This window comes from Phaenicophaeus curvirostris, chromosome 6, assembly GCF_032191515.1.
Source record: "Phaenicophaeus curvirostris isolate KB17595 chromosome 6, BPBGC_Pcur_1.0, whole genome shotgun sequence".
NCBI classification, from domain to species: Eukaryota; Metazoa; Chordata; class Aves; order Cuculiformes; family Cuculidae; genus Phaenicophaeus; species Phaenicophaeus curvirostris.
This window is the reverse complement of record NC_091397.1, coordinates 3,426,934-3,571,112: the sequence shown is the minus strand read 5'-3', so window position 1 is coordinate 3,571,112 and position 144,179 is coordinate 3,426,934. Positions and strand designations below refer to the sequence as shown.

At 42.1% G+C, this 144,179-nt stretch overlaps 1 protein-coding gene and 1 long non-coding RNA gene across 2 annotated transcripts; one reads left to right on the top strand and one right to left on the bottom strand.

Moving 5' to 3' along the window:
• Positions 1-25,212: 25,212 nt before the first annotated feature.
• On the top strand, positions 25,213-134,377 carry VIPR1 (vasoactive intestinal peptide receptor 1). Its single transcript, XM_069859189.1, has 13 exons — positions 25,213-25,294; positions 57,979-58,075; positions 76,976-77,083; positions 93,642-93,745; positions 97,789-97,889; positions 99,628-99,760; positions 116,610-116,763; positions 120,191-120,251; positions 122,578-122,647; positions 125,618-125,709; positions 130,981-131,110; positions 131,587-131,628; positions 133,081-134,377. The coding sequence occupies exons 1-13, from the start codon at positions 25,238-25,240 to the stop codon at positions 133,270-133,272; spliced, it is 1,341 nt and encodes a 446-aa protein (XP_069715290.1). The 5' UTR covers positions 25,213-25,237; the 3' UTR covers positions 133,273-134,377.
• On the bottom strand, positions 67,424-71,312 carry LOC138721790 (uncharacterized). Its single transcript, XR_011337616.1, has 3 exons — positions 71,288-71,312; positions 67,647-67,749; positions 67,424-67,470 (listed from the first exon to the last, which is right to left on the bottom strand). It is a non-coding gene; the product is annotated as an uncharacterized lncRNA (long non-coding RNA).
• Positions 134,378-144,179: the final 9,802 nt, after the last annotated feature.

Sequence of the window (144,179 nt, the reverse complement as noted above, 5' to 3'; positions counted from 1 at the left end):
AACTCACACCAACTCATGCCAGGACATTCTCCAAGCCTGTACCTCACACCCAAGTCTCACACTGTGGGGGATTGAGAGAATATATGAAGGTAATTCATGATATTCCTACATCTGTCCCTGTGCACATGGAAGATGGGATACTGAGACAGATGGATTTGGGAACTGATCATAAAGGACATTTTTTACAGGTTTTACCTTCTCACTGCACCTATTTTGTTTGCTGCAGCACTAGAGTAGGAAGTGAGTACACAAATGTTTGGAAATTTATAAATATAAGATGGAAGTTTGGGAATTAATATTCCTTGAATGAAGGTGTGTTATCTGAAAGTATATTGTTTGTGAGAACACCACCCAAGAGCCATGTTACTCCAAAAAGATAATCAAAGGATCACAGGGTGGTTTGGGCTCAGAGATCATCCTATTCCAACCCTCTGCCATGGGTAGGGACACCTCCCACTGGATCAGGCTGCTCAAAGCCTCATACAACGTGGTCTTGGCCACCTCCAGGGATGCGGCATCCATGACTTCTCTGGGCAACCTGTGCCAGTGCCTCATGACCCTCACAGGGAAAAAAGTCCTCCTAATACCTAATCTAAATCTCCCCTCTTTCAGTTTAAAACTGTTCCCCTTCATCCTGTCCCTGCACTTCCTGATAAACAGCCCCTCCCCAGATTTCCTTTAAGTACTGGAAGGCTGCTAATACTTAAAGGGAGCCTATAAGAATGACAGGGGAAAAAAACTACCAGAAGTCTTAGCAATTATACTCTCCCTCAGACTGTAAACTGGAATGAAAAATATAAGAAGCTTCATATTTATAGAAAACACCATAACACACTGTGAGCTGCAGTTTTTCAAGGAATGGTTATATAACCTAAAGAAAAAATATATCCCATTAACTGAAAGATTTCTGTCTTTCCAGCTACAGACATATTTACTAGGGTGTGCAAGTCTCATGGAGGGAGGGCAGGCAGGTCGGTGGATCATAGGGCTGGAAGCTGATGGGGTCCTGTGATGGAGTTAAAGGGGAAGGTTTGGGCTGGAAGGGACCTCAAAGCCAGTTCCACCCGTCCCACTGGAGAAGGAATCTCTTGCCCTGCTGGTCCCAGCGCAGCCCGGGACGCGGTTGGCTTTCTGGGCTGCCGCAGTGAGCTCCTCATCCCCCAAACGGCGAACACGCAATTGGAAAAAGCATTTTATTGGGTACCCGCAGCACCGAGCAGCTGGGAAAGGGCAGTGACAAGAGCTGTTTCAAAGAGGAGGAACGCGTTTTCTCAGAGGCTGAGGTCTATCGGCTTCCTTCTCGTGTGTGTGCTGGGAGAGAAGCATTAGAAACAGGGGAAACCGCCTCAAAATCTACACAGAAAGGGTCATTGGGCAGTGGCAGAGGCTGCCCAGGGAGGTGGTTGAGTCACCTTCCCTGGAGGGGTTTAAGGGACGGGTGGACGAGGTGCTAAGGGGCATGGTTTAGTGTTTGATAGGAATGGTTGGACTCGATGATCCGGTGGGTCTCTTCCAACCTGGTGATTCTATGATTCTATGATTCTATGATTCCCTATAGCTTCTCAGATTTTCCCTGTCAGTTCCCTTGTTAATATAATCTCTGTTGTTCACAGTTGAGTAACTAAATCTTCAGTTTTTCTGCTGTGTAAGGAAAAAAAATCCCAAAAGATGGAGAAGAAAAATTTTGAATCGGCCTCAAAAACCTTAATTTCTTAATGAAATAGAAAGGAGAAGACAAATCTTGTAGCAACTAAACAATTAATTCCAAATAATCATTTTACTTGACTTTCATGGAGTTTTTGTCAATGACATCATGTTCAAAATTAAAAATGAAACTTTTTAAGAAAATATAGTTCAAAGATATCAACTATTTTTAAATTGTTAACTAGATATGAACACCCTCTTTGCTTTAATTTATAGATATTAAGATATCTTTCTTTATGAAACAGGATTTGGGCAAAAATGAATTTTTCAGCTCTATTGCAAACAATGTAAGCCAGGATTATCTAGCATAATGAATTTGTACAACACCAAGCATAATTGTACGCTTGTAACCAGTGCTAAATCTGGAAAAATAATAATCAAAATTTTAAGTATATCTAAATTTTACCTAAGCCTTCTAATTGCACAGAGATTATCCACAGAACTGAGATGCTAAATGATGTTCTGATTCAACAGCTGCGGAGATAAAAATAACTTAAACCTACCCATCCCTTCATATTTTTCTGCTTGTTCCAACAGCTGGTGCTACTCAGAAAGTACAGAAAATGCAAGAAAATGAATGTTGGTTGGACTAAATGCCAGCAGAGTATATTGACCTCCTCCATGGGCTGGATTCTAACATGGGGTAAGACTTTTGAAACAGTGTAGCTCAAAGAAGCTAGCTTGAATAGGCTGAGAATTCACAGCCCACTTTCCAAAACTGTTAATATACATCAGATTTGAGATCAGTTGAAAAATCTAGATCTCACACTCCAGATATTAAAAAGCAGGGAGAAACATTCAGCCTCTTAACCTCACCCTGCTGATCTTTGCACAGAGGATAACCATTAACCAAGTTTGTCTCTCATTTTCTAAGTCTTCTGTCCTCAGATCACTGAAATATTTTTTTTTTCCTGCTGTCCTGGATTTTTGTTTATATGTTTTCTCCAGTCCTTGTATGACTTGGGATTGCAAACTTCCTTAAACAAGTACAATTTGATGGGAAAAGCAGCTGTACAATAGTAAAGCTTTCATGCAGCTTATGTTTCATTTTTCCCTTTACCAGGGCTGCTGTCCTCCTCAGATTTCTCTGCAACCAATGTAGACTCTTCATAGCTGGGCACGACAATCCAAAAATATCACTCTCATCATTAAGAAGCGTATGTGTTTTGCATGCTAACAACCATTGCTGGACTAAGATACCACTTCAATGTAAGCTGGAGAAACTACATATCTTCTCCCACAGCATCTACATGCCCTTTTAGCATTTCCATAGCTGATTAGTAGACAATTTCCTTCACCCGGCTGGTTTCAGGAGGCAAATTAAAAAGTCCCTCTGCCTCTAAATTTGATGTCATCTTTCTGCTGAATGGCGTGAAGGTCTACTGTTGGTTATGCCCAGTGTTAGACAAAAACATAAGTAAACTGGCTGGTGTCCAAAGTCAGTACATTTCAACATGCACAATGTCTTTGGAATATTTATAGCCTGAAGTAGCATTCCAGCCAAGAAGCTACAGGTCTTAGAATAAGAGAGGACTAACAGTATAAAAAACAGACCCGTTTCATCTAGTCAGCATTCTGTAATGTTGCCAGTAGACTATAACTGGGACTTCTCTGATTTCCTAAAACCCAAGCATCTCATCCCAGAAGGCGAGTATGTTCAGGGTACTTAACTGACTAATTTCAATGGGAGTAATGTTTCTTACACCCCTTTAGAAACATTAGCTTTGATACGCATCTTTAGATTTGATGAGTCAACCTGGTTCACTTCTAAAAGAGCTCCATTATAATCCCAAGGTAGATCATCTCCCGCTAAAGACACAGGAGTCTTTTGTTTGGGATGCATCTCAACTAAGACTATACATCCCAATTAAGGGCACGTTCTGCAAGAGTTATCCCGCTTTCCTTTAATGTAATGGAGAGGAATAGGCATTTTGAGGTATTGTGCATTGGCCCAGATTTAGACAGCTACTTTAGAGAGCAAAATTCACTGCACTCCACAGAGTGTACTCACTAGATCTCTCTCATTCAGAAAGGGACCTGTGGTTTATCAGCTCAGTGACAGGCATCAGATGTTTTCCAGTTTCTGTGGCCTGAGTAGTTACTATTCCAAATGTATATATCAAAGACACTAATCCTTTCACTCATCGAACTCCTCCTGCTTCTGGTTTGCTTCTCTGGATGCTTGCTCTATCAGGGCTAGCCTAAAGGTTTTTAGCTTTTTCAGCAGCTAGAGCAATGATTCTCTCCTGTCATCCAACATCTCTTATCCAGTAGCTCCCAAGCTTTTCTCATCTCTTCCCTCTTCCATAAACATAATATTGCTTCCATTTACACTTTCAGTCTGGCCATTCACTTTGATCCCTGACTATAGCAAAATAAAATATATGCTATTTTGGATAAGAATTGCAGTAACCCTGCCCATCTAAGTATCTTCAGCTGAGCCCTGAGCTTCCTCCTCCAGCACAGTCTTTTTCATGACCAGCTCCCTTATTAAAGATCACCAATATTGTGTCCCTGCAATTACACTGCTTGCTTCTTTTGGAGGGGTTTATATTTCCATTCAAGATGAGAACACACAGGAGCTAATAAAAAGCAAGTGGCTCTGCCATAGCTTACTGATACGCTAGTTCTGTTTGTTGCTATATATGTTTCTCCTAACGGTTATTAAGCAGATCACTTCCCCAGTCCAATTAGCTGAGGCTGTGGATTTCTTTTGCTGGTAGTGCCTCCTTCCACCCTGTGGACTTCTCTTTTTGGAGTAATTTCTCTGTAAAGATAACACTCAGTGACGTGTATTGTCCTCCTTCTTCTTCCCAGAGGGAAGCTGGCACAAACTTCAAACAGCATTTCTAACTGCATTTTGCAACAAGCCAGCCCTCACCACTGATATTAATACGTGTCTGCAAAACATTTCACTAAGGTCATCATCACCATTAACTCCTACCTTGTGCTTTCCTCTGGAGTCCACAAAATGTTTAGCAAAAGAGAGAGGACTATCAGTACTGCTTTGCAGGTGGGAAAACTTGAGATGCCAGCTCACCCAAACTCTAACCTGATGTTTAAGCAGCTACCAGCCAGACTGCCTGCTCTGTCACTCTGCTGGGGATTATCTTCAGAGCAGACCTTGTGGAAATGAGTGTATGAGCTTTCACAAATCACTTCAGGGTGAAGTTCAGCAACTGAGCTCTCATAAATCAGCTCAGGCTGAAGTTCATGAGCTGAGTTTAAGCCCTTTCCAGTACCTGAGCACCTTGGCCATGTGCACACCGATCATTTTGCTGTGCAGTCTATAAGGGCTGCCAAGGCAGCAGGGATAGATCTGGCCCTGGATGTGGAGTAGTCAAGAGAGACTGAAGGGCTGCTTGGAAAGTCACATGGACCCACAAGGCCACATACTGCATCTGTTGCTTCTATCCAACAAGAATTGCATTTATCCTATCCTGCAACTATCCTTCAACAAGCTCTTCACGCTCTGCCTTTCAAAATACAGTGCAGTTGGCACTGCTGAGAACTTTGCAGGTTGCTCAAAGGGACATAACTCAGGTTTCTTACTTTGGCCCTATCTCATAGAATGTTTAGATTACATCTTTATTCACCTTTTATCCAAAACCACCATCAGGTGAAACCCTTCGTGCCAGATAAGGTATTATTCTACTAGAGTGTGACTCATCCTGCATATTTCAGGATTTATTAAACCACAGCCTAAGGGGTCCCTAGGGAAACCAAGTCAGACATTGGTGTCTAGACCTATGTGGAATGGATCTCATCTTCGTGCTAACTGTTTCCATATTTAATCTTCCCTGTGGCTCCAATGTTGTTTCACCAACCCTCCATTCTCACTCTGAGGAGCACAAAAATGCCTGTTTACATCTTGATAATGTGTGCATCTATGCACCCACTATGCAGAGGGGTCAATTCCCACATGCACCTGATGGTTTGGGAGCATAACTCGCTTAGGGCTTTGAGCTTATAACACCTTTAATTACATTTGAACGCTTTTCCCAAAACTATGAAAACCTCAGTCCTGGGGAAGAGCGTATTTAAAGCACATTCAAGAGAAATCACAGGCAGAGCACAAAACACGGGACAGGTTAGGGAGAGAGAGATTTATCATTGTGAGAGCAGCTGTAGACATTGAAATTGCTTACCAACTTCGTACAACCGTGGTCTAGGAAACAAGCAGAAAGAGGCATTTAAATAAAGATACCAATTATCTCCATAAACCTTTTAGCAATTCCCTTTAGTTAAATTTGGTCTGAAGTTTCTCATTGGAATCATTGATTCTGGCTGCCAATTAAAAGCGTCTAAATGAAAACATTTAATTTACCTTTTTGTCATGTTGCAGTGCTAAAAGAGATCTAAGGCAGACAACATCAGAGAAGATTACTCATGTATCCAGAAGCAAATACATTCCTTACAAAGGAATAAAAAAATCTCTTTGTGACTACCTTTTATAAAATTTCTGTGATGTTATTGAAGTGATCATAAGAGACCAGAAGACTATTACAAATAATCAGAATATGGGGTTTTTTTATCTGAGACAGAGCATATGAGGGATGACTCAAAGCCAGCAACTGTACTTTTAAGAAAGGGACTGAAGGAATCCTGTATCTTAACCTCCTTCCTCAGTGACTGACCCATCAATACTTCTGCTTTAAAGCTTCACTACAGTCATTGAATTCCCCAGTGTCAAATTGGCACCCCTGAAGGATGAAGCAAATGCTGAATTGGGCATCAGTGCTGGATCGATTTTGTGCACTCATCGTTTCTTCTCTTACTGCTCAACAGGTGAATCCATGAATGCAAACAAGACTCAAATGAGGTTGTAGAGCATCATTTTGAAAACACGTTGAGTCTACAGGCAGAAACGGTTGCTTTTAATTAATCTTTGTGTTTCAGTTGTATTTACTTTAGCTTAATAAATCAATAGTGCATGCTGTGACAGCCAGAGGATTATTGCCTACACATCCAAGCTAAATAAAAAATGCCAAGACAAGTGCTCAGGATGCAGAATCATACAAAAAAAGCCTAGAAGGGACCTCAAGAAGTGATTACATCTCTGTGCTAACTAGTCCTGGGCCTGAGAAATGCTCTTTAAGCTGCACAGAGATCATCATTACACACTCTGAATACCCTGAATATGACTTATATAACTCAGCATAACCAAACCACACAACCAATACAAACTGACCGGGGATATAACCATAGTCTCTTCCCATTTTTTTCCCCCATCTTCTATAGAAGGTGTGTCAACACGAGGAATTACAAAGCTCTGTATGTGGATGTGAGAAAATCACATGAATTTGTACAGTCTGGGAACAGTCTAGTAGCTGCCCTGCTGAATGAGACCTGAAAGTTATATTGTGTCTCTCAGCATGCTAGCATGACATGTATGCTCTGGGCCCCTGACAATTTTGGTAGCCCTTTTCTCGATCCTTTCCCATTTCTCCACATGCCTTTTGAGCTAGAAGGCATCAGGGAGTGTGGGACTGTCTACAAGGTTTCAGGAGTGACCTTATCAGTGTTGAACTGGGGAAGGACAACAGCTTGACTTGATCTGCAGGCCACGATGACCTTCAAGAACGATGATATGGGCTATGCCTTAATGGCAATTGGAGCACACCATTGGTTTTTATCGAGTCTGATGTCCACCATAACATCCAAACACTGTCAGAAGGGCAGCTGCTTAGATATAGACAGGAACATACCAACGTCAGAATTAATTGAAGCATACACATAGGAATTAACAGGCTGGACTGGCTATTATATCTCATTCCATATCCAAAAAGGCAGCTTGGACCAGTGATTAGGGCTAAGGACTAGGATTTAAATGCATCATCATTTACAAGCTATTTAGATTATTTCAGTCAAATCCTTAATGGTATTCAACTTCTGGATTACAAATGTTGTGGTCTTCTTGTTCAAGAGATCAAAACAAATGACTATTTCCATTTATCTGTATAGTCAATAGAAAGAGTTAGACATGGTATCTGAATGATCTCTATCAGGACGCATCTTTACCTTTTCCATGGCTTATCTCCACCCATGTAATTATTTCCTACACCAAAAAGGCATCACAGAAAACATTTATTCACACTGTAATATGCTCAGGTAATGTGGCAGAGACAAATCAGTTTGACAGGCAGGTCTGTCTCAAGCACTGACCAACACTATATATTTCAGAAGAAGCTGCCACTAAAAGTATAGTTCCTGCTGTCTTTTTGTTGATTTGTACCCTGCCTTTGCAATTATCTTGTACTCTGAAACATGAGTTATTTGTCCTAATTAACACTGCTGCAGATATATCCTATCATCCACTGATTTTCAGCGGAACACGGTCATCCGTAAGTGCCATCTACAGATATGCATTCCCCTTCTTCACCTTGCAGCTGTTTTAAAATTATCTGGTGGCAACTAATTTATCTGGTTATTTATTGCCTCTGGAATTAAAGAAGCTTCTTTTTACTAATATTAAATTAGTTGCCATTTATTTCTGTCAGTCATCTTATTTTAGTATCAGAGTGTGTCTGATCTTTCTCTACACATATTTTCTCAATACTCATTTTGTATCCTTCTATCACGCCCCTTCACATTCATCTCCTTGTTCCCTACCTTCCTTCTGCCTCTTGTGGAAATCTTTCCCTGTCAAGTCATTTCTACCACCTGCCTCTGAAGATCTCTCATTGTCTACTCAATCTTTTGGGAGATGCGTTGTCCATAAACAGGGAATGAGGATGGATTCATCATACTGGAAGGTGTATGTCTCCTCTTGAACTACTTACGTGAGGTTGCATTTACATCAAATGCCAATTCAGTCAATAATACCTTTGGAGTTTGGTTTCTAATAACAAGGGTGAGAAATCAGTAGCACAGAAAGGAAAGCAGTGGATTGTCCCTCTCTTGACAATTCCAGGCACAAACTACTCACCTTCCTTGGATCTATACCTGAGCCAAAGCTGAGTGAACTTATAGTGAGGGAACTCACTATACGAAGTCCACAGTCCCAGTAATTTATATATCCTTGACTAAAAAATCTATCATAGAGAAAAATGAATTGCCCCATGCAGGGCATATTTCTTTTCCACTGGCTGTAAAAGGAGCAAGAGGGAATCAGCCTATTTTAGAGCAGGGATTCTGTCTCTAATTTCACTGTTCAAACAATGGTAAGGTGAATCCCATCCCACATACTATGTAAAGGATCAGGTTGGATGAGCTAATTATCCCATCTGGCTTTTAAATCCGTGCAAATCACTGAAAGACAAGTTGATTCAAGGGAGTATTTTCCCATACAATCAGCAAACGTAACCAATTTCTGCAAGAAAATGAATTTTAAAAAGTTTATGATTTTAAAAAGCATATGCAGAGTTAAATACTATAATTTCAAAATATTGGAGAGTTTTGGGGAAGGATCTACATTCTCTACTTCAGAGATTAAAAATAGAAGAAATGGGGATTAGCAAGAAACTGCTTATGTGCCTAAATTATTCCAGAGCTAACTGCTTCATAAATCTTTCTGCCTGCTACAAAGCCAGACTTGTCCCTTTTTATGCTGTAATTGTAAGACATAGTTTATAAATGTCCTGTGTTTGACTCACATCTTGTCCCAGGATGTCATGGGTTTGCAGTGCAGTAAAGCTGCTCTGCTCCCACTGGAGGATCTCACGCATCAGGCACTGATATCAGCAGATCAGCCAGCTGTTCCTTGCATTTGAGGTCTCAGTGGAAGAAAGATACCACAGCAATTTGCTAGACTGCAAAGAACGTGACATGAAAAACCTAATTCCTCAATGTCAGCCTACTATTATAGCTTTTATCCTTACTGTGTGACCTGATACCTCATCCATCACATGGCCTGGTACAGAAAGTGTGCACTCATGATATGAACAGCTGATTGTCCCCATGAAGCAGCCCAGTGTACATCTTGCATCATGTTCCCAGTAAGGTTTGCCACAGGCTTGTCACTATCAAAGACAGCCTACGGGACCAGATAGACCGTGTTTTGATCCAGTATAGTAACATCTTATTTAAATTTTACTTAGACAGCTACAATTGAAATCAGCCTTTTTCACAAGGCAAATTTCCATGTTGAGTATTTTTTAAAGTCCAGCATCAAAAGAGAATGTTCAATATGAAGACTACTAAATTAGCCTGAAAAATGAATCTAGGGACACAGTCTTACATTTCTCCTCCCAAATGAGCATGTAATTAAACATTCTTTTTGCATTTGAGTAATTTCAGTGAGCTTCAAGCCTTTGGGCTATATTCTGAAGTGGAAGATTGATTTTCTAGAGGTTTTGATGAAAAAATGGCTATATTTTTGAAACTGATTCCATTTCTGTACCATGTCTGAATAAGATTCATCCTCCTTATGATTCCAATGACTTCGCTGGAGATTGATATGTATTAAATATGACTGGTGGTGCCTCATAAATTTCCAGATACCCATATGGTAAATGGTTTTGCGCAGTTACAGGGCCCACGGCTTTGGGTATATCTACAACTGAAGATATTGCAGCGTGCCAGATTGCTATTAGAGGGTATTGTCACTGACATACTATTAGAGTGCTGACTTTGCAGATGGCCTCCTCTGCTCACAGCTACGAGACAGCTGTCATAGCTGTTTTGAAATGGCATCTATACACACCTCAAACCTGAACAGAAACATTCAAAACATTGGCAGACTCAACAGATACAGCAGAAGTAAACTAATGATATTATTGTGGTGATGTGGCCCAGTTAATTAGACAACCAGTTTATTAATTAATTAGTAATCTGGAACATCATGATTTTCTCGTATTTTAATTTCACTGCAAAGACCTGACCTACTAATCAAATCCTAAAGTAGCTTTGGAGAGTGTGCATAATAGGTGGGAGATACCCACCTTGTAGGTGTTTGTCAGTCAAGGGACATCATGGTCAACCTTACTCAGGTCAAAACAGGGTCATTCTCCAGGAGCTGATTCAGCTCATTGTGGAAAAACACATCCACTTCTTCAGGACATAATCTGTGTTCCTTTAAGTCTGTCCTTAAGGTTGAGTTCTGCTTTGGATTCATTTCTCATCATGCTGGTGTGAGGTTTCCTTGGTGCCTCTACTGTAATCAATCTTTTTGTCTGTTAATCTACCTTATCAATGTGGCATACTCATGAATAATTGCCTGAGGATAAAAATAGTGCACTGATTAGACCTAGCATTTGAATGCTGGCTGTCAGCAGGACAGCTTAACCACCTCTTGAACTCCATATAGTGTTTTCCTTAAACCACCTTCTGCGCAAAGACAAAGGACTTGAAACTTTTCTGCAGTGCTGGAGCCCAGCCCAGTGGAATCACCTGGCCAGCGTGGGAGAGCAGAGTCCTGGCACTCCCTGCCTTGCCATGTGAATCAGCCCAGGAGACAGAAATCAATCAGACACACCTTGTGACAATGTTGATCAGCAGACCTGGAAATCACATGGGCACAGTCAAAGTATTTTGCCACACGTAACTCGTTGCAGTGCATACAAAGTTCATACGCCTGAAAATAAAAACTGTCTCAAGACAGCATATCTATGCAAATGTTACCACTGTTACAAGATACATGTGAAAGAGGATCATAAGTACATAGTATGTCAAAGTTTTATGGCTTGGTGTCTATAAATACTCTTCAAATTTCTTACACAGGGTGATAATTAATCCACCTTTAGCTAAGAAAGGGGATTTTTTTTTTAAATCCTTCTAATGATGATCGTGTCTTTTGTAGCTATCTCCCTCTATTTTTCCCTCTCTTTAAACAATAAAGAAATGGAGAAATCTTGATGGGCTTTGAAGATGAATGGAATATGAAGTGTTACACTAATGTATCTGAAGTTTTTAAGATAATTTCTTATGTTTAATTCTGTACCAAACCAAAGTTTCATGCTCATAGACGTGGCTTTCAAGCTAATGACCATCCTTTGAAGGAACCCTACAGGCAACAGCTTCTCTGTTTCCCAATTCAAAGCAGAAGCCAGTCCAAGTGACTGTTTTCAGTTCAGATTGTTATTATTTGTAGAATCACTGCACTCAACAGTTTTATGGATTGTACACATAAACCTAAAATCTAAACAAATTTAAGGGATAAGAAGTGTCAACATGCTGAAATAACTGGAGTGAAGAACTGTGACAGATTTGAATTGAGGGTCCTAGTTCACAGGCTGTTCTGTCTCTCTGAATTAAATACTCACCAGCACAGTGTCCAGGAGCATTTTGGCATCAAGACTTCCATTCAGACCACAACTATAATGCCTGAAGTGACCAACTACATGACCAAAACCCTTAGACAAGAAAATTGCCCAGGAGAAAGGTCTAGACTGTGGTCAAGATAAGTAGGTCCCACACATGCTTTATGTTAAGCTAGTCACAGCTGGAGACAACAAACCCCTGAATCTCAATGGACCCGATGTCACCCAGCTTTAGAGGTTGCTTCTACACCTGAACTAGTCAACCCCAAGCTGCATAAGCTTTTTCTGAGGGGATTAACCTGAGCTGTTTCAGATGTCTACATTGAGATGAACCACATCATCCCCTGGATTAAAGTGATTAAACTCCCAATGATTTTTAAAAGCCTAGGTAGACAGGAACACCTGCAACATGATGCCCCATAGCTCAAGAACTACAGCAGTTTGAAAGAACACTACTTCTTCCAACACAGTGCTTGTACCTTGCCAAGCCTTAGCTGCCTGTCTAGAAAAGCACAGATGTATTGCAAATGGTTTCTGTATTGTGTTTATCACACTCACATGGCTGTGAAGGAGCATCTCAAGTGACAATGTCAGCCTATGTTTAAGCAAACAAATTCCACCCAGAAAGCCCAATAAAGAAGTCGTATAAGAGAGCAATGCTCTTTTTTTTGTGTGTGTACAAAAGACACAGTGGCTCCAGTAAAGGTGCAGACTATGGTGCACTGTGATAACACTTCGTGATTTATAGGCTGGCTCTTGACAGGGGATGTGCTTCCTTTTGTGGCAACAATTAAAGAAACACTTGTAAAAACTGCCTTTTAATACACAGTCCTTTTGCTGTCCAGGAATAGACCAAGCCTTGCACAATATGAAAAGCACAGATATTTCCTTGCTACGAAACAACACCGTGCTGGGGCTTTCTTCAGTAAAGTCTCAAACCCTATAGTCTTGACAAGAAGAGTCCCTGCAGGGAGGAAAGGAGGTCATCAGAAGAGTTACAAATGGCATCACTGTTCTTTAGGGTGAAAAAGGTTTCACCTTCCTTGCACTAAAGAGTTAAAACCAGCCACCTCCCTTGCAGAGTGCATTTTGCAGCCTGTGGTTTGCAAGTATGGCATGCACTGGCAGGAGAGAGAAGATAGAAGACAGCCACTACTGATATCTAACTCTTTACACAATATTTGACACTTTTCTGGGCCTGACTGATTGCTCTGATATATAGTCCTATTTATCTGATCTGGGACACTTTTGACCCAGCTCAGGAAAGCCCCGAGTAAGGGATTTGAGTAACTGAAATTTGGAACACGTCTACTTTTTTTCCGTATCTACCTAATTTCTTTAAATGAAGACTTAGCTGATTATAACCCCCAATTAAGACATTACTTGTTAGCTTTATATTGTTTAAAATTATTATTTTCTCATTCATAAGTGAACAGGAGGACTGGATTTCACTTTGGAGTTGATTATGGTCTCACATTTTATAGTCATCCTTCGTAAACGGGGTAGCAGAGAGCCTTGGTTTCACTTGGGTATGGATAAGTGCTTAAATCAAAGCCTCTTTAGATCTGCAAATTGTATCTGATGCTGTGTCCTGTGGTCTTCACCCACAGTGCCAAAAAACTTTGATGGAAAGTATGGAGACTTGATGCAGTAAGTTTCCAGAGTCGCATGCATCATCGATCAGATATGCCTGGAACACACACATAAACAAACAAAAATTCGTAAGCTGCAGTTAAACAAGATGGGGATGACTCACTGCAGAGTGAGTACAACCCACTCACCTCCCCAAACAGCATGAGATATGGCACAGCTGCCTTTGAATTCACCCTCAGAGAACTAGTGGCATTAAGGAGAGAAAAGATATTGCAAGTTTTCCAGCCCAGCTGCTCTCGTCAATGGGTGGTTTTATGTGCAAAACACATCATCCATCAGCCCCAGTTTCTCCTGGGAATCTTGCCTGGTATGAATGCCTGAAGACAGCAGGATCTCAATAGAGGCAGAAGAAGTGACTGTTTAAAAAGGTCAGTCCCCTGACTTACCTGTGACAAAAACTTGGGCACCTGAGTACAAAATTTCCCATAAGCATATCCATGAATGCTTGATGCTTTCCTCAATGTTTGCATTAGATTATGTTTTTCCTTTGCCAACTGCATACAGCCCACTTTCCAGACCACCATGGACCAGTACGCAGAGGCCACTCCACCCTGCATGAAATTGTGGAGCATGAATGCTTGCTCTTTTCTAATTCTTGCCAAAGTACTTCTTGGCTGACCAAAATGTACATGATGCAGCATGTAAGACAAATACACAAAACTGCTCTGCTCTGAAGGGTTTACAGTCCAAGAGGCGGATACTGTGAAAACAGGGGACCGAATGGAACTAAAGAGATAAGGTAACATTTAGAGAGAAGGTCGACATTATAAATGCCAAGGGTCATATTTTTTGTTGAGGCAAATAAAATTTTGTTAAACCCTGGTGAACCTCATTGGGGCTTTGCCAAGCCTTTAATACATGAGGGGCCAGTCCAAGGAACGGCAATGTAGCACCCTGGGGACAAAATCCAGTACCAAACTCTTCTGCCCTTGAGAAAGGCCAGTCATCTCTCTGTGAAATCCCTTTCAGAGTCCCCAGGTAATACAGGAGACACCAGCACAGAGCCAACACTTCAGGAATGCTTAATAAATTCAGTGTCTTTATCTTAACCCAAACCCACTGGGGTCTGATATTTCACTTCCCTTGACACATGTTATGTCATCTTCTTGGGTAACATTTAGCTCTCCATGGGATGCATATCTTTATATGCCTGATATTTTTCAGATGGCTACAGCTGCATCCACAGTTTAAAAATCTTTTTTTCCCAAGAAAGCCAGTGCCAAATCTCCTCGAAGATGGTTGCAATACATGGGCATAAAAGCAATGCCATACACTAACTCCTTCACTGCCACTCATCTGTTGACATAGAAAATGAGAATGGGACCTCTCCGAGGAAATGGTTGCTTCTGGAATATCATTGTGTCATTGGCATTTACACTGTCAAAAAAAATGACAGGAACCATGCAAAATGTGTTGTCAATCCGGTTAAATCTAACACGATTTAGTCTGCAAAACCTCCTGAATTAGAAGAGGATTTCCCTGTTTTGTATAGTCAGTCTGTCAGGTTTGGGGCATGAAACTGCTTTCTGCTTACAAAGAAAGAAGAGTTGCCTGGAAATAAAAAACACAACAAAAATAATCTGGAAAATTACATTTATGTCAGACAAATTCTTCTCAGACAGCATTCATTCAAGAGAATGAACTGTCATTTCTTATTCCCTCCAGAAAATGATTTTCATATGCACTAAAAGGACTTAGAATACAACGCTTCTCTCCATTAGTAGATGAAATGTTTTCCTAACATACAGTAAGGATACTTAATTTGTTCACATAAATACATCCTGGAGGCAACAAATAGATAAGAAATGCATCAGAGAAGAGACTAGCAAGCAGTATAAACACTTAACTGTGATATTCAGCAGCTCAACCAGGAGACTTGAACTGCAGCAGACTAAGTCTTTAAGATCTTATTCATAGTGAGAAGGCATGGAGGAAGAGCTTCCAACCATAATGTGTGTTGGACTTTTCCTCTCCAAGAGTTTAGAACTCTGAGTAGAAAGGGACAAGCAGATCTGTTCTTATTTCTTTGCTAGCAGTTTTTAGTTGGAAACAAGGGATATCCCAGCAAAAAAAAAAAAAAAACAAAAAAAACAAAAAAAAGAAAAACAATGGTCTTAGAAAAGGTGTTCAAAGATTGCCAATAAAAAATCACCCAGGTGGCTACAGAGATTCATTCTTCACTGATATAATGATGGCATTGTTTTGTTTAGGGTGTGAGATAGTGAGCTGATGGAGAGTCCTCCAAGCAGACAAGAGACCTTTGCATTAACAGCTCAGAGAGTCGGCTTTTTTCCTTTTTAAAAATCAGATTTCTGAGATGTGTGACAGACAGTCAGTAAGTTTCAGACTCAGGAGGTTTCCTAGTAAGCTGATAAAAAAAACTTAGGTTAGGGGTAAGAGGGGGCTGTGTTCCCATCTCCCTGTTCTCCATTGCCATACCCAAGTCCCAGGGTCCAGCAAGACCCTGTGATCTCTGCACTGCTTGCCATACCGACGTCTGCAGACAGTCTAGAGCTGTCAGAAAAAGCCTGCATGGCCTGGGTGTCCTGGCCAGCCACCAACCAAGCGTCCCGCTCTTGAGCAAGCAATTGACTTGAAGACAGCTGAAAAGACCAAGGCCGTTGTCTGCTGAGATGAAAGAGCTCCCTCTTTGCATGCAAAAGAGGGGAGTGAAGGCAAGCTGAGTCTGCTGTACGTGTTGGAACAGGAGTGGAAGATCAAAACAAAACAAAGCAAAAAAAAATTGCAGGAGCTCTTGTGACAGATGAATCCCAATGAGCGTCCTGGTGTATGTTCAGTGCTTTGGATATCAGCTGTTCCTTATGCAGGAATTGGACTTAGAAAAGATAAAAAGGTAGCGCAGCACAGCAGGTGTAAAAAATGAGATTGTGCTCTGCAGAATGGTCAAAAAGGCTCTGCCGTGCACTGACTCCTGCACTCCACCTTCTTCCCCAGGTCTCACCAGCCACAGATCAGAGTCCACTGCATCCCAGGGCTCTGCCAGACCCCTCAGGGCTCTGACACTCACGAAGCACAAGCCAGTTGGATGGACCATGCAGATCTTCATTAACAGCATGAAGGCAGTGAACAATATCAACATTTGAAATGTTATCTTTTACCAATTGGGTTCTTACTGAGATGAGTGTGGCTGTTCAGACTTCCCAAAACTGATTTTCGGCTCCCAGTAAACTCAGGCACGTCCAGTCTCAGAGGTTTGGGAGATTTTGTCCACACCTAGTAAAGCCAGAGATGAGTGAAAGTTGTGTTCTTGGAGAACCAGTACCAGCAGACAGCCTGAAAAAGTCCTGAATCTATTATTCATTATGTCTTGCACTTGTCACATTGATTTACAACACAAAACAACAATTATCACAGATATTGGTTACATTGTAAAAAATCCTATTCTCAGCTGCTAAGGTGTTAAACACAGTTCTAGCCACAGAAGTTCTCACAACCCAGTCAGAAACTGTTTGGGGCTTGATCTATGCACAGCAGCAGCAAATATTCTCTGCACAGAGCAGCTCTGTGATGCATTTGACCAGGCTATGTAAAATGTTCCATTTCCTGCCTCCTCCACAAAAACATCAGCTGTGTCACATCCTCTAATGATAAGGTGGAGCCTTTATCTCAGTCTCTAGAGTGTTGTCTTTTAGCCCAAGCTTTTAGCTTGTATAATCTCTGGTGTGAATCAAGAAGTTATGTGCCCTGCTTCGTGTGGTTTCTGCCACCAGACTTTTCTTTGTGAGAACAAAATACTTCTTCATGGTGACCATGACCTGGGAGGAAACCTGCCTCCACTGGACACAGTTTAGCTTAAGAAATAGGGTTGTAGTGATACTAGGTATTCTGCTTATCAGCTTTTTGTACACATAACGCTGCCATTGCTGTTTCCTCTCTCTTCCATCACTTTGCAAAGCTCTGTGGAGAAAGCAGGGAGGGAGAGGCAGGCAAACTGTTTCCTTTGTGTCTTTAGCATGTCATGTATCCTGAAGCGGTTTTACCATGTTCCCAGTGTAAATAGGACTGGTTTAATAATGCATGGTTTTCCACTCATCTCAATTCATTCTTTTTTCCAGTAGACTGCCATCTTGAGTTCAGAGAAAGTTCTTGTTTGTTTGTTTGTTTGCGCAGGGTTCTTTTCAGTTTGTTCTTCCTGAGCCCTAAGAGTTTCTCTTCTTCTGTCCAAACATAAATAAGACTATTTTCTTAATTATTTTTAAGAAAACTGTTTTATCCAAGTACTTTATGAGCGAATGGTCCCCTGTGGATATGCAATCGTAATTGCAAAGCTTATTTTTCTGCTCCCAGTGGCACTGATTGTGTGAAAATAAATGTTGAGTACTATAAAGCAATTAATTCTTAACTCTCCTGGGAGTTTGGTAGGTAATTATTACTATCTTTAGCTAATAGAATGAGGTAAGCAACAGGAGCTGGATAATTTGCCCTTGCCCCAGAGACCAAGAACAAGACTGTAGTCTACTTGTAGCAAGTAAATGATTTTCATTGAAATCACAGAATCATAGAATCAGAATGGCTTGTGTTGAAACGAACCTTAAGCATTACCCGTTTCAACCCCTCGGCCATAGGCAGGAACACATTCCACTAGATGAGGTTGCTCAAAGCCTCATCCAGCCTGTCCTTGAACACCTCCAGGGATGGGGCATCCACAGCTTCTCTGGGGAACCTGTTCCAGTGTTAAATATTCCTCTCATGTTCTTCAGATGTTTCACACTCTGCTCTGACATATCCACCTCTGCTGCTTTCATAACTTTATGAGGTTATGTCATTGGACAGGTGGTGATTTCAACAAGAACTTCTCCACTGAGTAAGTGTTCAGTTCAGTCAGCGGGGCCTGAAGAGCAATTCAACTTATCCTGCAAAGATATTTGATTTTCTGGATATCTCTTGAGGCTCTAGTGGCTTGAGATTCCATTCACCTCCTGGATATAAAACCAAGCACTGCAAGAAGGAAAGAATCTTCCAGTGCTCCCTTGCTGTCACGGCTCTTATCTGAACAATTTACAAGCCACAGCAGTGCTCTGGATGGTTGGCCTCACAGCCAGGAATAATATTTCTTTTCCAACAGCAGTGGTCTTCATGGCTGAAAGTTCATCTTCAAGGAAAATTTGTGCATGATATCTACTTATGGGGTAAGGTTTTGATACTTGGAGAGAACTCAAAGCAGATGGTAAGCGGAGGAAAGATGTTTTACAGAGGAGGTGTTTAGAATTAGGCTCACAATTAAGGTCAGAGAATGGAGAGTGCACATACTCGAAAACTATAGCTTTTTCTGGTGTTGGGACTCAGGCATGTTAAATGATGTTTGCTGGATTTGTGCATAAACCAAACGTAGTGTGATTATTAGATTCTTCTATCTTAATCAGAGCTTGTAATTTTTCTCTTTGTCCCTTTCTACAATGGTCTCATTTACTGAGATCCTAATTGTTATCTCTTTGGCTCTACTGACCAAAAGAAAAAAACAAATAGGTGAAGATATCACAGTGACAACTTGAAAATGTCAATAAATATTTATACAACAGACTAGAGGACATAACCTCTGGTTATGCCCACAGTGCTTCTAGCCAAAGTACAGTTTGTACCACTCAACACTCACAACTTCTAAAAGGACTACACTCTGTTTGTATACTCTTCAGCCAGAAAAAACTGAGAACAGGCCAGGAAACAATGTTGTAACCTATAACCTATCATAATGACAATATTGCCTCATTGAGACAGAGTCCACCTTCTGTACTAAGAACACAAGCTTGTCAGAATAAACCTTGTTTCTTTCAGTGTCAGTACATCACAGTATGATTCTGATGCAGAGCTGGAGGCTGAAGGTGCTAAAAAAGTACAGATGTAAAAATTGATAATGCTTGTTAATAATCTCCTAGTGCAATACTGCTTGAGGAAAAGTACCATTTATATTCAGATGATTACGTGTCCAGATGTTAAATGTCCCAAGCAAATCCCATGGATATGATATATGATATGATATGATATGATATGATATGATATGATATGATATGATATGATATGATATGGCTGGTTTACACCAGCTGAAAATCTGTCCCTGCCCAATATTTTTGTCTTGTGGAACTGCTCTTGTGGAACCATCAAATCAAACACAGTTTCTCTGTGTTCAGCCTCATCATTCATTCACTGAAACAACCAGTTAGTGTTTCAGTTGTTTTAACTTCTCTGGTTTTGATAGCTATAAAAAGAGCCCACAATATATATCTTCTGCAGTGTTCATAAAGATGATAACTGCACAACCTGAACTGTGAATAGTGAGAATGGAAATAGTTCGGGTTTGGTTGGATGTTAGAAGCCCTGTGTCTACACTGAATGAAACCTCATCAGCTGTTTATATCCGGCAAGAAAGTCATTCAGCAAAGAAGTTTTAGGGATATAGGCTGACTCCAAGTGGTGACTGTAGATATCTACCTATGAACATCTACATTTCATGCTTGTCATAAGAAATCCCTTTATGGTCCCTAGAGATCTAGTCAATGAAGTCAATTGAGTCCAGGGGACAAATCATTCGTCCCAAAGGATGAAAAATAGATTAGATAAAATGTGCTCCGGTTGCAATATTTAATATTCAACAACTTCTCATGAGGCTGCTTAAATTTAAATAAGTCACCTGCCAAATTTCATTAAGAAATTGGAGAACAAAATATTTCACATTCTTCATTCCTGGTGTTCTTCTGTGGACTGGATTTTGCTTTGATGTAAGAGAGGTATTAATATCTCTCATGTTGCAATTAAAAACTTGGAAAGTAACTTTGGCTAAGTGTCCCAGGAGGTTTACAGACAAGATGTCCTACTGGATCTGATCAGTCACTCATATCTGTGGACACCTGTACTTCTTGGCAGAAATGGGCACATAGATCAACAGAAATTAATTTTGAAAATTGAAATTGCTAAATTCATATATTCATTATAACATTGAAGTAGGAGACTGCACTGGATAAACATCTGGAGTAAATTGAGAGACCTCTCTGTATAGCAGTGGAATGATGCTGGTTAAACTAGCTCAAGGCTTCTTGCAATGCATTCACAATAAATAAGGGGAGACCCACAAAAAGAAACCCACGGGAGACATGGAATAAAAAAAATTGGCTTAAATCCACCAAACCTGAGAGTTTTCCTCTATTGATTGATAAATAACAAAATTTAAAACACAAGAAACCACCAACTGTTTACGCTACATTTTGCAAATAATGATGTCCTGTAGGTGGATCTAGTTGTGCTTGCAAAACAACACAGTGGATGTTTTCTTGTCTCTAATCCCAATGCAAGTAACATGTAGAAATATACTTCACAGTTTGTTTATGGAATGTGATGCTATTAGTTTATTTACATAAAGTTACAAAGTGGAAAGCGGAACAGATGCACTGTATCGGGTTTGGAGAGAAAGCTAAATGGGGAACATAACCCCAAGGGCACAGAACAGCAAATCCAGCCTTTAGCAAACTGCCACATGAATCAGCTCTCAAATATTGTCCTTCCAGACACTACTGTTAATAGTCCTAATATTTCTGATTGCCAGGGAAAGGGAGGAATAAAACACAGACAGGAAACAGCCCAATTGCTTTTATTTACATCTACTATTACTCTCCATGAAAATCTCTTATGTTCATATACGTTTCCAGGCAATATCCAGAAAGCTAAGCCATTTTACGCAGGACGATTCAGCTCAGAGCTTAATTACCCTTTAAGAAGAGGGTTAACTAACAGAAATGAGGTAAGGCAGCCACAGAGAAGATGCACTAGCCCAAGACAGTGATGACTGAAATATCTGTTCTGTTACTGATGTGAAGAGGAATTAGATCTGGAGTTGCTTCTTGAACTGTTCATGACAGATGAGAAGAGAAAAAAAAAAGCCTTCTAGTCTGCTACATCAACATGTTAAACAACAAGCAGCTACTACCCTCCCAACCTCACATCACAGTTGTGAAGCCTAGTAAAACCTTCCACAGAGATGTCGGATGGAAACAGCGGGGTGAGTACCAACCTCCCAGCAACACAGTAAAATGGAAGCTGACCTTCAGCATAGTTTAATGGAAAGGGAAACAAATGAGCAAAATCTCATACAACATAGATCTACACATAGATAGGCTAAAAACAGAATTATCCTTTGGGGGAAATACGTCTTCGTATTATAATACGTCAGTAAGCCAGCTTAATACTTAGAAATGACCCTGTCCCCACCCACTCAAGGCAAAAAATAAAGGTTTAAACTATTTTAAACTATAATCATCACTATGCCACTCCATAAAAACCCAGCACACCAATGTTTCGAATCCTTCTGGCTCCCCTCCTTGTCCCAGAGAGGATAAACAGGGACAAGAACAGGTACAGAAGAGGACAGAAATGATGCCAAAGGTGTGGCACAGGTTCCAGGCCAGAGAGCGTGGGGCTTTTCAGCCTGCAAAGGATGCACTGATGCAAATCCTTAAGTCACATGGAAAAGGGTATGCCTGTTCCTTGGCAGTGAAAGATTTGGGGGCATGGGATGAAATGAGCAGAAGGTGGGTTCAAATCAAACACAAGGACTGCTTCTGGCTGTATGGAGTCCACTAGATGCCTACAGGACATCGGACAAGCTGGACCTCCATCCAGGACAGTCCACAGGGCAAAACATACCATTCAAAATTAGCTGAAACTTTTCTTGTAAAATTGCTGTCAAGAGACAGAAAACCTTTATATTCACTGTCTGCAAAGAAACTAAAGAGCAACATCTGCCAATACCTTTGCCTCTTCCCCCCCAGGGAATTCTGTCTTTAACAGGCTACTTGAAAGCGTTCAGGCAGCAGGAATAAATGAAATAAGCAAACATGAAGTGGCTATTATTAGCTTCCACCAGCTAAGTGGCCATTCCCCTGTCATTTTGCAATCTGAACTGAGCTTTATATAGCTCTGTTGCGTGTTCAAATTGTTGTACAAATAATTGATGTAATTAACATCTTGTCCCTCTTTTTCACACCAGCAATTATAAGCCACCATCAGGCCAATAATGAGAAACAAGAGACAGGACTGGGATTTTTCATATCAGATGCAAAAAAAAGGGGAAAAAAAGTTTTTCAGATACACACAAAAGCAAGGTCTCCCCATAATGAGTAAAAGGAGAAAAAGGATATTAAACTGTGTTGGTTTTTTTTTCTTACCCTTTGCATGTTATCTTTAAAAAGTGAACATTTCGGCAACTTGTTAAGGAGAGTGAGAGACTGGATATAACTTTGGGATTTTAACCCCTTAAGGTCTTTCCCTAAACAGCAGGTTTCCTGGTAGTGTCAGTGAGTTGGACAGCTTGGAATGAGGGAGCTGATTACAGGGGTACAGGGATTTTGTCTTCTCTCCTCAGCAGGTGGATTAAAAGACAATGAATCTGTCCATCTGTTTAAGCTTGAGAATCTACCAGGACTGCAGAGAAATGAACCGCAAGGAGGAATGTCTTATTGTTACTTTCATTAATGGGAGTTGTTTGAGGCTTTGTGCTAAAGCAAGTCTATGCCTGTGTTTCTCTTGAGTTGAAAAAAAGCATTGTCTTCAAGATTAAATTAAGTGCTTCACATCGTGCTGGAGAGGGGAGGGATTGCCACACTTGCATCAAAAATGCCAGAATGAGCTGTTCTTCCAAAATAAGAAGTCTGGAGATGTCACACCGCTGGCACACACCTTGGAACTGTTCTCTCTTTTTCTGGGAAGAAGGACAGAGAGAGGACATACAGATTCACTGAATCAGGCTGGGATTTGCAAACTTTGGTCCACCTAACCCCTTGTTACCAAGCAGCTATTTCTGAGGAAGCCAAATGCCCCAACCAACCACTCCTCTCCTTTCCCATTAGGGCTGGGTTGTTTTCCCAGCACAACCTGACCCTCCTGCAGAGCTTATGGGAATGTTGGGGCTGTCTCCTCTGCCTCTAACTACTGCCCTTACCAACAGGGACACTTCCTATCACCCTCCTCAGGCTCTCAAGGCTGAACACAGCAGATGATAGATAACAACAGGCTCTGCAAAGAGGAGAGATGCTTTTATACTCCAGGCTGTGCCTCTACAAGCTTCTTGCTCTAGAGCTGGAGGAATCCCACAGGGACTGAATCAGTTGGTGAGCGAAAATGGAAAATGATGCTCTGCCAATTTCCTTAGCTTTTGTTTCTCCCCAACACATTGCAATGCTCAAAAAAAAAGTGAAAAATAAAAGAAAAGTGAAAAGCTGGCAAATGGACTAAGAAAGTAAAAAGGAAAGGAAGAAAAAAGGAAAAAAAAGGAAAATAAAAAGGGGGAAGGAGAAGCAGAAAGGGAGGAAAAGGATGAAAACATAAAAAGTGGGCAAAGAGCTAAAAGAAGAAAATGGTGAAAATGGCAGAAAAAAGAAGGAAAAAAAGAAAAAAGGGAAAATGAGAAAAAGAGTGGAAAAGAAAGAAGGAAAAGGAGAGAAGGAGAGAATGGGGGAACAAAGGGGGAAAACAGGAGAAAGAGGAAAAGGGAAAGAAGGAAAGGAAAAAAGAAGAAAGGAAAGAGAGAAAGAGGAAGGAAAGTAGGAAGAAAGGGAGGAAGGGAGGGAGAAAGAGAGGGAGAAAGAGAGAAAGAGAGAGAAAGAGAGACAGAAGAAAGGAAGGGGAAAATGAACAGGGAGTGGGGGAGAAAGAAAAGAGGGGAAAATGGAGAAATGAAGGGGAAAAATGGAAAAAAAGGAAAAAGAAGAGAAAAAAGTGGAAGAGCCAAAAGATGGGAAATTAATAAAGGAGAAAAGAGGAAAAGGAGGAAAAGGTGAAAGAAGAAAAGGGGGAAAAGAAGGAAAAGGGGAGAAAGAAGGAAAAGAGGGAAAGAAGAAAAGCGGGAAAGAAGAAACGGGGAAAGAAGAAATGGGGGGAGAAGAAAAGGGGGGAAAGAAGAAAGGGGAAAAGAAGAAAAAGGGGGAAAGAAGAAAAGGAGGAAAAGAACAAAGGGGGGAAGAAGAAAAAGGAGAAAACAAGAAAATGGGGAAGAACAAAAGGGGGAAAGAAGAAAAGGAGGAAAGAAGAAAAGGGGAGAAAGAAGAAAAGGGGAGAAAGAAGAAACAGGAGAAAAGAAGAAATGGGGGGGGAAGAAGAAACGGGGGGGAGAAGAAATGGGGGGAAGTAGAAATGGGGGAAGAAAAAAGGGGGAAGAAAGAAAAGGGGAAAGAAAAAAGGGGGAAAGAAAAAAAGAAGAAAAGATGAAAAGGGGGGAAAGAAGAAAAGGGGGGAAAGAAGAAAAGGGGGGAAAGAAAAAAGGGGGGGAAGAAAAAAAGGGGGGAAGAAAAAAGGGGGGGAAGAAAAAAAAGGGGGGAAGAAAAAAAGGGGGGGAAAGAAAAAAAAAGGGGGGGAAAGAAAAAAAAAGGGGGGGAAAGAAAAAAAAAGGGGGGGAAAGAAGTGTGAGAGAGAAAACATGGAGAAAAAAAAAAAGAGAGCAGGAAGGGAAGAAGGAGCGGGACGGAGCGCATCAGCCGCGGGCTCCGAGGCACCTGGGGCGGGCGGGAGGCGGGGCTGCCCCGCCCCGCGCAGGGAGGCGGCCGGGGGTGGTGGCGGAGCGGAGCGGAGCGGTGGTTGGTGTCGGTGTGGGATCTCTCTCTCTCTCTCTCTTTCCCTCCCTCCCTCCTCCCGGCCCTGGATGCGCTCAGCCCGGTGCGCGGCGCCTCGGAGCGGGCGGCATGGGGCGCGCGGCGCTGAGCGGCGCGGTGCTGCTCCTCCTCGGATGCTTCTCCGCGGTGAGTGATGCCGATGGGGGGATGCTCGGCTCCCCCCGGTGCCCCTTTTCCCCGGGTACCCGCTCCTTTAGCTCAGGGCTTCTCTCTTTAGCCTCGGGGAAAACTTTAGGCAACTTTAAAAGTGCGGTGGTTTAAGGCAGGTGCCTCTTTGTTGCCTTTCCTGGCCTCTCGGTAACAAATAGTCGCTTAATTCTCGGGTTTTTCGAGCTCTGGTCCCTCTTCAAGAGGTTTGGTGAGCTTCAGGAAATCCCTTTGGGCTTTCAGCGTTTTATTTCAGGACCTGCTCTTGGTTTTGCCCTCGTTCAGGTTTGCAGCCTGGCTTTTGGGTTGCTCTGGTTTCTGTTCAGGAGCTGGATTGTTGGTACAGAGCTCCCCTCAAAAGTAGGGATAACGGGGTGGAATTTCCCAGAGGCTGCTTAGTAGCGTGCGCTTGGATGGGACCTTCCTCTGGCTGAAGAGCAGCCACCCTAGAAGTTCAGCAAAGTGACACGAAAACCTCACGTGGATGCACGGTTTGAGGAAAGAGCAGAAGCTGGGAGCAAAGGATGTGATTTCTGGCCACTGTGTCCCTCCTGCTTATGATTTCCATGTTTGCAGGTCCCCGACTGGGGCAGCGCTGTGTCCTCCCCCCGCCGCAGACGGCTCATAGTACGGTGCAGAATTAGCAAACGGGATCGTTTCTCCTGGCGATGCGTCTGTGTGCACACACACACGTGCATGGAGAAGCTTATTCTCTGCACAGGCACGGGGTCCTGCACATTTCGCTGAAGCTTTGTTCTCGCAGCTTGTTTCCTCACAGCGTATGATTTCTCTCCAGACCGTTGTTATTCAGCAGGCTGGGGTGGCAGGGAGAAGATGGGGTGCTGGCTGTGGCTGAGTTTGCCTCTTACTCCTCTACCACACTTGTTTTCTTTGTAAAGGCTGTCCCACCAGCATAGAATCATAGAATCACCAGGTTGGAAGAGACCCACCGGATCATCGAGTCCAACCATTCCTATCAAACACTAAACCACGTCCCTTAGCACCTCGTCCACCCGTGCCTTAAACCCCTCCAGGGAAGGTGACTCAACCCCCTCCCTGGGCAGCCCGTTCCAGTGCCCAATGACCCTTTCTGTGAAGAATTTTTTCTAATGTTCAGCCTAAACTTCCCCTGGTGGAGCTTGAGGCCATTCCCTCTTGTTCTGTCCCCTGTCAACATCCTGCTGGGTTGGGTGAGGCTGCCCACAGGAACTCGGTTGTGCCGTTGGTACTAGCTTGCAAGTCACTTCTGTTTGTCTGGTGACAGTGGTTCGCTCAGCCACTCCAATCTGTAGCAAGCAAGATCCAAATTAACCAAGCTGAGCCTCAGAGAGTGGAAGGTAACCCAGTTTTGGCATTGCATCACTCATCTCTCCTTTCTTGTCACGTTGTTTCTTAAGAAATTAGACAAATGGACTTAGTTAAATTTTTTTTGGCTATCACTGTGAGCCACCCAGCCATCTGCATCACCAAAGACTTTCTTTGAGGAAGAACAGGCTGTGAAAATGGATTAAAGTATTAAAAGAATGACCAGGCAATTAGTTCCCAGAATTCTACAGACTGCTTAAGGGAATATCCAAAATAGCTCATGTCCGGGTCTGTAACTGGGGGAATGAGAAGGGGACAGCGCTGCCGTCCACTGCTGGAACTACTCCAACTCTCACTTCTACTGAAGCCCATGGCAAAAATCCCATTTCTTTAAACATTGTTGGCATGAAGATGTCCTCTGGGGCCAGATCGTACAGAGTTAAGTCGCTTGGTCTACTGAAGTTTAATGTGCAGGTGGTAGTAGAATCAGGCCCTTAGGCTGGTTGTCCCGGGCTATCATTGATGTTAATAAGCACAATAACCTAAAGCTTTGGTTCAATGGCAAGGCACAACCTAGGTGGAATTTTGTACTGGTTCCTTTTCAACCTTTTTATTATCTTGTTTCATACTTTATCTGACTCCCTTGCCCTTGGTTTAGTGGAACCCACGGCTGCTTTCTCGTTGTTTCGTTGTGTTAATGCTCCTGGGACCTGGTTCATACTAGTGGGTTAAAGAGATTCACATGTTCCTTATCAGTGCTGATCTGCAAGGTGACTAATACCAAAGTGCCTTAATGCTAGAAAATCCCTGTTGTTTTTGTTTCTCAGTTTAAACCTGGGATTTGGTGCTTGTTTTTAAAGCAAAAGGAACTCTGCAATTCTAATAATCTGGCTCTTGGACCTATGATGGCTCAGCAGAGTTCTTTTTCTTATAATTTATTGTGATAATTTTTATGGGTATGTCCTTGGGAAATCTTTGAACGAGAACAATTGGCTGATCAAGAAGTTCAGTGCTGTAAAACTTTTGCAGCCATGTGGTTTCTAATTGCGGTTATAAACTTTCACCTCGGCCTCTCGTGATCCACAAATGTGGAAAAAAGGAAACTGGGCAAATCTCACTTGCTGTCATTCATCAGCCTGTGCTCACCAGGGGCCTGCCTGCTCTAACAGTCAACTTTTAACATTCTAAAGAGAAGTGCCAAAGTTGGGGGGGGGGCATACTATAAATCCAGAATAATCCCTATTAGGGGATTACCTTTTCAGGAGTGTAACTAAGATGTAGCCAGGGATGTGGTTGAGTCACCTGGAGGTATATGAAAGGCAGGTTGACCAAGTGCTCAGGGATATTTTTTAGTAGTGGACAGGTACAGTTGGAGTTGGTGATCTCAAAGGTCTTTTCCAACCAAATGATTCTGTGATTCTGAGATAATCTGGCCTGGAGAGCTGTGAGTTGGAAAATTTTCTTTCAGTGTATGTCTAGTAAATGAGATGTGGATAATTTGAAGCAGTTGGTGGATTCCACATGCCTGCAGACTACAAGTTTGTTGAATTAGCCAAATCTGTCCAGCTGGTGTCATTTATGCTTTTCTTCAGAGTTTCATTCTGCCCCAGCCATGAAGTGGATGCATGACAGAAAGGAATAAAAACTTCAGATCTTATCCTTTTGCAATCTGAGTGTAAATGCTGGAAACAGGATCGTTATAAAATGTCAGTTAAATTTAAGCTCACAGAACAACCATTTCAGCTGTATCTGTATCTCTTTCATCCTGTCATTGACTGACAAGTTAGATAAATACATTTAAACCAAAATAATCAGTGGTTTTGGCAAAGAGGTAAGGTACTCACTAGAATACTCTAGCCCGATTCCTACATTTAGCACAAAGATCCTTTAGAGATGATGGGTTTTAACAAAAGACTTGCCACAAAACCTCAGTGTATTACTGGGTGTATAACACTGATCTCTTCTCTCCAGTGACCAATGATTGGACCTGAAGGAATAGCAGGAAGATGTTTTGGGGAGGTTTAGGTTGGGTATTAGGGAAAATTTCTTCACCCAGAAGGTGGTGGAGCACTGGAACAGCTCCCCAGAGGAGCAGTCATGGAGCCAAGCCTGACAATATTCAAGAAACATTTGTACAACATCCTCAAGACACTCGGTGTGAATTTTGGGGTTGTCTTATGGAGGGACAGGAGATGGATTCGATGATCCTTGTGAGTCCCTTCCAAGTCAGGACCTCCTATGATTCTCTATAACACTGAAAGTTTTCAGAGTACATATTTTCAGCAGTACATATATTTTAGAAGCTGTTACTTAAGGCGTAACAAGGCAGAAGATCATAATAGGCAAAACCACAGTATCTGAGGGGAAAAGTCCTATGTGAACTACTTAAGGCTGTTTCCAACAGCGTGTTACTCCAGCCTACCAGACTGTCAGCAGGGGGATTCACACTGTAATTATCACACCCTCCCCGCCGCCAAGAGGTCTGTCTCCAGCAGAAAAATGCTGGAGAACTAGACAGGAGGTGAATCAAGATGTATAGTAAAAGGAGATGAGTCCACCAGGGTGCTTTGCAAAGAGAGGGATAGTTGCCAAATATTCAGCATCAGGAGGCAGATGGAACCATGGACAGAGAAGGCTGCCTGGCTTTTGAATTTGGGTGTGCGTGTGTCTGTTGTTTCCTTTTTGCTCTTTTTGCAGTACTTTAAAAATAGTCTTCTGCAAATTCCTTCCTGTTGTAATATCAGCAGTGGTGTGACAGCCATAGGGCTGCACCAGATAAAAATGCAAAGTAGGATGTGCTGTGTTTTGTGCTAATCCATCCAGTGCTGACTTGTGAGGCTGCTGTTGCATTTTGTTCTTGTTTCCATTGTTTCATAGTGGTGTGACTTTTCTGAGTGTCTCTTTCCACTCGGATATCCAAGGAGTGGATGGCAGTAGTTTGTAGATGCAAAGCAGGGAGGAGCTCTGCATCTTTTGCAAATGGGCACGAGTAAGTGATGGGACTGATGTCATGAAAGAGGTGTTACAGCTCTCCCAAGTCACAAACTGTGAGACTGCCTTGGAAATGGAAAAAAAAATAGACTTTCTGTTATTCTTTAGGGGAAAAAAATGGGTATTTTTTTCCTTTACTACATGGTCTCCAGCAGAAATAACTGGAAAGACTAGTATCTCGTGGAAATCAGTCTTCCATTTGTCACGTTGTATGCCAACATAGTCTGGTAGGACTGAGAAGTTAGCTGGTATTTGGGCTAGCTTGTAGACACAAGTCTTTGTTGCAGATAGAGAAAAGGGGAAAGAGGGACAACAAGAATATTTCCCTGTTCAGCATCAAGTGTCTCATTTACTGGAAGTCTGAAGAGGGGCATCAGACACTACATAGATCAGTGAGACCCAAGATAAGATGATGTTTTTTCTTTTTAAGTCAGATCTGAGTGCACTTTGAGGAGATTTGTCACACTCCACATGGCATCTGTGGAACAGATTCAGGAAAGGAGGCAAAGTATCTGTGCAAAATAAAAACTTTTACTCAAGATTTGATGATGATCATGACTTTGCTTGGTTTTATAAACATGGTAGGTCATGTCCTGTCCGCAGACCAAGTCAGCAATAGTTAGTGGCAATATAATTTCACTGCTGCATGTGAGATCACTGCTGCATCACACTGTCTCAGTGGAAATGGATATGTAGTTTTCCAATGCCTGGGAAAGGTTGTGTGATTAAAAATAGCCCCATTCTCTGATGTCATCAACTTTCATCTGTATTAGGAGGAAGAGGAAAGTCCTTTGTAAGAACCAAAAGCTAGGAAACGCAGCCAAGACAAAAACTCAGTCATGAGCCAAAAACATAGACAGAATGGGATGGAGATGCTTGGAGACCCCAGAGCAAGACGGGGCTGGAGTTCTGGCCCAGCAGGTAGGATGGAGAGCATGGATGGACAGATAGGGAGACAGGTCAGAAGCTCCTGCTCCCTCTATGAGACTTGCTAAGCCTGCCTGTGCCATAGCACTGACTTGTTCTCCTACCACTTGCTCAATGATGCTGAGCACTAGCTGTTTCACTGCTCCCTCCCCGCTGTGCTCCCAGATGTTTTCCAGAAGTCACAAGGTCTCACAGATTCATTTTGATGGGAACCAAGCCAAGAGGGGAGATGTCTTTGCCTCTGAAAATCAGGTCCCAGAAGACTAGAGTGGAAGAAAAATTATACCTTTTGTTTTGAGGTATGAGAGGGGCAGTGAAGTGATGCTGGCCATCAGATTGGCCTACATCCATAGCTAACGCTGTGGCAAGGAGGTCCTGTGCCTGGCTGGGGGAGGCTGTTCCCCAGCAGAGCAGCCTTCTTGTCACCATTCCCTTTTGGAGCAACATGCAGCATGTTCGGCTTCATGCCTGACCACCAGGGATTTAATACATCTCACTAGGTAGGTTTTTCTCGTTTCACATTGCAGGGCCCATGATGCAGGGAGAGGTAATTTATTAGTACTCAGAAAGTACCTTGGGCAAGGTTTGAGAAAAAGGTGGGCTCCCCTAAGCCATCAGTTGCTTGGAAGCTCCTTGCATCATTATACAATTGTTTAATGGAGCGATACCAGATTGCTTCAGCAGTGGGGCTTTAGAAAACCTGAAGGCTTCTGGAGATGTCAATAAAGATGCAAAGTTTCCTTCTGATGAGGATGTTGTTATTAAAATACCAAGTTTCTTTGGATTTTTTTTTTTTTTCTGCAACTTCAGCTTTGTTAGAAGCCTCTACTGGCTATTAGCTGTGCTACAAATCACTTTCAAACTGCTTAGCCTCATGCGTAAACCCTAATGAGGGAAGAGCTGTAATAGCGAGAGCACTTATGTTTAATAATTGCCAATCTGCACAAATATAAATAGGCTGTGTGAACACAGCTTGAATGGCTGGGAAGGAGCAGGTAAGGGTAATAGGTGGAAGTGGGTGTGATATTTCTTTGCTGTTACAGTTCTTGCCTTCAGTACTTTTCCCCCCACTAATCTGGCAGTTGTGCGGATGCGGGGCAGATGTGGTGCCCTGAAGTCAGTGCAGCCCTAATATGAAGTTAGCATACGTGACATCAGAACTCAGTTCAGTAATATTTAAATGGTTGGTTTATAAAGTGAATTTAGGGACATTTTTGTGCACAGGATGTGTGCTGTGTGTTGCTTAAGGCTGCAAAACATTAGTGCTGCTTTACTGGTGGTATATTGTGCCAGATTTTATCTACAGCACTAACTTTTATATGCATATATATTTAGTATTTCCAGGACTTAAAGGTGTATTTTAGCTTCTGAGCTGTACATGAGTTTTAGAGAGACTGATGGATTTTACATTAACAAAGTTGCTTTTCCAGACACCTGAAACACTGTTTGTTAGCAGCCTTAAACTCCTCCCTTAGTCACATTAGGTAGATTTCTTACTCCCAGGGCAGTCACTAGCCATTTATTTCCCTGTTTGCACTGATGGGAAGTGGAGACTTACACTTCTGTTGTTTGCATTTAAATTCAAGTGTTAGAAATTTGGATTATTTTCTAATTTGGAACCAAATCAGTATTATTTTCTGATGCATTTCAGCAGTGGGCTGGACAACAGACCTAGCGATGCTGTTTTGGTCAACTCTTCCATATGTCTTGCCTTGGCTTCATTGATGTACATTGATTTAAAGTCAAGAAGAGATGAAAGGAACAGAATATAGAGACCGCAGCTCTGTTGAGACACCGTGACCACCTTCTTCTGCTGCAGGCTCAGGGATGTTCTAACTCTTGATAGTCAGATGTGAAGCTGAGTATGAGCTACACATTTTTTTTTTTTTAATCTTCATCCTTGTGAAATTCCATCTCATCAAGAGGGAGGTGAAAACAAAATCTGTTTAAATACAATTATTGTCTGGAGGGGAAAATATCAATACTTTGTGTCTCTTTGTTATAAATCTGAAGTTTATTGAGAATCTTTGAAAAAGATAATTCTTCAAGCCTCCAACCTTGATTCAGTGTTTAACAGATGTTTCAATTAATACCTGGTGATCTATAGCACCATGACCAACATCTGATCAGCGAGTGCCTCCGGGGCCACGATGACATAAATGTCATTGTCTACCACAGCTAATGTGTCTGTGAGCTTTCTTGCAGGTGACCTCGTGGTGTGATTCACCTTACAGATTAGGACACTTACGTTTTGGCGTTTCTATGTAGGTGTCTATGCATGACGCAGATGGTCTGAGCTCCCAGTGTGGTCAGCAGTGTTATCAAGTTCATGTCTGCTGCTCGCTCTCAGGCAATTTGACATGCAGGAATATATCCCATTGTCCCACATCTCCCCTTTCTGGAGAGCAAAGATAGGTGCTGTGTTATCTGCCAGCTGCCCATGGATGCTATGAACACAGAAAATGAAATTATCCTGAATGGCACCACATGTCTTTGAACCCACATTTACTACGGCAGTGGTTCAGTCACCCTCAGTACACACCTATGTTCAGAGATCTTAAGCTGCCAGCTGAATCCCTCAGGGTTCCTGTGTGTTGTGTAAGAATGAAAAAAACAGAAGAAAACCCGCTCATGCTGAGTTTTTCCCTGCAGCCTGCTTTATTCATTACTGAAAAGCAGCTTTTATTACATCTTTCTTATGTGACCAGACTGCTGCAGTTTGAACTTTAAGGAAGGTATCCTTTTGCAAGGGAAAAGGGAAACAAACTTAAATAAACTAGATCTGATGCCCACCCCCCAAAAATCCAGCTGTGGTAACTCTATACGGTTGCAACAATAGTGAAAAGCTGCTTCAGCACTGATGATCTGCGTTTTTTTGCACTTGGCTTGGAAACAGCCAGAATCCAAATTCTACTGGAGATACCTCCTCGACCTTTGTTTTACTGTAGCCAGATTCAACTCTTAACTTATAGTGCTTATTTTTTATAGTCTCTTTCCTATTACAGACCCCTAGGCATTTATCAGGGGAGGGGTCAACCCCCTTAGAAAGTTCAACCCATTCCTGGCTACGTGGGGTGTATGTGTTGGGTTTTGATTTAGGGGTATCTTTTTAAGTCACCTCTCACAGTCCTCAGAAATTTGCTGAGCAGAGATTAAACCCCACTGTCCTGGCAGATGTGCTTTCTTGCAGAGGGAGGGAGTGAACGAGATCCTCAGCAGGACTGTTCATCCCTCGCGGAAAGGAAAACCTCTCATCTGTGGAGCTGCAGCCGCGCAAGCTGATGTGGTTGCATGTGTCCTGCTGCTAAAGCCACTTCATAATCCTTGCCATCAGTGATTGGGCTCATTCTTGAGCTGTGTCCAGTATTTCTTGGCTGCTTTTTCCCCCTGTAATTTGGTGCTAGCAATTTGGAACGACTCAGCAAGGAATGGAAAAGGATGTGACTGATTTCTTCCCTTTGAGTCCTGCCATATGCTGGAAGCTGCATGGAGGGGTGATGGAGCCCCTCTGCCAAGCCTGCACTGGCTGGGCACCACTTTGGGATTCACTCCCTGGGGAGGTCACAGAGATTTCCTATTACCCCCGGGGTTATTTCAAAGCAGAGTGCAAGCACAAAAGAGCCTACATTGAAACAAGCTGCGTATTTCCTGCATCCATCTGCATCCATCTATTTGGTTATTTCTCAGTTTCACCTTGACTTTTAATAATTAGACTTTTCAAGCTTTTCTCACAATAGTACCAGGTTTTCTTTTCACTTGACATACTCAAAGGCAGAGAAAAATGCTGCTGCTGAGATGATTCCCAGCTTCACAGGGCACTGAAAGGAGGCCAAGCACTACGTGAAGAATTACTGACATGCTTAAGTGTCGACTGTTAGGCTGCTTGCATTTTTCGGAGGGGAATGACATTACACATGGCTGCAGAGCTGTGTGGATCTCAGCTATGCCATGCACTTATTTCTACTGCAGCAATGATTCCTCTCAAGGAATTTTCCCTCTCCTGTTTTGCTTCGCTTGCTGACTCTGGGTGAACAGTTCCCTTTTTGCATAGTTTCTCTGCGAAAAGCCTTTTTTCAGCTTCTGGAGCGGGTGCTTTGCAGCTGGGGCATAGACCGTGGTTTTGGGCACGGGAATTCTTGCTCTTTCATCCTCTCCACAAAATTTCTTTTGCAGTACTGTTTTTGTTCATCCTTGACCCGCTCTCTCTTCCTTTCCTTAGAAAACTCATGAGCGTTTCAGCTTACAGTATGTCAAGTGCTTATCCTCAGGCTGTTTGTGTACAGTGCAGATGAGACAATGTTTGTCAAAAGAAATAACAGCTTATGTTGCAACAACTGAAATATATATTTATATTAATTTATAAATATAAAATAAGGATATATCTTTCATATATAACAACACTTCCTGAGGTCTGGAAGAGAAGCAAAGCTGAGTAGCAATTGCTCTAGGTTTAGCCTCAAGATATTTATTAGAGGGACAACATGAAACAAAAACATGCTTTTCGGAGAGAGTGGCTTATTGCAAAACCATCCTTTTGTGTATTATCTACCTGCAGCGCATTTCTGAAAGTCAAGCCCACAAATTAACATTCGTAGCTCTGCTGGACATCAAAAACCTGGGACTTAGTGGAGGCATTGATTTTTGTGACATGCTGCAGTTCTCTTCACATCTCACCACCTGCTAGGTTCTCGCTGTTGCAGGGGTGATAACTCTTGCCCACTCCTGCAGTCCTACAAGGGATGATGGTCCTACCAGCTCCTCCCTGCCTGAGTGAATTTTCTGCTCTGCAGGTGCTAATTACACTTTTAAAATCTGTAATTAACTAACTTGACTGAGGTCACAACAGTTATTTCAGACCTCTACATTGCCTGAAGTTTCCTGAGTGTGTTTCTAATAAAAAAAAAATTATGTCCCATTTATCAGTAGTTGATCAGCACCTAATAGAACTGTGGTGTGAGATGTTGCTTTTAGAGATTCGTTCGTCTTGGTACCTAGTTCTTTTGAAGATGCTAGTTTGAATGTCTTTCTGTGGCTGAAGTTGCCCTGGAAGTGTGTGATCTACACTATAATTGAATTTACATGCCATGAAGAAGACACTCATAATGTTGGCATGTATTTGTGCGTGTACTGGTATTTGTGCCTTCCACCTTGACCGATGTTTTCATTTGGATCTTGCAAGCGTGGGCATATAAGATAGGAACAACCTTTCTGTCTCCTTGAGGTCTCTGCCAAAATAGGGTTCCTATTGTATTCATACGTTCATTTACCTCGAACTTTAAGAAATCTACTTTTTCTGCTGTGCTCATTTTCCTGGGAGCCTGTTCCCAGAGCCAGACAGCTCTAGTGGTTAAACTGCATTAGCCGAGTCCTGATGATGTTGTAGATGTAAAGAAAATTAAAAATTGGAGCTTGCTGCCTTGGGTCTACTTGACCTGAGCCTCAGAAATGTCTTAAGGGACCAATAAGCATCTGGAAGTATTTTTAAATCTAGCTACAAAGCTGAAGCTGTTAATTTTTTTACTGCATGTTCCTGTTACAGTGAGATAAGATAAAACCAGGATTTATTGAGGGGCATCATCCAGAAACACTAAATTCAGCTCAGGAGGAATAGCCAAGTAAAGAGCTGAGTAAAGGTTGCGGTTTTCTAAGGGAAAAGCAGCTAATGTACTTGACAGCAATATATTTGCTCTTTGGAAAAAGGGATGCAGAATGGAGGAGCCCGAGGCTCTGCTGCAAGCCATGGTGGTTCCCTCAGGTTTTAGGGGCCCCCAGGACCTGTGATCCTGGCATGGTATTTGCCTGACGATATGGTGAGGACTGGTATGAGGGAGAGGAGGAGGTTATAGTACTATGTGGTAAGGCAACTGGGAGCACTGGGAACATTAGTGCAACAGTTGTGAACTCCGGCTGCAGAGAGGTTAAGAACCATAGCCTTTAGGTAGATCATTGTGGAACAATCTCCCATTTGATCTGGACTTCTTGTGCAGGTTGATCACTGGGTCTGCTAATCCCACTTGGATTGCTGCTGTCTAGAAGTATCCCAGAGCTGTGGCGCTTCTGGGGACAACCCATGCTGGGGACACTGAACAGCCTAGGTGCAGTTTTCTCTCCTGTACTGCCTTTTTCCAGCGCATTTTTTTTTCTCTGCATATTACTCTAACAGTGTATTTCTCCTCCTCTTGCTCCCTTCTGCAGATCTGACAGGATTTGTTATTGCATGACTGAAACCATCATCATAATAAAACAGCAACTGTGTCTTTGATTCGAGCTTGCTTTCCTCCCCAATATGGGACTGCTGAAAAGTGAAGTCTCTGTTTCTAGAAGGGGTATTGAAATGCTTGGCAGGTTGATGCCCCTCTGCTTTGTAATTATTTCTTCTCTGCCAGTTCACCACTCAAGCTTCCAGGGCTGTCAGCTCTGGAAACAAGTATTAAATATATATTGCAGCCCTGGGAGGAGAGCCCAACCAGATTACAATGCACCTAAAAATACATGCTTATTTCCCCTGCAGAGTAGCCTGGGGAAAAGTACAGGCAAGGAACAGCATCTACTGGGATAACCACGAGTAGAAGGAGGTGAACCAATAAATTAAGCTGCAGCTGGAGAGGGGCAATGGTTCAGGAGTAGGATGAAGCTCAGAAACTCTTAGTTCATTTCCAGGATTTGTACGTGAACTTTCATCTAGGGGTGATGTTGCAGCTGAGCGGCTAAAACCCAATATGGAAATGAGAATAATGGACTTCCTTTGCGTATTTCTTTCACTTTTGTCTGCCTACATTGTAAAGATATTATAGTTAGTGTTCGGCTAGATTAGCCTTGTAAATCAATGTCACGGTGATGATGTGGGTACCCTCTCCATGTGCACTCATGGTAACATCAGGGAATGGAAGCTTTTTCTAAAATAAAGGGCTAGTGCTGCTGCAGGAGTGTTTGTACACTTGATGGGATTAAATTTGGCTGGGTGTGGGAAGGTTTGTAGCCGTGAGGGGAGTGAGATGTAAGAACAGCCTGCCAAGAGCACCATTGAGAGCCAGAAAGCCAACTTCTTTTGTGGTGGAGGTTGGCCCATTTCTGAAAGGGGTGTGTTGTCTGTCACAGGGGCTGCCTTAGAAGGAGCCTTCCTATATGATGTGGGTTATTCAGCTGCTGTGCAGGGAGAGCAATTGGTGTGATGCTGTCCCCAGTGCAGTGCTCGCTCTCCTGCGTAAGATAAAAAATTAGCAAGGCAAAACGACCTTCAGCAGGAGCAAGGCGTTATTATAGTATGGATCTACCTCTCAGTGCAGAAATGGGAGGCTGGCCAGGCTTGGAGACACACCTGTGTTTGGCTTTGAGACTGGTGAGAGTAGGAGATGAAAGAAGATAATCTTGAGAAGCTGTTGTTTCATTGAGAGATGGGCAACATCTCCCTGGGGTTTCATGTAGTCCCCCCTAGTATTGCAGCTTTGCCAGTTCTCCAGTGGGAACATCCCACCAATGGTGCCTCTCCTGGCAATTTTCCCCTTGTTCCCTTTATTTGGAAGGTGTGAGAGAGTGTGTTTTAGGCACACTGCAGGACGTGCTGCTGTTGCAGGAAGCTCAAAGCCACCTGGAGGGCTTTGCTCTGCATGTCACGGGCCACTATTGCACCTTGTTTTGAGAAACCCACCCACAGTGGATTGGGGCATTCCTGTACCAGCCAACAGCATCGTCATCCAAGCTGTTATGGGGATAACAGCTGTGGAGGGGAAGAGCGTTTTGTTAGGGCACAGAGTCAGGGAAAGGGTTTCATCAAGATGATCCTGTCCGTATACTTCATGTTCAGCCAAGGGTTGGATCGAAAGTCCCAGCAGAGTTTCACAGAGCAGATGTGATCTGTTTCTGGTAAATCTTTTGTTTCAGAGGTGAGGGAGTGGAGGATTAATGTTTTTAATTGTTCTAATATGAGCAGTGGGGAGTTCCCAGATCCTTCACACTGTAATAAAATAAAACCAGCAAGTTTTCTCCAGAAAAGGTATGGTAAACCATCCCTATCTGTGCATGCAGAAGGACATGAGCTGCTTAAAAGGGGTGAGCAATTGGATGAGAGGGAGAGAAGTTTAAAAATCGGTATCGTATACCAACAGTGAGGTTTACAGTAGGGACACCCCTGTACCTCTGCATAGCTCAGGGAATAAATGGCTGGAGCCGACTTCTGAGTGCATGGTTACTGTGAAATGAGATTTAATAAGTACTAAGGCCAAGATATAAAGAACCTTCACAGGTTTCTTCCCATTAGATCTTGCTAACCATTTATCTTCCAAATGTATTTTCCTTAACAAAACCCTAAAACTTTACTTGAGGAATATTTTAAGGAAGGTGGGGTTTTTTGCTTGTACGTTTGCAGGAGTTGAGGGAGATATTTATCCTTAGGGACTGCAGTTCTTCATTGATGGGGGATTAAAAATAGAGTAATTTTTCCTTTTTTTTCTCCTAATCAAGAAACTGGAAAAGTTCACAAGTTTTCAGAAGGTGGTAGCTCACAAGTGTTACGAGGAGTGGGTGAGGGAACTGGGGCTGTTTTGTCTGAAGAAGAGGAGGCTGAGGGGAAATCTTATCGTTTCCTACAGCTCCCTAAAAGGAGGCTGTAGCAAGGTGGGTGTTCCCAAGTAGCAGGTGATAGGAAAAGAGGAAATGGCCTGAAGTTGCACCAGGGGAGCTGTAGATTGGTTATTTGGAAAAAACCTCTTCGTGGCAAGGGTTGTCAAGCATTGGAACAGGCTGCCAGTGGAAGTGGTTGAGTCACCATCCCTGGAGGTATTTAAAAGATGTATAGATGTGGTGCTTAGTGACATAGTTTACAGGTGGGCTTGGCAGTGCTAGGTTTGACTCTGTGATCTTAAAGGTCTTTTCCAACCTAAATGATTCCATGCTTCTGTGAAATGTAATATTGGACTAAGTCTAGAGTTTAAATGTACTTAAGAATCTAAGAAAGTCCTGAGCAAAGACATCGATGTTTTGGTGTCTACTGTGGACTATATCAGTAGGTTATCCCCGAGTTATGTTTTTCTGCGAGAGGATGGCATTTAAATGGTGTGACTGAAAACAGCACATCTGGGTGTCAGGAGGGAGATGGCAGAAAGAGCTGCGAAGGTTAAAACTGCATTTTCCTTATTACATGGGGGACATTTAGAGATCAATGTATCTGTTCTTGGGTTTTTCCGGGAAGTGGTTATTTCAGCTTCTATAATCCAGCACCTAGTGGCTGCAATGGTCTCACTGAAGCTAAAAATAAAGTAACTTTCCCAACTGAAGTAGCATCTGATCTCCTTTCTGTCTGTAAAGAAGATTCTGCTGAGTTCCTCTGACCGTGCTGTTCTGATGAAAAGTCCCATAGGATCATTTCAAACAGCACGGGTTCAAGACCTCGGTTCTAGCATCTGCCTCAACATCCCTTTCCCTAGCAGGAGCTGGCACTGGAAAAAAGGAAGATAAAAGTGTGCAGGCTCTTGGTCACATATTCATTCGGCCCTAGGAATTTAACTAATAGTTGTGCTTGGGAAAATCTTACCCTGCAGTTACCATCCTCAGCCAGAATAAATCAGCTTAGCTTCACTGACGTTAACGTTGCTGTGCCGTGCCGTGCCGTCTGAGGATCTGACTGTGAGGTTAATGCTTGTGAAAATTGTTACGGAGGCAACACCAAAATCCAAATGTTGCGCGGGCAACAGCAGCCTTCCCCATGGCCCAGAGTTTGTGGCACGTGAGATGTTCCTCAGGGAACACCTCGAAGTGTGGGTGGCACTGCTTGTGTGACCCACCCTTGCCCATATCATAACTTGTGAATTTCGTTGTCACTAAGTGGAGAGCCGTCTGGCAAAATAAGACTCTAGCAACAAGCTGCATTGGTGGGGGTGGTGGAAAAGAGGTTCTTGACCATTGGAGAGGGATGGTGCTACCTGCTAGGAATAGGTCAGGTGCATTGTTTCAGCCTTTGGCTTGAGGGCACTTCGGAGGCGGGTGGAAACTCTTCAGCAGCCAAGGAGTTGAAATTAAACGTGTAGAGATTCTTTGCTTCCATAGGGAATTTCCAGGAGTCAGCAAATTGAAACAAGAGTGAACTCTTGCAGGTTCAGCCAAAGAGAGACCGCTTTTGAATATACCTTTTTATAGACTCTATGCCCTGTGTGACTTATTCTGCTCTGTAAATGGAATAAGGAGAGCTCGTGTGGGACCGTGTCCAAAGGGTTGCACGTTGTTTAGCAGAGTGAGTTTGCTGCACAGCCTGGCTGGAGAACGGGGAACAGGATGCCAGAGGTTTCCACATTTCTTTTGTAATCAGTTAAGTGTTCTCACTCTGACAAGCAAAGTATGATTTTAATTAAAAAGCCATTCCAGCTGGATTTAATTTTTGTGCCATTGAAGATGCAAATTACTGTGGATATAAAGAGAAAAAAAAATATGGTGGTCTTCTTGTTCCAAAGAGCTTTAATCCTCAGTGGCGTTGGATCCCAGTTCAGGCCTAATTTCCCTACTCTTTGAAAGAAGTTTCAGGATTTTTTTTCCTTGCATCTCCTTAGTAGAAGAATCATAGACTAACCAGGTTGGAAGAGACCCACCAGATCATCAAGTCCAGCCATTCCTATCAAGCACTAAACCATGCCCCTTATACCTCGTCCACCCGTGCCTTAAACACCTCCAGGGAAGGTGAATCAACCACCTCCCTGGGCAGCCTGTTCCAGAAGCAGTAAGATATCCTTGCTTTGACTTAATATATCAAGGAGTTAAGTTAATTTTGCCATCTCACAGGACCACTGCACTCAGGGAGCCAACCTTGAGCTTTTTTGCCTTTTAAACAATGGCTTTCCATGGAGGAGCCATATGTTTTGATGTAGTCTGATGCTAAGGATAGCACTTCCCTCTATTTCCTATCCTTTTCACATGCTGCATTTAATTTTGTGGAGCAAAGGCTGGAGCTGGTCCTGGGCTAAATCTAGGGGACATTTAGCCATGTTTATAGAAAACATGTGTACACTTAGCAGAAAATACAGATGTTCTTCTGTTCGCTTACATTGTTTGGTCTTATCTGGACCTGCTGTTCAGCTTTGGCGTTAGATGCTGCTGTCAAATAACTCTAGTAACAGCTATGTGATAGCAACTTGTTTGACCAAGGATAGGGACAACATAGATCTTTCCCAAAGGCTGATGTACAAAAAGAGCAGCAGGACCAGAAATGCAGCAAGGTGATAAACAACATCCAGAACTATCAAAGGTCTTGTAAATTTATTGTAAATTTGGGGTTTTTTTTCATTTCATTTATTCAACCACAAGAGTATTTCCAGTCCTGTAATCACAGTTATAGTCTGGAGTGTTGCTGTAAATGAATGGGGCAAGATCATTGAGTTTCATTTTCCTAAAGCTCTTCTTAAAGCTCAGTCTTGGATGTGTAGCTTGACAGGCATGCTGGGAGTGTGGAGCAGTGGATGGCTCCTTGCTTGGGTTGGAAAAGCTGTAGAGGAAGAGCGCTCCCTCTTCACCTGCGATCTTGTGAGCATGTAAAGCACATCAGTTGCAAGTGACTGTAAATGCAGCTATGATTATTGAAATAATAGGCTTTATATTAAAATAGATGCCTCTTAATAAGGTATTGGGATTTGACTTTAGGCTTTGCTGCTTCTTCTCTTTGCTCACCCTATGCCACTGCTGTGTCTTCTTTGTGATTTTCTTGATCCTGAGCATGGGAATTTGGACTTAATCAGAGACAAAGCTGCGTTTCCACACTGAGAGAAGCCACTTTCTGTCAGAAATACTCATAGCTTTAGAAAGGTATAAGGGATATAGAAGATACAGCTATATCCTGATGCCCTTTTTGCTGTGATTCAAAAGCATAGATTCTCATCTACGAATAGCGGCCCTCGGTAATTTGAGCAGGACTGGAAATGGGGTGTTCTGGGCAGGAAGAAACCCCTTGAGGAAGGAAACACAGTTAAGGGAAGTTAATGTCAAGAACCAGATAACTGTGAACAGAATTTTTCATCGTGATGGGGAAACTTGCTGCTGAACAGGACATCCTCATTTTTCACTTGTCTAGCTGGTAGGCTGTGTAGCTGGGACGAGCTTCTTCAGGACTCTTGAGCTTAAACATGATGCCTATTGGCAAATAGCCTGATCTACCTTGTTTGGAAGGTCTTCTCCAGCTGGAGCAACCTCTGAGCTTGTGCAACTGAGGTGCATTTTCATCTTTTGAGTGCACATAAGCCTCAGCAAAAAGGTTAAACTCTTCATAGGAAGAGTAAAGCAATTGGGTTGTGAAATCCCAGCACTGCAGATGTGTTCTGCATCCGTGTTCCCATATTGACACCCAGATGAATCTGATAAGTCATGTACAGCACAACCATACTTTATACGGATGGGGCACCTTAAACAGCAAATGCGCTGTCCTACAGAACATCTGCAGTCACAGAAATTGCACAATCCATGTTTTTGTTAGGTGAAATATGTCCAAATAGCTTGTAATCAGCAGGTGCAGCCAGAGTTCACTGTGTCCCTGGCTGAGTATTCCAAGCCTGGGCTTGTAGGGTCTAGCAAACCCAGAACTGATGACATGGATGTCCCTGCTTTGAAGAACAAAAACAGCAAAGAAAAGTATGAATGGTGTCTCTTCCCTGGAAAAATGGGACAGCTCCTTCATTAAAGGTGGAATGGAAGAGAGGAGGACATTCATAGAATCATAGAATAACCAGGCTGGAAGAGACCCACCGGATCATCGAGTCCAACCATTAATTCATTATGCAAAGGACATTATCCATTATGCATTATCCATTCATTATGCAAAGGACAAATAAACTCCCAGCATCCTTCATCCATAAGTAAGAAGTGAATGCAGATTTTTTTTCCTCTAAAAAATGTCCCCAAAGTGGGGCTAGCTTGCAGAGTAAGGCATCTAATTTTAGCCATTTCATTATGGTTGCTGCAGCTTTGAGGTTTGATTTAGCTGCCCATGGGTAGGGCCTTGCACTATTTCTAATAGCTTAGTGTTCCCAGGTGTCCATGCAGAGGGCAGAGGACTCCCACATGTACCAGCTAGCCCATGTGTTGTCCCATCTCTGCTTGAATATTTCATGTGGGACTGGGCAGAAAACTCCAGACAAATCAATCCCACCTTGAGTTGTGATATATCTCCATGTGTGTGTATAGAGACCAGCTCGACATCACCAGTCTGCACTGGTGCAACACAAATAACTGCTAAGCTTTTGGGGTTGACGAAGTGACAAAGAAGCAAAAACGGTGGCAAAAATCATAAAAATATTCTGAAAAAGTTGAATTTCTCATTTGTTTCCTGGATCATAGATGTTTCATGTCTTTTCTGTGCAATCAAGATACTGAGAAGCCTGATGCTGCTGCTTGTCCGTTGGCTGGGATGCACTAACCATGCCAGGACAAAGGGAAAATACTGCAAGTTTCCTGATTAAACCTTGGGGATTGGCAACACCAGTGACTCCAGCAGTAACAATATAACTTTGCTTTGTCTATTCTAAATATGGATATTTAGACCTTGATCTGGCTTTTTTTCTAATAAAAAGGCATTAATCAAGCAGGAGTGCCCCTAATGTGGAGTTTGTAAGGATTTCTGTGCAGCATTTCCTCTTCTTGAAGTTCAGAACATTATTGAAGCTTTATTAGTTGAATGTGTTCTCTTCTAAATGCACAGCAGCAAGAGCAAGTGATTAGAGGCTGGCAGTTATTTGAGAAAAATCAAGAGGAATGCAGCATCTCAGTGCCTGGGCCAAGATCTGACATCAGAAACCCAGAAGTCTGTGCAGTTGTAGCTATATTAAGATTAGAGTAATCCCTAATGGGAAGGGTAGATGATTTTATTTGGCTAGTTATTGAAAGCAACTGATTTTCACCAGTTGCCTCCAGTGAGCTGAGTCCAACAACCTGTTTCTGATAATGTGTAACTCGCTCTTTAACTCTTCTTTCCAGGGCTTGGAAATACAACTTGGTGCATCTATTTCCTCTTGCCCTAGCTATTAATCTAGATACTCTGGAGAGAGTTATGAATTTGCATAGGTTTCCACTTTGCATCCCAAGATGCCTTTCTCTGCTAGATTGAGTTGGCTTATTTTAGAGTACCTCTGAAGACATTCAACACCTGATTGAGTTGCCTAAACATAGATGCCAGTGTCAACTGAGATAACCTTATAGTGAGGGCACCCAGGTCTTGCTCCAGAAGGATACAGAGCTCCTATAATTGCTTTTATGCTTCCTGTCCACACCCTACAGCAGTCTTTATTGCCCTTTTAAAATGCATGATGTTAGTGTAGCAGGACAGGTCTTCCCAATACCGTGTAAAAAAGGAGCATTATCTCATTCTTCCTTGCTGTTCAGTTTATACAGCAAACAGTTGTGTTAGCTGTTTCTCAGCAGCATGTGCTGGGAACTCATGCCGAATTATTTGCCTCTTTTAATCCCCAGATTCTATGCCACATTAGACCAAGAGCATCTTGGCATGTATGGGAAACAGCGTGGCCAGTAGGACCAGGGAAGTGATTGTGCCCCTGTACCTGGCACTGGTGAGGCTGCACCTCAAATCCTGTGTTCAGTTTTGGGACTCTTGCTGCAAGAAACACATTGAGGGGGTGGAGCGTGTCCAGAGAAGAGCAACAAAGCTGATGAAGGGGCATGAGAATGAGTATTATGAGGCACACCTGAGGGAACTGGGGTTGTTTAGCCTGGAGAAAAGGAGGCTGAGGAGAGACCTTGTCACTGTCTACAACTCCCTGAAAGGAGGTTGTAGCAAGATGTGTGTGGGTCTCCCAAGTGGTAGGTAATTGGATGGTAGAGAGTGGCCTCAAGTTGCACCAGGAGATGTTGAGATTGGATATTAGGAAAAATGTCTTCACTGAAAGGGTTATCAAGGACTGGAACAGGCTGCCCAAGGAGGTGGTTGAATCACCATCCCGGGAGGGATTTGAAAGATGGGTAGATGAAGTGCGCAGGGATATGATTTAGTAGTGCAGAGGTATGGCTGGACTTGATGATCTCAAAGGACTTTTCCAGCCTAGTGATTCTGTGATTACCTCTTTGCCAGAATTCAGGCTGCTGTACCAGAGGTCTGTGCTGAATCTCTTCTTTCTTGAATGGGCTGTGTACAAATAGACATTCTCAGCCAGTTATTATAAATGCTCTTAGGTGCATGTTGTCCAGGCCTGCTGATTTTAAATGTCTGCCTCTCCTAGAAGTTGTTTAACATGTGACTTGGTTACTAATGGACTGGAAAAAGCTTCTTCGTCTTCATCAGAGACATGCGTGTTGCCCCACTGCTTTCCAAATACAGATTAAAGTCACACATTGAACTTTCCTGTATTGGACTGAACCATCTATAAGATTTTGTTTGTTGTAATACTTTTGTTTAAAAAAATCCAAACAAAAAAAAAAACAAACCAACCACCAAAGACCTCCAAGAAAACAAAACTCAAACCCAACCAACCAAAAAAAAAAAACCTGAAAATGACTTCTCATTTATCTCTTATTCTTACCAGCTGCAGATTTTTCCTGTTGTGTTGATGTTCCCATATAATACTTGTAAGCCTCATGATACATCATTTATGTTTCTTCAGCTATCTTTCTCTAATATTTAGTAAATTTTGCTGGGTTTGTGTTGTTGGTTTACTTATTTGTTTTCACTTCTGGTTCCCCTTTTAATTTGTAGTCAAACTAAGATTACTTTTTACTCAAAGTTAATCATTTGGATTGGGAAATCAACCTTGACTTGGTTTGGGGTTTTTTGGCCCCCTGGCCTATCCTTCCAGAAGAACCGTTACCAGTCTCACAGCGCTGTGTGCAAGAAAAGCAACCAGGGGCAGGTGGTGAAGGAGATGCCCTATCACCAGGCTGGTACCCAGCCATCAGGAGAAGGTGGTGATGTGTCAGGTAGGACACACATATCACAAGATGAGTGAAGGCTTTATTACAGAAGCATAATTTGTGAGACAGGATATTTTAATAGGGTGCTAGAGCATGTTGGAGATGCTTTCTGGAAAAATACATATTGGAGGTGGGAAAAAGATAACGTCATCTTAATGACATCCTTCTGAAAGTACAGGCACGTATCTCCTGAAAAGGTATGAAGTATCAACAGAAAAGAGCACATAACTGCAGTGACCCATTTGCTACATTTGTTTACTCAAAAATTAACTTTTGATAAACATAATCAGTGAAGTAAAATTTCCCATAGTTTACAGAGAAGATCTGAGACGGAAACCTCATTCGTTTACCAGGGAGATAGTTTTAATGTTTATGAACAATTTAAGTGCTGTTTCATTATCAGTTCTGTAGTTAGCACAATTAATAATACCAGAACAGAAAAAGAAACATTCCTTACGCTGAACAGTACTTTCAGTAAGTAGGATACATGCAAACGGGGATCTCCTGTTAGGTATCCTTGTTTCTAAAGATAAGTCGGTGTTTATAGGATATATTCCTATTCATGTGACTTGGATGGCAGGCTTAGAAACTTGGCTGGGCTTTGTCAGTTAATGTTTTTAGAAAATTCTTGGGATACGTTTGTTAATGTGTCTGTACTTGAATTGTTATTGTGGTGAATGCCTTCTGCGGGTAACCTGTGGCTTCCAGGAGTTTGCAATGTGGCTTGAGATAAGACTTTGGAAGGAACAGGCACTGGATTTTTTTTTTTTTATAATTATTATTTTTATTTTTAAATTATGCAGCTTAATTGATTTAAGATGTTTTGGGTTTTGTAGTTATTTCCCCTAAGGCATTTTGAGCCTGGAAACTTCAATGGTAGCTTGAACTGTTGCAGAGAGATTTTTAATGGGTTTTTAAATTTGCTTGTACAGTTTCATTTCTGCGTACATCCAGAGTTTCTTAAAGCCATGAGGTTTATCCATTTTGGATGGATATACTTGGCTGGACCAGCATGCTCCAGAGGTTCCTTCCAGCCCCATGTGTGTGATTTGATGATGTAACACTCAGTACTGCCTGATCTCCTGTAGTCACCTGGCTGCCTCTGCTGAGTCCTTGAATTGACCCATACTGGGATTTTTCTTTTGGCCAAATTTGCTACTGAACATGTTGTTAAAACGATAATTATAAGGGATAATTTGCACCTATGTTACTTTGCTATTACGTTGGATGAACTAGCTTGCAAGTGGAGAGAATTACTTAATCAGGCCACGATTGTTATTAGCTGGAGGCATAATACCAGTGTTACTAATACACAACTGAGCTTTTTTAGGGGCTCAGGCTCTTGCGTTCAGCTTGCCAGAGTATCTAATGGTCTGATATTTGTTCTGTGAAAACCTGAAATCATTGCTCAGTACCACTGAAAGAGTATCAGTAGATTCCTAGGCTATATTAGCAAAAATGAGGGCTTCTGTTACTGGCTTTGTGCAGAGCTGTGTTTCTTTATGCATGCACAGGAAAGCTGACTGTCAGTCTGGAATCATTCCACTTCATAAGGTTATTTGAGGACAGAAATCCTAGTGAAATCAAAGGGACGCATGAAAACCTCCTGTTCTGTTATCCCATATTCTGTGTTTCAAAGGCACGCAAGACAAAGGAGGAATAAGTAACAGGTAGGATTGATTTCTTAACAGCAGCTTTCCTTTTCTCCCCTCTTTCACCCTTCTGGAGGTGAATGCTAGGAAAGTAGATGTTGCCTGTACTCCTCACTGATGCACCTGCTGCTCGGCATGTTGCTGCTTGTCTGTCAGCTAATTCAATTTACATACTTGAAGGAGATGGAGAGTCAACAGAATATTCTTTTGCCTCAGTTTCATACTTTCTTCCGCAGAATCAAACTTGGGTTTAGTTGTAATTTTTTTCCTCTCTCTCTTTTGTTTTCTTTTTTTTTCCCCTTTCTTTTCACCTTTTCCTGGCTTTCCAGCATTATTCTAACTAACCTGAAGGACTGCAGTTTCTGGGACAGCTGTCTGGTATTATTGGTATCACTTGATTTGACGTGACCAAGCATTCAGCATCAAAGTGTGCTGGAGATGAGCCATGAAAAATCAGGCTCTGGATGAGGAGTTGTAGGGCAGGTAGGTGCTGCTAAAGCATGGAGGAGGTGGCTGTGAAGGGCTGGTTAATACTGATTAATCCAGAGGAGCCACTATCATCCTTTAAATTATCTTTCTCTGTCTCTGTTTAAGAGTCCTTGCCCTGTCTGTTGAAAGCAGATCTGCATTGGCCGTTTGCAGGCCTGCGTGCGCGTGTGTGATGGATTCTGCACCTGTTTTCTGTTCAGAAAATATCCCAAGAGATGTTAGCTTGTGACAAAGACCATGTGGAGAAAAGTTTGTTCCCTATAATATTTTAGTTGCTTGGCTTGTTGTCTGTGGTCCAGCATCCCTTGATACTAACAAGTCTGTCTGGTCTGTTGTTGCCATCAGAGCTTTCAGATTCTCACAGACCTATTTGTTGGTCACCACCTCTTTTCTCTTTTTGTCGCTGTCTTTATTAAATCCAGTGGATCTTTAACTAATAATGCTGTGGACCTCCCTCTGGCTCTGTTCTTCTGCCTTCAAAAGAACCTGCAGTCTTTACCCTTAGCCACTTCCTTAGTTTCCTTCCAGCTGTTATATTAATCCCCTTGTCTATCATTAAGGCTGTCATGCCATCAAACTATTTACTGAAATTAGGAAAGATTAGATCGCACTGATTTTCGTCTTTCCAAAGAAAAAAAAACCTTATAAAAGAAAAATAATAGAATAATAGAATAACCAGGTTGGAAGAGACCCACCGGATCATCGAGTCCAACCATTCCTATCAAATCTGCACCAATATTTCTTAGAAATAATATATCTTATTCTGTTTGCTTCCTCTCCCCCTGTTAAATACCGATGGGTAAATCTAACTTTGTGTTAGGACTTTTCTTTAGGACAGTTCATAAACACTATATCAGTTATATAAAATATAAAATATAAAATAACTATCAGTTACATTGCCACAAATTACTTTTGATAAACTACAGTTTGTATTTTACAGAAATCCATTTACTGCCATGCTTTCAATTACTTTTTCCTTCAAGTAGTGCTCAAAAGAGTTGTGTACTGCTAAGATCAATTTGCTGATAGCTGCTTGGATTCTCCCCCCTCCTTCCTACGTGTAAAAAAACATTGAATTTGTTGACTTTCAGCCAGATGGTACCACTCACACGATCCAATCTGAGCATGTTGTTCCCTTTTGAGTAGCTTTCACTTCATATATAACAATTTACATATCCTTGTTTGCCTTCACAGTCAGCCCTGTTGTTGTTCTCAATTATTCATTTCCACCATGTGCAGCTATTCCACTTTGTATTAGTAAAAGTGTATTTTTACCTCAGAATATTTGGAGAAGCCAGTGAACAGAAGTGGGAGGTGGGGCTGCATGCGACTTCTCTTTTTGGGGAGCTATGTTTAGCTCTTGAATATCAGCACTTTGCATAGCAATCTCACTTTTTTTTATTCCTGTTGTTCTCCTTTTATTCATGTCACTGAAAGACATTTTCTGCTTAGCTGAGTTGGTCTTGACAACAAAGGCTAGACTTGTAGCAGTGCTCAGAGGTTTTATGCTCCTTATACTAGTCTAAACATAAGTTTCTTTCCAGAGCCGTCAGCTGCTCTGCCCAGATGTTCTGATCACTCCTACTACCCATCTCGGGTTTTATCTTCCTAATTATCTAATCTTTTTTTCCTCATATTCAGTATTCCTAAAGTAAGATTTGAACTTGTTCTCTTATTCCCATGGAACAAGGGCCAACTCCACTCCAACTCTTCTTTCCTTATAAATTTTCTATTTCACAGCTGGGTCTTTGCTGGCCAACTAGGATATTTTGAGGAGAACATTAAAATATTTCATAGAAAGCAAGACCTCTCTGACAGAGGTGGACATCAGTGCACACTGGCATATGGAAATGTCTTGTGACATGCAAATGCTGGTAATAGTGTGTGAAGTATTTAGGGGGGGTTTATTACTGCTTTTGTCTATTTTTAGTATAAGGAATTTCCTTTTTCTTTTTTTCTATTTCCTTTTTTCTTTTTTTTTTCCTATTTCCTTTTCCTTTTTTATGTTTTTTATTTTTCTTTTTAGCTTTATGACGTTGGGCTTTCTGCCTTGGTTTCTTAATCTGTCAAAATTGGTTAGAGATACTACCTTTGTAAAACAAAGAGATCTACAACCAGTGCCATCACCCGAGAGAGGTCTAGTGATACTGTACCACTGAGACTTGGTTTTACCATCTAAGCGTTAATTTTCTTTGTTGTTTGTGCTATTGTATGTTTTACCTCTTAAATAGACAAATCAGAAACATCTACATTTTTCCCCCATCGATGTTTCCATGTTGTTGGCAAGTAAGGAACAACAAAAGGAAAAAAAAACCAGGCCAATAAAGCAGAATTAATTATCTGCCTGAGTAGCCAGTTCATCACAGTCTAGTTGCACAATGGAAAGCAGCTGCAAGTTGACTTTTCTTCAAGGACCACTGGAAAGTAAAGCTGTAGCTAACATCAAAGCTGGGATGGTGAGGCTATGCAGGAAGCAAGAGTGAAATCCTGGCTTCCTTAAAGCCATTGATAAACTTTTCCTTGGCCAAGCTTTACCATGTTCAAACCATGGAAGCTGCCAGCGTGTGGCTCTGATTTATAATGCAGGTATTTCTAGCATCTGACTCCTCACTTTGGTCATCTGTCTCACTTGACACTCAGCTATATACTCATCAGAAGTGTCAATAGCTGAAATGCAGCCCTGTCACAGCATCCGTGTGTTCTGGGATACTGGGTCTTTTCTGAATGCTATTAAGAGGAAGGTGGTTGGACTGTCAGAGGTAGCTCAGGCTCCTGGGAGGACATCAATGCTCACTTCAGGTAGAAGCGTTACATGCATGCCTGGTTTAGACAGCATGTGTGTGTGTCATGTCATATTTGTTAATATTTTGTGCGTGTCTAAGGCTCCTAGGCTCATGTTACAACTTGTTTAACCTGTAGGTTTAAGTTGTTCTTTTCAGCCAGGAAGAGTGGAACCATATTTTGAATGAATTATTCCCGTATTTTCTTACTTATCCTTCATGCAGAACACTTAAAATTGTGCAGGGTGAATGCTCAGTTTCAGATTTTGTTTACTGTCTCCTACAGAAATGTAAGCCCCTCCTAAAACCAAGTCCTGAGTAGAACATGTTCATCTCCATCAATTGCTCAGATGTTCCATGTTCTCAGTAGAGTCTAGGATCAGGCACAGTCACAGGTATCAAAACCAGTGGCTGAATCCAAAGCTCCCTAGGGTAAATGTAATTAACAGCATTCTTCTAGGAAAGCCCTGGACAACCAGACAGTGAACTCTTGCATGTTCTGTTCTTCTAAATCAAGGCTCACTCCTGGTGTCCATCCTGCATTCTCTTAGGTAAGCATCTCTTCAGTTGCTCTTTGCGTGGTTTTCTTCATTCTTGTGAATCTTTGTTCTTCATGCAGCAGTGCTCCCTGTGGTTGTCCCAACCGTGCTCTCCCTCATGCGTCTTAGCAAGTGACTTGCCCTTTTGCTTCCTTCCATCCTCAGCCAAAAGGGAAGGGTGGCTCTGTCCTGGTGTTGTTGGAGATGGCAGCTCTTGTGCTTGGAGTGGCTCCAAATCACTGGGATACTCTTGACTCCCTCATTATGAAGAACAGCGACTCGATCCTTTGTTCAGACACACAGCCTAAGCAGGGAGCTGGTCCCAGTGGGCTCTTCATCCTGGCAGACATGCTTGGATGCTTCAGGTTGTCTGTGAAGAATCTTTCTATAGAGAGCTCTAATGCTTTAAAAATACATAAATAACATCCTTACCCACAGCCTCGTTGACTGAATCACTTCCACTTCATTTGGAGGGAAGATTCATTTCATCCTGATCTCTGAATGAATCAAACTCATCTTTTGCCAAGATCTTTTTATTTTTTGTATTCTCCCTTGTAGGTAATCAGTTTTTTGAAGTGAACCCATTGAAATGAGATGCATTTATTGATTTTTCGAGGCATGTACCTGTATTTCAATATAAATAATAAAAATCTTTCCTTTCCTTTGCTGTCCACGTGACAAAGCATTGAAAAACTCCATCTTCACATAGAGCAGTGACTGAAGTCACGTCACAGAAACCGTAAGAAGAAAACTGATAATCTTGTCTTACACCATTACTACCTTCACAGAAGCTATAGGAGGGTAGTAATAGCATAAGAAATTTTCATTCAGATAACTGGAAGTAAACCCGTATGCCACTACTGCGTGGGCTCTGGGGCTGAACAGAAATGGGTGAGGGATATGATTTTGTCATCTGCAGGCTTTTTAATTTATTGTTTGACTCCATTTAATTTATTGTTTGACTCCAAATCCTGTTATTGCTGTGATCACCCTAGTTCCTATCTCTTCTGGTGTCTCTGTACAGTGAGCTGCAGGTGAGAACACTCTGGAATTAGGAGAAAGGGAGGTACTGAGGCTCACATCATTATGGGTTTGCCTACAGCTGTGGCTTCACTCTGAATTCCACTTGTCTTTGAGGAGTCACCATGTGAGCAACATGAGTTGGTCCACAATTAGCCTGGCCTTGCTAATGGCAGACAGCATAGATGAGAGTAAACATTTCTATGGCTCCTTCAGTCTGTGACAATCCTTTGAATTGTATTTAATTAAAGGGTGTACACAATGGCTTTCTTTGCAGTAGCAGACTGTGCAGTAATCCTCTAACAATTGTTGGGATCTGTCGGGAAGGAAAACTCTCATTAATAAAGACTTTGGGGATAATTCCACACAAGAATTGCTGCAGAATTCAGAGCTGCAGGAAATCACATCCAGAGAAACATTTCCTTTGTCTTTCTGCTCAGGGCTTCAGAGTGTGTGCAGAAAAAAAACGCCTGTCAAACCCACCACAATTTTTACATGGTGCCTTGGGCATGACAAGGGGGCTTAGCAAAGGAAGGTTTACAGAGTTTCAGCTTCACCCACAATGGATATGACCAGGAAGTTGGATTAATGTTCACTAGCTGATGTTAATGTGAGCTAACCAAAGCTTGTCATGCTTTTCCTTTATCTACAGTTTTTGGATGGGAAATGTGAATTAATGTAATCCGTAGCCCCCTGTCTGCATGGCCAGTTGCCTGCTGCACTAAAAGGTGCCAAGCCCCAAATCTCTGCCTTTTCTACAGAAACAAACCCCAAAGAAATAAACTAAAGCAAAACACGAAAAAAAAAGAAAAAAAAACCCAAAAAAACAGAGCTGGGGAAGAAGTGAAGTAAGCTTGTACCAAGCCGTCTATTGTAAAGTCTACTTCAATCTTTTCTAGGAGGAATACACCAAGGAAGGAGAGATATTTAGCCCCTCATCCCAGGGAAAATCCCCCCTGGCAAGCAAGATTTGCAGCTCTGGTGAGGTTATTTTCAGCCCTGAGCATTTCATCAACTGGGAGTTGACTTAAGGCAGCTGAACTTATTGCCCTACTTCACCATCAAGTCAGCTGAACTGGTGACCTACCAACAAAAAGAGACACACTTTTCTGTTTCCTAATGATGCTCAAAGCTGTGATTTTTATTTTAGTTCAGTTTTCATTCCAGCTGTCTTTGTTAACCTATAGCAATGATGGCTATGATATGTGAAGGTTATTAGTGCTATCACTAAGGAGGTAGAAGGAGGGTTGCTGTGATTGTTTGGGTTATTTATTTACTTGTTAATGGGGAAAATTAGCCATAGGCTTGACAGCTTCCAATCTGAGTCTGTTTGTTGACCTTGATGATTCATTTAAAGGTCTTTAGACATTAAGTTCACACATCACTGACCTTCTCCAGCTCAGTAGTGGGTATTTTAGTTTGAACTGGTACAACTACAGTCAGTGAAGTGGGATGAAAGCCTTCAGGGCTGTTGCTCACTAGCTTTCTGTGGACTAGAAGGAATGGTAAAAAATCAGTTCAAACTAAACATATAGCTTTTACCCAGTGAAAATGAAGGAAGATGTTAACACACCAAGAGAGAAGGTGAGATACATCCCAATCTTTGTTTATTTGTTTACAGAATCATAGACTCATTTAATTTGAAAAGGACCTTTAAGATCTTTGAATCCAACCATAAACCTAGCACTGCCAAGTCCACCACTAAACCATGTCCCTAAGTACCACATCTGCATGTCTTCTAAATACCTCCAGCAGTGATGGTTCAACCATTTCCTTGGACACTTGTTACCTGGGCAAAGAGAACAACACCCAGGTCTCTACAACCTCCTTTCACGTGGTTGTAGAGAGCAGTAAGTCGTAGAATCACCAGATTGGATAAGACCTCTTGGATCATCATGCCTAACCATTCCGATCTGCTAATAAATCATGTCCCTGAGCACCTCATCTACCCATCTTTTAAATACCTCAGGGATGGTGATTCAGCTCCCTCCCATATCAGCCTCTGCCGGTGCCCAATAACCCTTTCCGTGAAAATTTTTTTCCTGATATCCAGTCTGAACCTCCCCTGGCGGAGGTTGAGGCCATTCCCTCTTGTCCTGTCCCCTGTCACTTGGGAGAAGAGCCCAGCTCCCTCCTCTCCACAACCTCCTTTCAGGTAGTTGTAGAGAGCAATAAGGTCTCCCTTCTGGCTCTTCTTCTCAAAGCTAAACAACCCCAGTTCCCTGAGCAGTTCCTTGTAAGGTGTGCTCTCCAGCCTCTTCACCAGCTTTATTGCTCTTCTCTGGACATGCTTCATCCCCTCCAATATCTTTTTTTGCAGTGAAGGGCCCAAAACTGCACACAATATTTGAGGTGTGACCTCACCAGCGCCAATTACACTGCCCTACTCCTCTCTGTTTCTAATACTAGCCAGGATGCTATTGGCCTTTTTGGCCACCTGGATGCAGCTAGCCCGTATTCAAATGGCTTTCAACCAACACCCCCAGGTCTTTTTCCACAGGGCTGGTTTCCAGCCATTTGTCACCAGGTCTGTAGCGCTGCATGAGGTTGTTGCTGCCCAAGTGCAGGACCCATCACTGAGCCTTGTTGAATGTCTTACAGTTGGCCTTGGCCCATCGATCCAGCCTGTCCTGTTAGAGAGCTTGATGTATATGAGGTGGCTGATTTCGGTTTGGTGGATGCAACATGTGGTTAATTCACACAGACCCATGCTATCTGCAGTAAAAGTTGTTGGACAAGCGGGATATCCTAGAACATCTCAGCTGAAGCTTGATATCTCGGCTCACGGCAGTAAATCCCACTTCAGTGTCTGGATGTGCCTGAAATCAGTGGGGATTGGGTGCCTAAATCCTCCTTCAGTCAATAAAGGCACTCGCATCGCCTAAAAGCTCACAGCAACTGAGCACCGGGACTACAAAAGCCAGGATCCACCTGTACTTTAGTGTTTCAGCTTTTGGACAGTCTTTTTGGAGTGGTTTACTTAATGTGGATGTCTTTCCTCTTAGAGTGGATGAATGAAAGTAGGTATTTTTAAAATTACATCCAAAATCAAGTCTACCTGACTCAATCTTGAGGCCGTGTTTCAGAATATGAGCAATGAATCAACCTCTTTTTTTTTTTCTTTTTTTGAAAGGTGATAAGATATTTACTCAAAGGCAAATATTGGGTTCTTAAGGTAAACATGTAATCAGCCAATTTAGGCGTGCATTTTTAGCGAAGGCAAGATGCAGCAGTGAAGTACTTGCTAATGGGCTTGGTAGAAAAATTACTGCTAAAAAAAACCCATTTAAAATATTTTGTAGAAGTACAGAGTGCTTCGCCAACACTGATGAAAGTTAGAGCTGTATGAATTCATTTATAAAGTGAAAACTTGAGTTATTTATAGATGTGAGATGAATTTGGCAATAGTTTAAGTCCAGAGAGTTATAACTTTCCTTTGAAAAAGTCAGAACGTTTTGAAAACATTTCAATCTTTATATGTACAGCAAGTGTTCTGCAGATCTCTCACGCTTCCCTTTGTGCCTTTTTAAGGTTAAATAAAAAGGCAAGAAGTGCAGTAAATCAAAACAAAATGAATCTATGGTATTTTAGATAAGCAAAGATAAAATTTCCTGAGATCTGTTTCCCTTTGAGAAAAAGAAACATTTGACTACAAACCAACTCCAAATAATTCTCCCCTTCTCATGTTTGTTTGTTTTTTATTTTTCGTTTGATTAGAAAAGCACATAATTAATTGTTTATAGACCAGTAAGCAAGGCCCATTCCAAGCCTAAAGGAAATAACAGTCTGAACAAGACATGGGTGAAACGGGGAAGAGAGCAGGTTGGGTTCATAAATGGTGAGAGTAAATTTAACGCGCTAAATTATTTAATAATATTAATCCAAAGGGCAATTTGCATCAAGGATTTCTGGGCCTCCTGTCTTACAAACTTGTCTGACAAATATATAGATAGAGAAATAGCTTACATATTTTGAAATGAGACATGAAAAGTTCTTTTTTTTCCTTTCTCTGCTAATTTCTGTTGAAAATATATGCTTTTTCGAAGACTCTACTAGAGTGAACACTGAATCGATGACTTTTTACAGTCATCACCTGTCCTCAAAAGCTGTCCTTGAAGGTCACTCAACTCATGTTTTTTTCCTATATTACATTTAACTGTGACCGTATAAACTCAAGCCGAAACCTCTGCTCTCTTCACATCATTCCCTCTTGCTGTCTTTTTGCAGCTGAATTTCTGAATAAGTTTCTCCCTGCTGAATGCCTTTTCCGATCTCTTTGAAAAAGATGGGAGTTGTGCAATGCCATGTGTCATGGGACCTCAATACCTGCTTGCAATTGGTGTTCCCTTCACACTGAGAGCATGTTGGTGACAAGGGGACTCTGTGTTACGTGACCCATTGCCCAGCTCCTTATTCCTCTTTTGGAGTGTGGATTGTCTTTTGTACCTTTTATGATTGAGGCAGTTAATTAATTACATGTTGTAAGAAGTCCACAATTAATTACCTGAACATTTATAGCCAATGTTGTATTACAAACATGATATAATTAGGTCTGACTGAGGAGAAACCACTTGGGGGAAAAAGTCTTGTCATTGGGAATTTCCTGCTTTTTAGCTCCTTGATCTCCTAATCTGTATCAGAGATTTCATTCTTATTTGATTTGGGTTTTGTTTTCCTTTGAATTAGTATGAGCCAGGAGGCAGGCCATGTGAGAACAGAGGGAATAAACCATGTAAGCACAGATCCCACTGCTCTTGGCATGAATATTAAAATTGCCATCTCTCTGCCCTACATAGCTGTTAGTGCTAGGTTAGTCAGGCAGGGTTCTCGGAGCATAAAGAAGTGGAATTGCTCCTGATCATCAGAAAAATATAAGTTGGGGTTTCTTTAAGGAAGGTATGGATGGAAATGCTGTTTTATTCCCTTTTCTCAAGCAAACATAAAATAAGGCTGGATGTATACCTTCCTTGTGCAGCAACTCAGGAGAGCTGAGATTGCCATGAATCCCCAAGAAAACATCTCAGAGTACAGATGGATTTTACTCACTCTCTTCTTCTCTGCCCTTTCTGCAGGCATCCAGCACACGTCCGGAGTGCAGCATCATGCTGGAAATTGAAGAGGAGCGCAGCCAGTGCTTGGCAGAGCTTACTGGGGATAACCAGACTTCAGGTATTGGGACACTCTTTTCTCTCCCTAGCCTGCAAGCCAACATCACCCAACCTCATAGCTGCCTTGTCCTTGCCATTTCTCACCCCGTCTGCTGCTGGAGGAGGGCAGTTACTCCAGCTGATGTTGAGGTCTTGCATTGTGAGGGAGAGAAATAGGTACTTCCAAAGTACAAGTCAACCAACCAAGAGTCTGAGTAGCTCAATAGGGTATCACTCACTGCCTTTCATCTGCTTAAGCCTAGCTTAGGTGTCTCGGTGTGTTTAATCACAATCAGTCATCCATCTCTCTGAACTGGAAATGTCTTGACCATTTTTTACTTGGATCAGAAAGCCTGAAGTTCTTGTAGGCCTTCATTTGCTTCAAGAGAAGTCATGGAAACCTCCTTCTTCTGAACTGCCCTCCCATCCCCATACCAAAATTGTTCCTGCCCTGGTGGTGAAGTGGACAAAGGAAGGATGTGCCTCAGGGCTGCAAATTATCTATGAAATTGGGCTAGATGGCTGAGATCCTCTCATTGTTCACATAACGTGGAGCACACACCACATTGGGCAGTCCTCCTGGAAGACTCTCTGGTACCCTTAACCCACTCCCCGCTTCAGTGATCGGGAGAGGAGAGCAAGGTCAATGATGCCAATTTTTCTTTCAAGCCTCCCAAGGTTTCTCCATCCCAGCCTCAGGCAGCAAACATTGGACTGTACCTCCGTGAGGAGCAGAAATGGCACACCATGCATTGGGCACGTGGGGTTTCAGAGCAGGAAAGAGAGAGACTGTGGGATGTTGGTGTGAGCAGAGGAGCTGTAGATCAACCTGCCAGATAGGACGTAGGTGGGTGATGTTTTAAAGGTCTATGCTAACACGATTCCCCAGTTGGCAGCCTGTAGAGAGCTTGAGAAAATGTGACACAGCCACCCATGCTTGGTCTTAAATTGTAGAGGTTAGTGTGGCAGAGAGAGAAGGTTTTTTGTTTGGATGCTGTGTCATCCCATCCCACAGCAGCGCTGTCAAAACCCCAAGAGCAAACTATTGAGTGGGACCTCTCTCCCTCTAAGAGCCTCTTTCAAGTCACAGGTCCTGGTTTTGTGAGAAAAAGAGGTGTAGGGACCCAGTGTCAAGTTCTGAAAAAAAAGGGATCGTATTGCTGGAGGAAAGAGTGGGAAGATTTGTGTCCTGCTTGATATTTGCATCCCACCTCCTGAAAGAGGAAAAAGTGGAAGAGGGCGTCTTCACATCATCTCCCCCTTCCCAATGCTTGCAGTTAGGCTTACAGATTGAAGGACTATCTGCATGCTTAAGGGTAGAATAGCTGGGAACAAGCTGATCCCTGCAGGAGCTTTGCTGAATGCAATGACAGCTCTTGGCCCCTGCTTTTATCTACTAAGATGTGGTTTTGTTTGATTCGGAAACTGTTTCGTGTGTCCCTCTACAGTTAGATGGAGTCATTTGATGAAATGTTCTCCTGGAATCCAGGAAAAGTCAGAATCATTAAAATATTCCTCTGAAAGCCAATTAAATGCTTCATTTCATGTTCATAGATATTTAAGGTAATTCAATTAAATGCAGCAGATTCAAAACAGAGAAATGCTTAAAGTGTTAATATTTTTTCTACTTTTGGAAGATGATATTTTGCATTTGAAATTTAAATCCAAACCAGCATTTTTTCTCTCAATGAACTCAGCCACTGAAAATATTTTTTTCCTGATTCTAAGGTTGCACACCCTTAATGGTCAAGCACTGGCAAGTATACAAAAATTCTTTGGATATTTTTTTCCAAATGGAATGCTGAAAAATGGGACTGGGATAATTCTGCATTTCCACCAGTTGCTACCTGTAGTCATTTAATGGGACTGTTTCAGAAATTGCAGTTGTGAAAACTATAAAATATGTTTTGTCCATGGAGACAGTACCCACTACTCCTGTGTTACTGTCGAATGTCATGTTGTATGTCTGCATATCCTGGGTAGAAATGACCATTCATGACATCAGTGTGGAACAAATGTGTGTAGGGACACAGCGTGTATCCAACCAAATTTTTCACTACAATCTGTGTGGAAAACACTTGGCACTTGTACCAAAACGTCAGCACAGGAAGGACATGGATCTGTTAGAGCAAGTCCAGAGGAGGACTGTAAAGATGATCAGAGGGCTGGAGCACCTCATCTATGAGTACAGGCTGGGAGCTGGGCTTGTTCAGCCTAGAGAAGAGAAGACTCGAGGGAAACCTTATTTTAGCCTTCCAGTACTTAAAGGAGGCCTACAGGAAAGCTGGGAAGGGTCTCTTTATCAGGAAGTGTGATGATAGGACGAGGGGGTACGGTTTTAAGCTGAAAGAGGGGAGATGAAGATTGCACGTTAGGAAGAAATATTTTACTGTGAGGGTTATGAGGCACTGGAACAGGTTGCCTTGAGAAGTTGTGCAAGCCACATACCAGGAGGTTGGATGAGGCTTTGAGCAACCTGCTCCAGTGGGAGGTGTCCCTGCACGTGGCATGATTATTGGAACTGGATGATCTTTAAGATCCTTTCCAACCCAAACCATTCTGTGATTCTATGATTTGAGAGCTCAATACCTGACTCTTACATAGACACAGCTGCCCTCGCAATCAACAGAAAGAAACCAGCAAATTTAATTGGCTCTCAAATGGGTGAATATGGGTGAATCATTTTATGGAGAAGTCTGTTTGAAAAGTATTGTGGACAGGTAACTTGAAAGTCCCTAAATGAGATGTTTCCTCCTTGGAGTGTTAAAGGCTAAGTGTGTGAGCCCAAGTAGGTTGAAAGAGATGTATGTCTGGAGTGGTGTTCCATATATTCAGTAAATGCAACTGAGCATAGCTGCAAAATAAAACTTTGAACTTTGACGGTTTGAGGGTGAGGGTAGTTTCTTAGGGAGAAATGTTTTGAAGATGACGATATGCAATCATATATTAAATTATTAAATCTGTTAAATCTGAGTGTTGCTGGAAAGAAAAAATCCTGTAAAACTCTCAGGAAAAGTGTAGTTTTAATACAGTTCAGTCCCACAGAGGAGGATTATGGAAAGCAACTGATGTTCTTTGCTGTCCATCATGTAATACCTTGATTTATGGCCAGGTAAGTTTGTTGTCTTTTGCGCGTTCCACATCCTTTCAACAAAAAGAAAATCACTTGAGGTTTGACAACTGATTTGTTATCCTTTCTAATTAAATGAGTGGAAATGAGGAAACACCATTTCAGTACAGTCTGGAAATAAAGCTTTGTTTAGAAGCCATTATCAATTGTATTGATTAGAGGCGTTTAATCAAGGGTGTAATTTGATGTGTCAGATACATTAGTCACTTATTAAGAACCACCTGATGGTGGTGCTGAGATTGAAGCTCAGGAGAAGCAGGTAGATTTCCACTGATAAACAAGAACGTCTGTCTTAATGCTCTTTTGTCTTCAATACCCATTCCTTATGTCTATGTACATGAGTGAGAGCAATGCTTTCTTTTCAAATTAAATCTCTGTTTTAATTGCTGGTAGTAGATGCCAATTGCTGTTTGTAGTGTCAGCAGTCAGGGTCCCTAGGACTGCTGTTTATTATTAGCAGGATGAGAGTGTCTCTGTTCCCTGCTAGGAGCGTGATTAGGTATCAGTGAAATTACCCACATTTGAAGAGGCTGTAGCAGGGACACAGGACAAATGCAGGGGTCACAAAAGCAGGACTGATGAGAAGAGGTTAGCTTATCAACACAGGAAAGGCTGCAGAAGATTCTATGATTCTAAGATGCAGCTGGGGAGAAAGCAGCAGGGAAGACCGGTTTAATCTGGCAGTGTTTACACAGGAGAATAAAACGGCTGTGAGATCAAAGTCTGGACTTTAAAGGAAGTTTGTAACACTTAGAGGATACTGAACAGCCTTTCTGGAGGTCTGCGGGAAGGAGTGTTTTGTTGACTGCATGGCAGAGCTTGCTCACTTTATGAAAGGGTGTGTAGGATGCAGTTGCATGTTGCTGGATTTCATGAGCAGAACTGCACTTGCAGTCCTCTGCTCTGTTATACTTTTACCTCCATGCTGAAATAACTAGTAAAGCGACAGCTGTGATTCGATACAGAAGTGGGTTCTTTACCATTAAAATCAAGACTAAGTAGACTTGAGACTGGTTTGTTTCACACGGACAGGTAGCTGTTGTATTGGAATGACTTTTGGTGAGGGATTTCTTCCACTTGATTTTAGGCAACTCTTGGGATGTGATGAGTGATGTTCAAATTTTCTTGACTGTTGACAAGATCTTTGTTTACTACGAGGTGATTCTTAGTGAGCAGCTCGGCTGTATTGGAAATAACTAAGCTTTGCAGATGGTTCCTGTCCTGGTGTTCACTGGTTTGGGGGAGGATTTGGCAAAATGAAGTGAAGTATCAATTTCATCTTTAGGAGTGCTGAATATGTTTGTTTACATACAGAATTGCATTTCAGGAAACTAAACTTTCAATAACGTATTCGTTAGATAAGCCTCCAAAGGGTGCTCACAGTATATTTTGAGACATTATTAGAAAAAGTCTTCTGAAAAAGCTATAACTGTGCCAGTGGCAGGATTCTTCCCTGCTTAATGCAGGAGACAATGTGTAAAATGCTTCATCTCAATTTCTGTGCAGACTGTGTTCCTAAAGGACCTAAAACTCAACTCAGTGAGGTTGCTTGCACCATTTCTACGAAGTGATAGTGAATACTTTTTGCTGGGGTTTGACATGTTGGAAAATGGGTTTTGGTTATTCCTCCTCTTATCACACAGCTAAGGAGAAAGCACTGCTGGATTGCATCACACACAGATGTGCCGAAGTGTTGGACTAAAGAAATATGTAGTTTTGTTACGTGTGAAGTGTCTGGTGTTCCTTGCAGAAAATCAGTCATTCTCATGGCTGGCATGAATGACACAGATCATATCTGCTTGGAATGACACCGTGCAAATGTAAATCGTTAGCTGTGGATGCCTTAATTTCCCATCCTAAGCATCTTTTATTCCCATGCTATTCTGGTCTCACAGTTGGTCTCCCTGCAAACTTTCTCTCATTTGATATCCATAGATTATTGCAACTACAGCAGAGCTGTGGCTGCAGTTAAGGTGAGTGATTCCTGAGTCTCTTGGATTTAGTTTTCCTCTTTTAAAATAGAAATATTAATATTTTCCTACCTAGCAGGGGTAAGGTAAGGACAAATAACTTTAAAATTGTCCAGGTTCTTTATGATTGAGTCTTATAAAAATACTGTGGGTAGACAGGGGAATAGGAAATACAGTATTTTGGCATCCCCCATAATTTTCAATCCCAGGAAACTACTATGTCTCTGGGTAGAAATAACACCCAAAAGGAGAAAATTCATATCATCCAGCCTAGGTTCCCTCTTCTCTTTCTCCATCTCTCTTCTCTCAAATAAATCTGTACATAGTAGCATACATCAGTCTGCAATGACTTCGGGTGCAAATCTTTGGATGGTGTTCTCCCAGAACGTGCTTAGAAGGTTCGTTAGGGATGCTCGAGTTATAATAAACATAAACAAAGCCACATTTCTTTTTATGCCATTGCCAAGCAGTGCAGTGGTGTAACAGACATGCAGAGGCAGGAACTCAAGTCTTGACAGTGCTCCATCATCTAGAACGTCTGGACATTCAGTTCAGCAGCACCCTGGTGCAGTTACACCACGGAGCCACAGCACTGGTTTCTGCAATATTGGTGCAACTGTAAGCAACCAGTGGCAGGTCAGAGCTGGAAGGTTGGCTGCATCGTTTAAAAAGGTTTTAAAAAATTTTCAGCAGCCAGCAGCTGTGGGAGACCTGCTTGGGCAACTGCAGGATCAGTTGAGCCAAGTTAGTCTTAGGTTTGAATGCCTCCAGTGAGAGGTCTCTCCGCTGCTCTAGCTGAGAAGCACAATGAGAAATTTTTGAGTGTTGCTTTGTAGTTTGGAGTTTGCACGCTGCTGGTAGCTGCTATGATAGCAGGCTACGAGTTACCCAGTGGCTGCCTGTGCTCTCTTCTTTCCCTTTCTCTTTTTTTCGTGGCTGTACGGGGCTGCTTCTTGAGTGGCATCTCCTACCACTGCAATATTAAACAAATAAAAAAGGCAATTGCACAAGCTGGAGTTCTCCAAGGCACTTAGTCAATTGAGGAGCTTATAATAAACGGAGTTCTTCAGCCCTCTGCATTACCTTGCCATGATTACAAACATATTTCTAAAGCGAAGAATGGAATCCCAGCCCCACTGAAAACCAAGATAGTTTTTCAACCAGGACATCTCTGTGCAATACAGTGACTGCTTAGCTGACAGTAGTTAGCAGGAGTAGGGAAGCTCTCCCAAGGGTCAGGAGGAAAGGATGTTTGAAGGAGGTTTTGCTTTCCAGGCCCACAGCTGGTGGCAGATCTCACATGTGAAGTGCAGCTGAGCACCTACAGGCTTGCTACAAGGCAGATCTCACCACTGCGTTGCTTCTTGCTGACTTCCACTTGCTTTTTTTATTTAATGATCCCTAAGCACAGAGAGTTTTTTTGGTTTTGTTTTTAAGAAAGCTTCACCTCTCTATGGGTGAAGTTTACAAACAGTTCAGCTTAAGCTGAAGCACTCAAATGAAATAAAAAAAAAAAAAAGTAACCCTCTCTTTTTTGTTAAAAAGACAAAGGAAAGCAGTCGGGTCTAGGTTTGTTGGCTGAGCTCATTATCAGTTTATCCCATTGTTGCTAATCAATTTGCTCTGTAATCAGATATTCTTTCAGAAGCAGGAGAGTCATTTAGGGATGGCAGTTGAATGAGGTACTTTGACTTGTGTTTGGGTAGAATGAGCAGCTCTGAAGACCGTGCTGCTGTGCAGAAAGAATGGTGTTGTATGGTAAAAAAACCTTTGTGGAGAGAAGTAGGGATGTCAGGCAGGTCATTGGCTCAGAAATCCTGGCCAAGTTTTGGACTTTAATGGCATAGCAGTTTGAGTATGAGGGAAAATATAAAAGAACGGAGAGGAGACCCAATTGGGATCTCCTGGTATCACCTAGTCCAACCCCCTGATTAAAGCCAAATCAGGTTGCTCAGGACCATGTCTAGTTGGTTTTTAAATAAAACAGAACCTCTCTATGCAACCTATTCCAGTGTTTAAGTATGTTAACAGGGGGGAAAAAAAAAATCTTAATTTTAAGTGGAATTTCCTGGTTTTTAGTTTGTACCCATTGTGTCTCTGTTTTCTTTGCTTTCCCATGAACAGCATTTGATATTTATACACATTGATAAAATCCCCACTGATCCTTCTCTTCTCTAGGCCAAAGAGTCCCCACTCTCTCAGTCTTTCTTCAAATGTGCTCCAGTTCCTCAATGTTCTTTGCAGCCTTTTGTTGGACTCTTTCCAGTCTGTCCATGTCTCTCATGTAGTGAGGATAACATTCACCTTCTCTGTGGCAAGGACACATTGCTGGTTTATGTTCAACCTCCAGGTCCTTCTCTTCAAAGCTACTCTGCAGCTTGTACGTGTGCATGGCATTATTGCTTACCAAGTGTAGGACTTTGGATTTCCCTTTGCTGGATTTCCCTTTGCTGAATTTCCGTCACTTTATGGATTTTCAGGACCTTTTTTATTTTTTTTTCTCCAAAAAGGAACACTTTCAGTTTGATTTGTGTCCTAAATTCTTGTAGAAGTTGAGTTTGAGTGGAACAAGCTCAGAACTTCAGATATTCACAGCTGGAGGCTGCCAGTATCTCAGAGACAGACCAGCGTTTAGTTTATCTGTTCCTCACAGTTCAGTAGTACAGAGATAGCTGAAATGATTTGCTAAGTGTCAGTAAAAATTGCCAGTAGCCATCAAGGAGCTACTATAGTTGAACTACTTCTGATGCCTGAAGTACTTCAGCTCTGCACTTTATATTTGCAATCTGTCTGTCTTCTAAGCAGGGCTTGAAACCCGATCAAAATATCAGAAAAGTTGAAAATGTGGAGTAAAAAAACCACAACAGTACCAATCCATTTCCAAATGCCTGTTCGTATCTGCTCAACTTGTATATGCTTCGTACTTGTTGTGGGCAATAGGGCTGAGTCCTGCAAGACCATCATCAGCATTGTCATATGCAAACAAATTAAGGGGGGGAAATGGCCCATGTTGTTTATTCTCTCTAAACTGCTTTTGCTGTTCTGTAGGCCTAGAGGGGAAGCTGGCTTGAAAAGCCAGATTTGGAGCTTGGGTTCTTTGACAGTTCCCTTTGAAGAAGTCAAGTCGTGTTTGATGGGAGAAGAAGCGGTGAACATATGGAAATTAAAAGTCAAGCTGCAAAAACGTTAATGAAGTTTAAACGAGGAGTCTGTTTATTCATCACCATCTGTTTATTGTGCAGTAAGATAAGAAATAATTAATAGTTCCTTGCTTGCAAAAGTTCAAGTGAATTCTCACCTTCCAGTTGCATAAGACCTCCTGGGATAGATGATGTGTCAGTTGGATTTGCATGACAGCCTGGTTATCAGCAGCTCTCCAGACGCTCCATTGCCACAGGAGTGTGGAGAATGGGGGTGAATGGACCGCCCACCCAAAACTGGGAAAGTGCTGTGCTTTCTGGCTCCATTAGGGTTGTGGTACCTCTCTAAAACTTGCTAGGTGCTCATGTGTGGGTTCATTACACCTTCACATAGATGAGGATGGACATTTTTGTGAACAAAGGCCACTGGTTTAAACTCATTAGCAAAGGGAGCATTCAGATGAGCCACTGAACTGGTGGAGTTTGCTAGCTTTCACGGGAAATATATATCTTGGTAGACATCTAAAGCAGGGCTCTGGGTAATAATATAAGGTGATGCTGGTATAGCCAGAGGAGAGACCTGTCTCCAGGCCGAGAAGATCTACAGAGACATCTTCCTTGCAGGGGAAGCGGGCAGGCTTGCCCGCTTGGTTTAGACCACTCAAAGACTAAAGTCAAGTATAGTCAGACCCTTGGACAGGGGTTGGCTCCTTTGAGCCCTTAGCCACACATCAAAGTTCTTAACAGATGTCTTTGGCTAATCAGTGTGGCTTCTGGTTGTCATTTCAGAATTGTGTAGGGCTTTCCTAAGTCTTGTACTATATCCACCAGCCCTTTCAGAAATCTCACATAACCTGGGACATCAGGAATGGCACTAAATGACTGCTGCTGGTCAGCTAAATCCAGCCCTGAGGATCAAGTTGACATATGCAATGAAGCCTGGAGAAGAATTTAATTCAGTTTAAAATAATACATACTGTTGATCTTAATGATCTCTTTAAAGGCAAAGGGATCCGCAAGATAACTTTCCACGTTATCCTTCATTTACTGTACTTTATTACTCTGGTCTAGGTGATAGAAATGTTGTCTTGGCTTCAGTCTTGCTGTGAAACAAGAGCAGCATCAAGCAAATTCCACATGTGACATCAATCCTCCCCATTCCTGGTCAACATGTCCTCTAAAACAGTAGAAAATTCAATCATGTGACATCAAGACCTTAAGCCCTAGACTCTCGTTTATCTCTCTTTAAAGATCAGTACCAGAGTCAAGGTGCCTTTTATTTAAGAGAAGTTTATCTTCCCTTTATTGGAGAGTGGCCATGGTACTCAGTTGGGACAGGACACTGCATGGTACCTCCAAAAGGTCTTCCTTCATTAACATTTTCTCCATCTGCTCTGGGACTCTTCCCAGCCACCAACACTTCATGCTGCAGGCTCTTAGAGGTGGAGCGTGCTCTCTGGAAATTCAAAAGAGAGAAAAGTCTGTCCTGTAGTTTTCAGACGATGACCTTTCCTCAACCACACTAGGAAAGCTGGTTTTGGAAACATGAAAAGAAAGCATGTGTTGCGATGGTGGTAAAGCCAGCTTCAACCCTTATGTGTGAGCAGCTTCCAGAGTGTTATGCTGGCTGCTCCAATCCTGTCTGAGGCTGATGGCCATTTTTCCAAGCCGTGAGTCTTATTCTGAGGAAATAACACCCAAAGATGTTTTTCCTACACAGCTGTTATCCAGCTGTTCATCCTTTCTTGGTAACCCACTGTTCAAGGAGGGCACATCTCTCCACTGACAACTTCTGATTCCTGGGTGAATAGTGGTACCTTCTCAGTTCTTTGTTTTTGTCTGAATGTACCCTGTCACCTGAAGTCCAGACACCTATCAGTGACAGGGTGAAATTCAAACAGATCTACACAGCACCTCATCCTTCTTCTCTCTGATTTTTGCCTTTACCTCACATTTCTACAGAAACAATCACAAGATAAGACATTACAACATTTTTTTTCTGCCTTAATATACTATAGAGATGGAAGCTTTTCTTCTGTTTTGCCTGTTGCTGATATGTCCTGGCTGCAATCTTTCTAACAAACAGCAGTGTTTATTTGACTTGGGAACTGCTGTCTTGTAGCCTGTCGGGATTAACGGGCATTTAGTGAACATGTCTTGTACGGAAAAAGGCTTTTTAGTTTGGAAGCTATGTAACATTTTTAAATGCCATCAGACATTTTGGTTACCTTTTATTTTTGTTACCATGGGATAATGCATTATTGCACACAGCCTTAGTTATGCAAAGGTTACAAAAATAAGGGAAAAATGCCATTCCTACAGACCAATGGAAAGCAAATGCAAAGCATTGTCTCTGGATAATTGCTCAGACAAAATTCATCTACACAGGGCTTTTGTTTCTGATAACAGCTTGTATTTGCCCCCCTCTCATCCAGTCAAATTTCTGGTTAAGAAATCTCTGCTTCCTCAACTTTTTTATCTTTCTTTTCCTGCTGACTATATCAGAGCGCTTACATGATGTTATCCGCCCTTTTTACATGGGGTCAATGCATTGGAAAACATTGCATATGCCATCAGTTATGAACTCCTGTCACAACATATTGCTGAGATACGAAACCTGCTGCAGCTAGAGATTTTTCCATTGATTTTGCTATCCATTTGGCTCCTGTAATCTAGGTGCTTTTATTTCTTGATATCCAAACCTGTTAATGTGGAAGAGCAGCTTCACATCCACCAGCCCTAGGTAAGGTTTCTGTTGCGGAAAGAATTTAAGTTCTTGGTGCCTCTCAAATTTAGCTTTTCTTTTGTTTTGCCTTCTAACCATTGAATATGCCGCCATGTGAAGCCAAAGTTTTCTGGTCCCTCTTGTCCCTTCCTACAGAGCCAAGGTGCAGTGTTCCTGATTTTGCAGATGCCTTTCTATGTTTATGGATGAGAAGCACATTTCCAGCACTAACTCCAGCACATCTAGTAAGCAAGAGCAAGATCATGAAGATTTTATGTGGCACACTCTGCCTTTGTGCAAGGACTGCAATATATTTCTAGTAGCAAGACTAGGTAGCCTGTGGCTTACGGTTTGTAGAGGAAACTTCCATTTTACCTTTCTTTTTTTCAGTGAGGTGTCATATCTTAGCCCAATATTTGCTGTGAAGGAGAGCAGCATTGACTGAAAATCTCCTCCATCACAAAGCACATCATTTGGTCTTCAAGGTACTGGATGATCCTTTAAAGTAGTAACAGGGTAAAATTCCTCTTAATCATGCCATAATTGCTGCAAGGAGACCTCTCACAGCTTATTCCAGCCTGGTAAGCTGTGAGCACGTCGCCAGGGGGCTGTTACTTGCCTGCTTGCCTTCAACAAGCAAGTCAAACTCAGTAGGTCAGCGGGAGGGTTTGCACCTCATTAAAGCGGTCAGGTCTCCTGAGCTCTCCTCTTGATGTTACTATTCAAGTTGCCGTATACATTTAAGAATGTCTAGGTATTTGTGCAGATTGGACTGAACACTGGAAAATTGAGGAAAAGTCTCCAGACTCTCACAGTGCTTGAACCAGCACTGAGAGCTGCTGCACTCATGTCTTGTCCTTGCTCAGCCTGTTTTATTAGGAAGACCCACAAAATCTCTAATGCTTTCCTCCTTGCAACACCTCTGTCTCCTTCTGGTAGGCAAGACAGAAAGGTATGGAAGAGCTACAGCATGAGTGAGTCCCATTTTACATCTTAGATTATCAGAGTGACCACTTTTGCCTCCTCAACAGTTAAAAAAATACTGTTAGAGGTTGAGCCTAGTCATCTTCACTATGAATTGCTGTCTGGAGGTGCCAACATGGGAAACACCATAGAGGAAGAGTAGGTACCTAAATTTAAAGTCTGCTTCTCTATGAATCCAGTTCTTTTCAACTTCTGGAAGAAGAGGAGAATTTGAGCAAGAAGGGGAGAAGCCACTAAAGCATGCTTTGTGTTCAGAGCACTAGAGATATATCTCTTGTTTAGATTCTGGTGAGGAGATAAGTAATGTTTTTGGCAACTCACTTCGTAAATCTTTGTCTTAGCTCTTGGATCTTTAGTTTCAGTTTACATGTTGTGGAATTAGGCAGAAGGGCTCAGCTCACAAATTTGATTTATAACAAGAGTGATGAAAAAAGTGTTTATTTAGTTTGTTGCTTAAAGAAAGCATAGAAGATTATACTTGTTTTTAAACTTATTGCCTAGTGTTGATGATGGAAAAACTCATAGGATTTTCCTGCTTAAAAATAATCCTCCAGAAACAGTCCCTGGTGATTTCTTTCACACTGTTTAGAATGACTTAGTCTGGGGGCTTAAGGTGAAGTTTCCTTCAAATGTCTTTGAGTCAAGTTTCTGCAAACATTTTGGGAGAAATATATCTTTTGAGATTTCCTGTTGAGTGCTTGGACAGCTTTTACTGGAAACCACTGCAGAAATGCAAACCAGCTTTTATAACGAGTAACAACACTCTTGTTACTTTCAAGCTTGAATGCAGAGTGGGAAAAATTAAATCACTATTTCTGTCTTGCCACAGCTATTCATAGAATCATAGAACAACCAGGTTGGAAGAGACCCACCGGGTCATCGAGTCCAACCATTCTTATCAATCACTAAACCATGCACCTTAGCACCTCGTCCACCCGTGCCTTAAACACCTCCAGGGAAGGTGAATCAACCACGTCCCTGGGCAGCCTGTTCCAGTGCCCAATGACCCTTTCTGTGAAGAATTTTTTCCTAATGTCCAGCCTAAACCTCCCCTGGTGGAGCTTGAGGCCATTCCCTCTTGTCCTGTCCCCTGTCACTTGGGAGAAGAGGCCAGCTCCCTCCTCTCTACAACCTCCTTTCAGGTAGTTGTAGAGAGCAATGAGGTCTCCCCTCAGCTTCCTCTTCTCCAGGCTAAACAACCCCAGCTCTCTCAGCTCTCCCCAGCAAAGTCCAAGGTAAACTATAAATATTGAGACAAAGTCCAAGGTAAACTATTTTTACTTACCCTCAGTCTGGGAATCCTTTCAGTCTTCTGTGATTGCTCAGGTCTATTTGCTGCTGAGGGACTGCAAATGCCTGACTGAGGGATGAATAAAGGATCATCAGTGCATCACAGAGAGCACATCAGTGGTGGGAAGGAAATGCTACAGTGTCAGGGTTTTGCATGCCCTGGCAGGACTGTGGTTTTCCTTCAGCTAAATGGTTTCTCTGTCACATCCTGCCTACAGTGCTGGGGTGATAGCAAGCAGCATGACAAGCAAAAAATAGCCAAATTAAATGCAAAGCCATGGAAAGTTGAAAGTAGAGCTCTGTGGGGATGGGTTTGCTTCAGAGCAGACTGTCAGTGCTGGTAAAAATAAAAACGTGATGAGGTGGACCTAGGGGGGGAGAGATGCCTGCAGGATGAGTGTATGAGTGAGGCTGGGGTGGCGAGCAGGAGGGCACAGCAATGAATATGGGAAGAAGAGAGTTGAATTTTGCAGGAAAGGGTGGTGGGATTCGTTTACTGAAACCCTGGAGCCAAGCTAGCCCTGGTCAAACCCAATCTGTCACAGAAAAATAAGGTAAAAACCTATTCTGCAAGTCCAGGGCAAGTCAGGATGTGGTAAAATTAAAACCACAAAAGACACAAGAGAGAAATGATAGGGAACTGCTTCCACGCTAGAAGCAGCTAAATAGGCTGGGACATTTCAGCTTGAAAAAGAGACGCCCGAGGAAGGATATGAAAGAGGATTTTATGTTTTTTCTCCTCAGGGAAAGGGATATTGTGGTTAGGTTATGAATATTTCTGTCTTTGTAAAAGAACTAGGCAATTCCTAGTGAAACCAGCAATAAGCAGGTTCCAAGTGAATTCAGAAAAGACAATATTTTTACTTTCATTGGACACTTAAACTTGGCAACTCCTTGGCCAAGGAGGTTCTGGCTTGTAAAATTTCTGTGCTTTCAGAAGCAAAATTTAGTTGCATTTAATTTAAAAGATCTGTGAAAGAAAACTAAGGGGTTTTTTTTAATTACATATAACTTTTAAGATTTAAATAGAATATTATCCCTGATACAGGAAGTTAGTGCTCGTAAGAGTCTAGGGCAGTAGTAGTAACCCAAGGCTCGTGATGGGTTTTCCCAGCCTCTACTCTAGCCAAAACCAAGCTGCCTGTCTGGAACCAAGTTAGTAGATTCTTGCAGAAACTGTCTTTTGGGATCTGTTTCCTTCAGTTGGGCAAAAGCTTAGTGCTCAACTGGGACACGAATCAACTTTCAGTGGAAATTGGCTGTAATGAGACCAAACCAGGCAAACCACAAGTAAGCACTTAAGCTGCACTTCTACATGAGCTTGGCAGTGGAAGAATAAAGGTCAACCAATAGCTATTTGCTCTCCTAACCCCCAGAGAAGTTGGAAACTACCTGCTGATATCAAATTGGAATGAAAATGAGTTTCCATTGCACGCATACCAACCAGTGATGGTACCCAGTGATATCTCAGCTTAACTTCATCAAGCTGCAACTTTGCCTGTTATGTATCTGTAGGTGGTGAGAGGCAGGCAAAGATCCCAAGGTCTTTGCTATCTTTGCTAATGGATATCTTTTCTATCTGAACACGGATTCAGAGAGCAGAAGTCTTGCGTTTGAATGCCCTTCAGAAGAGACCAGGAGCAACTCTTTTCATTAGGGAGAATTTGGTGTGAATGAGAGATGTGCTGAAAGGTTTATTTTCTGAACTGGGAGTTCATGTAGGTTACGAGAGTGCCTGGCACCAGCCTACTGCCATTCATTTCTTTCCTCAGCCAAACCTAGTCACATCTCAGAGCCATGCCGAAGCTCTGGAAGTTATGTTTATTCATAAAAGAAAGTTACTCTCTGCTGCTTCCTAGATAAGCTTTAACCATGTATTTGCTGTAAGTGTAGATATTACTCAAATAAATGTTTTTTATGCTCTAGTCTGCTGATTTTGCAAACTACCTGTGCCTCATGACAATTGACCGGTTTTCTGTTTATTATTCTTTTAAAGGGAGGGGAAATGAGGGCCTGAGCTTCGATTCACATTTAGTAGAGGCAGTGGAAAAGGTTACCACCTTCTGCAGAAGGTGAATTAGGTTTCCTAATTCATTGCAGCCAGGACTATGTCAGTGGTCCTCAGTTACTTCAAAGTCAGAACCTTTTGGGGGATGGGTCTCCAAAGACTATCTGAGGCTGATGTAGCCCTTGGCTTGCACTTGGGACATTTGGCTTGCCAAGAGTGGGACTGAGCTGCTGGATGTAAAGATCTGAGGTCCAGCATGTGGCCAACAGCCTCCAAGCCCATTCTTTGAGCAAGACTTCAGGAGCTCCCTTCAAGAGGGAGAGAGGTGGCTGCTAGTAATTACACTAATTGTGTGACTTATAGTGCAATGATGAACGGTTTAATCTGCTTATCTGAATGAAGGTTAAAAGGCAGCTTCATTAGAGTTGTTAAGGATTTGTCTCTGCAGCCCTCCAGAAGAATATATTTGGCTCCAGAGAGCACTTCGCAGTCTACCAGGCAACAGCAGGATGAGGCTGAGAGTCTGGAAGTCACGGTCAAAGTAATTGAAAAGGAAGACTGTCTTTTATATATCTATATATTTATAATGACAAGAGTGTACCTGATTACATAGGGGTGTAGCAAATGCTGCTGTCTTGAAAAAGTCACATGCTTATTTTTACACTGCTTCTCCAGACTCATTTGTGATCCTTTCCAAAGCAAAGCACAGCCCTCAGCAGTGTGTATCTCTTGGCTTTCAGTAACAAGCAAATGAGCAGAGCGGTTCTTTTTATTGAAATAGAATTAAAGGGTAGGTGTATTTATGGCTTACTTGCACCCGCTGCCTTGGGTAAGGATTGATAAATACCTTTGCAGATCCTGTGTGCAAGGGAGAAGACAACACCTAATTAATTAACAGAGAAGCACTTGGCAATCACCAAATGTGATTTGATCAGGCAAAACAAATTGTCATCCTGATTACGTTCATGAAGGCCAAGTGATGCCACAGGGAAGAGAGGGATTTCCTTTTCCCAAGGCACATTGCAGCTGTTTCTCCTGCCGACTAGTTTTCTTAAGTATTGATCTGTCGTGCTGACATGACTGAATATTGCCTGCCAACACCCTGATGCTAGCGGTTTGCTAGGGTAAAGTCTATCTGTTTTGGAGAAAGAAAACCATTTTCTGGAAGGCTTTTTTAAGGTTGTCTGTGCCCTGGCTTGGATGGACAGGCACAAACTGTGGCCTGATGTTGTAATGGGATGACAACAGGATGAGCGGCAAGCATTTGGCTGCAAATGCAAAGCATCTTACGGGTGTCTTTCTTTGCATTGTTCTAATTCATTAAACTTGAGCGTGCCCTCTTCTAGTCATAGGAGACAAGAGGACACCTCCAAAAAATGATTCATTTTTCAACTTTAGATAACCACCCAACAGTGATGTGAACTGCCAGCCAGAGCTCTGGTTTCAATTGGCTTCTTTAGGTTTACACTTCTGACTTTTAGATGCATGAAATTTAAAGGATACAAATCCCATTTTTAAAACCGGGACCCTTCCAAGGCAGCTGCACAAATATTTTCAGCACATCTGCAGGGGCAAGAAGGAAAGAATGGTGTTGGAAGAACTAATAGGCATGTATGAGGTCTTTATAAAGGCAATAATTTTAAAGATCTTTGTCTGTCTTGCAAGGCCAGTCTTGTGTGTCTTCGCTTTATTTTAATCAAAGAACTTTTCTTACAGAAGTGAACACCTAAAAGCTTTTTTCATGTGTCACAGGTGGTTGTGAGAAAATGCTAAAACCGAAAAAGATGCAAATCACAAAAATTCTCAAAGTGCATAATTCAAGACATTTAAAAAGCCATCTGATACTATCACCTTCTATTTTATTTTGCATTATAACCTGTCCTGAGGTAATGGGTGCACTATAATTTAATAAGATTGATGGAGGAAAAGATCGTAGTACATGAAAGATCATGTCATGAAATCATCTATTTTCCATGGGCAGAATAACTTATATCGTAATACATTTGGAGCTGCTGGCTGTTTGGTGACAGAGAAGTCTGAAGCTGTGGAAACTGAGCTTTGTACATGGTATTAGAAACAGGAAAACTGAATTTTAATGAACACTACAGAAAAGTATGCACGAAGAAGATGCCGTCAGTTATTTCATTTTTCAGGCTCACCTCAGGATTTTATTTGAAAAGTTCTGTTAGCTTATGAAAGAAAGAAGGAAGGAAGGAAAAATCCGTAAAGTAACTTTGAAAGAGAGCTGAGGGTTCTTTTTCAGCTTCAAAGCATTTTTGTGTGCTCTCTTTATTGATCTCAGACAGCATGCTGCCTCAGTCTGAACAGACTGATGATGACACCAGTGGTTTTCTTAGCTCATGTAGTAAAAGGTGATTTAAAGGAGGAATTTTAGATCGGTATGTAATTACCAAGAAATGCAGCTTGACAGTGGTTTTCACAGTTCCCTTTGCTTGCACGCGAGAGGTATTTTCATAAAGCTGTCTTCTTCATATTCTAGTTTCTCTTGTTAGGCTGTTGCCCTTAACAGCAACACGTTAGTCACATTTGGGGAAGTGTTGCAATCTAATGGGGCATGACAAATAACTGAGAGCAGAGGTGCTATAAAAAAGTGAAGTCTGTTGACAACCCATCTTTCTAACCCAGGCAGCAATTTAGATGCCTGTCTGTTGGAAATGTAAAGGGGAAAAAGAACTGTTTTCAAGATTCTAATAAGAACTCCATAATGTAACATATTGAGACAAATCCATGCCTGATTACATTTTTTAATTCAGGCCTGCCATCTCCTATTGGCTTCAGTGCTAATGTTACATTAATTAGCAGCACAGCATGTGTGTGTTGTCATTAATGTCTTCTGAGAAAGCAGAAATAAAAGAGCAAAACCAGAGCATATTATAACTCTGTAGGAAAGATGTGCATTTTTTTTTCTCAGAGGAAATTTTTATTCTATCCTGAAAATGTTCAGAAATGTTTAATTTTAACAAAATCCTGTTTTCTCTCTGAAGTTTAGCTCTGTTGGTTATACCTTCATTCCTAGCTTGGATAGCTAGTAATGTACCACCTTGCACCACTCTTCCATAGAGAGCATCTCCTGGTGATGGCACTGTCCCTCCTCTGCCTCCAGGGTTGTTTTGTACCTTCTCCCTTTTTAAGGAGGAAAAAACTGCTCCTGGGCAAGGAGTTTGGCTTCTGATCCCTCGTTGTCAGTGTCCCTTTCCTGCTGAGTACAACCCCTGCACAATCATCTCATTTCAAGTTGAGAGAAGCTTAGGAGAAGCAGAGAAGGAAGAGGAGCATGTCTCCCATGTTCGGACCAAGTATTTTATTGCAATAAGGAGAGATAAAGGCAAGGAAGACAGAGATTTAATTAGGCATTTTTACCTTTTTCATCTTAAAAAAGGGGGCTGTTGTCTATTAACTCTGATTTGCCCAGTTCTTGCACCAGTCTGCTGTTCTTTCTGTACGGGTTTCTGAAAAATTACAAATGCCACCAGTGCTGAATTTCAGGGACTGGGGCAGCTGAAAGGTGCATGTTTAAAGAAAATATGTGCCTGCACCGAGGTGATAGACTTCATAGACGTTTGTACAGCCACTCTGCTATGTCCTGGTTCCCCTACTCTATCAATCAGATACCACTCGTGTTTGTTCTACCATCTGTTTTTCTCTTTTCCTCAGGTTGCAGAAGGCAATGGGACAACATCACATGCTGGCCTGAAGCAGAGGTGGGAGAAGTTGTGGTACGGCCATGCCCAAAGTACTTAAGATTCCTCACCACTTTTCTCGGTAAGCAAGACCAAACAGCCTATCTCAGTGGTAGATGGTTTTATGGCTTCACTGCCTGTGGGGTTTCACATCATATCACAAGGGAAGCTTCTTGCTATCATCAGAGGGAGAAACAAGCTACTTGCACAAGGTAAAGGAGGTTTCCAAGCCATATATGAATGCCCAAACCATTACAGCGTCCTTCCTATCCTTCTTGCAGCAACACGTACTACTCTGAATGATAGGGATGCAAAAGTGGCTCCTGGTGAGATCCAATAATATGGATCTTGTGCAGTGAAAATTGAATCGACCTGTGTAATAGTATGTTTGTTGTACAAAATGAACAGTTTAGCACTATAATTAATTAAGTCTCTGACATAAAATAAACAAGCTGAAACTGTACATATTAAAGTATTTTTTCTGCTGAAATGATGAATTTGGCTGCAGGCCAAGAAATTAACCTGATAAATAATGGGCAGGAGAGGTTAATGGAGGAAGTAGCTTAACTCACTGTTCAGGGTGTTCTGGGAAGCTTTAATTTATAACTCGGGTCTCAAGGGCTATGCAGCAACAGGAATCTGTCTCCTGGTAGTTTTTTTTATTGTAGTAGCCCTGTAGACCTCCACAGAGAATTAAGCTCTTTTGCACTGGAGATTATGCACCAAGCTGATAACTCTCCACTTTTACAACCTTACAGTCCAAATACTTACGATAGATTATGAATGGAAGTAAGGGTACAATATCACCCCTGTTTAACAGACCAGGACACTACACTGATTGACCAGCACATGTTGATAGCATGAATTGCCCAAGGCCGCACCAAAAGTCTTTGCAGACCCAGGAAGGAAATTCAAAATCCCTGGAGTCCTATCCTAGTGTTATAACCTCCCAGTTTCCAAAACTTCCCAGCAGTTCATCAATACTACGTCAGCACCCAGGGGAAGCAGGCAGAAGCTGCTGTAATATTACATCTTGCAGGACAAGACCCCTGTGCCTTGGTCCAGCCATGTGGAATAATCATCTGCTGTTGACACTTTGTGCCCTTTCTTCTTCTGAGAACAGCATTAGCTCACTGGGTTTCAGAGACCCAGCAGAGTTAGTTAAAGAGGAAGAAAAAAACTCTTGAATTTTTTCTAATATTTCATCCCACCAGAGTGAAGCAATGAGGGAAGTATTATACACAGTCATATACATATGTATGTGTATATGATATATGATTCTATTCTACCTAATATGTATAATATATATGATCATATATGTATCGTTGTATCTATGTTGAACTTAAACTAATGAAAGCAGGATGCCTTTAATTGTCTGCTAGGATAGTCTTATGAAACTCAATAAACTTGCCCATTCAGGGTCATCTGCTGCTCTCTGGGATGTTCTATGACATCTCAGTTGGTCTCCAGCTTCACCTGCACAAAGGTGTGGTTCCTTCGTAGTTCATATACGGCTGAGAGAGCTGGGGTTGTTTAGCCTGGAGAAGAGGAGGCTGAGGGGAGACCTCATTGCTCTCTACAGCTACCTGAAAGGAGGTTGTAGAGAGGAGAGAACTGACCTCTTCTCCCAAGTGACAGGGGACAGGACAAGAGGGAATGGCCTCAAGCTCTGCCGGGGGAGATTTAGGCTGGACGTTAGGAAAAAATTCTTTACAGAAAGGGTCATTGGGCACTGGAACAGGCTGCCCAGGGAGGTGGTTGATTCACCTTCCCTGGAGGTGTTTAAGGCACGGGTGGATGAGGTGCTGAGGGATATGGTTTAGTGTTTGATAGGAATGGTTGGACTCGATGATCCGTTGGGTCTCTTCCAACCTGGTTATTCTGTGATTCTGTGATTCTGTGAAAAAATTCTTCACAGAAAGGGTCATTGGGCACTAGAACAGGCTGCCCAGGGGAGGGGGTTGATTCACCTTCCCTGGAGGTATTTAAGGCATGGGTGGATGAGGTGCTAAGGGACATGGTTTAGTGTTTGATAGGAATGGTTGGACTCGATGATCCGGTGGGTCTCTTCCAACCTGGTTATTCCATGATTCTATATATCAGTAGATGTCTCAAAAGACAAGGCAAGTGAGTGGTTCCTGTTCTGGAAGAAGTCCAGACTCCACCAAAAGCAGTTAGGGCATCACTTGGGCTCTCTGTGCACTTATCTCAGTGTGCCAGGCCAAGGAAGAGCCTCAAACACAAGCCAAACCATGACCCTTCCCTGTATACCCATGTTGTAGCGTGTTTTCTGGTGTTTGTGCAGTTCTGTGAGCAGTAAGCTCAGCAAATGTCATCTAGCCTTGCAGCTGGCAATGTCAGGAGTCTTCTAAGGGGATTTTACAATTCTTTGCATGAATTTCCTCCGGTTAAATGCAGTTTTCTGAATCTCGCTGTCATCCAGGGATTCCAGTCACTGGAGAGCTGGATGGATTGGTCAGCGATAGCTAGGGCATGACTCATTTCATCATAAATAACCCACTTAGAGATCAAGGTGAAAAGCATCATGAAAATACCCATTCCACCTCATTTAACAGGGTGAAACGCAGAGCAACTTGCTTTGTTGGAGAAGGGAAATTTAGCGCTCCTATCTGCAGTTTCTAATGCAGGTGTGTCTGTACAAGATGAGTGTCTATGTGTCTCTCCTTTAACATCAACAGCAGTCTAGTCAATGCAGTCAGCAGACTGCACTTAACTCATGAGATGTCATTTGCTGTACTGGTACATTTTCTATTGACTGTAGTGAAAATGCAGGATTGAAGGCAGGCACCTACATTGTAGGCACTGTGGGCTCCCTTGAGCTTCCTTAACATAAATATCTGGTGCCGTTTGAGATACCCTGGTAGATCTAAGAAATCCGTGATGATGCCTCAACTGGTGCTAAGATACATCTATTTAGGGAACTGATTTTTAACCTGGGCTAGCATTCATATCAACTGATTTTAGAGTTGTAAAACTGTCTCAGAGCTTTTTTTAACCTCAGTGGTGAGAAATAAGCTCTATAGAGGTGCATTTCAGCTGAGTTTTAAACTTCAACTTCAAGGTGAGCTGAATAACATTGATAAACACCACATTCTCTCTATTTACAATCAAATGTCTTACAGTACATGAATCCTACCTTTCCAGACCACATGTGCTAATTTTTCCCTCTCTAAAGAGAGAAACTGATGCTATTTCTGAAGGCAAAACAACAGCTTTGATTTTCTCTGAGCTATACACTTTGTAGACTCATACACAAATGTGGAACGCAGATATGGTCTTAAATAAAGGGAGGGTAAGATTGTTTCCTGTTTTATAGGATTTTTGCAAAATTAATGCCATTAAAGTTTGTGAAGCAGTGCTTCCTTTGCAGTAGTGAGTATCATTGAATAACTTTCAAGTAAATCAGTCATCTGGTTAATGATTATGTCTTACTCTTTGATCCCTGTGTAGGAACATGAAAGCTTATACCAAAGTTGTGAGCAATAGAAAATCTTGTTTATATTTATAGCAGGAAAAGGGTGAAATACTGGGAAAAAAAGAGTTAATGTGATTGTCCTGCCTACTGGAGAACATGCTCTTCCAATTACTAATATCCTATCTCATGGTAAATAAATGATAAAATATCTTGTGGCATTTAGAAACCTTAAAATGCCTAGCATAGCCTTGGTGTCATTTGACATTAAATTTTTATGCCTGTCACATATCCAGAAGATTTCCATTATTTCATGACATTCATCAGTACAATGTGAAGGCAATGGATAAACATATTTTTGGCATCTTCTGTTATTAAGCTGAATTACTTGCTATCCCCTGACCAGAGTGTTCCAGCTTTCTTTTGATACATAAAAGATGACATTTGTAATAGGGATTTATTTCCCACAGTTTCTCCAAAAGCAAATTGTCCATTGTGCACAAGTTAAACAGCAAAAATTATCACTGACAGCTTTTAAGCTTCAACTATGCAATTAGTTGACTTAAGTGGGTGGGGATGGGAATAACCAAGTTCTGGAATCCCACACAACAAGGTGAGAGCCTTTTATATTTGGGGCTTGCCAAACTTCTTTTTTCCTTTACTGCTTTAAATTTACTTCTGCTATCCTTTCTCCTCTCTCATGCATGTGTTTTACTTCTTTTTCCTGCTCCACTTACCTTCCTTGTGCTTAGCAGGCTTATTGACTGCAAGGACTCCAATTCATTATTAATTGTGTTCTATTCCTCTTTTCAAGCCATCTAGAACAGAACTATCCAGATTCTGTCTCTCTGAAGGCTGGTAGTGCTGCTTCCAGCATCACTCAGGCACGGCAGCTTCCTTGTGTGGAGCTAGCACACCAACACGTGCATGCATTTGCAACTCAGAATCCATTATTGTTGTTCAAGTGTATTGAAACAATACCAGTGCTGTTATCAGACATCATTGCAGCTGTATCTTTACTCCCCTACTCCACGAGTTCTTGCTCTCCCCTCATTCTCCAATACATAATGTCTTCATCCCCTTACCTGTTTTGTTTGTCATTTTCACAGTAGACACCAGCCCTTTTCTGGTGCTAGAAACACACAGCCAAACACAAGGAAATACCACTTGTTGGTGTTGATGGATTGCACACCATGTACTTATACTTTTGCTAGACTAGTGGAGAGTACACAACTTCATAGAATCATAGAATCTCTAGGTTGGAAAGGACCCACTGGATCGTCGAGTCCAACCATTCCTATCAATCACTAAACCATATCCCTCAGCACCTCGTCCAGCCGTCTTTTAAACCCCTTCAGGGAAGTCGACTCAACCACCTCCCCTGGGCAGCCTCTGCCAGTGCCCAATGACCCTTTCCATAAAATTTTTTTTCCTGATGTCAATCCTGAACCTTCCCTGGCAGAGCTTGAGGCCATTCCCTCTCGTCCTGTCCCCTGTCACTTGGGAGAAGAGGCCAGCTCCCTCCACTCCACAATCTTCTTTCAGGTAGTTATAGAGAGCAATGAGGTCTCCCCTCAGCCTCCTCTTCTCCAGGCTAAACACCCCCAGCTCTTTCAGCCGTTCCTCATAAGGCCTGTTCTCCAGCCCCCTCACCACCTTCGTTGCTCTTCTCTGGACTCGCTCCAGAGCCTCAACATCCTTCTTGTGGTGAGGGGCCCAGAACTGGACAGGTGTAGCCAAGCTGTGACAGTTCTGTCTGGAACAGGCATTGTCCTCAGTGCATTTTTGTGCGGGCAGAGAGCCATCAGAGAGCCTATCTGGCATTTCCAGCCAGCGCTGATTCTAGCTTTGCCATCCTCCTACTGCATTTAGATATAACCTGCTCTAACAGATTGAAATTTTAAAATTGTATCGCAAGAAGACAGCAGAAATTTCTCAGCAAACTACGACATCCATGCACAAATAAAGAAAAAAAATCAAGTGTCCTGACTACCTCCTTACATTGAAATTTGCCCAATAGATCATAGACTGTGAAAACACCACTTTGATTGCTTGCCTGAAGCATTTATTAAGTTTCCACATGTCCTCTTGAATCATGCCTTGTATCAGTTGGATCTGTGGGCGAGGTTTACTACCTGGAAGGCTCCTGAGATTTGTGAGCCACTGGACTACAGTAGCTTCTCCAAGGCTATTCTTCTTGCAGAGTGCAAGAGAAAGATCACAGAATCACAGAATAACCAGGTTGGAAGAGACCCACCGGATCATCGAGTCCAACCGTTCCTATCAAACACTAACCCATGTCCCTCAGCACCTCGTCCACCCGTGCCTTAAACACCTCCAGGGAAGGTGACTCAACCACCTCCCTGGGCAGCCTGTTCCAGTGCCCAATGACCCTTTCTGTGAAAAGTTTTTTCCTCATGTTCAGCCTAAATCTCCCCTGGCGGAGCTTGAGGCCATTCCCTCTTGTCCTGTCCCCTGTCACTTGGGAGAAGAGGCCAGCTCCCTCCTCTCCACAACCTCCTTTCAGGTAGTTGTAGAGAGCAATGAGGTCTCCCCTCAGCCTCCTCTTCTCCAGGCTAAACACCCCCAGCTCTCTCAGCTGCTCCTCATAAGGCCTGTTCTCCAGCCCCTTCACCAGCTTCATTGCTCTTCTCTGGACTAACTCCAGAGCCTCAGAGCCCTTATATGGGAAGTAAAGACCAACTTTTGAGATAACCTTGTGCTTTAATGAGCTTTAACGTGATTAGATGAATTTAAGGATCCAAGACGTCTCCAGGGCTACTTCTGCATATTATTCTGATGGACCCACTTCGTTTCATATGCAGTGAGCTAAAGGTATGAAGAGGGAAAGAGACCAGACTGTGCCACTCACTGACTTCCAGGAGGGTTAGGGACTCAGTTCTGCACATGTTTGCTGAATATTCAGATCTGATTTGTGCATTATGAGCTATAAAGGCAAACCAAGATTGTAGGTATTAGTCTCATATGAATCTTGAGTTGTCTCAGCAAAATTATATCCCCTCCTTTGAACGTCACAGCTAAGAATGCTGTTCATCTGGCTCAGGACATTTCTTGGCTTCAAGCTGCTGCTCTTTGTCCTGTTCAGCAAGCCCGAATCCTGCATGCTGAGAAGCAAATCCTCCAAGTCACAGCTGACTTTGGATTTCCGTGGAAGTGATGCTTTTACTGGCTATCCGGAGTCGTAGAACAAGCACAAAAGTGTCTGTCCTTATTGTTGACAGCTTTTAGGTGGACTTGCAGTATGTTAGACTGATTTCTGTGGTGCTCATTCAGCAGGTTTCGTGCTGGTCGTCAGGCAAGAACTAGGGTGGGATGGGAGTCATGTAACCAGACTCCTGTGGCTAACGCCAGCTACAAAAAGTTGGCAGTTTTATTGTGTATTACTTCATATTTGTGCAAAGCAACACTAAGTGTTTAATTTTGCACTCTTTGTAAAAAGGAATTTTGAAATTATGGGGATATTTATCATGAAAAATCTGATTCTTCTACATGGCAATTGGGATCTACAAGGTCTAGGCTGTATGAGAAAAATTATTCGATCTGGTCAAGGGATTTATAAACTCCTGAATTTAAACAAGAGCATATGTTAATCAAGTTTGATTTTCTACTGATTTCAACCTTGCTGCTCTCTGTCTGCATCATGCAGGTAGCCAGAGGCAGTAACATTAGCCATATAAAAGCTCGGCATTAAACTTTGCCAGATATATGGGATTTCTCCTGCAGTAAATAGCGAGGCACATCCAATGTGCCCTGGAGGTGTTTCTCTGGGGTTGTTTTCCTCACTGTTCCTGGAGAGAAAGCTGTGGAGTAATTTAGAACAGACACTCAGAACCTCAGCTATCAGTGGACCAAATCTGCTCATCCACAGGTACATAGATAAAATTTTCCAAGGTATCTCCATCACTTCTGTGTTTAATATCATTGAAATTTGTATGCAAACATTGTCTGATATCTAAAGAACTTGGAGACAAATTCTTCTGTGGGTTTTTAAACCTGGAGTAACTCAATTTTATACCAGCATTAGCATTCAGAATCTGACCTGAGGTCATTAAACAAGCCCTTTTCTGCATAAGCAGAACCCCAAGGTTTCCCTGAGATCTAATTATGTTGTTGTGGGTGTTTTAAATTAGAATCCATTGTGAAGATAGTACTTCTTTTGTGCCTTCTATCATTTTGAACTTGCACATTCATGCTCTTCTGTCAGATAGCTTTTTCAACTGAATTTAAAAGTTATCTTTTTCTCTGCAGTACTTTTCAATTCAAAAAATAAAAATCAAGAGCTTTTTGTTGTCTTTTGTCATTCTCTTCGTTTACATTGTGTCCAAAGTTATTTTAAGTACCATTTGATCCTGTGTACATCTCAGCTGTTGTGAACATTTATACACAAAACGTGGCTCATATCATTCCTGGACTCTGACTGATGGCCTTTTGGCAAATTCCATATTATTGACAACAAATGTCTAATTCTGTCATCTCATTATTTTTCCTGACACATCTGTAGAGAGATTTGGAAATTACACCCTCTCTCCATACCTTCAATTTGAAATAGTTTGACTAATCCTTTGTAGCATTATCTAATTTCATTGGGACGGAAGCAATGAAGTCGATTTCATTGGATGTATGACATTTACTGTTAATATTCAGATCCTAATGGTTCAGGCTGAAGTAATACCCAACTATCACTGCTCCCCACCCTTTCTACTTCTAGCACACGTATGCAACTCTACAAAGCTGTGCAGAGCAAAGTGAAGAGCTCCCCTTGAAATACCATTAGGACAAGCCCCTGCAGATAGTGAAGCAAGTGGTTAAATAGAGTACTATGGGTAGCTCCACTGAAGCCACCTACAAGCTTGCAGGTTTCTCATGAGGAGTCTTTCAAACACTTTTGAATCCCTGTTGCCTCAAGGTGAGTCAAGGAGCAGAGTAAAGCCATGTCCTGGGACAGTCAGGTGAAACTTGTAAGTAGGACATGGACTCCAAGGGAGCTGGTCCTGTGCAGCCTTTCTTTTTGGTAAGACTCCTTCCTCTGAACCATAGGCACCTAAAATTAAGAATCTAATCTAAACAACTTATCTAATTTCTACCTCTAGGAAGGACATTTTTCCCTCCCTTTCAGGACATGGATTATCCCATGACATTTCTTAGGAAGGGATGAGGTGACCTTTGGATGTCTGATATAGTCTCTACAGGGAACCTGATGGAATACTTTAATTTAAACTCCTTACATTTCCCTTGCAAACGTTATGTGAGATGAATATAAACCTTTTGCAAAAGAAATTATCTATAATGAATGGATAAAAACAAACAAAGATACAGAATCACATTTATTTCTCCTACTCCAAAAGTTATTCTTGTTTACTTGAAAAGTGTGTTAAGCCCTCTCTCTTGAGCCAGCGTTCTTTTTCTCAATCTTTCTTCTTTATTCTATATTGCTTTTCAAATTGGAATGAAGATGGAATAAAATGAGGAGAGGGATGAGCAGATGGCAGCAGATAAACAGGGGACATTATCACTAACCTCAAGAACCCAAAAGTGAACCAGACCCACTATTTATTTCCTACAATGCTCATTTTAAAGGAAACAAGCAGTCGAGTGCATCTGTTATGGATTTTTGTTCACTGAGTGCCCTCAACCTGTTCAGGTGCTCAGTCCAAATGAGCCTTCATATCACAAAGGCAGAATTGCCAGGAAACCTCCTTATTTATGTGGAATTGTGCCAAGTGTTTGCACAGCCTGCCTTGAAGTCAAAGAAAAGGGGATAAATCAGCCAACGCTCCTGATCCCTGTGACCATCAGGGCCGCCTCCAGCCCTATTTGATGCTTATTTTTCTCGTTTATAATGGACAACAGAAGATCCAAGGCCGAAGACGGTACTGGATGACCCCATTTTCAAAAATCATAGTTGATTTTACGTTCGTATTTAACACTGCACCTTTGGTATTATCCAGCTCCAGCAGTGTGCATGGATGTAAATAAAGAAACAGGTGGCTTTCTGGGTATACAGTGTATTTAAAGCTTGAGTTTGCTTTTCATCTTTGAGATTTGTTTGCAACTGAGGTGTCAGAATGCATGTGCCCCACTTTTTTGAGGGATTGGTGCTGAGAAGGTTTGTGAGCAGTAGCTGAACCTCCCCACCCCAAATCACATATATCCAGTGATATAGTGCTGAGGTTCTTTGGTTGAAATCCTACTACCAGCCCATGGCTTTGGAGTTGCGATTCCTCCAGTTACCCAGAAATGTACTTACCAGAAATGTCTTTTTCTTGTAAATATTTCCTGGTATGCTACAATTTCAATATCAAAAGATCTAATGAGAAATTTGTCCTTGAGTTTGACAGCTCTGCTTTTAGTGTGGGAAAACAAACAGAATTTGCATAAGGTGCCTAATTAAGTGTAACGTGTGATGTTAAGAAGGGGGAGGAATTATCCGTATGTATTAAGGATCACGATCTTCACATTTATAAATGTAATGTACTGGAAGGGGAAAGGAAGAAAATGGAGAATTTCCCGAAATCCAGAGTGCCATAAGCTTCAGAGCACCAGAGTTGTAGCAGTAATAAATGCAGGCTACGTGATGTGAAAAGAACAAATGAAGAAACTGGAGGTAATATCTGCCATGCTGACACCATGTCAAGAGTTGCACTATAGCATGAAATTATGAAATACTGAAAATGTGAAATAGTAAGAAAGACTATAGCAAAATTGTGCGGAAGTTAAAGCAAGTTTGGAAAATATCTTGACATGACTTACCCCACAAGTTTCTCGCAGATCTAAGCACTTCAGGATCCAGTTTACTGCAAGCTATAGCTGTCTGAAAGCCTCAGGTGTTTCCCAATAACCATAGGACAGATCAATAATAAAAATGGAACTCAAGACGTTCCAGTGGGCTCAGGAGCATCTCAAGTAGAGTAAATGAAAAGAACTGCTATTGCTTTATTAGCTTCTGCTTGAAAAAATCAATTTCTGACCATGGAAAATTATGATAGAGAAGCAGGACAGATTGCTACTCAAAGCAGACCTTCCTCTCTCCGCTAGAAGCTATTAGAGGAAAGGGCAAGAGAAGCAAGAGGGAGACAAAAGGAAACACCACGTAGCAATAATTGACCTTATAACTCTTTGTATGAATTTAGGTTCCCATTAAAAGCCAATAAAAAGTTTTCTTCCGCTGAGATCAGAGAGGTAGGAACCTCATCTATGGCACAAACTTTCAGGCATGTTTCTGAGGCTCAAGTGTGTATTTGAAACAGATGAGAGGCAAAAAGAAATTGATAGAGAGAAAAACATTTAAGAGCCAGGCATAGGCAACAGATTGCTTGGAATAGGGTTACCTCTCTGCATTAATTCAGTTCACCAGTTCAGTGTTTAACTCCTACCCAGATCAAACACCTATTATAAAGAAAATGTTCTGGTTTTATCTTGGTTCCATTGACTCCTCACTTCTCTTCTGATACATCATGAATAAATCATGTCACTGCTGTACCGGGCCCTTTACTGTTTGGTGTAACCCAATCTGCAAAGACATTTTGATTTATAGCTCTTCCACATCATTCCCAAATACATTTATAAATCATAGAATCATAAAATCATAGAATAGTTTGGTTTGGGAGAGACCTTAAAGGTCATCTAGTTCCAACACCCCTGCCATGGGCAGGGACACCTCCCACTAGATCAGGCTCCCCAAGGCCCATCCAACCTGGCCTTGAACACCTCCAGGGATGGGGCAGCCACAACTTCCCTGGAAAACCTGTTCCAGTGCCTCGCCACTCTTATTGTGAAGAAATTCCTCCTTATGTCTAGTCTAAATCTGCCCCTCTCCTGTTTATAGCCATTGCCCCTAGTCTTTCTTGTAGGCTCCCTTCAGGTATTGGAAGGTCACTATAACGTCTCCTCGGAGCCAGGCTCCTCTCCAGGCTGAACAACCCCAACTCTCTCAGCCTGGCCTCATCCTTAATTAAATAAGGAAATTTAATTTAAACTTTTGGATATGTTTGTTCCCAGTCCAGAAAGCCTATCCCAATTAATAAATCGTATGTGCAGGATTTTATTGTTGAAAAGTTTCTGCTTTTTTCGCAAGGAACTTTTATGAAAATAAATATTCACTGCAGAGAGTTAGAATCGTATTATTTAGTTACGAGACTCCTGTAGGCAGAGGGAAGAGACTTGGAGTTAGCCCTCTGAGGTGTTTCTGTGAGAAGCAGAGGGACCAAGATGAACGCCAGAAGACCTCATGGAAGGTGCCGCTGAGCAGGTCCATGAGGGATAATGGGAGGTTCAGGTCCAAAGGAGAACAGGGCCACTATCAATGGAGCAATGTGTGAATAAAGGTATGGACAGGCACTGTACAAGTAGCAGGATTAATGCTCTTCCATCTAGAAAAACGTGGATTGATAAGGTGTAAATTAGGGATAAATGTAGTCATGATGTTTTGGGGGAAGTAGGTGAGGAATGATTGTTTCGTGATGTATGAGAGAAATGATGCTAAACCAAATTGTCCATCAGAATGTCTAGAATTATTATGGAGTTATGTTTTCAGGCAGCATAGAAAGAAATAGTTGGGCTGATAGACCTGGAAGGAACAAATGAAAGCCAAAAGTATACAGACCTGTCAGAATTATTAAAAGGGTGTAAGAAAAATTTAGATTATGGGAATAAGATAAACTCAGAATCTAGGTATGTGGAACACTAGCTCATATGCAACCTCCATTTGAGGGAGATGAGGAGATATTTCCTCCATCACCAGGATATGCATGATGCAAAGCCATAAAGTCATTTAGCTGCTTGACCTGCTCTGTTTCCTAGGAGGATTCACTGTTCTTCACCCAGTTGGGGAAAAAAAAGGCACAGGATAAAGATGAAGAAGTCCTCCATGTCTCCTGTTCAGTTATCAGTACTGTCAATTCATTGTTATTTGTCAGTCCAGCTAAAAAAGATGAGAGTGGTATGGGACAGGAAAAAGAGAGGAAAGTGCTTCTCTCCTCAGAAGAAATTGAATCAAAATAATTAGTAAAACCTGAATATCCCAAAACTGGATTAAAAGCAGAAATACTCAGACATTTCCATTATGAGTTTACAGGTGTTGGTGAGGATTTTTTTTTTAATTTCATTGGGATTTTAATGCTAAAAATAAACATGTGAGGGTTTTTAAACAAATCTTGTCTCAGAATTTCCCCAGTCCTCCTTGTTGTCGTTGAGAGCCATGTCCTTCCCTCTGTCTTTGCTAACAGGAGCAGAGTTTCTGAATCACCCTGTGAGAAAAGGTGCTTAGGATAGGTGTGAGCCATGCACCAGATTTTGTACAACCACACGAGCTAATCAGAAGGAAAAATGGGAGACTTCAGATAATTGCTTCTAACCATAATAGATATGCCATCAAACCATGTGGATTAGGAAATTAGGGAGGTCTTTGTGAACTCTAAAGAAGCATTTGCTTAAATCAGGACCAGCTGCTGGGCCAGATGGTGAATTCCTGTCCTACAGCAGATGTGATAATAGAAAGATGCTGAAGTGTATGGAGGAAGAGCAATCTGTCCTCATGCTTGCTGTTCATGGTCATTAATCACTTCAGCACACTGCAAGCACATCTTCCAGGAATACAGGCAGAGGAAGCACGTGAGAAAGAGCTATCTTTTATTGTACCTACATATAGTAAACATACAGCATTTTACATTGACTTGTATGGCCCATCCTGCTTAACTTTGCAGTTGGGTAGCATTTAGTGTGCTGCAGACCAGCTTTTGTTGAGTTCAGGAGTTACCCTGCCAGTCTCACTGGCACCTGACCTGAAGCCAAGCCACTAACAAGTCTGCACTTCTGTGGTCAATATATCTGCAAAGAGGTAAAGCTCGTGTCTCAGACTGGACCAAGAAATGTGGTGATGCGATTAAAGAATGGCAGCCTACTGTGCTACACACGAACCTGTAAGGGACTGTTGCAGTAAAACTTCTTGAATACTGGTTATTCAATCCTGTGGCTTTGCCCCTTGCATTTTAATAGTGTTTTATTCATTGACATACAATAGTGATTTATGCATTAAAGCTGGCAAGGGGCTCTTCATTAGGGAGTGCAGGGATAGGACGAGCGGTAATGATTTTAAGCTGAAAGACTGGAGATTTAAATTACATAATGAGAAGTTTTTACTGTGAGGGTGGTGGGGCACTGGCACAGGTTGGATGGATTCCCCATCCCTGGAGGTGTTCAAGGCCAGGTTGGATGACGCTTTGAGCACCCTGATCCAGTGGAAGGCATCTCTGCCCATGGCACAGGGCAGGTTGGAACTGGATCTTTAGGGTTCCTTCCTGCCTAAACCATTCTATGATTCTATTACAGTCATAAACAGTGATAAAAATGAGACAAAGGTCTAGACTTATATTTACACTTGTAATTCTCTCCTGGAAGCAGTGGCTTTTATTCCACAGCAAACTTCTGGAAAGCTGACTGCTTAGTTTCCTGTCCTGGTTCTCCAGCAGTAGCTATAGTCTCTTTAGCTTGTATGAGACTTACCTGTGCACATTTTATTTGCCATCCTTAGAGAACTTCTTTCCTTCCATTTCTGCACTCCATTTATTTTGCTCTCTTTGCATGTCCATGTCCTGCTGCCTGGCTTATGAGAAGGTCATCACCTTGTTCCCTTTAAAAACCTCACTTTTAAAATCCTCTGTCCTGACGTCTGCAAACAGAGAAGATGGCAGTGAAAGAGCTGTAGTTCTGAGATTCTTCTGATTGTGTCCTGGTGATGTGTTGCTCAGGACTCAGATACACAACTGAGTTATTGCACCTTAGCAATTATTGTGCACCTTCTGAGCCACAATGGCTCCCAACCTGCATGATTTGCACCTTTGGCAGCTGCAGAGATATTTAACTTAATTTGCACTACAATGAAAACAATTTAGTCCGGTTGCCTTAACTCCTTTTTGCCACAAAGAATTGCTGTGGATGAGCTGGAGGTCAACATATCACTGCAACATCAGTAGCAGCACCTCATAAATAATATTCTGTCTTCATGAGACCATGTGCCTGGTGCTTCTGCAGAGGTTATGTACGCCTGAATCATGAACCAGGGATTTTGTTCTGTGCTCCTGGCAGCACCCATAAGAGGACTGTGGTTACACAATTCACAAATGCACTTTCTAATTGCCTTTGTGTTTTCTTACCATGGCCAAACACAAGAAGCTCCAGCTGAACATGAGGAAACGCGGTGAACAGAAGAATTGCAGAAGAATGAAACAGTTGTGGGGAAGTGCACTTAAAAAGAAGAAATAAGAGACATATGAGGAAATTAATCTGAAGCAAGCATTCCTTAGTTCACTGAGAATAAGAAGCAAAGAATCTAAACTACTGTGAAAGCTAAAGGCATTCCCAAACAGAGGGGAGGAGTCTTGAGCAAGGGAAGAGAAACAGAAAAGTTCAGATAATGGGATCCATTGTAATGAAGGAGAAATAACAGAAATTGCATAACACCTAAAAAGAAAGAAGAAAGTACTGAACAGTCATGTCCTTGATTTATTTGCACAAGATCTCTTATGATCCTGATATGAACCCTAGTACAAAGAAATGCAAACAATGACCGTGCAGAAAAAGCCTGGGGAACAGGAACCTACAAAGTGTGCAGAAGTTAACTACTTTTGGAGCAGTCGTTTAAATGAACAAAAGCACTAGAAGTTAAATCTTTTGTAAGGACAAATTACAGGGGCAAGTTTCAGTGTTAAAATCCACCTCTCACAGGGATTCAAGAAGTGAATGAAGCCAGGGGATCAGCTGCTAATTATTTCAGTGCAAGACAGGTCTATGATTAGGAGAAAGTTCAGACAACTCAATTGTCAGAAATTCCTGGAGGTGATGCTTGACTATTTTCATGACTCACAGCTGCATAATTGATTTGCTTCTGTTTGCAGAAGTTTTATTGTTCCTGTGTGCAAAGAACCCCATTGTTGGAAATGTTTGCAAAGCTCTTAAGTTTCACTGATGTAATTCTTCATCTCAGAAGTGACTTTTGACTACTGTTTGTTCATTCTGGCTTATTGTACCAGCTTTCTAGTCTGGAATGGCAGATAGTTTTAAATGATAAATGACACTGAAGGTAAGCCATCGTGATGCATTTCATATGAAGATAGGGACCAGTGGTCATAGTGGTGCTGGGAGAATTTGCCGCGTACTATTGGATATGTTGTTGCTTTGTTATTTCTGCCTAAAAAAAGATCTGTCTTGGTGATTTATACCACAAACCTTTTAGGGTAAGAAGTACCTGGTAAGATGGTTGATCTTTCCTTCTTTTGCTTGATTAATGTCTGTACAGCTTCTAGCCAATGTGAGTTTGAGGTCCAGCTGGGACAGGAAGCAGAGATGTCTGATGAAGTGAGATATTCTTTGTACTGGACGGCCTCCTTACAATCCCACATGGACCAGGAAGTGCAGAGTATCAAAAAGGCATGTAAACTTCACAGTTTTGTCAGTTTTGGCTGAAGGGAAGAGATGTTCTTATATTAATTAAGGCTCTTTTAGACAATTGGAGGCACTCAGCTTGCTTAAGAATCCAGGAAATCTTCCTGTCTTTGAGTATACAAGTTAAAACAGGCAATACACATTGTAAGTATCTGGTTTTTCTCCTCTCATGGCCAAATTGTGAAGTGTTTAGTTCTCAAACAAGAGTCCAGTAGAGTTCCCAGGAATCTCATTTGATCAGGGCTCAACTTGTAGGCAAGGTGTGTATTCAGTTCCCAGCCCTCTGACCGTACCTGCATAATGTGAAATGAGCGCTCTATCCATCCCTGTCTTGTCTTCTTACAACCAAAGTGCAAGTTGTAAATATTTCACTGCTCTGTTTAGATGAAAAATTTTCCAGGAACAAGGGCAGAATGACAATAATACTCTAAAACAATAGTGGTGCAGTGTCAACAACCAAAGGTCCAGGTCCAACTGGCATTATGGTACCATTAGAAGAGATCTTTTGTGGACACCTCGGTATTAAAATGTACATAGTTTTGTGGTCTGAACTTTACAACACAATGGTCTCTCCTGTTTATGTGTTCTATGTAACATGAACACTTCATAACAGACAAAAAAGAGGAGAATTTTATTCTGAAGTGCTGGAAGAAACGTGCTCTGGCATTTGAATCAACAAAAGACAGACTTTTGTTTAACAGCAAGCTGAATGTTTCTATTTAAATCATACTTTTGTCTTTTCTTCCAGGGAACGTGACCAGGAATTGTACAAGCCAGGGCTGGACGGACGTGTACCCTGCACCATATGCTGTAGCTTGTGGATATGACACTAACAGCACGCCAGGGGAAGAGGTTTGTAAACCTGGAGGGGTAGATGTCAAGATTTACCAGGGATTGATTTCAGAATCACATGATCATTGACCATTTTTTTACATTAGCATTCTGATTTCTCAAGAAGGAAGGATCCTCTTGAGGATCTCTGGAAACAGAGATCAAGTGTCTAGTCAAAGAGACAACCTCCCTTTGATTTCCAGGGAGTGGCAAGGAATCAGCAGCTGAGAAGATCAGACCAGTGTCTCTGTGATGCCGAGGCATAATTTCAGGTGCCTGATTTTCCATATTAAATTTTGAAATGAGCCCTCCACATTTATCCTTAGGTAGATCAGGTGATCCAATATTTCTACACCAACATAATCATTAAAAGATGAGAAGGGATAAAAGGACATAACTCACTTGCCATCAGTGCTGCTCTGTTGATCTCAACTAGCTAAAGAGCTAGAGAACTGTAGGGAGCACACAAATTTTCATGCAATGTTACTGAATTTTGTAAGGAAATCCGCAAACTTTCTGGGATACTGCCTGTATGTAAATTACTAATCACCGACTTGGGTATAATTAGCTTTATAGAGTATTGTCATTACACAGGAAGGAGTTTGTTATTGGTTTTCTGCATGCTGAGAAATGAAGAGTAAAGTCTATAGAGGATAACAAATGTTGTTAGAATCAATATTCACCTCACCTATGTAAAAGCTCAAAATCAAAAATAAATTAGTCACCTATAGCTGTGCTGTAGTCAGCAAGAAAAAGTATTATACTTCTCTTCAAACATAGTCTTGGATTAAACCTATGCCCATGCTTTTTTTGTCCTATATGACATTTGTCGGTGTTTGTGAATGTTGCGCACAGGATTCTTAATAAGTATATGTGGTGAAAGGTCTTTGTGTATGGTCACGCATTACCAAAGCACTCAAAGAGTTAACAGAGAATCTGAACAGAACTGAGCCAGCCTTAGTTGTGAAAGAATACAGAAAATAGAAAAGGGAAAATTGCACGAAGAATTTCAGGGCTCTACTGAAGAAAGCCTCAGTCTGCCTTTGAGGTCAGCCACCACTTCACATCCTCGAATGTCCCTTTTCTCAGAACAAGCTGTGTGTGACTCCAGTTGCTCATTGCAAAAGCCATTGTTATGGATCTGCACCAAGAAGATCCTAGATCAAGAGGTCTGGTTTATGTTCCAGCTGCAAAGGGGATTTGGGAATTCCTGGGACATGATTTGGCAACCCAATAGATTGCACCATTGCCAGAAGGCTGTGTTACCAAGAGAACACATATTGTGTTCTTTTAATTCTTTCTTAATTATTTTCTCTCAGTTTCCGTGGTTTTGTCATGCTGTTTAAGTCTAATTTGTGTGAAAGGTGGCTGAGAAGAGTGAACATGCAGTACTAGCCTGTGAAGAAGAATAGATTTTTGTTGTTGAATTGGCTGTCAGTCTGGGGAGGAAGAACAAAAGGGAATAGGAAAAAAGAACAGCAGGCTGTATGGGTCATGAGGTCCAGAACAGACTGATAACCTCCATGCTCCCATGTTAAACCTGATGCATGTTTAACACCAACTTGTCTGAAGACAGAAACAAGAAAAATATGAAAAAGAAATGAGGGCTGTGTGTAATATTGCAGTTGTGAATTCTGGAAGTCTCTATAAAGATGTGTGAACCAAAATAGTGGACTTCAAACTTTGCAACCTGGCCTTTAAAAACCATGAATTAGCAAATGAAGAGGAATGGAGGGGTGTGTTTTGATGTCCCATGGTCAAATGTGATGCACAATTTCTCCTTTGTATGGCTCCACCTGGTCTGAGAGGGTCCATCCCAGGTGTCCCTATAGGCTCTGTCTGAAGATGGTGAAGTAAATAGACACCTCCAGAGGTCAGTTCCCCTCATTTCTCTCCAAAGGAACATCTACGTTTACTCTAGAGGGATCCCAGGTGACTTTATTCTAATAAGAATATCTTCATAATCTGAGTGGAATTCCTATTCCATTTATGATATGGGTCAAATTCTCTGCTTTGATATCTGTAAAAAAGGAATTGATTGTTGTTAGCAAGTGTAAGTGAAGAGTGAGATGTCATTATGTGCTGATTCCAGTACAGAGAGGGCCCAGAGCTGCATTAATGCTGAATGCAGAGCCGTCTCCCTATAAACAGGAAGGATTGGTCATCATAAACTATAGAGCAGGGAATTGCTTCTTGAATAACACTAATAACTTTTGTGCGTAACTTGCTCCTGTGAATAATACTTAGAAGCAAAAGGTCTATACCTTTATTCACATGGAGAATTTCCATCCCCCACCTGACTGCTGACATCTCCTATGGTATCTCCTTAATTTCCTTTCCCCCATTTTTCTGTTCTCCTAAATATAGTGTGACACCACCTCTTTGTGAAACTCAATCCCTTAACACAAGCTCCCTACTTTTGCTGGCCAGGAACATTTCTGCTCTGGTGCCATCAAGAAGGAAACTTGATAATGAGAGAAAGATTAAGTCAAAGTGAAAGAAGTTGACTGGCTTTATTGGAAAAGTCTCAGCTGCTTTTGGGCGGCCAGATTCAAATGAGACCAGAAACAAAAGTATATTTAGGAAGCTTTGGGTGGGATCTGCAAGGCAGTGGTGTAGGAAGGTGGAACCTCCACTGTTCCTTACTGCAGTGCAAGTCCTCCTTGAAATGCAGATGAGCGAGGCTTAGGTACGACCATACCATACTGATGTCTCCATCACCATAGCAGCCTCATGGCATATGGGCAAGATCAGGTAGATAAATTGGCCTGAAACTCTTGCTATAAATTACATATTTGGAGTTACTCATCCAAACCTCCTAGTGGTGCAGATTCATTGAAAGGGCCTGTAAGGACACGGTGCTTTTAGCCATTTATGAGATCTGTGGTCTAAGAAGTGATATAGATACGACCAATGTAACCTTTGGACTCTCTGAAAGCTCTGTCTTGGTTTAACACTCCTCTAGGCTGGTTTGGGCAAATGCTAGAGGATTACTACTCATCACAGCCTCACTGATTGTGTAAAGTCCCTAGTACTTGTCAAAGCCTATGAAAATAGCATATAAAAATGTCAACCCTCCCTGTTATTAAGGAGTATTTTCCCAAACAAGGTTGAGTTTAGATTTTCTCTCTAAACTGCTCTTTGAGGTTTTTGTTGTTCGTAGTTTTTATAAAAAATGGTGACAAGGAGAACAGAGGAGTCAATCAAGGGCTGGAAAAATAAGATTTTCTACAAACTGAGTCAGATTCTTATAAAAGCCTAGGGTTTTCATTGATAAAACAAATGTCCAAATACTAACTGATCTTTTGTCCTGTGTTTTTGAGCTGAAAAGCAAAATATATTGATTTAGAGTGTTGCTGGAGAGCCTCAGGAGAGCTAGAGTTTTGCTGCCTTACTTCCTCATTTTATTTAGACCATCATTCCCTGTTGGATTTAAGTCCCGTGGTGCCCCATGCTCAAAGATTCCCTCTGTGTGCTGTCAAAGAGAAAAACCATGAACTAATTTCCAACTTAAAATGTATTTACTGAATTAACATGTTTGCGATTTCGGTGAGAACATTTTAAGTTTTTAATTACCAAGACACAATGTCTAGCTTCCACGAAACCAAACCAACTTCCAGACCAGTTCTGTCCTCAAAATTCTTTAATAAGATGAAGCTCATCATACTCACCACCTCAGAGCCAACGTGTCAGTTCACCATTTAACTGAACATTAGTCATTCTTGTTCCACAAGATTATAACCATGTAGCTGTCTCTGTGAGTGTCAAAATACGCTCCTTCTTGCATGAACTTTTCCCTTGTGTAACTGTAGACTGGTTTTGAGTGATCCAAGCTCTACTGCAACTGAACATATTATTCTTATTCACACTGGTGGTGTTTGAGTTATGTACTCTACTGGATGTGATTTTAAAGGGCGAAGGAGTTGGAAATTTTTCAAGAGAATGGAGTAGTATAATTTCTTTGTCCCACCAAGAAAGTCAGCAAAAGCTCAGTGATGATGTATTTAGAAATGCATGTTTGCAGCTCTTTGAGACACCTGTTTCTTTTCTTTCCTTCACATTAGCAAACGGCATTCTACGGCACAGTCAAGACTGGCTACACCATTGGACATACCTTATCGCTCATTGCTCTCACGGCTGCTATGATCATTTTATGTCTCTTCAGGTAAGACCACAAGCAAAAGAAGACATAGGTAAGGGGATCTGTCAAAGGGCATAGTGGCTGTTTAAGTTACAGGCTATGACTGTTGCAGATGCAAAAGACTTCTGTCAAGTCTCAATTGGACAAGAGAGGAAAAATTCTTTGATCTTTTAGTACCGTTGTTTTCTGGTATGTGATTTGTGGCCTTTGTGTGAGAGTTACAACTCCAATCCAATTATTGAGGTGGATTCACCTCACTAAATGTAGATTGTTATGTGATGGATCTCTGTATTAGAGGCCCGTGTCCCATGATCTTCTTGTAATCCACAGAGACCTAGTTAGTATGGTTACTGTGGAATGATGCATTTCTGCTGAAATAGGTATTCAGAAAGGTAGTGGTGATTCACACCCTAAAACTACCTCCCAGAGTCTGTTTCAGAAGTGCTTCCTTCTATCGCTCTGTGGAAAGATATAGATAAATTGCACCTAATTAATTATTCCTCAGTCTCTGTTGTTTATAATAGATTCAAGCATCTAAATTTGAGTGCCTCCAATGAAGAAATACCCTGCATATAGGGTAATCTCCTGTTAAAATGTTATTTAGGTATAGCAAGAACAGCAACAAAAAGACCTCAGTGAGTTGGAAGAACCTTCTAGATGTGATTCCAACTTATGCCATTCTCTGGTGGCTTCTCTGAAGTCTGTTATATGGTTATCAAATTTATGACAGCCTGGCCCAGGCATTACCCCCAAAGAAGGCTGTAGGAAAAAGCTTATGCTCTAGGGTAACTCACACACCAAGACTGGCTTCACCTATCAAGATCTTTGCACAGCACACATGCTCTCTCCACCACTATTCCAAGGGAATAATGACATGCACACAAATTATCTCAATAATGTACAAGGTGCTGGTGAAACTGTCAGGGTTCACACTCTTCATTTGTGGGAAGCAGCATAATTTGACTTCCCTCGCTTGCAAGTGCCTCCACTCAGTCACATTATATTGCTGTCGTCAGAGATTGGGAGCACAAACTCTGCCAGTGCACAGTGACTCATTAAGAGGTTGTAATTTGATCATGTTGCTGAGTGAGGTTTGTTGTGGTTCTGATGACTGTACAAAGTACGTGTTTCCAGAGTATTAGGCCTTTTACTTTAGCTGGTGTAAACTCTCTCTTGAAAAAAAAGATTTATTTGATCAGAATAAATCTTTAAATATTAGTGCACAAGGGACAAGAAAACCCTGGTGTTGTTTTCAGAGTCATTAATAACTAGTCGTTGTTAAGTGAAAATATAATTCGTATTGCTCCAGAATTCCTGCAATATGTGTTAATTTTGACAGCAGCTGCTAAGAATTTATTTCTCTTCCTGAGGAAACATTTTGCTTTGAAAAGAATTATTGCTGTACAAACATTCTGCAGAAAACAGACCTTTATCGTGAGCACAATTTTCTCAGTCACAGACATTTCTTTTCCAGTGGAGAGCAGTGTAATGGACCTGTTTTCTGTCATTCTGGTTTTTGACCTTTTTTCTGAGAACTGGAAAAGCAGCAGCACTGCTGCAGATGTATGGATTGCCACATGTTTTGTGGATTTAAAAAGGCTTAAGTGGATTTGCAGTGATTTACATCGGAACGTAGTCTGTCCCAGGATTTCTAATATTTACTTGTAAGTCTGTATCTTGGCAGAAGAAACATGTAAATAGATAAATAATGCTTTTGAGAAGGCTTGCTATTCAGAAATGTTGTTTCATCTCTTCCCAACAGAAAACTACACTGTACTCGAAATTATATTCATATGCACCTCTTCATGTCCTTCATAATGAGAGCCATCGCAGTCTTTATAAAAGATGTCATCCTATTTGAAAGTGGAGAATCTGAACACTGCTTTGTGAGTTCAGTAAGTAGCCACACGCATTGGAGTTCCCACCTTATTCTGTTGCCCGCTTAATAAGTATTACCTTGCAAATGCATGTGAGAAAGTACTTTGGGAAGATTTCAATTTTTTTCCTCAATTGAAAGAAATGAAACCATGTTTGCTGTAGTTTATTTTATATGGAAAAGGCATGGAATAAATTATCACGGTCAAGCGTTTGTAGACATCTGGCCTCTTTCTGAGGTCATACCCATAGCTGAGGCTCTACAAGATTTTGGGGCTCCTGTCAGTCCTGTATCCAACTCCCAGTCCCATACTAATTTCTTGGATATCCTGGTGAAAGGAGAATTGCATTTCTGCATTTAGGGATTCAATTAAGCCTTTCCCTTCAGTGATGGTTGGAATCAGATCCAGCCAGATATCAAACTTTAGGTATCTATAGGGTAAGTACCTATATATGAGCTAACTGTGCAGAGTGCAACCATAGTCAGTCGAGCTCTAATTAATACACTCTCTGGAGTCTGCTTACCTTGCTTTGAAGAAGGCACCTGCATTTGGGCTTCACTGATTGCATTGACCAGATCTGTGCAGGAGTTTAGGTAGGAAATCTATGCACAAACAGCCTTGTCTGTTTTTCTTCTGCATCTGTATCCCACGCTAGCTATCTGCAACAGTGAGATTTCCCCACTGGGACGATAAACAAGGGGAATAAAAGAGCTGGGATAGTATTTTCGCTTTCAAACTCAGTCTTATCAGCTGGAGCAAACATTAAGGAGGGAAAAGAGCTGTTTATCTAAAGGCTATATTGACGTAGTCGTGAATAAATTTAGGCAGGTAATTGAAATCACCAAACTAAAGAGCTGTGATCAGATGTAATCAGAAAAAGAAGGAACCTTCCATAACAAATTCATAGTGTGAGATGAGCTACTTGCAGCTAATAGTAGGGGAATGGGCACAGTCCAGCAGATCTCTTCTGGACCTGTTTTTTGATGTCATACAGCACCAGAAAAAAGTCCGTTTTTTCCCTTCCATCCACCCAATTTCTTCCTTGCCTTCTGACTTTTCTCTATCCTTACTCTGAGTTCTGTCCATGTGTTATATATATATATCAACCTCTCAGTTGATAACAAGGAGCAACCTGCTCCCAGGTTTTCCCCTAGAACTACCTGTAGCAAAAAACATTCCAGTTACATTGACCCTCTGGGATTCACTCTGTGATTCACTGCCATCTGTACTCTGTAGAAATGGGATTTTATCATGAAGGTCTGTGGATGCTTAGGATGACACAGAAGCTGGCATAAACAATTGCCCGGTGCCAGCTGCCACAGATAACTGCCAATGCTAATTGGCAGAGAAGCAAATAACCCAATGAGCCACAGAGTTTGAACTAACCTCTCACCCCTGTGGGAGTTTGCACTGGGTCATGACTGAGGCACGACTGCAGAAAGCTGTGAGAAGTGTTTGCTTCAACTGTCTATCCAGAAACACTTCTGTGTATAAATGCAAGACTTTGTCTTGCAGAATCCACAACCCCTGGAAGCCAATGTGCTTTCAAGCAGACCAATGGCTATCACCATTGTGTGTGTTTCTCCCCATCAGAAGATTTTCATCTAAAATGCCTGCTCAGAGTGAATGGCTGGATGATACACAAGGATTATAAAAATATATGGAATAAATCTCTCTCTGCCGTGCTAGGCTGAGCATAGCCCTTGCAGAATCTGCACCTGTCTTGACCCAACATTTTGCACAATATTTTAACTCATAGGAAAAAAATACCTACATATAATACAGTGAAAATGCTTCTCCTAGCGTTCTGTTCGCAGAAATAGTTACAAAATCCGCTGTTTCTATACAGGTTTGGTTGGGTTAGGTTGACTTGAGTTTGTGCTTTGAGTTGGCAAGATAAAGTTTTGACTGGGGAGACGTGAGTGCTAGTTCATGTACCCAGAGCCTAATATACAATCTACTGAAAGTTTTGTGTTTCCATTGACAATAACTAGATGTGGCCTTGAGCTCATTGTGTCTGAGGAGAAATTTGAACAAACATTTCAATTTACTGAGTGCTCTCACCACTATGCTGTGTTAGAAGAGGATAAAACCAAAGCAATAACAGTGTTTTATTAGGAGAGAAAGTACTGCACTGAGTTCCTTTGAGCAAAAAAGGATAAAATCATCCCCCTTTCCAGAACAGATTCAGGGCTATAAAATCTAAACAAACAGAGACCTCCCCCAGTGTTCCTGATGGAAGGATTACATTCCTGGATTTAATAGAATCATAGACTCATAGAATGGTTAGAGTTGGAAGGGACCTTAAAGATCATCCAGTTCCAACCTCACTGCCTTGGGCAGAGACACCTTCCACTGGATCAGGTTGCTCAAAGCCTCATACAACCTGACCTTGAATATCTCCAGGGATGGGGCATCCATGATTTCTCTAGGCAGTCCATGCCAGTGCCTCACAGTAAAAAAAAATTCTTCCAAATATCTAATCAAAATCTGTTTCATCTTAAAACTGTTACCCCTCATCCTATCCCTGCACTCCATGATAAAGAGCCTCTCCCCAGCTTTTCTGTAGGCCCCCTTTAAGTATTGGAAGGCTGCTAGAAGGTCTTCCTGGAGCCTTCTCTTCTCCAGGCTGAACAATCCCAACTCTTTCAGCCTGTCCTTGTGCTCCAGCCCTCCCATCATCTTCGTGGCCTCCTCTGGCCTCCCCATGTCCTTCTTGTGCTGAGGACTCCAGAACTGAACGCAGTAATCCAGGTGAGAAGTAAATTTTGCATTACCTGTTGCAGTAAGAAGAGTCAAAATTATATTTTATGCATCATCCACACAAAAATATTTGAAGCTTTCCAGCAATAAGTGTGTCAATACTTGAATCAAGTAGGAGCTCCAGTACATGTTGATGTGTATGCAATTGAAAAATACTTGCTCATAGCCTTTGGTGCAATAGAATTTTACTTCATTTTAACTTGTATGGGAATCTCAGTTACAATATTAACTTTATGCATTTTAAAGTCAAATAGTTTTTGATTACCATTGAGCACCCTTAAAAATTAAGTTTATTTAGGGTTTCTTAGGGCTACAGAGGCTGTGAATGCAGCAATAAGCATTTCAGGGCCAATGATCATTGATCCCAGACCTGCATAAGGTGGCCCAGACCCTTTGTCCCACGTGAAGGAAACTCAGCAGCAGTAGCTTTTCAAATGTCCCTCATGCCTTTTTTTCTCCCCAGCTGCCCAAATCAGTTCGGCTTGTTCTCAGGCACAGTGGAGTTCCCATGGCTCATGTAGAAGCATGTCAAGTAACCTTCAGGGAAGGCTGGCCCTCCAAAAGCCCATTGTGGGTGTTTTCCAGTGGGAAACAAAGCACTGGCAGGGACCTTGGATTTCCTGGGGGGGTAGAAATAATAGAGGAGTCTCATGGTTACATAAGCACACAGCGTATTGCCCAAGGTACCAGTCAGCTTTAGTAGACCAAAACCATTTTATCTCTCTCTGTCATACCTTCAGTCATAAAATATGTCTATAATTACGTGTAACTAAATCATCCTGTTGGCTTAAATTGCTTAAAAATAGGGATAATATACTCAAATGTGTTACACAATCTGGGCTTTAACCACTCAACTGTAGAGATGGCCAGGCTAGGAGGGGTCTGTGAGATCACCCACTCCAACTTCTTCAGTGAGTATTTGTTTTGATTTGTTCGGAATACATTCAGTCTCAGTAGTCGGTCATTTCTGATGGAAATCTCGCTGCACATGGCTTCATTGCATCCAACAATTACTCACACTGCATGAAAAATTGTTCCACTTTCCAGACTGCATTTGCCTGCGTTCCTCTGTTTGTTTGGGGTTTTTTTTCTCAAGAGACCTCCTTACAAGTTTCAGGTTTTCACATTAGTTTTCTTAGGCCTAGTGACCTTCCATCTTGGCGTTCCCATGCTTTATCTTCCCCTTTCCATCTCCCTCTGGAGAACACCCTGTGAAACACAGTGGCCAAAACAGCAAACCTGGTAGAAAGATTGAACTCAACACTTCAATTGATGTTTCTGTGTGTGTGTATGTTTCCTTACTGTAATATTTGGATAACGTAATGATGAACCACTTGCATTTCCAGTAGGTAGAAACAAAAAAAAGCCAGAAGTTTGATACAGACAAAGATCAGGTTCTATGGATTGAATTAAGGCTGACTTTTTCCGAGGTCTGCAAATTTTTCTTTGCTGAGGATTCAGCTAAGGGGGACCAAATCAATTATCTTTTTTTCCTTTTGCAATCCAGTAGGACAATCAAATTCCAACAAAAAAATCTGAAACAAAAAAAAGGTGGAACTTATAGCAATTGTGAACATAGAATCATAGAATCACCAGGTTGGAAAAGACCCATCGGATCATCGAGTCCAACCATTCCTATCAAATACTAAACTATGCCCCTCAGCACCTCGTCCACCCGTCCCTTAAACACCTCCAGGGAAGGTGACTCAACCACCTCCCTGGGCAGCATGTGTCATATTTTCAGTGTTAAAAATTAGGGATTTCACACAAGCTTGCTTATGCCAAGTTGATAACAGCCACAGGCCCTTATACATAGAAGCTGAAGAGAGACTTGTCTTCTTTTCCAGCACAGCACCGTTTAAGACTACTCAGATCCCTATTCTTTGCCTCATATGAGAGTGCCCCAATATGCAAGCTGTTGAAGAGGTAGAAGGCTGTAAGCATTTTTTCATGCACTTGTGTAAAAATGAAAAGAATATTAAAGGTTCAACCTTTTCATTCGGTTACAACCTCTGGGAAGGACATCTATTCCCACCTACACAGAGGAGTGTGAGCTCTTTCTAGCAGCACAGACAGGCAACTGCTGAACTTTGGCTGACTGGTTTGGGGGAAGAGCCTGGCAGAACTCTGTCTGAAGACAACATGAATCTTTCCCTTGATTTTAATTGGAGTTGGTTCAGTCCCCAAAATGTGTAAATCCATCAACTCACACTTTTTCAACAGTTCAGCACATTGCTCCAGAACTTCACCCCATCCACTGAGTTCAATGGGACCATCCAGGTGCAAAGGCGCTGCCTGAGATAAGGAAGTGCTTTACAGTTTGTCTTGATATTGAAACAAGGCCCCATGTGCAATGACATCCACCTCATTTTGCTCAGTTGTGTAGTGTGAAGAAGATCCTCGCTCTTCCCACTGAACAGGTAGCAGCCGCATTCCATTTTTATCCCAAGGAGCAGCACAAGGAGCAAAGGAAAAATCACTGCTCATTTCAAGTAGAAGCTTCTCACTGTGCTCTTGCACTCATGTCGGACCCTGAACCACCACAAATCCCTCAGGAACCCAGAAAAATGGTTCCTCTTGGCTTCAGGAGATGGGTGATTCAATAGACTGGCTTCAGTTCTTCTTTCTAAGCTTTTTGAAAGAGTTTGGTTTCTACTTAGGATTCTGCTGAAGATTTCTATGATGTTGCTTTCACAACACAAACCTAACACACCCATCTCCTTGTTTTACATCTTTACCATTAGGTTAGGTAAAGATATTTGCATCTGCAAAACATCTCTGGAATATTATCCTCATATCTCCTGAATGTTATCTCATAATGTTGTCTAGAATTGAAAAGATCTCTACTTGCCTAAGCCCTCACTGGCATTTATCATAGAATCATAAAATCAATGAGACTGGAAATGACCTCTAAGATCATCCAGTCTAACACCACCATGCCTACTTAACCATCTCTCAAAGTGCCATGTCTACACATTTTTTCAACACCTCCAGGGCTGGTGACTGCACCACTTCCCTGGGCAACCTCTTCCAATGCTTCACCACTCTTTAAGTAAATATTTTTTTCCTGATATTCAATTTAAACTTTCCCTGGCACAACTTGAGGGCATTTCCTCTTATCCTATTGCTTATTACTTGGGAAAAGAAGTGAAGTAGGCCTAAGTCATCTCATATATGCCATAGGGAGAGGGCCTGAATGCAGGTAATTGCTGTGGAGCTGATGGCAAACAGTAGCTTATCTACTGGTGAGACTGCAGTTTATGGCACTTGAAGCCTTGGTTGCTGCACCACACTCTTCACAGGGACTCAATGACAGTCAAAGATGGCAGTAGGAAGTAAGGAATAAAAGGAATTGTGAAGAAGGATTGCAGTGTTCAGGGCTGAAGCTCTGCTAAAAGAATGTGAGAGAAGGAAACCAGGTCTTGGAAGTCTGTGTTTGGGAAGAAAGGAATGTGGTGTGATGGAGAATGAAGGAAACCTTGAGAGTCAGAAAAGCTAAAGATGAAACATCATCATTCTGAGATGGGGAGGCAATGAATGGCAGTAAGGGATGAATCTAGGCACTTGATGTGTTGCACTGGAGGCATGCCAGCCTAGCAAGTGAGTAAGGTCTGTGCCACAGGATTGGGCTTCTGCTTTAGAGAGATGGGATTTGCAGCATCAGGTGTGGGATGCAGCAGGAAGGGGCTAAATTTCAACTATAACTTAGCCAGCATGGGCAAGCTGAACGAGAAGAAAAACAGACCATGGAGACCAAGCTTTAACATGGTTTTAAACTGTTTTGTTTGGATATGTTATCTTCTTGCTTTCTCCTCATTGCTCTCTACAACTCCTCATTGCTCTCTACAACTACCTGAAAGGACGTTGTAGAGAGGAGGGTGCTGGCCTCTTCTCCCAAGTGACAGGGGACAGGACAAGAGGGAATGGCCTCAAGCTCCGCCAGGGGAGGTTTAGGCTGGACGTTAGGAAAAAATTCTTTACAGAAAGGGTCATTGGGCACTGGAACAGGCTGCCCAGGGAGGTGGTTGAGTCACCTTCCCTGGAGGTGTTTAAGGGACGGGTGGACGAGGTGCTGAGGGATATGGTTTAGTGTTTGGTAGGAACGGTTGGACTCGGTGATCCGGTGGGTCTCTTCCAACCTGGTTATTCTGTGATTCTGTGATTCTGTGATTCCTTTGGCCCTGGAAGTAATCCAAGAGTAAAGGTAGAAAGTTAGACTGTGGACAAACTCTGGAGCAAGGACTTCCTTTGTATATGTGACTGTATCGTGTGTGACTCAGCAGTGCCTCAGTCACAGGCTGGCACCTTAAAGCAATGCACTATTGCCAGTAATGAGAGAAAACATGATAAGTGCAAGGAAGGACATTATCAAAACTCTAGTCACCTTCTTGTGAGGGTGGTGAGGCACTGGAACAGGTTGCCCAGAGAAGTCGTGGATGCCCCGTCCCTGGAGGTGTTCAAGGCCAGGTAGGATGGGACTTCGAGCAACCTGATCCAGTAGAAGGTGTCCCTGCCCATGGCAGGAGGTTGGAACTAGATGATCTTTAAGGTTCCTCCCAACCCAAACCATTCTGTGATTCTCTCTTTAGTTACTGCCTTCTGGTTGACTTGCCTTATTGCTGAAGATGTGTTCAGAAGTGCCATTACTCTGCAACTGATGAGCATGAAACAGGGACAGCTCCCCCTTTTACCAAGATAATTCTATTTTTCTGTCTAAACTGAACTCTGAGTCATCCAGTGCAGAGGCTAGACCAGCCTGAGCTAATCACCAGCTTAAAAATATTCACAAGACTGCCCTCAAAAATCAAATGAGTATTCCTAAGAGACAAGAAAGTCCAAGTCCCTCAAAGACTGACAGTTGCATAACCCCTGTTAAAATCAGCAGAAGAGAAATGCTTAAATAACCGTGAGGATCAGAGTCACGTGGCTTAAAATTGCTTCATATGTGAGGAAAAGCAGGCATGAGAGCTTCCTACTGAACTAAACCAATAGTGCTTGATTTGAGGAAGACTGTGTGGGAAGTGGGCAAGGCATAAAGTGCAGTCAAGTGGACCACATTTTTTGTTATGTGAACTGGTACAGCTCCATTTATTTTCCTAGAGTTCACAAGGGTTCTGCAAGTGCAGGATCTGACCCTGCCATGCTTTTCTGTGTTGCAGGCACATTAAAAATAGAGTTTGTCTCATGTAACTTTCATGGTAGCAGAGACAGACTTTTAAATGACTTTTCATTTTCAATGGGCTTTCAGCTGACATTGAAGAGGTGAAAGCACAAAGAAAGGCCAGGCTTATCTCATGGGACTTTAGGGTCCATATGGCTTGAGTTGTTGCTAGAGAAATGATACTCAAACCAAGAGAATTATACTCTATCCAGGTTTGGTTGTGGAAATGAAGTGCAAGTGGTGGCACAAGAAGGAGACATGGAGATTGAGCCCAATAGCTTCTTCCTAATGTCTCCATCCCTCCACAGTCTTGATGGAAGCAGTCAAGGCTTAGCTTGGTGATGTTGTGTGTGTGTGCACACGTGTGTAAGGCTGTACAGCACAGCTCATCAGGCTAGAAATAGCATTTTTGCTTTATAAAAGCAGTAGCAAATCAACGGTCTCAGACACAATTCAGGTTATAATGGCTTAATAAATTGCCCAGTAACAGCTGACATGAAGTAAGTATTCCGGTGTGTGCTCTTAGACAGTCATGGATGCATGAAAATGTAATGTGTTGTGACCTAGAGGAAAGCGGGTTAAGATAAATTAAATTAATCTGCTATTGCCAAGGCATAAGAGCACTACTGCATAATGTTTCTGGGGCACAATTGATGCTAAGCAGCATGTTAACAGGGAAAATATGTGTTTGAGGCCTCTTATCTCTCTGCCTGAGATAGATGGTGACCCTGGATTCAGTCATGTTGATCCATCTGCTCTACTTTTTATAAGGTTGACTTAGAGTTGAAGCCATTACAAGAAGCAGGAGCTGAAGGGTCCATCATCCAGACATACGATTACCATTCGCATAAAGGTTTTTAAAGGATTTTTTTTGTTATAATTCTTGATCGATGAGAGATTGCTTTAACCTTGCTCTGAGCTCGACAACTTAGGCCCTCGCTAATTGAAGGTTATTTCCCTCAATCAGAAGTCACTTTGTTTCTTTTAAGATGACATTTTAAGAATTTCCTTAGTCAAATTTCTGTATGCACAGCTGGTATTAAATCCTCAGCACCCAATATTTCTCTATGTGTCCCAGGAAAATTTGACGTATGGGTTTATATTTGGAGGAACAGAATCACTCAGTAAGAAGCTGTTTTATTTCTGTCAACAATTTCCATTGACATCATGCTGAATTTCTGCAGATCAGACCTCTAGCACGAAGCCCTGTTGAAGTCAACAGGGCCTTTGCTGCTGTCCTCAGCAGGGTCAAACATTACCCTGTGCAGCCAAATTGTCTCTGCAGGAGGCTACGCACAGTTGCAGAAGGCTGAAATAACAAATTGATAGTCACTTTTTCAGTTTGCAAAGTCAGCATCTGCAAATGTCTCCTCTGCTGCAGTTTCTCTTGCAGGACCATGGCAAGCTTTTCCACTCTTCTATCAATGCCAACTAAGTAGTGAAAAGATAATATATAAAGACCAGTAGCCTTGGCCATGGGAATGGGACAATAGCCTGGAGCTATAAAGATACAATATTATATCTTAGCCACCTCCTCAGGATAAATCCAAGCTAGGATTGCCAGTCGTTGCTGAAAGAACACCTCTTATCTTTCTTATGAAGGTGACTTGTAAAAGGAGGTTGCTTTACACTATAGTTGAAACAAAAATCCCCACTTCAGTAGGCAAAAGAAGTTTTCTTTTTATTTCCAGAAAACAGCATCAACTTGGACTACACCATCCTAGGCAAAGCATATTGAATATCCTCTCTCTTCCTTTCTTAACAGAGGCATTAATACCTCGACACTACGGTCCAGCCCTCTCATTGTTTTTTTTTTTCTCTCAACAACCTTATAAAATAAAAATAAAGCTAAAAGCAGAGAGAAGTACCCCATGAAAAACAAAAATATGCATTTGGAAACTAAATCTATCCTGAAATCTCCATGCAATGTGCACAAAAGATTAATGGACAATACTGAACTATGGACATTGCTGTACATTATCTAGATTATAAAATGATTGGGAATTTGTCAATAGTATAAATTCCATTGCCAAGATAGTGAGATGGGGAATTAATCATACCATGTAATCTTACAAGCAGAGCAATTATTTGATTATTGCGTCCTCATTACAGATTACATCATACCTTGGCTGAGGTGGACATCTCAGCAGAAAAAGAGCTGGCATGGGATTCAGTCTGATTTTGCCCTGTAAGGTGTGAATCAGCTCAAGATTGAAACTCTTGACTTTAGTTAGGATAATGACACAAGTGTCTAAAATGGCATTATAGTTATGAAGATGTAGGGTTAGGCCAGTTCCTGTGTCTGAAGATCCTAATTTCAGCACACAGTGCGTGCTTGGTGCTACCCACTGTTCCAAGTGTGCCTTGTCCACAGGATCATGACTTTAAAGGTTTTGTAGAACCTCTGAAATGTTCTATAAAAAGCTTTTAAATACAATTGAGGAAGCCTTCTTGACCAGGCTGGGGCAAAGAGCAGCTCTTGCTGCAGGCAAATTCAGAATGAGTCACTCAGCAACTCTCCCTTCAGATAGGTCATCTCTTCTGGGCAACATAAAAGGAAAGTGGTGGATAAATCTGTCACTTAGAAAATGAGTTTTCATCTGTCTTCTGCTGAAGAGGCCTGCAGAAATCTTTGTGTAAATCTCTTCCTCCTGAATCAATGGTGGTAGCCCAGGTAAAAGGACCCAAGTACATGATTGATCAAGGTGAATCTGAGCCCGCACTTTCACTTAAAGCTCTGGGGACTGTGCTGAAGGCACTGTCCCAACTTCATAAATAATGCCAGGAGCTGCAGCATTGCCCAGTTACATGTGGTGTCTTAAGTTTATCTTTAAGCTGACTTAAATATCTCTTGGTGCTCTGCCATAAGCCTTCCACAGTGCAGGAAGCCAGAGAGTTCAAGGGCACGAGGAGGGGACATGGGGTCTGCATAGGAGAAGTCATATGCAGGGAGGGACAGGTCATGTCGCATGATGGGGATTCCTGTGACTGGGGTGATGAGTCTCGGGCAGACTGTTCACATCACGATGTATTCCTGGGCCAGCAATGGAGAGTCAGGTGGGAGTGTGATCAAACACTCAAGTGTCGCTTTGTGCTTCTTTCTAAGTCCTTCTTTGACCCAAGTCCTAAACCTCTAACACTCCATATCTCCAGTAAAGAAGACAGAGGCTTGTTTTAGTGTAGTGATGCTCTGTGGTGCCCCTTAGTGTTTTTGTGGAGTTGACTGACGTTTTTTGTAGAATTTTGTTGCATTCATAGGGGCTGATGCATGCACATGGGTTTTGTGTGCACCTCCCTCAACACTTCATCATTCTCAGACCAGCTCCTTCCAACTAAGTTGTTTATACTGAGCTAAAGAAATAGAAATACTGCTGGTCAAGACTTACAGTCCGTAGTGGTTCTTAATGAGCAGCTATACCTCAAGCAGAGTTATTATCACTGAGGAGTATGACATATATATATTTAATTGCTGCCTCCAGTATCAACGACATTTTCCTAGGTGAGTCAGCTGGTCACTATATAAACTTCAGGAGAAAGATGCTTTTCCCAAGGCTAGCATTATTTAAAAATATAAAGTGCTGCTAGGCACAGGGAAGAAGCCTGGTAGGGTCATTGCTCAGTCTTGTTTTTCTCACCCTTAAGTCCCTTTTCTTTGCCTCTTTCTCAGAAAGTCTGGTTGCACCTTGAGTGCATTCCTCCTGTGATATGAGCACTGTGTATTTTGCAGCTGCCATAGCACATGAATGCTGCGCTGCATGCTGGCTGTGGGTAGCTGTGTTGATTTTCACACCATTCCATAAAGCCCCGAATTTGGCTCACTATTGACACCCTCACAATTTTGTCCAGCTTCTCAAATAAACACATTTCAACATCACACCAGCTTTCTAACCAGTTACGTGCTACATCCCTACTCACCCATCTCCTTTTTGAAAAGACAGCATATATTCCGAAGTATAAACAGCTCATTAAGTATTTGTTCTAAAATGACTGCAAGAAGTCCCCTTCTCTTTCAAAGCCATCTCAACTGCCTTGTTAGACAATAAATATTTGCATGCTGTAGGAGGTGTTCAGGGCCAATTTGGATGAGGCTTTGAGCAACCTGATGAAGTGGAAAGTGTTCCTGCCCATGGCAGCGGGGATGGAACTGTATGATCTTTAAGGTCCATTCCAACCCATATGATTCTATGCTCAGGGCAACTCCATGTGAAAGGGCAATACATGCCCTTAAATTTGAAATGAAATATTTTCTTTGGTAGCTATAGTCCTGGTTCCTGTCCAGAAGGTAGACACTCACAGTCATGTTTAGAGAATGCTAAACACTCCATGATGAGCAAGACAGTATTTTGCATCCACTTTGTACAGGTGTGAACATCCATCTAAAGTACAAAATAATAGAAATTATTTCCAAGTTTTATCTAGTTATCAAGTTGGAGGGAACCGATGTTTCAGAACTGTATTACAATGCAATATGTACATTTTTTCCCTTGTCTTGCTATCTCAGCAATGATTCTTCATAAAGGGCAGACTTCTACTATCTGAGTATGGGTATCTCATCCCTCCTAAGATACCTGTGAACTTCCCAAAGATCTCTACAAAAATCCCAATCTTTCTGGGGCAACAGCTAGAAGGTAAACAGACTGCCTGACAGTGCCTAAAATGACACTAGCACTCTACTTTTAAATAGCTGACTTACGCACAGTGTCTTCTTTTCAGATAGTCCTGAGTTCAACAGTTGTAAATGTAGATTCTTACTTAGATGGTTGGGCGCACACAAAGGCAAGGGAGGGTTAGCCCACACATTAGGTCTAAAACATGCCTTGTCTCATCCACACGCAAACTTCTACAATGATTCAGATTACATTTTCTTGTTGACTGTGAGGAATTTAAGGAGAACAAAAGTGTTTGTTGGGATCAAAGAGGTTTCCAAGCCTTGTTGACTGGAGGCAGAATCCATCTCAGTGGTTAGTCACTGGCATTACATATGGAAAGAGAGGGGACTTTCAAGGGAAAAGCAAATGGCTCGTGTCTAATGCAGTCCCGAAGAAGGGAAGCAGATAGGAGCTTGGGTGGGGTGGATCTGCGATCTGCAAAGCCAAGGAAGACCATCTCATGTGGACTTGAGCATGGCAAGATTGCTGGAGAATGACAGGAAATTAAGCTGTTGTAAATGAGGTAGTGGAAGGGAATAGAAGAGAAAAGGCAGCATGGTAATGCTGCTTTTCCTGCTGAAAATTTCTTTTCTAAACATAGCCTGTGTTAGTCTTTCAATATTGACACATTATGAGGTCTGCTCTTTATGAAAAAAAGTTTTCCATGAGATATAACAGCTCTGCCTAGTGTCTGTCATTTAAAGGGTAAGCATCTTATATAAATGTGGATTTTGTTTCCCAGCATTATAACGGCAATCTGAGGCTGAATCCAAATGATTAGGAAGGTAGAGACCCATTAGCAAGTGCTGCATGTGATGAAGCCAGAAAGGGCTGTTTTTAAAATGTGTCACTGAATTGTATATCAAAGAAGATTCAGTGGAAGCACAAAACTGCAGTTAGCAGTGAAACTGCAACTCTCATAGAAATAGCTGATGTACTGTAAACTTACCCAGCTTAGACAATATTAGCAAGAAGTCCAAGCAGTAAGAAAATATGTGATTTAATTTGTAAGACTGAACAGTGCATCCAAATCTGTTCCACTGCAGGACATCCCCACGCTGCAGATGATCCCTGGCTGCAATAAATCATTCCCATATGCTTAAAATAATGCATAAAAATATCTTTTCTTCAGGTAAAACAAAAAAATGCCTGTGGTGGTAGCAACTGCTTAAATATCCAAATATGCTTTAGCATGGAGCAAAGAATTAATCTACTACAGGTCCCTCAGAGAAGAAGTTGCCAAAACCCAGCTGCTGCCCATGTCCATGATCCAGCCCAGGCCTGTAACAATTCCACCACCACATTAGGGAAGGAGGTGGGACCAGGGGCCAGAAACTATTGTAAAAAACAGTTGACAGTACTGGGAGAAGAGATGATGTAATTGGGCACCGATATCTTGGGCTTCTGCTGCCACAGCCCAAATTCAACACAGCTTCCTCTGTGTAACTTCAGTTGCTCTGCAACCTCAGTCCATGAATTTCTTCCGGAGAGCCTCTGTTAGGCAGAAATCACGTGTACTTTTTGTGAGCAGCCTTTCCTCGCTCCTCTGAAGCGAGTCCAGAGAAGAGCAACAAAGCTGGTGAAGGGGCTGGAGAGCAGGTCTTACGAGGAGCGACTGAGAGAGCTGGGGGTGTTTAGCCTGGAGAAGAGGAGGCTGAGGGGAGACCTCATTGCTCTCTACAACTACCTGAAAGGAGGTTGTGGAGAGGAGGGTCCTGGCCTCTTCTCCCGAGTGACGGGGGACAGGACAAGAGGGAATGGCCTCAAGCTCCACCAGGGGAGATTTAGGCCGGACATTAGGAAAAAATTCTTCACAGAAAGGGTCACTGGGCACTGGAACAGGCTGCCCAGGGAGGTGGTTGATTCACCTTCCCTGGAGGTGTTTAAGGCACGGGTGGACGAGGTGCTAAGGGGCATGGTTTAGTGTTTGATAGGAATGGTTGGACTCGATGATCCGGTGGGTCTCTTCCAACCTGGTTATTCTATGATTCTATGATTCTATAAAATATTGCAGTTTCTTCTTACATGTTCAAGCCTTATGCCTCTGCCATAACTTCAATGCAACCATCCAGAAAGGATTCCCCAATGTTCAGTCCCCAAAACAAATCCCTGTTTGAGAAGCGTGTGGTTGAGATGCACCAAAACTGCTCCCTTAAACATCGTGCCTCACCTGTGAGCTGCTGATTTAGGGCAAAATGCAGCTGAGTACGCTCACACCAGCAAATCCCCACTGGCTGCAGACACACCAAGCAGCCACGCAGGCTTTGGGTGAGAGAAATGAGGTGTGTCAGTGTCCCAAAGCCATATGTATACAGTAGCAGGGAGAAGCACAGAGCACAGGGATGCCATGGGGAGGATGCTGCTACATCCCAAAGCATTGTCAGCTCAGTTCTGTGTCACCTTCCTGGGAGTTAACTGCCTGTTTTGCCTTCACCTTCCCCCATCACCACCCTGCAGCAAGTCTCTGCTTCTGCCATCTGCCTCACAGGAGGGAGCATATAAGTTGATTAGCAGGAGCTGATGACATACTGGCAGGTGCTAGAGGTGGGTTGCATTTATTTTAAGCAATCAGTGAGGACCAGTCCCCGTCCAAAACATGTGGGATCAAGAAAACACTTTCCACAATTCTCTTTTTAATCGGTGTGTTTCATAGCAACTGTTTCCAGCAGGAGAGGGGAATGGGTGCTGGGGGGATTGTGAGCTTGTATCTGGTGCAAATCAATTATTGCTGTAAATTCAACGTATTTCACATGCAGAGCACCAGGGAAGAGCCTCCAACCAGAGGGTCTAAGAGCCAGATTCTCATTCCTTTGCCCCAATAACTGCAGGGGCAGTTATTACTCAAGTAGACTCACTGAAGACAGTGAGGCTGTTGCTGAATCAGCATCTCAGGGATGCTTAGACAGCATGGATGAGTGTAATGATGCAACCAATGGTCTCCTGAAAAGCTGTGACAGGACCCGGATACACCACGTGCTGGGGCCGTGGCCAGGACTGACATGCTTCTTTGGGCAGTTGATTTCTACTCTCAGCTGGTTTTCAGTGGGTTTGTTACAGAGAAATTTCCCACTTCTTTCTCTTTCATAAGGTGACTGCTCCCATTACCTGTGCAGCAGTGGAATATTCATGTACTGTGTTTAATTATTCATTTCTTAGAGAAAAAACAACATTGCTTCCCTTTTCAAATCCCTTCCCTTCCAATACAATCAAATCTATTCCCACTCATTAGTGTTTACCCTACTTCTCATTATCCTTCTCTTTATTTTGAAAATACCTATCCCAGTTCTTTTATTCCTAAGTGAGCATTCACAATTATTTGTAGACCTGGCATTCTTCAAACCTCTGAGTCCAGACACTTGAGTTTTCACAATAACTACCAGGCCATGGAGTGATTACAATTGGACTTTGCTTTCAAAGGTTAATTGACACAGATTTGTATTATTATTATTACTAATGATGATGATAAGGATGATGAATATTATTACCCATGGAAGTCAGTTTGTTCAATTCAGAGGCTTCATTTCTTTGGGTTCAGGGACCCCAGTAATACCAGCAGGCAGCCTCACTGAGAATGATGAGGGGGTCTGTGATGCCCAAGTCACTCAGGGTGTTGTTCATTAAGATGCTGACAATAGTGCCAAAAATAGTATAAGAAATTCTCACCCATTCTCATTTACTCTCTGGTGCAGATCACTTCCATCATACTGAACCAAAACTGCACTGTAAACCAGTCACTGAATTGATTTCAGTTCAAAGTAGCACTTCTTTTGGAGGGCTTTTCTTGAACCAGTGCAATGGTTTGCTTCACCTGGTCTGCCACCCCTGGCAGAACAGTGAAGCTGGTGCCTCTACGGCAGGGCAGGACTTTTCTGGCATCCTCTACCACTCAGACAGCTTCCCACAGATGTGCATCCAAAACCTACAAAGAGCAGCACCATGGTGGTAGCAATCATGATCCAGCCTACCAGCCTGTTACTGCTCAGCAGGGTTTCCAAGCTTCAGTTCATCTCCAGGCTCACACAGTCAAATGGCCTGCATTTGAGAGAGCCTGAGCTGGCTCTCTCAAAGATGCACACTGTACACTCAATGCAGGGGGTAATGTTGTCAAGCATGTCCACCCCAAGCAAGCTTAGTAGGGTTTTTTGCTTTTGGCCATAGAGCTTGTTACGTAAGGGCTTCAGGTGCTGCAAAAAACAATCTCAAAGCTACACACAGAGCAAGTTTTACTGGTAATTCGGTGTGTTTACTATGGAAACATGATACAGTTCACCACTCTTCGTTTCTTCTCTTCCAGGTAGGCTGCAAAGCCATGATGGTTTTCTTCCAGTACTGCGTCATGGCCAACTTCTTCTGGCTCCTGGTGGAGGGGTTGTATCTTCACACCCTGTTGGTCATCTCCTTCTTTTCAGAGAGGAAGTACTTCTGGTGGTACATTTTGATTGGCTGGGGTATGCATCTTCTCAAAAGGTGGCGGGCATTTTTAACAGCAATTTAATCCCCAAATTTAGGGGCTCAGATGGAGCAGAGATGTAGTGTACGTGTTAACTTGCTGCCAAGAGTTGTTAGCGTGACCATGACCAAGATCAAGTGATGGTGAGAGGAGTTTAATAGCATTAGGCTAAATCTTCAAAGGTATTTAAGAAGTTAACTTCTGCTAGATTTATTGATAGTTGAGCATCTCAATGTCTTTAAGGACTATGGGCCTGAAACTCCTCATCACCTTTATAGTCATTTAGTTATTTGATCTTGACTGGGATCCCAAAGTTGACCTTAAATTGTAAGGATAACTCCCGGAAAAGCAGGACTCCTGGACTGAACCAGGTGCTGCAGTCCTTCTCTCTTTCTTTCTCTTATTGAATTCAAGCTAAATAGCTATCCTGAGATCCAGTTGCCTGTGTGCTAATTCTGATAACCTTCTGCTTACCTGCATTTATGATTTCTCCAGCTTTAATGTGAATGTAGTCTCATACAAGTAAAATAAAGTAAAACAAAAATAAAACCAAACCAAAATAAAATAAAATAAAATAAAATAAAATAAAATAAAATGAGAAAGTTCCAAGATAGACACAATTAAACTCTTCACAAAGTGTCTCAGAGCTGAATTAATGCAAATTAATCCTAGCAGATCAACTTCTGTTCTTTCTCCAAAGAGAAAAGAGAGATCTCTTTTCCCCTTTAAGCCATTTAGCTGAAGATTTATGTTTAAGTAAGCAAAATGGCTTTCTATTCCATGCTCTCGATAGCTGAAACTGCAAAATAATTAGAGCGGGGAAGAATCTTGAAAAGAAAAGAAAAAAATCAAATCATGCCATGTACAGGGGTATGCCTGGACTCAGGATTTGATCAGTTAGCCATAGAGTAACTTCCATCGAAAGTGACAAGAGTTATGCTTGAGTTCACACTGTGGAAGAGATGCATTTCTCCATGCTGTAAATATGAGAAGAGATGATGTTAGCAGACCTTGTTTCAGATACAGCTATTCAGGTCAGAACTTCTTTAAACCTGCCTTACATATATATATATCCTTTCTTTCAGCACAGTAGAGCTGGCAGATATTAAAGGAAAATGTATGAAACCAATGATTTTAAATCAAAGGAAATATCTTGCACTCGTGATGTATTCTGAGGTTGCTTGGATGAGGAAGGGCAATTCAAGAAAATGGCAGGTGCTTGAAGGATCTTTTGGCCTTTCAGTCTTCCATCATTTGCAAGAGCATCAGTGATGGATCTGAAATGGGTCATGCAGGAATTAATTATTTTGAGACCCATTACAATTCTGTTTTTCATAGAATCATAGAGTCATAGAATCATAGGACAGTTAGGGTTGGAAAGGACCTTAAAGATCATCTAGTTCCAACCCTCTGCCATGGGCAGGGACATCCCAGTAGATCAGGTTACCCAAGGCCCCGTCCAACCTGGACTTATAAACCTCCAGGGAGGGGGCAGCCACAACTCCCATTGGCAACCTGTCCCAGTGCCTCACCACTCTCATGGTGAAGAAATTCTTCCTAATGTCTTGTTGAAATCTGCCCTTCTCCAGTTTATACCCATTTGCCCTCGTCCTATCACTACAAGCCTTTATGAACTGTTCCTCTCCAGCTTTCTTGTAGGCTACTTTTAGGTACTGGAAAGTCGCTATGAGATCTCCTCAGAGCCTTCTCTTCTCCAGGCTGAACAAGCCCAACTCTCTCAGCCTGTCCTCATATGGGGGGTGGTCCCACCCTCTGATCATCCTTGTAGCCCTCCTCTGGACCTGTTCCAACAGCTCCATACCCTTCTTATGTTGAGAATTCCAGAACTGGACACAGTACTCCAGATGAGGTCTCACAAGAGAGGAATAGAGGGGCAGAATCACTTTTCTCGACGTGCTGGCCACGCTTTTTTTGATGCAGTCCAGGATATGTTTGGCCTTCTGGGCTACTAGCACACATTGCCAGCTCAAGTCGAGCTTCTCATCGACCAGCACCCCCAAGTCCTTCTCTGCAGGCCAGCTCTCAATCACATCACCCCCCATTGTGTACTGAAGTCGGGGATTGCCCCGACCCAAGTGCAGGACCTTGCACTTGGCCTCGTTGAACCTCATGGGGTTCTCACAGATCCACTTCTCCTGCCTGTCTGGGTCCCTCTGGATGACATCCCATCCTTCCGCTGTGGCAACTGCGCCACTCAGCTTGGTGTCATCTGCAAACTTGCTGAGGGTGCACTCAATCTCACCGTCAATATCATTGATGAAGATACTAAACAGCACCCATCCCTGTATGGACCCCTGAGGGACACCACTAGTCACAGATCTCCATCTGGACTTTGAGCCGTTGACCAGTACTCTTTGAATACGACCACCCAACCAGTTTCTAGTCCATCATGCCATCCACCCATCAAATCCATATCTCTGCAATTTAGAGAGGATGATGTTGGGGGGACCGTGTCAAAGGCTTTACAGAAGTCTAGATAGATCAGATCTGTCAGTTTACCTGTGTCCACTGCTGTGGTTACCCCATCATAGAAAGCCACTAAGTTGGTCAAACAGGATTTACCCCTGGTGAAGCCATGCTGGCTGCCATTAATCACCTCCATGTCCTCCATGTACTTTAGAGTAGCTTCTAGGAGGATCTGTTCCATGATCTTCCCAGGCACAGAAGTGAGGCTGACAGGTTGTTTTTTATTGCTATTGCACTCAGAAATCAGCAAATAGCAAATAGCAGATAGCAAATAATACGCAACACTGACTGATGCAGAGCGAAGTGACATGTCTTTCCTGGAGTATTTCCAATCTACATCTAACCAAAGACAAGAGACGGAGAAAAGAAGCACCCCAAGGATGGAACAAAAGCACCCTAGTCAAGAACAGAGCAAGTTCATCTGGCCAGCTACAGGCAACTACATGTGAACTTGTCGCTTCAGGCTCTCCTTATAGTCAATGGAGGTGCAGGCAATACAGTCAAGGGAGTCCAAGGTTGTATTTCTTGTGCTAAGGAAAACATCTAAAGTAGCTCAGATGACCTCTGTGTTAGAAATACATATTTCTCCCCTTTGATACTAAAGAGCGTCTGTGGTGACAGGCTTAAATTACAGTTGTTCACACTGTAGATGTCTAAAGCGATTCCTGTTCTTTGCATTTCACTATCAGAAGTCTTTTTGTAGGGACTGCGACAGGAAGAGAAATCTGCTAGGGAACAGTTACAGGGAAGTCATCTTAAATGGCCAGTGGAAGGGAAAAGCAACATGTTGCTCGTTTGATATCTGAGTGTTTAAAGCATGAAGCATTTGCCTGCTCTTGAGGGAAGGCAGATGCTCAAGAGAGGTGGAAAGTCGGGGAGAAAGCCCTGTAAACATTGGTAATAATTTCTGACAGTAACACCCTCTCTTCTCTTGTCAGGTGCCCCCTCTGTGTTCATCACTGCTTGGACTATTGTCAGGATTTACTTTTTCGATGTTGGGTAAGCCTATGGACTCAATTCTCTTTACTATATAATTACTTCTTCCCTTATCTCCAAGGAAGAACAAGGGAACCCCTGCAGTTTTAGTAACCCAGCCATCCTGCCCTAGCCCCAGTCAGAGCAGAGGCTTTCCCCTGCACCATGAACTGGGAAACACTCCAAGGTCTCCCTGAAGACGCACACTTTATATTAACTGTGGCAAGTCACTCACTCTCTTTGTTTCCCAGCCCCTTGGTCAGGCTACTTGCAAGGAATTTGTGATCAGACCCTGATGGTGTGTTTTGCTCTGTGATCTCATGTATAGCAAAGATACCAGCTGAGCAGCTGTCCCATGCTCAGAGCAGAGCTGTGCATCCTGCAGAATTGACCCTAAGTATGCTGGTGCAGCAGATAATGAACACACACGTTATCTCTTCAAAAGAAAAACTCTAAAAACTCTGAGTTTTTCCCCTTGACTGATTTTAGGATCTGTTTTTCATCCTCTTTAACCTAATAGCTGCTTTTGATAATTTATCTAAGAAGGAGATATGATACCACTAAGTAAATGAGGCAGATATTAGACGTATCAAAGGATATATGCAGATAAATAGGATCTGATCCTGCAATCTCCCTTCATGCTTTTACTCAAGCAATCAAACTTCAGTAATTAGAAAGGCTTTTATGAGAAAATAGACAGAATAACAGAGTCAGGTGCTTCTTGTGTGCTCACTGTGCCAGCCCTCGCTTCTTGCACTTACAGCATATGGTTAACTCCATTTTCTGTTATACATTCTCTCTTTCCAAATGTGTCCTGATTTGTCCTTATTTTAGTAGGAGAAGCAGCTCAGATTTCTCATTGCATTTTTGATTTATAGTCATGCTAACACATTTCCTGAGGGTTACTGATTTTTATTATGGTTTTACTCTATCTGCATAAAACTGACCTTATTTACTCTGTTAATAAATAGCTTCTACAATGAGATAGAGACCAAAAGATTTAAGCAGTCTGAATACCAATTCTTCTTACCATGTATTCCCACTCAGCCCCATCAATTCTTAATAAAAATGCAGACTCCTTTGCATTTTCTGAAGGCCTTAAAGCTCTACGTTTTTGTGCTAAGAAAAACAGGGTGTGAATTTACAGGCTATGCTGATAGCTAACAGATTTTTCTTGGTATATTAAAATTACCTACAGAGAAAAAATACAGGAAATTAATCCAGATTACGTAAAACCTAATTATGTAAGATTGGTTAAACAACATTAAGTCTCTATTTAAACATTCGAACTCCAAATTAAAGCAACCTTCGTTCAGACTGCCTGAATTTATTTTAAAAGTGAAGTGTACTAGACATAATTAGGGCCACTTTAGTTCTAAATGAAAGGGCAGCGTGCACCTGACCAACTATAATCATAGAAAAGGAATCATTTAGGTTGGAAAAGACCTTTAAGATCATCAAGTTCAACCCTTAACCTAGCACTGCCAAGCCACCACTAAACCTGCATGTGAGCAATTCACTGTAGTCTTCTGTTATAGCAAATAGAAATTTAGTCAGTGTAGTCCATGGAGTGCAATTCTCTTCATTCTAAAGTTAATGCTTAAAATAGGTCACAGGAACTGTACCCTAAAAGCGCCTCTCTTCATCTTCTATTATTTGCACTGCCAACATTTTGTATTGGATGAGCTGAATCCAGGTGAATTTGTCAATGATGGGTTCCACCAATCTATTTCAAACATAAATGCAGACCAATTTTCATGAATGCTCTCCTAAAAATGCACCTTCAATCACCTGACTGTTGTAAGGTCTGCAGATAAATGTGTCCCAAGCAATATTCGTCATTTCCACTTCATTCCTATTCTGTCATTTTCTTGTTGGCCTTAATGGTTCCAGGTGTCCAAGGTGAATGGTGTGGTTTGCAAACAATTCTGACTTCAGGATGAAATGAATCGCACGCTTGACCCTATGGACTTGTGTGGCTAGATCCATAGCTCAGACAGCTAGCTAGTTGGACTAATCCCACCATGCCTGTCATCTTTTTCAGAAGGGCGTGCTGGGTATTTTTTTCTGGTGGTGCTAGTAGCTTTGTGCTTAACAAAATCTCCATCCATGATAGTGGATAGCATTGGAGGCCTTGTGAGTCTGTGATTCTGTACCTATCAGTGCTCAAAAACACTTCAAATCAAGTCTTCAGTCCTTCCCAGTTCACACACACCAGGTTTAGTCCTCTTCACATAGCCTAGCACAGCCATCTTTAGCCTTTAGGAAAACCAAGTACCTGAGAAGAGTACACAGGTACTTGCTTGCTCGCTTTGCTTAATGTTTTAAGCTTGGTTTTGTTTCTTTTTAGGTGCTGGGAGGAAATAGTGGAATCCCCGTTTTGGTGGATCATTAAAACTCCTATTTTGGTGTCTATTTTGGTAAAGTATCAGCACAGTGTGCAGGCTGGAAAGCCATCTTTAATACTAAGGGGGGTGAAGGCATGTTGAGAAGTGTTCTGTGTATGTTCATGGAAAATCCATTGCCAGATAAAATCCCACCATGTATTGAATGTCTGTCTTAGGATGAAAAAGTTCACCCTTCTGATAAATATATTTACCTTTAAGGACTGGCCATGGGAAGAGCTTGAGTGACTAGACAGCCAAGGTGGAGCTGACTTCATTTAACTCTGACTATCTCCATCTCAGTTAGTTGCCCTGAGTGCTCTGGTGCAGTTGTCATGGGTATGTGTAGCCAGAGGAGGTTGAGGAACATGGTTAGCATTCCAAGAAAAACTGGTCTTGCCTATTGAATCAGTGGATGTCTATAGTAGATCAGATGAATTGTTCCATGAGTGTATTAGTTTCTCTGAGCTGACCATATGCAGAGCCCAGGATGACTTGTTCAGTTGTAGATGTCAACACTATAAAGTGCATTGTGTGCTACCAGAAACTTCTACCTAGCTAAAAAGAAGTTAGATTAATTCCCTGGGACATTTGCTTCTTGTTATAGCATCCAGTATAAAGTTGGATTCCAGCTATGTGTTTTTAAAGTAAGTTCTTGAGAGGGTTGGCTAATTTCCAGATAAAACTACAAAAGTACTTCTTACTTCTCAGGATATGATTTATTCTGACCATGGAAACCACGACATTCCTAAGGAACTCGAAATATTTCCTTACTTGTTGAATATTATGTGTTTCCTCTGTCAGCTGTCAAGCCAAAATGTAAAATCAAATGAACTTGAGTTAAACTTAGCTTTGAGTTTTCATAAATGAAAACAAGTATGTGGGAAGAGAAGAAATAGAGGGAAACAGAAATCAACCCAAATATAACTCTTTTAAAGAGAAATCTTTTCTTAGTCATACATTCTTCTCAATCCACGTGCATTATGACCTTTACAAGAAGCCTTTTTTTCTGTAGCATTTGTCATACAGGGATTCCAAACTGAAACAGTTGAATAATTACATCTTACTATATCCACCTCGCTGAAAAGAAATACAATACTTAGGTGACACATCTCATAATATTTATGTCATCATAGAAAGCTATAGATAGTATTTTCCCTTTCCCAAGATAATCCCTTTGTAAAGAAATACACCCTCTTCTCCTCAGATCAATGAGTCTGTATTTTCTTTTGACCAATAAATTATTTCTTCATTGCCAAACAAAATTTACCCAGCCGTTTCTGATTTTCCTTCTGCAGATATCATATAAAACTGTCACAAAGAAAAGGGCATGATAGCTGCTGTCTGATGAACAGCAGGTTTCTTCAGGGAGGAATGCGATGTTTTCTACATACCTACAGGAATTAAAAATAGATCTCAATGGAAGAAAGAAATACCTATATAAGATATATAAAATGTATAAGATATAAAAGATACATAAGATATACAAGATACTACACCCTAGGAACAGATCAAATGCCTTTGATTATACTTGGGTTGAAAAATAAAACAAACAAATTCTTCTGTGTCCTGGTAGCAATTCTAAGGCTGTGTTAAGCCAGTAAATCATGCTCCACCTGACTTGTCACTGCCTTGTGTCCATGTTTACTCTTGACCACTACGAGTCAACATAGTCAGTAATTAACTGCTCTCTCTTACCTTTAGTGCTGCAGCTTGTGTGCTATCAATGCTCATTAGAGCTATTTATCTATATAATTCTGGTTTAAACTGATAAATTTGACTCGTCACTAAGTGAGCTGCAAGCAGTTTTTTATAAGCAAATGAATATTAACTGAAATTGTGAAAAATTGCACAGGATAGGTAAAAAGTGATTAAGCAATACATCATAACCAAGAAATGCAACTAATTCCAATCACTTATAGCCTTTGAAAAAGGAGTGTCTAAATAAGAGGTGTGTTTCAGTTTCCTTCATTCACCTGTTGTGAAGATAAATGTAGGAATTTCCAGAGGAAATTTTACAATCTGTTTTTGTTGGAAATTATATTGGCTGGATAATACAGTCCCTTCCAGCCTTTAAGTCTCTACCTACCAGAATCATTTATGCATTTTCTAACATGAAAGGACAAAGAAAGAGGTTGTGTGCCAAATGAAAACTAAACTAAGTCTACAGAAATCTGTCATGACTTTTGCATTGTACACGTTGCATGAATAACAACATGATTCAGTGGATAAGACCTTAAAAACAAGTCGATGTGCATTCAATTCATGCCACCTACCACGTGCCATTAGGAAATTTTCATTCCTAGCTCTAGACTTTTGCTATTAAATAAGGTTAACATTGTCGGAGTATGTTGGTAGAGCACCTTGAGGGTTTTTGAGTGAAAAGCACGATCTAAAATCTAGGTATTAGCTAGACTCCTCTGGTCTAACATTGTAGGAAAGAATGTTTTCTGCTGTGTCGCAGAGATCTATCCCTTGCTATAAAAGGTCTCCAGCTTCTCTCCAGAGAAGACATGCCCCATAGCATTGAGTAGAGGCAATCTTAAATGGGTACTGCTTTGTGTTTTGTTTTGGTTTCCTTGGCTCACCGCCTCAGTCTTTGACATGCTCAGCAGGCAGTCCCAAGTCACCGTCTCCCGAGGGCTTTGACTTCCGTCGCTCTGCTAAATCCCAAGGCTCCTTTCCCACCCTGTCGTCGGCACTCCCCCGCGCAGCAGGACGTCGTGCATAGCTGTGCTCTATGGGTTTGACATCATCATACTTGGGATATATGACACAAAGTCCCAAGCAGACTGATGTCAGGCCCAAGATGCTTGCCATCCTATGTCAGTTTACTGTTTGCTCCTAGAGGGGGGTTCTCTGCTCATGGCTTTTTAACAACAGCTTGTTCCATGGCAAAAATAATGCAGTGAAAGGAACTCCCCTGTAGTGATCGTCTCTTTTCACTGGACAAAAATACTAATTTTTTTATTTCTCTCTCTGTTTCCCTTCTGCCTATCCCAACAGGTGAACTTTATTCTCTTCATTTGCATCATCCGTATCTTAGTCCAGAAGCTGCATTCCCCAGACGTAGGACACAATGAAACCAGCCAATATTCGTAAGTCCTAGACTTCTCTAACTGTGTTACGTGGTTTGGGGGAAAACTCTTCAGCTGTTGGTTCAGTATCACATCTGTCTGCACTGACTGGAATCAAGTATTTGTTAACTAATGAAAGCTGACCAGAAATCAGGAAGTGGGGCATTTCCTAAAATGACTGGTTGTGTTCCATGTCACTTTGAACAGAGGGGCAAGAAGGCTTTCTCCTGGGCTTAATGATGAAGGAGTAAGAAGAAAGTGATAGAAATCATCATGAAGCAAAATAAGATTTTTCTTTATATATAAAATATTTATTGGATTCTGGATGTGGAGAGACCCTTACAGGCAACCAAGAGTAGCTGTCCACAGTATAAAGGCTTTTGTTTCTGAACTAGTTACCCTCAGCTTCCTTTTTGAAAGAAGCAGAGATCTATAAAATTAGTAAATTCAGTAGAATCTACACCAAATTTTCCTCATCCTAAAGAAGACCCCTAAACTATGTTAGATTAATTCACTGTATTTCTTTTCACTGTGAAGAAGCAGCAGTTTCTCAGAATTTTTGCTTGTCATAATGCATTCATTCCAGTGGTAGAAGATTGACCTAAATGGGGCTTATTATAATGAACAACGTGGAAGTGAGACAAGCAGCTGTCTCAGTGACTGAGACTGGTCTTAGTTGCTGTATTTTAAGAGTGTGAGAAATCTGTCTTACCTGCATGGATTTATTCTGGCTTCGATGCAAATATAATAAAAGTTCGGACCAGCTTATTTTGCACTCTTGCCACTGTCCTGGCTCAGAATTTCATCTGTCCTGGATATTTACTGAATGTTTCCTAGAAAAGAACTGAAAAGAAAAAAGCCCAGTGTCTACATGGTCGCTGTTCATAAATCTTTGTCTTTGGAGGGAGCAGTGCACTGTTGTACCCTGAAGAATATGAGCTCAATTCTTCTTCAGATGGAAGATTATATCACTATGGTTCTTAAATACCAGTTAGCCATGACACTGAATCTTTCTCTCTGGTGACGGTAAATTATGCATTTCATCTACCTCAAGAAATTCTCAGATTTATGAAAGGAAATTCCATTATTTGACCTTAACTTCTCCCTGCAGCAGCCAGAGCCAATTACCTCTTTTTCTGTCATCATAACACAACAACATTAGCAGTGCCCGTGCTTTCTGTCACCTCCCTTTATGTGTTTCCAATTGTGCATTGTGTCTTTGTACCCACAGGATTGCAACAGCTTTGGCCAGGTACATAGATTAAATCAGCATATTGAATTATGTTCTAGCACTAAGCAGCAGGCTGGAGCAGTTGGCTCCCATTCATCTCAGTAGAAGTGCTGCCAATGTGCATGGGAAGGGTTATGCCCAGATTACCTCTGGGGTCATGCTGAGTTTGGGTTCAGGGCTTTTTACTTTACATTTTCCAATGAAGTGAAAGCTGCCAGGAAAGCTGGTTTTGCCTTGTAAACAGATGTAGCATGTCAGGGCAGTAAGTAACATAGACTTCTCCACACTGGCCTGCCAAACAGGAGGCATTGCTGAAGTATAAATGATCTTCATGTCTTCAGTTCCTCACCTTCTTCCTCCACCTGGAAAAAAATCTCAATTCCATTATTTCAGTTATTCCATTATTTCAGTTATTCCATTATTTCAGTTATTCCATTATGTCATTATATAATCAGTTGCTCATGTATAGGTGCCCAAGCCATATGAGGTGCTTTAGGACATTTGAGATACTTGCCTGGACCTGCCATATAGGACCCAGGACCCATGGGAGACTTCTACCCTTACACAGCAGCAGCTGGCCACGAGCCATATTTCTATAGGGCATCTGGAATTCTTCCCTAATTGTAATGACTGCAGTGGGACACAAGACACCACACTTATATATGGAGACAAGTATTAAGTGTCCCAGTTTGAAGGCTTGATCTCACCAAGGGGAGTTCTCAGTGTGGTGCTAAGATTTAATGTCTAGACAGTTGTAAAGACACCTGGGATCCAGACCCAGGCCCTTTTACAAGTGCCATTAGGCATGTGATCTGCAATTTTGGGTTCACAGATTCTTTCACATTTCATTCTCTTACCACTAGAAATGCTGCTGGCTTCAACGATTTGGCCTGCAGGACCCAAGAAGTCTTAGCAAAAAACTGCTGCTAGTGATATGTGTGGATTCCTCCTGCCAAACCTGAAATCAGTATGTTTTAAACTAACAACGTTGGAGATTTCTCATTTGCATTTCTCCCTCCTTCTCTTGCTTACTTTATATTGTTTATTTTATACAAAAAATAACATGTTGACATGTTGACAGTATTGTTCAATTCCAACCGGTTTTAGTTTAGCTGCAGGCTGGAAGTTCAGGTGCACTGCTGACTCACTCATTAGTGCTACAGAGAGTGAACTGGGCTTTTATGTATTGGAAGCTGTGCAAACAAGACTCCCAAAACAGATTTCTGGAAATAAAGAGGGAGATGTGCAGGAATGGGACAGCAATATTTCACACAAATAGAGATTTTCTGCCACGGAAATCATGAGCAAAATTCATCTCTTTCTGTTCCGTGCATGTTCATAGATGAATATTATCTGGGTAACTTTTCCATTATGTGTTCAAGGAGCATGACTGAAATGTTGGTTCACTCTTACCCACTCCCAAGGAGAGGAGTAGGTTCAGCGCAGGCTAGTGGAGGTGTGTTTTCCTTACATTACCTGTCACCTTGTATATCTGTCAGAGAAAGTAAGTCTAGGAAGTACACCTTGTGCTGGGAGTTGAAATAATGAGTTTTTTAAGAACCCATGGCTTCCAGCAGAGAGCTTTAAACAGCTTTGGACAATCTCCCAAGCAGTTCTGACTCCTGCACAGACAGGCTTTAGCTTCCTGGGAGAAATTACACCATGACTGGGGAAGATTGTTTTCCTCATTGCAGTGTTTAGTGGGGGGAGTCTTTAAATAGGTCATTTAAGTAGGGTCATTGGGCACTGGAACAGGCTGCCCAGGGAGGTGGTTGAGTCACCTTCCCTGGAGGTGTTTAAGGCACTGGTGGATGAGGCGCTGAGGGGCATGGCTTAGTGTTTGATAGGAATGGTTGGACTCGATGATCCTGTGGGTCTCTTCCAACCTGGTTATTCTATGATTCTATGATTCTATGAATATCACAGGGCTAGACCATAGGAACCTTGATTTGATGACAAACTGAGATCATAGAATCATTAAGGGTGGAAAAGATCTCTAAGGCCATCCAGCCCAACCATCATACCACTATGTCTACTAAAACATGTCCTGAAGTGCCATCTCTACAAGTTTTTTTAACACCTCTAGTGATGGTGCCCCAGAGGTGCACCACTGCCCTGGGCATCTTTCAATATTCTGGGGAATCTCATTCTTAGGAGCAAGAAACTGGTTTGGGATGTTGTGCAAACTGGAGGAGGGGGCTCCTAAGGTTAGGCATTTATGTCCTGTCCATTGCCACAGACCAGCCAGGAGAGAAAGATGCTATAAATGAGGCTCTGATGTTGTCTGCAATGATGATAAAAATTTCTAATCCACTAGAGGTTGCAAATGCCTCTCTATGAATATAGTACGTTATGGTAGCATTGCATTGATCTCCTCTTGGTTGACTTGTTCCTGAACGATTGAGTAGAGAGGAGAGATCTCTGCAAAGCCAGTATTAATATTCACTGAACTGTGATCTGCTTGAAAAGAAATGAGTTACTTTCTTATATGTCAGGAGCTGGGGGAATCCAGGCTAGATCATATTAGTGTGGGTCACACTGACCAGAGAGGAACATGGTCCTGATGGTCACTGATGACACTAACAGTCTTCTGGCAGAGCAATATATCCAAAAGTACTCAGAATTTGGAAATGCTCACTGTAAGCAGGGATATGCCTACTAGTAAGGGATATGGTAGTAAAGGCAAATTCCTGGGAAGTTCCTTGGCTTCCTGCAGGCACTCATTTCACTTAGAATGAATTGCAGCCAGCTGCTTTTCAGCCACCAGGTATTCCCTGGGGAGCCACAGCCTCCAACCACAGCCTTATAGTCAAACTGTATTTTGGCAAGGCCCAGGGAAAGCTGGAAGGGTCTGGTGGGAGACAGAGTGATGAGCAACATCTGCATAAAGCTGGCACATCAGCTTTCCCAGTGGACTCACGCAGATGGCAAATAAATTAAGATGGTCTGGGGGGACTGAGTCTGATGGGACTTTGAAGGTGAAGGGTTTGCAGATGGAAGAATGAATGTTTCCAACATCCCAGATTTAGCTTCAATTCCTTCAGAAGCCTCTGGGAGGGGGGAACACAGAAGCCAAAACCCCCATAAGCATCCTTAAGTCCTTGATTTAATTTTATTTCTGTCAGCTATATTTTAATAATGATTAGGTTTAATAAGTTATCGTCTCTTCCTAATTGGACCTCTGATTACACAGCCTGATGCCATTAAGCACTAATACTGTTCATCTCCCTCCTTTGGAGACATTCATTGTGCGATAGCCTGTCATTATTCTGAGCTAAACATACCATTTCTCTCCCAGAAGCTGTAATTTTCACAACTCCCAAGCAAACAAAGGCAGCACTAGATGATGATTTAACTTGTAAAGATGAAAAAGGATCTCCAGTGGGAGAGGAAGAAGAGAAAAGGGAGAAAGAAATACCTCCATTGAAGTTCCTGGGAATAAAGATGTGACATTTTATGTTGTCACCACATCTGAAATCACCAGCCGTCTGCAGTGTTGAGGCTAAGGAGAAATAATCTAGCGTTGATCACACTCTCTCGAGTGAAGGCACCTATATATTTATATGAAAGCTGTTAACAGGGAGGAAAGCAAGGTTGTAGAAGTGATCCCAGCAAGTTCCTTAGTTAGTGTGAACTGACCATGCCAGGCCAAGGGTCAGGATCACATCCATACGTCCCAGCCCAGGTCATCAGAGGGATTCTGGTGAGGTTAGGCTGCGAGGAGCTATCTCAACTCCCTCCCTTTACCTGTGTGCCAGACACGTCTTCCCTCTGGACGTGGGCAGCCTCCTGGTGCTGCCTCACTCAAGGCGGCTGTTGAAAAGCTGGTTGTTCCCAGGACCTCAGGGTAAGTGGCCCATACCACATCTCCTAAGGACAAACAAAGTTACTTAATATGCATTATACCGGCTGCACATCATGATCCAAGTAATCAGCAAATATATACTGCAGCATATTGGAGTTTCAGGGTTGCGTAGGGCTCAGCTGCAGGATTTCTCATCAGCTTATCCTTTAGCTCCTCTTCCCTCTCTCATTATGATTCATGTTTGTCTTTCCAACAGGAGGCTGGCCAAGTCCACCTTGCTGCTGATCCCTCTCTTTGGCATTCACTACATCATGTTTGCGTTCTTCCCTGACAATTTCAAAGCAGAAGTTAAGCTGGTCTTTGAGCTTGTGGTTGGGTCATTCCAGGTAAGCCACCCTTTGGGCCACCTCTCAGTCACCGGGTCTGCTGGCAGGGAGAAGTTTAGCAAGCATGGCAAGTGGTTCCTAAGGGGCATTTTAGCAGTTTCCTAGCTGTGTGCCCTTTCTCCAGGGCTGCAGTGAGTGGATTGTGGTCTAGGGGAATATCACAGAATCACAAAATCATTTAGCTTTTGAAGATCATCGAATCTGCCTGCCAAGGCCCCCACTAAACCGTGTCCTGAAGTGCCACATCTACACATCTTTGAAATACCTCCAATAACAGTGAATCTACTGCCCTGGGCAGCCTGTTCCAATGCTTGACAACCCAGTCAGTGAAGTAGTATTTCCTAATATCCAATCTAAACCTCCCCTGGAGCAACTTGAAGCCATTTCCTCTTGTCCTGTCACTCGTTACTTGGGAAAACAGACTAACACCATATCAGCTGTGAGGTGCTAAAAGCTTGTTCTCTTCTTTTCCCTAGGGATTTGTGGTGGCTGTTCTGTACTGTTTTCTCAATGGGGAGGTAAGACCAACAATAATTTCTGGTTAATGTTTGCAGTCGAGGCTTGTGGAGAGGGAATTGAGAAGTGTCCTGTTGTTGACGTTACCATATTGACAGGAAGGTTCCATGTCAAACCACTCACTCAAGAAAAACAACTCAACCATTTGCCTGACAGTTTCAAACACAATTAATAAACATATTAGGACTTCTGTGAAGACTATAATATTTCTGCTGCTGAGTTTATCCCTTATTCATGAGACAGCATCAGGAGAACTCCCATATGACCTTGCACAATCCCTGATCTGAAGAGACCACCTTCAGCAGGGAAAGATAAAGCCCATCCTCTAAGCCCTACTCATGCTTAGTGCCCACTGCCAAGATGGAGGCTCATTAGTGCAGTGATATTTTTGTACCGTGCTTCATCTGCCTGTAAGAAATTCAGCAGAGACTGATTAAACCTCTACTGCAAAGGCTACCAAGTAGGTGTGAGCAGCGAAAAACTTGGAGCTGCTGTCAGCTGGAGCACTTTCAATAAACTGAGCACAAACAAGAAAGAAGCAGCTGTGATCTGGGTTTGTGTTCCAGCTTCCTGGGGAGAGAAGAGTGTCCAGAATCATAATTCATTCTCTTACAGCTCTGATGCTGCTTTCAGCCATGCCAATGCCATGTGTACATAACACAGCGGCATGCAGAGCACATAGCCCATCTCCAGCAAAGACCTTTCCCAGTAAGCTTGCACGGAGCAGGACAGAAATACTCAAACTTATTAATGATCCAAATTGATGTAGGCATAGGCACAAACCAGTGCCAGGTAAACATGCTTCTACCTTGCACTCATTGATCTTGCCTTTCCCACATTTGCAGTCCTACAGTTTGCATCCTGGTGATGTACTATTTCTGTGATGGCTGAACCCAGAGATCCTCAGACACAGCTGTTTTATCTGATTCATACTGGAAGGCTGCAGGAGCGGACAGGGATGTTGGCCGAGTTTGTTCAGGATTTCAGTCTGGACAGTTTAAATTAGATAATGTATGTAAACTCCCTGAGCAGGAATCAGTAGCTTCTATCAAAAAAAGCACAGCTGCATTGACAGCTTTATAAACAAGCTATGGTTAAATAATTTGGTTTTGTGCGAAAACAGGGCAGTGAAAAGAAAAATCTTAGTTATACTTACAAAGCATGGAATGTGTTGCCATTAAAGTTAAGCAGTCTGGCACCTTCAGTGAATCAGATAAGTGGTGCCCTGTGCTCACCTTTCTTGCTGAAGCTCAGGGATTTCTGCACTAGTAGTTCACTGTCTGGAGTGTGTCCTCCCTTCTGTGTGGCTAAAAATTCTGTCTTGAGTTTAATGACCTTCATAAAATAATTCTTGGTCCTGTAACAGGGGGATCACTCATTGCTACTTACACAAACAAGTCAGAGCAATGGAAAATGCTCCCCTCTGCTGATTTGCTTGTGTTTTCACCACCTAGGTCCAAGCTGAACTCAAGCGAAAGTGGCGGAGGTGGCATCTGGAGCGGTTCCTGGGCTCAGACATGAAGTATCACCACCCTTCCTTAGGCAGCAATGGCACAAACTTCAGCACCCAGATCTCCATGCTGACCAAGTGCTCACCAAAGACACGCCGATGCTCTGGCTTCCAGGCTGAATTCTCTCTGGTGTGATGAGGAGTCATGCTCTGAGCACTGACCATCCAAGAGAGAAACTGAGAGACAGAAGGATCCCCAGGAATCAACAATGCGATGACAAACCCTTGTGAAATGACATGCTTCTCATGAGCCAACACAGGACACAAAACTGGAAAAGCCACTGGCATCCAGAACAAGACCAGACTAGCCAAGAGGCAGAGAAATATTTTTCCTCTCCCTCTTTTCAGACCTTTCGCTCTTAAGTTTCACGCTCTCAGGGGTTGATAACTCTGAGTAAAGGTCTCAGTCACCTGAGGAGAGCCTGGCAGATCCTGATGTGTCATAAACAATGAAGTATGGGGGGCAAGGGAGGGGAGAGCCTGAATCCTCGGTGGCTTTACCAGAACCGGCATCTCTGAAACACATAAATTGCACTTTTTCAAAAATGAGCCAGTAAAGGAGAGAGGGAGGCAAGAAGCAGGAAATAAAATGCCAAACATATGAATGTGCCAAAAGACCTGTTGATAAGAGATGTTGATAAGGCACAGAAGACAGAGTCAGGGACACAAGGGGAAGGAACAGGAAGAACATGAGCAGGAAGGAGAGATGCCAGCGCACAGCCCCTGCCTCTGCATTTTGCATGTGTGAAGACAAAGCTGCGACACCAGGAAAGCCCTTGGAGGATGCCCCAGTGCTGCACTGTGCTCTGCTAATTGGCCACCATCCTTGTAAGCAAAAGCTTTCCAAGCACCCTTGGGTGCCACCTGGAAAAGCAGGTCGCTGAGAAGGAACAGAGTGAATGCCCTTCTCTGCTCTATGTCCATGACATCGTGTTTTGTTTGATTGTTTTCAATGAACAGAAAACTCGATTTGCATGTATAAAAACCAGGTACAGATGCCAAAAGTGGAGCATGACTGTGTTTTTAATTCTTTTTAGGTTCAGCCATAGATCTTGATGCATTAACACACGCAGGATCGTTAGGGATGAGGAGAAAACAGTTGGTCTGTAATTCGTTTGCACTTGCTTAGCAAACACTGCCAGGAAAGGGAGATGTAGAACGCTGTAATCCTTAATTGAATCAGACCCACCATAAGGAGCCACTCTCCAGATGAAAAAATTAGCGTCACAGCAGCAAGTAGAATTGCTTTCATCAGAACAAGGTTGCCTCAGCACAGAAGTGGCACTCTAGGATTCAGGAAGGAGTGAAGGAGCTATTAAATTAATTTCTTCTTCAGCTTTTACAGGGAACTTTCATCCTATGATGAAGGCATTGTTAGATCTTTAAGACATGCATGTGTTTTTTACCTCTTTTCTACAGGCCTAATGTTTTCCATACAGGGAATTTGGAGAACGCACATGGATCCTATTGAAACCAAGACAATAGTTATTGTTTTCTTTTCTTTTCTTGATGAAAGGGCAAAGGAGAGGGGTGAAACCAAGTCCTACTCAGACATGTCAGGCTGGCAGCTTGCAGGGCATCACGTGCAGCTCACACGTCCCTGGTACTGCATTTGAGACAATCCCCCACAATCCCCAAATCACTCAGAAGATAGAAAACACAAGGATGTGGATGCTCATGCCGATATCCCACCCAACTGCATCGAATGGGATTGCATCAGTTTTAAAGTAGATGTGGGAAATCCCTGCCCAGCTCAGGTATACACTTAGTAATTGGGCTGTGTCATCATAACTTGTGAGGGCACTGTCCTCACGAGGGAGGATCTGGGTCACCAGTTCATGTACGTGGAAAGGAAGGTGGACTTCTCTTTCAGAGATCTCAACGAGCAGGTACTAACAGCACTTGGACTTCTTCAGAATGAAGTATAGTTCATTGAAGGGAAGCATTTTTAACTTGGTGCATTTGGGGTTTTTTTTGCTTGCTTTAAGCATCCACGATTCACCACCAACAAACCACACAGAGCCCAGGAGGAGAGCTGCAGATCTGGACAACCAATTCCTTTTTCAGTTATGGGAGGGTGGTTGTCCATGCTGTACCCTCCCCTGAACTATGCCTGTTATCATCTGAGCTCAATGCTTCCAAAGTCTCCACATGTGGGAGTGAGAACAGCATAGAGGACTGATTAGTAAGGGTCACGAGATACTCTTGATACAACTGCCCTGGAGGGTAGACATACACTTATGACTTCCCAGTGAGACAGCTAGATGCTGTCACAGTGTAACCATGGCTACCCAGCCTGCAAAACCTAAGAGGACAGGTTGATATTTGTGGAGGTAATCATTATAAGATCCAGGGTCCTACAATTAAAGTGCTGACATGGCCCCAGGCTAGCCAGGTGCAAGCCATCTTTGTTACAGCTACGTTGCACTGAAACTATATCATTAGCAGTTAGAATCCAACACTGATGTGCTGAAATATTCTCTTAGCAGCTCTCTTAATTCCTAAAGTCCAGAGAAACCAAGAGGTTGCTTAAAATGTCCCTGTATTTTTTGCACTAAAGCCCATATGCCCTGAAGCCCCAGGAGCAAGGTCCCCATTGAAACCCTCATGAGGTCCTCGGAGGCAAGGATTCTCTTTTCGTTTAGTGCTGGTGCTGATGAGTTCTTTCAAGCCTGGGTTAAGACCCGTACAGAAGAAAATAGAGAAGTCCCACCAGTATCTTCTCCTGTGCCTGGTTCAAAACAAGGATTTGCAGTTCACCAAGTGAATGACTAGCTGCAAGTAAGTCCAGACGAAGCAAGGACAAGCTCTTTCTCAGCTCCCAAGTTGCTCCACTTGGTCTAAAATGCTTCTTCTCACTGGTTCAGAATTTGGAAGCAACATCAGCCTGATAAAGATTGGATTGAATAAGCTGCAAAGCCATTCACCATCTTCATCTGTCATGGTAACTATCTACGCCCAGCAAAATTGGTGGAGTGCAGAGGAGCACTGCCCAATCCTGTTAATGTGCCCACTGAGGTGCCTAAAGTGTGAACTTTAATCCCAGGTCCTAAACAAGCAGAGGAGAAGTTTGAGCACAGAGCTGTTGAGCATAGTTGATACACCATTATCGGCAACCTTCATTGTGAGGGTGAGAACCCTTCCCATCTATTTTAGGCAGCCTTGCTGGAGTAGACAGTCTATGTCTGTGAGCCATGAGCAGTGAGACACTTTGTTTATTTTCACTATATTGTTCTTCACCTTCCTTTCCCTCTCCCTGAGCCTTAGCTCCATTTGTAGGAGGACCTTCTGCTTTGTATTTACAGCTTCACTTCTATTTCAGCCCTTTTCTAACCATACATGAAAGGCAGCAGGAATAGGCTCGCTTTTTGGAGGCCTGACAGGGGAAAAATTTGGCTGGTTATGTACCCATGCCACAGGGCTTTCTGTAGCCCTTAAGCTGCACCACCAGGTTATTCTGCACAGGAGCCTGAAGACAGGACTTAAACTGAGGAGCTTCTTCAGAAAACATTGACTACATTAACATGCTGGGAACAGTGCCCCTAGGCATCACTGAACATCCATCGACATCATCATTATGCTGTCAAGGGTCTTTGAGAGATTAAATCAATGTGCTGAATATACCTGCTGTGACAGGCATGGCAATATTAGTGATGCAGGCTGTGCAGACCTGCCAGCCCAGCTGTGTTGGCCTCATATTTCAGGAGAATAGAAGAGTCAGTGGTGAAATCGGAGCTTTTCACTCCAGGGATGTGAGCCATCAAGTGAATGATGACGTTCGGATCAGGCCCTCATTTAAGCGGCTTAAGTGTAGGAATTTGGCCCGAAAACTTGCCCTCTTCTACTCTGTTTTTCATCAGTAAAAAGGAGTTCAAGGACTTCACTGCCGTCCCAAATGACAGCCCGGACTGTGTTGTCCTGAACCCGTGCAGAATACGTGATGCAGTGCTCAGGGCTGCTGCTGTTGCTCTTTATCAGGGATAGGATGAGGGGGTATGGGTTTAAGCTGACAGACGGGAGATTTAGGTTAGGTGTTAGGAAGGATTTTTTTTACTGTAAGGGTGATAAAGCAGTGGCACAGGTTGTCAAGAGAAGTCATGGATATCCCATTCCTAGAGATATTCAAGGCCAGGTTGGATAGGGCTTTAAGCAACTTTATGCAGTGGAGAGTGTCCCTGCCCATGGCAGGAGGATTGGAATTGGGTGATCTTTGAGGTCCCTTCCAAGCCAAGATATTCTATGATTCTTTAATGCTATGAAAGCATCAGTCTGACCCCCTTAACTCTGATGTAAGACAGGAATGATTCCAGTGAAGGCAACTGTGTAAATTTTCTGCAAAATAAGATTAAGAGCCATGTCTGGATGTGTTAGGCTTTTAAATACGTTTGAGGATCATTAATTGAGACTCAAAAACTCTACAGAAGTCAGGCCAAATTCTGATCTCGCTTGCACCAGTCAGTTCACTTGAGTGACTCCTGAATTACAGCAGCAGAAAACTGAAATTTGCCTTTCGAATAATTCCTCTATCTTCAACCTGGAACTGTTTGCTTCCTTTTTATACCAGAGCAACATCAAACCCATCATGTTAATTAGTTACTCTATTTCAGTGATTGAAATATTAAACAATTGGTAATAATGATTTATTTTCTCAAGGTCTAGAGGTACAAGGCTCAATGCTAACATCAGACTGTAGATATTTGTATTCAACTGGGACCTATGTTGTTCTATGGCCCTCTAATAAGCGACAAGAAATAAGTGACTGTGTTTAGGGTTTAAAAAAAGAACAGTAAATAAATTCTAGGCTCTTGTAGAATTTTAGGCATTAACTTGAAACCAGCTTTTAAAATCAGAGGTATATATGCAGCAGCATCGTTACTGTATTTCTGGAATGAAAAAGGGATCCAAAAAAAAAGCCCAGGAGGCAAAATATCTGGTTTATTTTATTTTGCTTTGGTTTGCTTTTTTGTCTTGGAAGCAGTTGTATTTTTCTCAAGGAAGTTGTTCCTGGCGAACAAATGTTTTGTACGTTAACTATGGAGCAGATTTACTTCTTTTTCAGTATCCCGCTTGGTTCCCATTTAGCTCCGAAGCAATGAGGCAGCGGTGTCTGTATCACAGGGCTCTGTGAGCAAAGGGATTAAAACCAAATCTCTGCTCCAATCTAATGGAAAGATTTTCAGAGGGAGGTGTACCTGCTGATTAACAAAAGATTGCCAGTGGCTTTTAAAAAGCAAAGTGAAGCTCCAAAGAAAGCTCAGGAGTGAATATCGCTTAGATCCATGGAAGGTATTAAAGGGGTTTGATGGGATTACTTTGTCTCCATTCCTTCCACCTTCACCACAGTGTTTAAAGAAGGCAAAACCCAGTGGGTTTCTGCAAGATATACAAAACATTTTCACACTAAAAGGGAATCTCTCAAACTTTGAAAAGCCAATATGTGTCTTTGTGAAGCTTGTTTTATTCTCTCTGCAAAAGTTCAACTTGATTTAATAAATGGCCTATGGAAATCCATGTGGTATTAGAATCAAGGAGGTTGAGAAACAATATTTCTTCCCTGGAAGATGAATCTAGGTTTAATACCAAAGCCTATGTAAAACATGATTCCTCCCCACTGTCCTAGCTTTTCTGCTTTCAAGTAGGACTTTTAGTTCAAGAAAGGATTTTAAATGGGGTGTTGACACAGCTCAGACATAGCCCTGTGCTTCCTCCCAAGGCATCTCTGCACCAATGAATGTGACAAGCTCTTGGAGATAAGGACTGCGGTCCTGAGCTCCTTGACTCACAATGCAACTTTGCACTTTTCACACACTGATGCTTATGGTGGCAAGGACCACAATGCTTGATTGTAGATGACCCTCAAAGAGCAAGAGGCCAAGCTCTTGGCCTCATATCAATCTGGAATGGCTCTGCTGGTATCACTCTGGAACTCAACTGGTATAATAGGGAAAAGAATTAAGTCCAAGAATGGAGTCCAACATTCCAAACTCCAGAACAGCATGGATTTCAACCCATTTTCTTTCAGTCAGTCAACCACATCTATAAACCCAGTATTTACATACCAGTCTGATGAGGTATAGTTACAATGACTTATTTCCCCTGGAAGTTGGTACAGTTGTAAATTACGGCTTTTAGTAATTAAGAGTTTCCTGGGCCCATGGACTGTCTCTTCCATCTGTTACTGTCTGAAGGTCCTAAACTCCTGGTTTGCTTGCCTGATGTTGCGTTATACAGTGAAAAGCCCTGGGTTTGAAACCCTGGTTATTTCCAGCATATCTTGAAATCACAGGGAAAAAGACAAATACTGGGCCTGGAAACTACGTAACAGGTCTGTAAGGGAAATAATAACTATTTGGATTCTGAGGGCCAGGCCTTTAGGAGACACAAATTGACATCAGCAGAGCACTATTGTTTTATACCCCAGTTTTGTGGATATTGTAAATCTGTACATAGAGGAAATGTGAATAGTACATTTACAAAAAAAAAAAAACAAACACATTTTTGATACTTTGATGATGATAAATTAAGTTTGAAAAGGCACTTTTGAATGCAGAAGTGCATTTTTCAAACTCTATTTCAAACACCTCAAGCTGTTGCTCAGTACCTGGTGCCAACTGACTCTTCTCACTCAAACTGTAAGCACCTCTGCTCTGCCCTCCTGTAAATAGGCTTTGACAATAAAGAGTGATGAGAACTGGCTGTGAACAGAGAACAGCTGTCACTGTGGACTTCGATGTACCTAGGTGCTTGTGATGTATTCATCATGCCAGTGAGAACAGACCTGCTTGCTCAGCACAGGTGAATCTCTGCCTTGTTTCATGGCCTTTTGCCCAATGTTATTTATTTTGTCCTCACTCTGTACGTATGCAATGAAATGGGTATTTTTTTCCTTTGTATTTGGTTCATCTCCTTGCTTCAGAGGAGGTTCTTCTCTGTGGTTGACACTGCTGAAACAAGCAATAAAACCATTGTGAAGACATTGTGTCTAAAATGTTCCACCTGATACTTTATTTTTCTCCACCCTGAATTAAACAGAAGGGAAAGGCTAAGAAGGTGGTAGTGAGCTGGTAAGGTGCCAGCAGAAGGATTACTACCAGCCCCAGCATGAAAGAGCCCCAAAACCACCATAAAGAAGGCAAAACCATCACATGAGCCAGGTGGCTGGTTGCAATGTCTTTTGGAGCTAGGACTCAGTCATGGAGGGAATAATCATGCAATTACAAGTACACTATGGTTCTTTTGCAGTGATCAAGAGATTTTAAATTATTCCTGTGTTTGTAGGCACATACACACATAAATAAATCTATTGATTGTTACAAGTGTAGGGTTGGATGTTGGAATATCGTCCAACTGTCTCACTGTACTGTACCATTCAAATTCATCCCCTTGAGAATCCCTCCTGTTCCATGGATGGACTGACTAAAGCTAAGATCTGTCTTTTACATCACAGACTGTAGCACTCTCCAGGAAGAGGAAAAAAACCAAAATACATGAAAAAATGTTTCTTCTCCTTCCCTTCAGGATCAAACACAGACTGCAAGTCATCCAGGCCACATGGTAGGAGAATCTGTTAACAGCATTTTCAGAGCAGATCTATTTCATCTGTGGAAATCCCACACCACTGTGAGAAACCAAAATGCTTTACCCATCAGATGCACAAAAGATCTGTCATCCAGTGCTCTTTGAAATATTTGGTGTATATAATGACCAAGGGCATCTTACAATGCAGTTTCAAGTTCAGGGTGGTGGTTTGGCTTGGGTTTGTCACAACCAGATGATCCCACAGCATTGGTGATGTAAATTCATAATCTGAACATCATGAGAACAACCTGCCTGCAGATCTTACAACCAGATCCTTAACCCAGTTACCTCACTACTGTGCGTGCGCGCTGTCACGGTACGTGCATACACAACCAGAATAAGTCTGGCAGTAGCAATATTTATATGAGTGGGTAATTAACAACTTGCAAGTGTAAAGGGAAGCACCACAGCAAGGTCTGGGGTTAAGCATGCTGCTGCTTGGCTATTAGTTTAGTTTGGCTTTGGGACATAGCTTAAGTTAGTCCTCTGATTGTGGTGTTTATCTGCCTCAAAAGTAATGCCTTGGTTTTTTTAAATGCAGAGTTCATTGTACCTTTATAACGTGGAGTACAGATTTGTTTGCTTAAATACCTTTCTGGGCTGAAAGTAGCCCTTTCCAGGGAAAGAAAAGGAGAGAGCTCGGGTTGTTTAGCCTGGAGAAGAGGAGGATGAGGGAAGACCTCATTGCTCTCTACAACTACCTGAAAGGAGGTTGTGGAGAGGAGGGAGCTGGCCTCTTCTCCCAAGTGACAGGGGACAGGACGAGAGGAAATAGCCTCAAGCTCCACCAGGGGAGGTTTAGGCTGGACATTAGGAAAAAAGTTTTCACAGAAAGGGTCATTGGGCACTGGAACAGGCTGCCCAGGGAGGTGGTTGATTCACCTTCCCTGGAAGTGTTTAAGGCACAGGTGGACGAGGTGCTGAGGGACATGGTTTAGTGTTTGATAAGAATGGTTGGACTCGATGATCCGGTGGGTCTCTTCCAACGTGGTTATTCTGTGATTCTATTGTTTGAACATGGACTTTGCAAAGTCTCCAAATCTCTGCTAGTAGAATCCAAATCATTAGAAAAGCATTTAAATTAACATTTCTTTAAGGCATGGAATTGCCCAGTAGGGCTAACTATTCCCTTGCATTTCTACTGCCTCTGCATGGGTCTGGTGGTACCGCAAGTTTGGGTCTGCCTCTGCCTCCTCGACACACTGTGAGTGCCAAGCACTGGCATCTCGTACACTGGTCCCTGGAGCAGCAGTCATAGCAGTAGTGCTCAGCCTGCAAGGAATGTGTGCTCATTCCTGGCAGCTTTCCCATCTTACCAAGTGACCAGGTACCTTCTGAGCCTCGTATGGTGACCTTAGCTTCGCAGCTTCCTCCAGCTTTCCCAGAGGTGCTGAATATGCCCTTGTATCGTGTCTGTATTCCATCGTAGCTGTATGCTTGGTTCAGTAGCACTGCCTTTTCAGGTCTTTAATGATCAAAGCAAAGCATGAGTCTTCCTCTGTGTTGGAGAAATGCCTAGCAGGCGACTAAAAGTGAGCAGTATTTATTCATGTAAAAGACAAGTTATTCAATGCACATGATTATTAGGCAGTAAAAATAGATCACAGCGAGAGGTCAATGAGCTTTTCCTTGTCCATAGGGCCAGTTCCACAGCTCGGCTGCTCTTTAAGCTTATTTACACACACTGTTCTCAGTACTGATAAAGGCAAATCTACAGCTAAGGATGAAAAGTCTTCACTGTACATGTCCCTCCTTTCTGCGTCAATTAACCATTGTCGTTTAAAAGCAAAGGTTCTAAAGCTCTGGGCCACTCTGAGAAGCAGAGCTGTTGCATACTGACTTTCTCTGGATCCCTCTGTGGATTAAACCAGAAATCAGAAGAAGACATTACAATGGCTGGGGAAAGGGAAGATCAGCCAATTGCATTTGTTCTGTGCCTATAGAGATGATGATAATCACATACTGTCAAAAAATATCTTCCATATGAGGAACTCCAATCACTGTCTAGGAATTAATTAGCGTAAGTGGCTTTGATGAAGGTCACCTAGGAAGTCTGAGGCAAAAATCAACCCGAGCATCCTCAATCCCTTCTGTGTCTCTTCTGCGTAAGACCCATCCTTCCTGATTTGCAATGAGCATAGTATTTCTTTCCTTAGACACTCACTATTATTATGAATTTGATAGAACATTTGATTACATATAGCTGGAAATTTTTTGAGCTTGGCTTTTAGAGCTTCTTTGTGTAAGTTCAGTGGTGAAGTTGCTTTTCATGGCTGCAAAAACACCGTTCTCTGTAAGAAGGAACTATGATTAAAAATGGCCAATGGTATCCTTTTCCTTTGATCCCCTGTGGTTTCCATGGCAAAGCGCCAGGACAAAGCCTTTTGTGATCTCCGTGACATTAAAGCAATTTTCCTATGTACTGAATCAATTTTAGTGGTTAAATTATCTTCACTCCCCATGCAACCAGTTGCGCGCATGGCCTTAGGTCACCCTTTAGGCTGCTCAGTGATGAACCTTCTCCTAGACTCCATCCCTGCCCAACCACACTGCTGACGGAGCCTCTCCCCTTAGAAATATCTCCACTCTGTCAAGATGAAATCAAAGCCTCAAACCCTTATCACACACGGTCTGAGAGCACAGGAACTGACTTAGCATGCTGATACCAGCCAACATCACTCCTACTCATGGTTTTTAGAACGATGCTACTTAATTATTGCCCTGTAACAGAAGGAGAGAAAAAAAGTAAAATGACATCTGAAAGCAAGTCTGAAGGTTGGCGTGCTTGTTGGAGAACTGTAAAACACTCTTCATTGTCCAAGCATTAAGAAGACAATTACTTCAACTCAGAACTTCAAAATCTTGATAGTTAGACATCCTGGATTACAAACAGAACTCCTGCCACTTAATATCAGCTCTGAATAAAGGAGAAAGGAGATTAGAAACAAGATCTCTAGCCAAGATGTCACATGGGTGAGTACTGCAAGCACATCCTTAGCTCCAGGGAGTTCTCCACTTTTCCAGCAGGTGACACAAAAGTCCTTTGAAACTGAGAGGTGTGGGTGGGAGCTGGAAGTGGCTTTGAAAGCACAGTGTTACCTATATGTGATGTGAAGAAAACTAGGATAGAACAATGTCGTACCAAAAGCCACATATTTTGATAGGAATGGTTGGACTCGATGATCCAGTGGGTCTCTTCCAACCTGGTTATTCTATGATTCTATGATTCTATATCTGTATATCTTTCCCTTCCTTCTGGCAAATCCCAACAACTGTTTGCATCCCATTGTCACTTTTAACCTGAACTTACATGTGAATCTGATTTTACAATGGGAGGTAAATAGCAGCAGCAAAACCCCAGTACTGAGCTGGCCTCTGCTGTCAAGAATTTGCCTCCCCCAACCCTTATGGATTTACTTCACTGGACTTATTAATCAATGGCTGCATCTTATCAACCACTTAACT

What these genes read in the sequence shown, in the direction of transcription:
- VIPR1 (XM_069859189.1), top strand. Translation starts at nt 25,238, where the DNA reads ATGGGGCGCGCGGCGCTGAGCGGCGCGGTGCTGCTCCTCCTCGGATGC. An exon ending in TCCTCGGATGCTTCTCCGCG is followed by an intron (nt 25,295 to 57,978) that starts GTGAGTGATGCC and finishes CCCTTTCTGCAG; the next exon opens with GCATCCAGCACACGTCCGGA. An exon ending in TTGTGGTTGGGTCATTCCAG is followed by an intron (nt 131,111 to 131,586) that starts GTAAGCCACCCT and finishes TCTTTTCCCTAG; the next exon opens with GGATTTGTGGTGGCTGTTCT.